This window comes from Leptidea sinapis, chromosome 14, assembly GCF_905404315.1.
Source record: "Leptidea sinapis chromosome 14, ilLepSina1.1, whole genome shotgun sequence".
Classification (NCBI taxonomy): Eukaryota; Metazoa; Arthropoda; class Insecta; order Lepidoptera; family Pieridae; genus Leptidea; species Leptidea sinapis.
Genome location: NC_066278.1, coordinates 9,808,241 through 9,930,136, shown reverse-complemented (window position 1 = coordinate 9,930,136; position 121,896 = coordinate 9,808,241). Strand labels below are relative to the sequence as shown.

General features: G+C 34.8%; 2 protein-coding genes and 1 long non-coding RNA gene across 4 annotated transcripts; 1 reads left to right on the top strand and 2 right to left on the bottom strand.

The window, feature by feature from the left end:
- Window positions 1-287: 287 nt before the first annotated feature.
- Window positions 288-14,407, bottom strand: LOC126968029 (protein FAM151A). Of its 2 annotated transcripts, XM_050812813.1 has the most exons (6): window positions 14,389-14,407; window positions 9,091-9,189; window positions 6,392-6,493; window positions 4,513-4,757; window positions 2,506-2,748; window positions 288-604 (listed from the first exon to the last, which is right to left on the bottom strand). In XM_050812813.1, the coding sequence occupies exons 2-6, from the start codon at window positions 9,125-9,127 to the stop codon at window positions 371-373; spliced, it is 861 nt and encodes a 286-aa protein (XP_050668770.1). In that variant the 5' UTR covers window positions 9,128-9,189; window positions 14,389-14,407; the 3' UTR covers window positions 288-370. The 2 variants fall into 2 exon arrangements, with proteins under 2 accessions (XP_050668770.1, XP_050668771.1); XM_050812814.1 differs by lacking the exons at window positions 9,091-9,189; window positions 14,389-14,407 and adding an exon at window positions 7,153-7,298.
- On the top strand, window positions 6,989-9,007 carry LOC126968048 (uncharacterized). The gene is made up of 2 exons (XR_007730127.1): window positions 6,989-7,128; window positions 8,420-9,007. It is a non-coding gene; the product is annotated as an uncharacterized LOC126968048 (long non-coding RNA).
- A 14,062-nt stretch (window positions 14,408-28,469) lies between the features above and the next one.
- LOC126967852 (protein peste-like) lies at window positions 28,470-65,689 on the bottom strand. Its single transcript, XM_050812536.1, has 9 exons — window positions 65,651-65,689; window positions 45,192-45,330; window positions 40,745-40,902; window positions 39,374-39,589; window positions 37,506-37,637; window positions 35,348-35,519; window positions 33,370-33,557; window positions 31,560-31,633; window positions 28,470-30,774 (listed from the first exon to the last, which is right to left on the bottom strand). The coding sequence occupies exons 1-9, from the start codon at window positions 65,687-65,689 to the stop codon at window positions 30,504-30,506; spliced, it is 1,389 nt and encodes a 462-aa protein (XP_050668493.1). The 3' UTR covers window positions 28,470-30,503.
- Between the last annotated feature and the right edge of the window lie 56,207 nt (window positions 65,690-121,896).

The following is a 121,896-nucleotide window of genomic DNA, read 5'->3' as shown; positions in this document are numbered from 1 at the left end:
ATTTCAATTTTAAGTGCGTTTAAATTACCAACCCCTTCTACAGTAGTAAATAGGTTAAATAAATTTTATTTTTGACTTCTAATCTTGTAGTCTACTAGGTTTATCCAAAGTGTGAACATATTGTTTAGCTTCGATCGCCTCGGTGTTTGAATACGTACCTTACAAACTAAAGGGAATTACTTTCGTTTGGAATGGTAACAAACATAATTAAATACATACCAATTGATAAGGCCCTCCATTACTTGACTTATCGCGAAGTCGGTTGAGGACAAGAAATAAACAATGTATCTAGGTAAATAACGCCATTTATTTGAGATAATTTTAAATTTTTAATTGAGACACTACCTACAAACAATCTATTTCATTTTATTTAGTTCCTTTTCTTGGTGTCTGGAGGAGGCAGATGTAACTTGTCAGCGAGCTCTTGAGGAACGTCCAGATATGTCCTCTCCAAGCCGACGGTGAGCAGCAGGGCTCGCAAACGGTCTACTTCCACCACATCACCTTCGCTTGACCAGACCGTTATCGAAGAGTTCAGCGATCCAGTCTCCCGGAGAAGGTCTAAGATTACTGGTTGACTGTTTGATGCTAGGCCGGCACGTACCTAAGAGGTTCCAAAAAACTATATCAAAAGGTATATTTTATCTTATTATATATATATATATATTTTAATCATAAGTAGCATATAGAGACTAGATTATGATTATTTTATAGCAATAGCAATGACAGTACAATATTGGCATAAAAAAGGAATAAAAAGGCATTTATTTTCTCAAAATTGATTCCTTTAGAATTCTTTTTGATTTCATTTCTAATATACTAGATAAGTAGTATCTTCCGTATAGTAATAAGTACCTCTTCGGAAACAAATGGTGCTCTGAGAGAGAAGAAGCGAAGCAAGAAACAATCCCGGCATTCTTATTTTGCGCTCTTTTAAATAAAAATATACAATATTGTACGGTCATTTCCATCGCTATAAAATAAACATAATCTAGTCCCAGGCTGTCTGATCACTTAGATATTCTGCTGTGGAGTAATAAGATTTACGACAGAGCCATTTCTTTACATTCAAATTTATTTATAGATAATGCCTGAACAGTGGCTGGGACTTTATTATAAAAGTGTATAGATTTACCCTTAAAGCTATTATGTATCTTATGAAGCCTTAAGACTTAATTGTATATTTTAATAAAAAAAAACGCAAAAAAGGAATGCTGGGAGATTTTTTTTGCGTCGCTTCTTCTCTCTCAGAGCGTTATTAATTTCCGAAGCGTAGTAGTATCTAGCATATTAGTAATGACATCAAAAGGAAATCTAAAGGAATCTATTTTGAGAAAATAAATGCTTTTTATGCCTCTTATTTTTATTTACAAAAACAGAATCATAATATTTGTATGGATATATTGTGAAACTTGTAAGCTACGTAATAACGGTTGGACCGGCATTACAAGGTAAGGGAACCGAGAGTATAGTGGTCAAAGGAAAATACAGACTTGTTGTGTTATGAAACAATCATTAAAAGTTAAATTCTGAAAATGATACACAGTTTTTATAGGCATTTTCCAGTTTGTTAAATGATATTATTAATTCGTTTCATTTTATTGGGTAAATAAATATGGGCGATGATTACATATACCAGTGGGAGGCTCCTTTGCACCGGATGCCAGCTAGATTATGGGTACCACAACGGCGCCTATTACCGCCGTGAAACAGTAATGTGTAAGCATTACTGTGTTTCGGTCTGAAGGGCGCCGTAGCTACTGAAATTACTGGGCAAATGAGACTTGACATATTGTTATGTCTCAAGGTGACGAGCGCAGTTGTAATGCCGGTCAGAATTTTTGGGTTTCAATAATCGGCACTGCATTGTAATGGGCAGGGCATATCAATCACCAACAGCTGAACGCCCTGCTCATCTCGACACTTATTTTCATAAAAAATATATATTTTAGGAGTTGGATGATGAATATTCTACATCCCGTAATAGTTATTTGGTTTTGACGCTTACAAGTAGATTGTACGCAATTTGTTTCGTACCATGTTTAATAATTATGGTGTTAAGAAAGATATTGTTGGAACTTTATTTTTTATTTATTTATTTATTTAATTCAGAGACATCTCCATATATGTAAATGTATTAGTAAGTAACAATATTTATTAAGAACTACGTTAGTATTATTAGTAAAATATATTTATAAACCTAGAGCTAACTGTATCCAGTGTTTCTGGAAGGAACAGTCAGCTCTGGCAGCAATCATCTTTAGGATGCTGTTACTGCTTACACGTTAACGCTGCAACATGGAGACTGCTTTTTTGCGCATTATGGCATGGAAACCGTCCACACATGCCTCAGCAAACATTCCAGAAGCGCTACAACGCCACGGCAGCCCTAACAGCCTCCTAAACGCATTATATGTAACACGTAACGCGCGAATATGACACCCACAAGCCGCTCGAGTAAAAAGACTGGCAGAATGCTATATATTATATATATATTGAACTTACAGGGAACGTAACAGTCTGATTGATATGGTGTTCGTTGACAAGTCGCAGCATTGCGCCGATCTGATCACGGCTATACTCTCCCTCCGTTATGTTGCCACCATACTTGGTGGTCCAGCCAATGGACAGGACCGCTCGTGGGTGCTTCGATGCCAGCTTGAGGAACTTCCCTGCGTCTACTGGTTTTGTTGGAGCATCGACAGGTCCTGGGAGGATGTCGGCATTCAGCCAAAGTGGAAATGTTTTCTGTAAGATATTATTTAATAATAAATATAATTAACCATCATTTTTATACACACAAACTGCACTAAAGCTATACAAATTAAATTTATAACCAAAATTTTATAGAAGATGCGGTTTCTCCGGTTCCATCCGAGCGCATGACGCATCGAACGTTAATCTTGAACAAGACATATCAAGACGTTTGATGCGTCAGTCGGACGGTTGGCTCCGTTGGTAAGAGCGCTCGGACAGAATCCCAGAAGTGAGGAGAACTTTAAAATAACAACTTGTTTGCACTAAAGCTGTTCTGTGCATGCATCATGACGTGCGCAGAGCAATGTGACTAGAAACGTATCGCATTCCGCTACGTTTTACGATGAGTTTTATGAATAGATGTTGCCAATTAGCATCTGATGGGCTGTCTGCTTGTCTCGTCACTTCTTCTCATAACAAAGCTATCCTGCAAAAAGTATTATATCGGGGGGGAACCGACTCTGCAGGAGTCGGAGAATCGCGCCCCGAGGTTTTTCAGGGCCCCAGGCATAATATAGGTAAAAAATTAAGCCGCTAAATGATAAGGCAAACTTTTCTGTGAATCCTCTGATATGGCAAAAGATTATTGCTGGTGATCACTTACCATCAGGCTACCAACTCGGTATGCATATTTGTGGAGGACAACAGTTTCTTAAAAAATGAAACAACAAAATACAAGGAAAACGTACACACAATTCAATTGGTCGGGTGCGACCAATTAATTTGTAACCAAGTAATTAACAAAGTGAGTCAACTTGTTAGATGGTGTGAGGTACTGGCGCGACACCAGGGTCAGCGCTGCTTATTAAATAACATTCGCCTAACTTGTAAATGTGGGGTTTTATGGGAACATGACAGAACATTCATTGTGTCTTCAACTTCATCTACCAAGTTCGGAAGGGCTGTTGGAACTGATACCTACCTCCATATTCCATCATTGTACTACACGCCATAAGCTAACTTAGCTTACCTTTAAATAAACCACTTTTAAAGTATTAAAAATTTTTTTACTCAACCCGACGTTTTAAGAGCTTTCCAAATCTCGTTATCAGCGGGACTGGAAAGGTCTTGAAACGTCGGGTTAAGTAAAATAAAAATGTAATGTTTACGCAAAAATTTAATGAAAAAACAGTTACAAATTTTAAGAACGTGCTTTAATCCTTTAAAAGTGTTTTATTTAAATGTGTAACACTCGAGTTAACCAAAGCAAATACTATTAGCTTACCTTTTCAGCCTTACCCTTGGAATGTGTGGTATCCCAGACTTTACGTCAAAATGCTTCACCTGTTTTTCAAGAAATTTCTTGCCTCGCACAGCTACTTTGTGGAATCAATTACTGGCAACTGTTTTCAAGAACCGATATGACGTAGGGACTTCGAAAAGAGCATACTCCTACCTGAAAGGCCAGCAACGCACGTATTGTTGCGGATGTCCATGGGCCGTTGCATCACCACTACCCATCCCGTGAGCCTCTTGACCGTTTGTCTCCTCTTATATCAAAAAAATCCTCTGCAGTGCGGATTTAGGGGTGTTTCTTCCAGGTGTAGTACCTAAAACTGTGGAATGAGCAATTTTACGCGGTTTTCAAGTCGATATGACATCGATACCTTAAAAAAGCGCCTACAACTATCCGATTGTGATTCGTCTGGGGTTGCAAAAGAGTATGGGCGGCGGTAATCACTTAATATCAGGCGACCCAAATAATTGTATGTCCTTTTCTTCCATATAAAAATATCGTATAAAGTGTAAAACAACCTCAGGTTTGTTATAAGGGGCAATGAGCTCTTGAGCCTTCTCAAACGCCTCGATACTCTTGAAATCCAGTTTGACGCCCTTCTGCTTCGAGTTGACATTGTTGTACTGGCTCACTGCGGTCAGGAAGTCGGCCAGAGATAGATCCGATGTGGCGGCTGGTGGATGCGCCATGATAGGAATGGGAGGTCCCGACTTCCCATTGATTTGGCCAAGTACAATGTCAGCTTCTAACATTGATATCTCACCTAAAATACAGTACAATATATAAAATACAATCAGTTATACTTCAAAGCGGCTGGGTCACGGTTATGCTATCATACAGTATTATATCTTCATACAAACCGGCCGGAATGCAAGATATACCTACGCGACTCAACTTCGGTACACACTCGGTACACCAGAATGTGCTGCAGTAACGAATGAAGGCTGTGATGGTTTTGTGAGCGTAGGATTTGTATTTTATATATATATATATATATATTTTAATGAAAGGATTAAATTATTTTATTTCCATACAGATAGCACAGATAGCTGAACTAGTATGAGCTGTATTTCAGCTGTCAGTGAGTCAGCTCCTCGATACTAAACCTAGTCAAATTAAACTCTTAAAATGAAATAAAATAAAAATTAAGATATTATAATATTATGATTTGTATAATATTAATTTGGTAAGAGGTTTTATTGTACTAAATTCTCGGTCTCATGGAAATTCAGCCCGTGTAGCCAATTTTTAGTTGTTATCTTGCATTGTAATAAAATCTGTGGGATTAAATTTAGTCATGTTATGGTTAGTTAGTCATCAAAAAAAACTACTTACTAGATCTCGTTCAAATCATTTTTCGGTGAAGGTTTGGTAATGTACATCATATATTTTTTTATCATTCTCTTATTTTAGAAGTTAAAGGACACACACACTTTTTACCACTTTGGAAGTGTCTTTCACGCAAACCATTCAGTTTAGAAAAAAATTATGTTAGTAACCTGTATATAATTTTTTAAAACCTATGCATACACGCATGGGTTTCATAAAAAAAAATGAGTTTCAGTTCTAAGTATGGGAAGCCCCCAAAATTTGTTGTTTTCTTTTTCTTTTGTAGTGTGAAAATCTTAATGCGGTTTACAGAATACATCTACTTACCAAGTCTCAAAGTTTCAGAAAAAAGTGGCTGTGACTTACGGACGGACAGACAGACATTAAGAATCTATAGTCGTAGCCAGATGGCAAAAAAAGAACCCTAAAAATTAAATGTTGCTAGTTGCGAAATAAACAACAAACTAATTGCATCAATTGTCTGTGAACAATATGCGACGGATGTCCATTGGCGAAGTATCCACAACTGTTTCGTAATACATGCGCTGCTGTTAAACTCGGCACTTGTAACTCTATCTCGCTTAATTGATATTAATCCGCGGAGTTTCCAAGAATCAGCCCGGCCCCCGCTACACACTGCCCGCGACAGCTGGTCTACGCTGTGTGATACTGGCTCTTGATTAACATCAATTTGAACACTTTAAATTCTTACTAGCTTAACTCATGATTAATTAATATTTATATGTGATGGCGTGGCCACGACCGTGGCGGTTTAAAAGGGATCTTAGGCGGAGCGACGAGCGTTTATTTAATAGAAAAACATAAAAACTTTAAATCTTCCTAGTCGAGACAACGGCTAGCTGCCGTTCAGTTCTGATTTTTCTGCATCAAGCGACAGACATGACTCCTTATAAGAAAAATATTATCATGCGCAAGTCAGTAAAATATCTTTAAATTGAGAATGAGTATTTATCACGATACACCACGTTAGAAATCGAACCTGGTTGACTACAATCGTGTTGTGAGTTATATTCAACTATGATATGAGGTAAATGTATAAATACGTACTAGAAAGTGCTGCCTCCAAATAGATCTTGTTATTAACCGCATGCGCCCAGGTTACGGTTGTTAAGTTCCTCATTATCTCTGCTTCACCCTTCACCACACATCCTGCAAGAAACATTTATTCAGAATTGCAACATTATTCAAGTACAACAGATAAAAAATATTCGATAGCAATATATTTCCGAGTTAATTAAAAACACCAAAACAATAAATATTTTTGTATATTATTACAATGCTATTTTAAAATACAAAATGATTCACTTTTACAAATTAATCTATATTATTATGGATAGCAGTTTTAATATATATAGACGTACCGTGATCGTGTATCGCTTGCTATCGACTTAAATTAACAAAAACGATTATCAAAATATGTCAAATTTCTACGAAAGACTAGGCAGTATGGTCAAACGACTATAGCCTACCCATAATGGGTGAATAAAAAGAAAATCAAACGCCATGCTGTCACTGTCAACTTTGAAGTTCGGAAACGTAATTCATAAAATATCATAATTCGTACCTACGTCATCTTAACAATAATTTCATGACTCATGCATTTATGTATTTGCTATTATCAATTTAATTATCAGCACATCTTGCTTTATTTATTCGTCAAATTATTATGTTTGAATATTTTAGTATTCTATTTGTTATTACTATTGACAAACGTTACGTTTCCAATCCATTCAACAAAGACCATCAACAAAATAGAAAAATAAGTTCAACATAAAATAGAATAGGTATGTACACTATTTTATACTCACAATTTATAACTCGTAATAGTACTTATAATTAAAACTTGTTTAATTGATATAAGATATTTTTAGAGTACCTATACAAACTATATTTTTAACTAAATTTAAATAATCACTATCTACTTGTATACAATTAATTTTAGGTAGGCACCTAGGAGGCTAGGTGTAAATCAAAACGATCAAATCACAATTCACAACGTTGTTTTGTTTTGCCGGTATCTAAATTATTTTACTTTCAGCATTACTAAGTTATTTTGAGTAATATCAATAGATGGCGCTAAAATGTAAAATGCTTATTACTTGAAGCTTAAAGAGATTTAATGTGTCCATTATATTTTCATCCCGATGAGAATTATTTAATATTATTGCTAATATTGAGAGCTTATTTTCAACTGATACAAAGGAAGAAATTCAAGAAATGCAGAAATGTCAGGACTTCTCAAACTACTAAATGGTAGCCCTAGCTCGGTTTGAACTTGGATAAAGATGAGACACGTTCAAGCTACGTCTCAAGGGCATTGTAGCAATTTCAATCATCAATGCCTCATTGCTGTGAATGAAATTGGCGCGGTGCATATTTGATTGTAATAATTTGTAGCTCTGGAATATGCAATATAAAATCATCTTGATTCTTAACTGTACTGACTGATACCATAGTACGAATATATGTTACAGTTTAATGCTTATGAACAGTAACAAATTAAAGTAATCTTTTGAATAATTTTCATAACTATTTGTCCAAACCAATGCAGGTAAACTTAATTTGAATGTCGTACGTTTTGAGCTTAGTTTAGTTCATAGACTAGGCTGTTAATCTATTTCCTTTAAATATTCAGTCTTCTAATATTGTTATAAACACTAAGTCATAGTTTTATCATTTTTTTATATTTTATTTTATTAAATAGTCACGGCACAAGTAGAGGAATCACGGGAATGTTGCCGGCCATTTCGGTAGGTGAATGCGAAGTTCTCGGTTTTTTAAGGTGGTACATGGTGGAAACATAATCCTCGTCATAAAGGCGGCACACCACACCCCATGAAGTGACTTCTTTACGTAGCGCCAAATAATCTAGGCTTTATTTTTTTTCACAAAGAACTGACTCCCCCAGGATTCGGGTTTTTTCAAATGGTTTGAATTTATAGTGGCACGCACCAGATAAGAGATGAGAACAATACGCCTAATACCACCAGAATATGGGCCGGAATGAAGAAACACTAGTTCCCTCTCTTGATGACCTCCAGTTTCTTAGAAACTATTTTGGTTTTTGCCTTCCAGATGACCGCGGAATCAATCTGGATTTCGAGACCTAGTATTCTGATACTAGGTGCGGCATTAAGAGGAATGTTATCCAAAAGAAGGCATGCGACAATTAGTTTTTTAGTGGTTAACGCGCAAAAGTAAGCCTTGGGGGTGGGTTCACGGGCATAAGGTCAGAATTGTAGACGACCTGAATGCTTCGATCGAATGGACCTTACTTTCAATAGCTGTCGCTCATCTGTGTTAGGTAAGCCTGAAGATATCAGCTAATCGACCATGGTGTAAAACATTCTGTCGGTTGTAGATCAACTGGTGACCCTCTAAGTATACGTTTTATGAGTTGGCAATTCATTATACTCTCCATGATTTTGGAGAACAGGGAGGTTATGGCTTGTAATTCAACCGGATCTGACCTGTTCTCAAAAATCACCTTTGATAGGGATCAAATGGACAAACAAGGGCTAAAAGAAATCACAGGAGCATCGTAGGCAACATTCATGAAGATCAAGTTACAAGTTGGCGACATGGTTAATTTTTGTTGTGCCAAATATAAAATATTATTTGAAAAAGGCCACATTATTTGTACTAATACACAAATGTAGTGCATTATTACTTTTGCTTCTGCACCTGAAAATCTAAAATTACTAGAATGTTCTGTTTAATTAAATCAATAATAATTATAAACTGACCTGATAGACTAAGAACAGCAAACAACAGCAGCATCATCGCTTATTACTCGATCTATGTTGAATCACTGGAGTCCACTATGTCTCTGAGGATGTTACCTGCTGATTGTTAAATCGTCCAATCATCCTGATTGTCGCGAATAAACCAATTTGATGCGGCAAGGACTTGAGAGTATTGGGTTGAGATGTTATGTCGTTTATAGAGCGCGTCATATTATGAATGTAGGTATCTCGTTGATCATACCAACAAGTATACTACTCACTGAGCACAAATTTAAAAAAATATATTAAAGCTCCTTTTACAAGGAAGGCTTACGACAGTATAATAAATTTCATATAAGATAATAATGCATGATTCTTGACTGCACAGGCCACCAAAAATTGTATTACATTAGGGTTGGATAAGCAATCTATAGGCTTGATTAGTTTGTTATTTTTTTAAAGTGATAACCCTCACTTCTCTGATTAATTACAATAAAATTTGAAAACAATATTTATACGATGCGGGACTCGAACCCGCGACCTCTCGCGTTCCGTGCGAGTCTTCATTCAACTAAGCCAACCGTTCAAGTGACGTATCGTTGATAAATCTTGTATGGCTTGTTTAACTCTCAGGTTGTGCCGACGCATGATGATAATTTATTTGTGTATTATATGATTTAAAAGATGGGATGGGAGGATCTTATCAGTTCTCCCCATGTCAAAGCCCCTTATGGAAAATGAAGCTTCATGATGTTTTACCACGTGTTGTTGCAATATGTTTTTGTCTCTCCCTGGTATCGTAAATATTTTTATTCTATTCTATTCCAATGCAGTTTTCAAGGAACCCGTTTCAGTTTCTACCACGTACAACCAAGCTGTAGAATGAGCTTCCTTCTGCAGTGTTCCAGGGATGATACGACATGGGTTCATGGATTCCTCTGGTGTTGCAAGAGAATGTGGGCGGCGGTGATCACTTCTCTTAACACCAGGTGATGTCATCAACCCGCAAGTTTGTTCTTCTCTTCCATAAAAACTACAGTTTGTTGACAAATCGATACAACAGCGCATTACCATTAAGCGACGAATCGCTATCGAAAAATGGAGGTTGAATTGATTATTCATATTATTATGACGAATAAAAAACTCGCATGACTCAAACTTACGTAACAGATTAAATCTAATTTTTAACTTTCCGCTACGAACATTAAAAGTTTTCAAAAATTCTGGAAGTAATTGGTTTTACCCCGTTTTCCAAAAATCGTGTTTTCATCAGATCTTGACGTTCCAAGGTCCTAGGAAGCTTCCCAGACTATTTCCGCGATGGTGTCCGTATGTCTGTATGTAAACCTCTTATAGCTTTTGAATGGCTTGACCGATTTCATCGCGGTTGGCACCACTCGAAAAGGCTTGGTCAAACTTAGATTTTTAATACAATTCGGACCGGTAGATTTTAAGAAATATCAAAAAATTCATAATTATTTTTCATGTGTTGTTTTACCTTACCTTTACCTTAGTTACCTTTTAAACTGTGTCAAATTAGTATATTATTTAGGAATATACTGTTTACGGTGATATTATAAACATGTTCGCTTCAATAATAATGCATAAAAGAGGCGAGCGCTCTATCTCGCACATACTCTTCAAAATAATGTCGGGCAATTTGATGACGTACATTGGAGATGATCGTCTATAATATATATGTAGCCTACAGTATTTAGATAAACTGGATCAATAATAGCTATTCTTTCAAGTATTTTATCATTTATCTCCACCAGATAAACTTTTATATCCTCATACAAATCGAAAATGAGAAACTCGGCTGCTGTATTTTAATTCACAACTATGTCGATCGAGTGTCAATTAATTGAAGTTTGCAATATTTTATTTTTCTATAGCGTTGACGAGTGGAAAAATAGTTTGTATGCCTTGGTACGTTGATACTGGTACTGATGTATTAGCTCCGACGATTCTTTACCAGTCTTAACTATTTGTCAGACCAGATAATAAATAAAAAGGTCTTTTTGAAAAGGGGGGGTTACTATTTCCCTACTTCTTCGGTGACATGAATAGGAGGACTACTGTCTAATTCATGTTGCCTTTCAGGTAGTTATTTTTTTCGGTACATGTTCAACAATGGTAATTTCCCAAAAACAAACTACTAGTATATTTCTATAAACAGCCAATTTTTCTATTTTCCAACCTTGATTGTCAATGGCTGTTCCTCCGACTTTTAAGTTACCGCTTTTGAGAAATCTATTCTGCAAAACATTCAAGTTTATCTTGGCTTCTACGGCAGCTTTATCATAGCCAGGATATTTTTCTGTGTTAGGTACATATGTGATCACTGGACACAAACATGTGACATGTCACATGTATTAAATGCTTTTCGGAATTATATTACCAATAAGAAAAGTATTATTTTCGATCACATCTCGATTTTTAAAACCATTAATGAGAGCGAATTTTAATGATAATTTTTGTTGATTTATTTCGTATAATTTTACTTAGATTGTGTAGTTTTGAAAGCCGGTTAAGTATTAGCAAGTACTAACCATATGGTTAAATAATTTTTGTAAATAGCGTAAGTTAAGTACTCGATTATGTTTAGAAGTAAGCAGCTAAGTTCAGCATTGTATTTTTGTAACTGGATTGCATTATACTTAAAATATATATGTTTAAACTTTTGTGTAATTACGCTAATGTTGGATTGGAATTGCATTTTTGGTGATTGACGTTGACGAGCAATCTGTTGATTTTAGGTATGTCAAGAAAATATTTTTGACTTTAACTTTGATTATGGTGGCGAGTTTAGGCCACCAGCGCTGTCTCGTCGGTCGAGTTTTGTTTCAAAGCTTGTGATGAGCGAAAATTTTCACATTTTGAACCTACCTACTTTTTTAAGTAGGTAGCTACTTTAACCACGTTTCTACTGCAAAAGCACAAAACACAAAATTGCAAAACGCGGTGCAGTTAATTTTTATGGAAGTTTCCATTACCTTTCGTGATATTTAAAATTAAATTTTAGAGTTTGAGTCCAATTTAGAAAACATTCAGGCGACCAATTCTCAAATTTTAAACGATTTTACAGTTGAACCTCAAAGGGAATAAATATGAGAAGGTTGAATATTTGTTACCAACAAAAAGCGATCCTAAGTTTGACTTTGTGTACCTTTAGCAATTACATATTATTTAAAATAAACTCTGCTAAACTAACCTAAATACAATTACTTGCATATATGAATCAATTTATTACAACAGACTTGGTGCGCAATATCTGCACTGGCGGCCTTCAGTTTATTAACTGCGCTCTCGACCTTCAAGCTTGGTCTTCATTCCAACCCTAGCTGTTCGCACTATATATACACTTCGGTTTATACTAGTAGGCTTCTTTGTACAGGATGCTGGCTAGATTATGGGTACTACAACGTCGCCTTTTTTACCGTGAAGCAGCAATGTAAACATTATTGTTTTTTCTTTAGTGTCGTGCCAGATTCTGGCGAAACAACACGTCCTGAGGATGCCTCGTGTAGAGGCGAAACACGTGTCGAATTGTTTAAAGACAAATATTGGCGGAATTAACACGATTAAAGAAAACTCAAATCATTTGTATAATTATGGATTTCCGCAAAGTAACGCCTACATCAATAAATTTTATTATTGTGATTCGTCTGAAGGGCGCCATAGATAGTGAATTTACTGGGCAAATGAGACCTAAAATCTTATGTCTCAAGATGATGAGCAGAAGTGTAGATAATAATAATAAGCTCATAACGTCCTGCTTGCCTCGTCTCTTATTGTCATAAAAAAGCCTGCATATACTTTTGGCCATCATCATCTCTACCAGCAACACAGTCATAACAAGCCGCTGTATTGTCATATACTATTAATATCTAATCAATTATGAGTAATGGCTTCTTCCACTTATAATTCATTATGATGAGTAACTTGTACTAGTCCACAGACATTTTTCTGTCCAGTATGGTAATCATGATTTTATTAATATTTTATCAATGCCAAGTAAATATAAAAAATCAATAAACTGATATGTTTTTTATAGTACCTATTGCAAAAATTTTTATAGTACCTATTGAAAAAATACTTTGAAACAATGGTTTTTTTACCGTCTGTCCAGTCCTTCAACAAAAATTGATTGATTCAACCCATCATTGGCCATAAGTAATAGTAATGACATAATGTTGTATACTTTTCCAGCATAAGTTGAGGGGAAACTTATTATTCAGCCAAAATACTTGCATTTTCATCATTATAAATAATAAATCGCAAATTGAATTCAATTAACTTTCTGTATAACATTGAACATTATTGGAACCAATTTAATGGCTTTGAATGCACCAATGATATGTTAACAACCTATGAAATATTGTAGTTGTTATGGAAACTTGAAAAGACAGCAGAAGTGTTCTCGTTGTAAGTGTATCTAAGTTCATCTTTTGGTATTTAAATAGTTACCATTAAACAAAAATGTCTGAATTATTTCACAATAAACAGATAGCAGATGTTATGAACCGACAATATTGATAATATATAATATTTATTCTACCATAATGATCTTCTATTCTGTCATTATTTGATGGTGAAGTTTCACATTATATTTTATGGGATTCTATAGGATATTTTAAAAGTGACCATAGGTATCCGAAAATGTATTTGCTGCAGCTTAACTTGTTTTGGATGGAATTTCTGGATTAATGAGTTGCAATCTGTTTTGCTAACAATTTTTTTGTATACTATGTAGTTTAGTGCCACAACTATATATTTTTACTCCTTAATGTCAGTTCTGAAAATCAGTGTTGTGCTCAAGTGTGGACAGAACTGTAACTGAGTAGACTCCATTTTGGTAGACCAGTGCCCCACAGATCATTTAGTACTGCCTTTTTTCTATTGTATTTAATATTAACCTGATATTTGTTTTATTTTACTTATTTTGTTTGATTGTGTGGTAAAGTATCTCATCCAAACTAAAAATTCATTTTCATTATTTAATGTTTGCATTTACTTGCTTGTTTGCATTTATTAACCTTCATTTACCATAAAGTGGTAAGCAGCTGTGTTAGAGCTGTTCACAATCATTCATAAGGCTAAATTGTAGAAGTTCATTGTAGAACTCCAAAAGATGTACATAATTTTTCAATTTAACTTGTTTTTAAGTGTATATAAACATGTTTGAAGTCAGTATTGTTTTTACTCTATCTTGTAAAATATTTTGCAATAAAGGAGGTTACGACCACTTCTTCTCCGCTTCTGTCAAATCTTAAACATAATAGTTGAGTAGCTTCTTCTTTTACAGTATTTACTTACGGTTACAAATATAAACTGCAGTATAAATTGTGACCATGAGTTTTGTCAAAATTGATTCCACTTTAATCCATTAATATTTAGAGTGATATTAAGCAGATTTCATTTCTCAAGCACAGTGTTCTATAATGCTGAAAAGTAACTTTTGGAAAACAACAAGGATAGAATAACAATAACACAAAGGTAAAATAACAATACTAAAAATAAATATAGATGAAAATTCAGATACTTAATTAAATTGTCAAAATAACAATACGATCTACATATTTACAATAAAGGTAGAAATTGGAATTATAATTATATTATTATTTAAATTCATATACATTTACATATTAATCTTCTCTTATGTTTAAATATTTGCATAATATTATTTGCATTACAAGTCAATCATCAATGTCAATAACCAAAATAACATCTTACCAGTTGACATCTGTCAAATTGACACTAATCGACATTAAATGATTAAAGTAGACAGACTATAGAAATCAAAAACTACTGTGGGTTTGAGCTACCAACTGACAGAAATATTTTGATCGATTTTTTTTTTGATTTTTTTCATCCAATATTAGGACAGGCAAAGGGTTCAAGACCATACAGCCATTTCTTCGTCGTTTTTAATGCTTTTTTTCTTTTAGTTTCTTCGCAATATTATGTCAAGTCCGATCATATTTTTTTAAAGGCCGTAGCCATGTCTCTTGTTTTGAAATTCAGAAGTATATCAGTTTCTTCGCAATATTATGTCAAGTCCGATCATATTATTTTAAAGGCCGTAGCCAAGTCTCTTGTTTTGAAATTCAGAAGTATATCAGTTTATCAGGCCGAAGCCAAGTCTCTAGTTATATTTTCCCGTCCAGGGTCTCAAATAATTTAATGTCATTTCAGTGTCAATACATAAGTCAAGCGAGTTTCTCTTCTGTTTCTGACTCACTGTCATGTTTCAAGTCAATGTCGTGTCGAATTTCACAGTGGAAAGAATTAATTCGTAGATTGCCAGGAAGCAATCTCTATTTGATAAATATTATCTGATTATTTATAAATGCTAAGTAGATGATCAATTAGTACAATCCTATCAAGTATAAAACTACGGCATTCGAAGAAAATGTGGTGAAGACTTTGGGGTTCGTTGGAATTACAGAAGTTGCAATTTGGAGATGGGATAAGGTTTATCCGATGAAGATGAACATTAAATAGACAATGGCCCAGACGTAAGCGACACAAAACGTATAAAATTTTCTGTTATGGTGTTGGTTACCTCTGCAAAACCAAGGAATACCAATTGAATCATTAATTTCAGCATACCATTTACCCTTTGTTTCAATAGTTTGATACCAATGTTGAATAAAGTTTTCTGTAATTTCCTTCTTAATACAGATTAGAAGATCAGATTGTGGAGGCGAAATCTGTTTATTAGAAAAAGGTATAGTTGAAGAGTTGCTTGTGATGGATTTGGCAAGGAAATCAGCTTTTTCGTTACCTATAACACCAATATGTGAAGGTGTCCAAAAAAATACTATATTTTTTGAAAAGGATAATTGAAAGTATTTTTCTCGAATTTCGTGAATGATGTAATTTGTTTTAGAATTGAGTCCAGGATTATCTAAAGCTTGTAAAACACTCATGCTATCAGTGACTATAACCCATTTATTAGAGTCTTGCTTTTGGATATAATTCAGAGCTTCTAATATTGCCAAAGACTGCTGAGAAAATACTGAATTTTTCAGGTAACTTGTACCCTAAGCCTCTCTCTGCAGTCACATCATAGAAAGCAGTTCCCACTGCCTCACTCTTTTTTGCACCATTAGTGTACATTTGTTGTAACCCCACAAAGTCTGATAAACCATTGAAGACATCCTCTATATATTTTAATTTGTGGTGTATGACTATCTCTATAAGGCAAAACTTACTTAAATAAGTACCATTATAACAAGGTAAGAGTAGACTATTATAAATATCATAGTTAGCTTTGTAATTAAGAATTTTATCAATATCTTGGACCAGAAAAGAACGATGATTTAAATGAAAGGCATGAATTAATTTTAAGAGCAAAGGGTGTCTGGTATAGGATAACAAGTTTAGAACAAACTTGTGCTTGAGATATTTAAACCTCAGACTAAGTGGTGGTATATTTGCTTCAACCTGCATAGAAATGATGGGTGTTGAAATCATGGCACCCATGATAACCCGTAAACATCTATTTTGGACTTTATTTAGTTTTTCCACTAGTAATGATTTATGAGCATAACACAAATATCCATATTCAAAATGGCTCCGTACTAAACTTTTGTAAAGTGTTAATAGTATTTTTGGATCAGATCCCCAATAAAATCCCTGCTAAAGATTTGAGTATATTATAGGCTTTTAAAGTCCTATTTGTTAGATAATCAATATATTTATCCCAGTTAAAATTAGATTGAAAAATGACTCCTAAAAATTTTGTGGTTTTATCTTTTGGAATTAAATGATTAACATTTGTGACACATGATTAGTTTTTGCTGAGAGGCTAAGCATGTGTAAACCAGCGTTGTGTGAAAGATCACAACTTTTCTTCTTAGATTCTATTGATAAAATTCTGGCCGCTTTCTCAAAACTTCTTCCTTACATCATGCCAGTTGTTGGCATACTGCCAACAAGATCCGAATCGATGATTCTGCTCGTCGGTAAAAACTCATAATGAACAATTTCTTTCCAATTCCACCATAAATACTGGAAGAGGAAGTGTTGGTAGTCACCAGATGGACCGACAATCTGGTAAATATAGCCGGAATACGTTGGATGAGGGCAGCGCAGGATGCCACAGTCTGTGTAGCCTGACCAACCTTAAGCCGAGTTCATTTTCGGACGTTTTGGTCGTACATGATCCAATTTTAAATCACCAGTTATCAATATCTTCAAAAGGCAGCTCGGCTTCATAACGTCTCAATAAAGAATCACAAATGAAAACATTGTTCATTAGGTTTCTTTTAATTAGCTCATGTGGTGTTTATAGTGTATATTTATAAGAACCCGATGTTTGACCCACGTAGCTTACATTCTAAGTTCTTACTTGAATGAGATATTTTGATTTTTTGGGGAACAAGGCCGTAATATATATTAAACTTAAAAATGTATTTAAGTTTACAGCACATTGAGTGGTAATCGCGATAGTTTGTGGGGAACAATAATTAAACAAAATGTTTACTTAAACTACAACATTTAAAATTTTGTGACAAAAAAACATTCAAAAGTTTACTAAAATTAAAACAAACATTTATTTAGGTATAAATAGGTGTCAAACTAATTACGTGGATATTAGCTATTTTTTTCTGTGTAATCCATAAAACTACTGTTTCAGTCATAGATATTTTTGTCAAACGTAAAAATACACAAATAATAAATGTTAATACTACTCCCTTGTTATATGAGATAGAGCAGAGTATCAGCAGTAGACTATGAGCAAATCAGTGCATTCACCATTATTTAATATAAGAAAACAACTTTATAAATTAATTACAACTTTTTATAAGCATGACAACGTAATAACTGCTTTGTAGTCATAGTAACCAAAAGTCACTAATTTCTTCTTCTATGAGTAAGACCTCTATGATACTCCCCCTCACGATGACATTCAGGTCTGAGTGACGCCTATTATCTTTAGAAGCTAATAATAAGTGGTAATATTACCACAACCAAGATTGTTAAAGCTTCTAAAGATGATAGGTGTCACTCAGACCTGAAGGTCATCGTGAGGGGGAGTATCATAGAGGTCTTACTCATAGAAGAAGAAATTAGTGACTTTTGGTTACTATGACTACAAAGCAGTTATTACGTTGCCATGCTTATAAAAAGTTGTAATTAATTTATAAAGTTGTTTTCTTATATTAAATAATGGTGAATGCACTGATTTGCTCATAGTCTACTGCTGATACTCTGCTCTATCTCATATAACAAGGGAGTAGTATTAACATTTATTATTTGTGTATTTTTACGTTTGACAAAAATATCTATGACTGAAACAGTAGTTTTATGGATTACACAGAAAAAAATAGCTAATATCCACGTAATTAGTTTGACACCTATTTATACCTAAATAAATGTTTTTTTTAATTTTAGTAAACTTTTGAATGTTTTTTTGTCACAAAATTTTAAATGTTGTAGTTTAAGTAAACATTTTGTTTAATTATTGTTCCCCACAAACTATCGCGATTACCACTCAATGTGCTGTAAACTTAAATACATTTTTAAGTGTAATATATATTAAGGCCTTGTTCCCCAAAAAATCAAAATATCTCATTCAAGTAAGAACTTAGAATGTAAGCTACGTGGGTCAAACATCGGGTTCTTATAAATATACACTATAAACACCACATGAGCTAATTAAAAGAAACCTAATGAACAATGTTTTCATTTGTGATTCTTTATTGAGACGTTATGAAGCCGAGCTGCTTTTTGAAGATATTGATAACTGGTGATTTAAAATTGGATCATGTACGACCAAAACGTCCGAAAATGAACTCGGCTTAAGGTTGGTCAGGCTACACAGACTGTGGCATCCTGCGCTGCCCTCATCCAACGTATTCCGGCTATATTTACCAGATTGTCGGTCCATCTGGTGACTACCAACACTTCCTCTTCCAGTATTTATGGTGGAATTGGAAAGAAATTGTTCATTATGAGTTTTTACCGACGAGCAGAATCATCGATTCGGCTCTTGTTGGCAGTATGCCAACAACTGGCATGATGTAAGGAAGAAGTTTTGAGAAAGCGGCCAGAATTTTATCAATAGAATCTAAGAAGAAAAGTTGTGATCTTTCACACAACGCTGGTTTACACATGCTTAGCCTCTCAGCAAAAACTAAGACATTGGCTGAGAGGTGAAGCCATCACTTAGCACCTTCGGGTGACCACTTTTTTTAGTCTCTTCAGAACTATCTATGCAGTATCACAGAGTATTGTCAAAACTACTTGTGGCGTATTTGATTGGAAGTCACAAAATTTCTACAGCAATGGGATTTTGTCGCTACCTTTGTAGGTGTGATGGCAAAAAGTCATCATAAACAAAACGGTACATTTATACTGTATTTAGATAATTTATACGTCTAGACAGAGCATCTTGCTGTTTGGCAACGCATCACAACAGGCCAGATTTATTACTTTAGTGTGTATGACAGCAACGTCTTACACTCGCAACACGGCAGTCACTTTCTCTCGGTGCAGTGTTGCTGAAAATGGAGGCTTTATTACGTTACGTTCACCGCTATTATTTTTTATTTCAAAGCTTTTGAGTCTTTTTTTTATGAAAATAAGGGACGAGACGAGCAGGACACTACAACATTACTGCTTCACGGCAGAAATAGGCGCCGTTGTGGTACCCATAGGCTAGCCGGCTTCCTGTGCAAAAGAGCCTCCCACTCGTATTATTTAGACAGTCTATTTAGACGTATCAATTATTTGTAGTTATACCTTAGTTAAATGTGAAAAAACAGAAAATAACAGTCTTAGAGTTTTATATAAAACTAGCTGACCCAGCAAACGTTGTATTGCCATATAAAGTAATAAAAAAAATCAATGATTGAAACGTTTGGTGTGTAAATAAATAAAAACTACGCTAAAAAACCCACTTCAAAAACTGGAAAGTATCAAATAACAAAAATTTGGCTTGGCACCGACTTCAAAGCTATCAATACTTAGCACATACAAATATGTAAATAGTATTTTATTAATATTATAGGTAAAGGTTTGCATAAGAGGTGTATTAAATTAAATTTTTAGTCATTTCATACTTTTCAGTTTTTGAAGTCGGTTTTTTTTTATTTTTTACGTTTTAGTGTAAGTTAATAATAATATATCAACCTGAATGATAACTCCAAAAAAGCCGTACCTACACAGAAAACAATTATGTCATCCAGAGACACAAAATTTTCATAAAATGAAAACTACTTGGCCAAACTTTAAGGTGTAAATTTTTTATGGAAGAATTGAGTAAATCGGATCATAAATCTCAGAGTAATCGGTGTACATACATAAAAAAATTACCGATCGAATTGATAACCTCCTCCTTTTTGAAGTTGGTTAGAAATAGATACAACCGATTCTCAGATCTACCAAATATACAATTATTCGTAATACAATTATTATTGTATTCGTGTAAGTGTATGGCGCTTAGTAACGCTTATAATACTTACAATTGTCTTTTAGGTACTGATTTGGTAGCGAAGTAAATCAAACTTTTGCACCAATTAACGAAAACTTCGATAAATCCATTAACATTCAAAATCTGAGGTGTTGGAAACCTTAAAATATATTGCACTCACGAAACAAAATTCATGTCAATACTAGTTACAACTTAACTTCTATTTTATTATTAACATCTACTCTTACCTACTACTAATAAATCACTGTTACACGATTATGTAAAGTTTTCTGTGTCAACTGTTTTTCTGAAAAAACTTGTTAGAATACAAGCCAAATACAAGCCTATCTTGGATGACACGGACTCCAAAAATTACAGTAATCATAGCTAGAATTAGATTGTAATACGCAATTATTTTTATACTAGAATTTTGAAGTACACTAACCAACAACTTGTCTAAATATGTGCAGATATACAAAAATTTTCAATGCAGCAATGAACGTAAGCGCTTAATTGAAGAGTTCCGTTACTTTGGCATGGATTCCGTAATCAGAACCTAACCAAACTCTCACCAAACTATCTTTGAAGTATATCCTTTCCAATAAAAAAAGAATCATCGAAATCGGTTGGCGCGATATTGAGTTATTCTTAAATTTATCATTCAATTTGCTATACGTATGTATAGCAAATTTAAGACTTTTATGATTTTTCTCATGGATGCCACTGTCAGATCTGGACCAAATTACAATGGGACCACACGGGAAGCACCAAATAAAAAAAGAATTATAAAAATCGGTTCACCCAGTCGAAAGTTTTGAGGTAACAAACATAAAAAAATTACCGACGAATTGAGAACCTCCTCCTTTTTTGAAGTCGGTTAAAACGAACACGTGAAGTATAGAATTTTTGGACAAAGAAAATTAAATCCATTGCTCATCCAAACGCTCCTGCGTTTTTGAAATATTACAACGCTCCTGCAATATTGTATGAAACGGCGTGTTGGGGTTATTAAATGCTCTTTGATCGGATCTCTTTTATTATTCTTGGCATGCAATAGTCTCTTTGCTTAGAACAAACTATGTTTACGTGGTTGTATAGCCATAAATGCGTTTGCCTGTCGGCACAGATGATAATAAAAAAATTGGCGGCAAAGCTGAAAATTCCTCTTGATTTGTTATTTACACACCAACTTAATAAATATAAATTTAATAATAATTAAAATGAGTTCCAATGGTTCAGACAGTGAAATGGAGATTGATTGTACTCCACCATATTTAAGATCAGAACCCAAACTGGCAATGGAAAACCTGCTTCCAGCGAAGTCAAAGGTAAATTAAAAATTTAATGTGTAATATAAAAAGTGTGTTTGATTTCCCTCCATTCTTTTGAGAAAAGTACTATATATGCCTCGGCGGGAATTGGCAATTGCTTGTCTGTGATAACTGTAAAAATGTCGAAAAATTTTGAGGTTGACTGTTAACCTCTATTTTGAGCAATGCACGCACACTAACAAAAAGTTACATACAAATCGCGAGTGTCTTAGAATTCTTATATCTAAAGAAGATCTCAGCTAACTCCTTCTAACTATATTTCTTTATATACTTTACTAATGATTAATTTCAAACTGCTAGACGGAACCCGTCCGCAAACTCACATCACACAGCCTGATGCATGGAGTAAAGTAAAGTAAATATGCATTTATTCATGACAGCACAAAACATATTATATACATAGTATAATTATTAACAGATAAAAAATAGGTATTTTTTTATGGAATAGGAGGACTAACGAGCGTACGGGTCACCTGGTATTAAGTGATCACCGCCGCCCACAATCTCTTGCAACACCAGAGGAATCACGGGAGCGTTGAAGGTACCCATGTCGTATCGTCTCCGAAACACCGCACAAGGAAGCTCATTCCACAGCTTTGTAGTACGTGGAAGAAAGCTCCTTGAGAACCGCATTGTGGTGGACCGCCACACATTCAGATGGTGGGGATGATATCCTAACTTGTGGCGTGTCGTGCGCAGGTGGAATTCGGCGGCAGGAATCAGGTTAAACAGCTCTTCGGAACACCTCGTGATAAATGCGGTAGAAGACACACAATGCGGCACTACATTTGCGCTCGGCACCTGGAGGTCTACTCGCAAAATCGACAACGATACATTCGGAACGATACGATAATACTCCGAATATATCGCAACTATCCTACTCTAACAAATATTTGAATTCCCTATCGTTTATCGTTACCATAAACTAATATTTTGATTTTTTTACGATGTTAGTGTGAATGAAATATGTTCAAACCTAAACATTATCTGTGCTATGTCGCTGTTAAGTGTCAAAAGTCAAAACATAGTTTAGGCGCTAAGGACCATGCCAGACTCTGCACCACCAATTTGGTATTATTTACACATAATGTAAATGTTAAAAAAATATGTAACGAATATAATATGTTCATTTAAAATTGAATAAATAATACAAAACTAGCCGATAATAAAATGTAAAAAAAAGTAACTCAACCCTTCTCGTCGACTTCCTATTTCTCAGGCTGCCATTTGCATTATTTCTACGCAAACGATCAACAAAGTGACTTAAATGACTTAGTAGTAAAAAATTCTGTTGAATAGTAAATCACATATAATTATTTCAATAATATTTATTAAGTATGTACATTGTATGGCAAATATATCTATACAACTTGAAACGATAATAGCATCGACAGCCTAGAAGGTGTCGTTGAGATTATCGTAAAAGTGACGTTTGATTATTTGTGAAATTCGATATTCGTCTCTGACATTTTCAACTTAGAGTAGGGTTAGGACCGATAATATCGAATAATGTTTCGTTCCTTCATCCGTCATTTCGTTCATCATCGTTTCGACATTGATTACGATGTAACTAAGAGTACGATTCGATACGACTAATGCCACGATTTATCGAATATCGATTTTAGGAGTAGGCCCCCTGGAGACTTGCACTAACTACGGCGCCCTTCAGACCGTAACACAGTAATGCTTCACGGCAAAAATAGGCACTGTCGTGGTACCCATAATCTAGCCGGCAAGGATTTGTCTCCGCTGCGCTCCAACTAGATACCGCAGTTGTAGTCGTAAAGTGCGGCAACTAATACAACAACCAAGTGGGCGTACTCGAGCCAGCCTCGAACAATGTGTGACGTTGACGTGCCACATGTTCTGTTAAACTTTGCTAATAGTTGTAATCCAAATGATTTGAGTTTTCTTTAGTGTTACTTCCGCCAATATTTGTCTTTAAACAAATCGACACGTGTTTCGCCTCTACACGAGGCATCTTCAGGACGTGTTGTCTCGCCAAAATCTGGCACGAGACTTGAATCACGGCCGGCAGCCGCTCTTTTATACTCTCGTCCCATGAAATGACGCGCTGTGGTTGGTCGGCTGTTGTTACGTATTACCCCCGGAAGAGATATGTAACAATGGTGAAGGGACTAAATTTGTTTGTTCATTCAACAATGTAAACATGTTATTTTTGTGTTTTATTATTTCTAATCGCTCGAATACATTCAAGCGAAATCCTTTTTCACATGTATGTAAAATATTAAAATTATTATTGTTTCCGAGTGAGTGTCAATCAAATGTTTCGCGAAGTGTGATTTTTCGGGATGATTAGTCCTAAATGCGGCAATATGTTTCTTTAATCTAACGCCTACATCAATATTTTTTTTTTATAGTTGTAACTAAAATTCTGGGGTGCGTAGTTAAACTTTGTAAAAGTAATACTTAGTTACTACAAGAAATAAGAAAGACACTGGGATCACATATCATCAGTAAGTATTTTGTATTATATTATTAATTTCAATTTTAAATAACAAGAAGCGTATGTTACAAAATTTGATAATGCCATCGAGTGTGAAAATGCCACGCACACAAGCATTTTTAATAGTTGCCGTAACAAAAAGTTATTGTTCTTAGGTAGTGCGGTTTCTAGTTGGAGAATAGCGGAGACCAATCCTCTAAGTATATTATTCTAGTGTACATTACATATTTTGTGTTTAAAACCCACAACAAATACCTTTTAATAATAATAATATAAGCCTTTATTCAGATAGTATCCTTTACATATATACTTACAAACTATCCTTAACTAAGTATCTACCACTATCTGTTTGTCTATTGACAAAGGCCTCTTCCAACTTCTTCCACTCTTTTCTATCTTTAGCTATCCTATACCATGTCTTGCCTGCTATCGCCCTAAGTTCGTCTGACCATCTCCTGTATTGTCCCCCCGGTTTCCTTTTTAAGTTTCTGGGATACCAGTCTGTGATACATTTGCTCCATTTGTCTATGCCCCGAAGGGTGTGTCCCGTCCAGCGCCATTTAAATTTTCTTATAGCATTAGTGATTTTTGTTTTCTGTCTTAAGTCTGTGTTTCGAACTTTATGTGTTTTATTATACTCCTCTCCATGGCTCTTTGGCAAATCTCTAGTTTTTTAATCTGTCTTTGCGTAGGCGACCAAGTCTGACAACCGTAGGTCAATACAGGAAGTACACAAGTATTATAGAGTTTTCTTTTTGTGTTTATACAAATACCTTTTATAATGCAATGAACAGAATTCACTTTGTATTGACAGTGCCGATTTAACATTTTCCAAGTACCATGGAGCAAACTTAAGCCAACGGCCTTGAGGAATCGAGCGGAGCTAAGTTACCTCTCTCGTACAAGATCGCCATATTTTTAATTCAGAATTAGAAGTATTTTTGCGCTTTTTTGGCGATTTCTTGGAATAGCGGCCTTAAGACATAATTGGACGTAATTCCAGAAAAACCTTCCAAACCACAATAATGTCGAAATTGAGTTAAGAACACACAACTGGTCACGTGATTCATATTAATGGGCTGACAAAAAATAGCAGCCTTACTGTCACTCTTTAAATGACATCATGATTTAGTAGCCCAACCCACATGTTTGGAATACACCAACATTTATTAAACTACTAGCTGACCCGACAGAAGTTGTACTCTGCATGATAAAAATATACTGTTTTTTTTTTATGAATTTTCAATAATATTTCATAACACCAAGAATTATTTTGTAAAATATGCTCCCTGTTAATGACGTTCTATATTATGTATACAATGTCATTGCACCCTGTTGTTAACTATAATGAAATTGTATCACAGCAGAACTGTCAAACCGTGCGTCAATAAATTCTCTCATGGAAAATATGTCTCAAATCGAAATAAAAACTATCCTATCTCTCAAGTTGGACAAAACTGCACTCGATGAAGTAATCCCCATTAAAATCCGTTCATTAGTTTAGGAGTCCATCGCGGACAAACAACGTGTCACGTAATTTATACATATGTATTAAGATAAACACAAATTCCTTAAAATGTGATGTTCATTTTGTATCATTACAGCACTGATTTTGACTTGAACGTCATTGACTGCAGTAACGCGATAAGACAATATTTACTACTTAAATCATTTATACTTACGTCTAGATGGACTGTGACAGCTGTAAAAACTTTGAATAAATAGTAACATACAAAACGCGAGTATAAGACATAGCTTGTCATGCACACTAAAGTAATAAACCTGACCTGTTTTCATCGGTTGTCTAGCAGAGAGTGGCTCTATCTAGACGTATAAATTATCCAAAGTATTTTACTATTGTAAAATAGTTGAAAAATATTTTTTTAAAACCATCACGGTTTTGGGATCAATAACGTGGTATTTAGTATGCTTTGAGGATCGCCGAGTTTTCCGTAATTTCAATATTATTTCAATCTTCTTATTTATAAAAAAAACTACATTTAAAAAAAACCGACTTCAAAAACTAAAAGTATCTAATTACTTACGTAAAATTTTATTTGATACACCTCTTATACGTTCACAAAAATCGTCACCTCTTAATAGTGATTTTCACTAGAAATAAGGGATTGCTTGTAACTAATTCTAGTAGGCTTCATAAGACACATAATAGCGTTAAGGGTAAATGTATACACTTCTATAATAAAGTCCCAGCCACTGTTCAGGCATTATCTGTAAATAAATTTAAATGTTTTATAAAAAAATGGCTCTGTCGTAAATCCTATTATTCCACTGCTGAATATCTAAATGATCGGACAGCCAGGGACTAGATTGTGATTATTTTATAGCGATAGAAATGACTGTACAATATTGTATATTTTTATTGAAAAGAGCGCAAAAAAAGAATGCTGGGAGAGTTTCTTGCGCCGCTTCTTCTGTCTCAGAGTGCCATTTCTTTCCGAAGCGGTAGTAGTATCTAGTAGTTATTAGAAATGACATCAAAAAGAATTCCAAAGGAATCAATTTTGAGAAAATAAATGCCTTTATGCAACCCTTTAGGTACCTTTAATATTAATGAATGAATACTATTATTAGTTTTTGAAGTCGGTTTTTTTAAACGTAGCTTTTTTATTTTCTACTTAGTGTCAGTTAATAATAATATATAATCAACCTAAATGAAATCTCCTAAAAAAGCCGAACACAAAATACAATTACATCATCCACGTAGACAAAAATGTTCATAAAATTAAAACTACTGGGCCAAACTGTAAAATTTTTATGGGGCCAAAAAGCATCTATTCCGCATCGAACTAAAGAATTACGTTAATCTTACACATAAAAAAAATACCGATCGAATTGAGAAATTCCTCCCTTTTGAAGTCTCTTAAAAATACTTGAAATATTCCCATCCCGTTATTTGCACAAAAACTGATAAAAAAAAAAACAAAGAAACAATAAGAAAATTGTTTTATTTTAGAAATATATTTGGATAATTTAATGAGATAATGGTACAATATTCTTGTGTATGTCATTCGAAATGAAATAGACTGGTCTTCAAGTTCAAAAACTTATTAATTCTTGAAAATGGTCCTAATAATTAAGCGATATGCATGATTTTTTTAAGGAGGTTTTAATAGTTTTGAGTTATGTACATATTTTTTTATCATCTTAATACATAAATAAATTCTTTATTTATAATAATATTGACACAGTTTTACACAAATTATCTTGCCCCAAGTTCGGCATAGCGTGTGTTATGGGTTGCAAGACACCGATATATTTAATACCATATATTTATTTAAACATACATAAATACATAAAAACATCCATGACTCGGAAACAAACATATTCATCATATAAATGCTTGCACCTACCTAGATTCGAACACGGGACCTCTAGCTTAGTAAGTAGATAGGGTCGCTAACCACTCGGCTATATAGGTCAAACAGAATTGACATACAGAAAATTAGAGAAATGAAATGCATAATCAAGCGATGAAACAAAAGGCAAAAGAAGATGGCTTGGCTTCACCTGACATGAGATCATAGATTCATGTTTACATGAAGCACTGTTTTTTAGCCATCCTCTCTTCCCTGAGGTACACTATCTTTTTTTATTTTTTTACGACAGTAAGGGACGAGACGAGCAGGACGTTCAGCTGATGGTAATTGATACTCTCTCCCCATCAGAATGCAGTGTCGCTCAGGATTCTTGAAAAACATAAAAATTCTTAGCAACTTAGCTTCTTAGTGCAACAACTGCACTCATCACCTTGAAACATGATGTTAAGTCTCGTTTGCTCAGTAATTTCACTACTGCGCCCTTCAGACCAAAATACAATAATGCTTACACATAACTGCTCGTCGCCGTGCAAAGGAGCCTCCTACTGGTATCTAATGTTATAGAAAAGTGCTATTACACTTGCAAATGTGTGTATGTAAGTTGGTATGTGATAATTTTTTTGACGTCATTACAAATATAATGTCAACTACATTTTAGCAACTTTAAGTCTTAATAGTATATTAAAAAGTTTTGGAACTTGTTAACTAGCCTATGTTTTGGTTATAATTTTGATTGAAAAATAATATACTTAACCACAAATTCACAAATTTTGTAACGATCTTGGTATTTGGAAACATTGATTCTCTGTATATTTGTTCGAGAAAAAGAAATGCCAGCATTTGATGTATCCATTTTTCTTTATCTTTCGCTAACTACGAACATATATTCAAAAGGATCAGTAACAGAACAAAGAGTAAAGTTTACTAGTTTATAATATATTCATCTCGTAGCCTATCTTATTGTTTTCGTTTCTAATTTTCTTCATGTTTCAATATACCTCTAAATGATATCTCAATGACGGTCCGTAAACAATTAATCAAAAGCACAGCCGTTTTGAATTTATAAACAAATAGGTATTCTATGTTTACTTGGTTTCTCCAATGATAACTATAATAACTTAAATACTACAACATACAAAAAATATTAATAAAATTCAATGCACATTTTGTGATGTGTAATTGTTTTACGAGCGCACAAATTATAAACAGTGGGCGATATACAAGCGAAATTAAATGGACAAACGGGTAGAGCATTTCTCTTTCCGTCTTATATAGAAACCTTTTGTCTTCGAAGGATAGTCACCACAGAACAAATAATGGTAGTTAGAAGTGCGAAGTAAATTCGTAACCCAATAATCTAAATCACATATTAGGATTTAATACAAATTAAATTATCCGTAGGACAGATAAAGTAAGAAACAAAACCTAATTGGTAAACGAGACGCATACTATAAAAAAAATGAAGAAATAGCTTAGAGGCGGAGAAAAGAGGGCAGCGCAAATGATGTTTTTGTACCGCGAAATGTGAAAAAAAAACGTCAAAGGCTTCAAAGATCAAAATAAATAAAAGCGACAGCCGTTAATAAATGTAATGGAAAAGGCAGAGATAAACGAATGGAAAAAGATGTCAAATTAAACAGGTCCAGTCGCCGATGTACCTAATAGAAAGTAACTGTATCTAATAAAGGCCTATATTATAAATAATAAATAGGTCCTGAGTAAAATATTATGTATTTTTTAATTGTTTAAAAAGTTCTATGTACATATAATATGAAACGTATAATAATTTACAAACAAACTATATTAGATTGACGCAATGGACACAATATTTATTTAGGTAATTGCGTCATACATTTTTATTTTTACAGATATAAGTTGAAATCAACTACTCCAAGATATCGTCATGTAATCTGACGTGTTATGCATAAGTTTGGCTCGTGAACCATGTCATAAGTCTAACTACTTTTATTTGGTCTGTGGCAGAACTTTTTGGACAATTCAGCGCAATGACTATAGGTATCCCTCCAACTGCAGCTATCGCTTCATCATAGCTTCGTTTTAAAAATTTACATATACCTACATTTTCAGGAACAACATACTATTCATAATATTTACAATTTATTCTTGTGACTGCAAACATAATGTCAAGTCACTACAAAATTTTGTCACCAAGGCTATCCTAACTTGTCAATATGGTTCATAATTTTAATTTGTCTTTAAAATTATACAATCTTTTTTATAATGGTAATATTTTGCATTTAGTTTCAATTTAACCACTATGTTAACTATGTCGAATTACAATAAATCTAACTTATTATTAAGTAACTAAAGATATTTAACTAACAGTCCTAACCCAATTGCTTTCAAAGACTATACTCACACCAGTTTTAATTTCTGTAAATCAGAAAGTAAATATTATACAAGGGTATTATTATCTAATTATAGTAATTTCATTTTTTTAGGTAACTAAAAACCTCTACCATTTATCAACACCAGAATTATTGAAGTGATAACTTCTCATGAGAGGGTAAACCGCTTTGTAACGTAAGGCGTTACAACGCTAGTCTGTCTAGATTCCCTTTCTCTCACGCATGCGGCAGCGATAAACTGGCTCCTCCTCTCTCACTCTAACCCACAGCGTTAGCCGTATTTCGGACAGACGCTTCCCACTCTCTCTACTCAGTATTAAAGTGTGCGATAGACATATTGTTGACAGTGAGCATATAACCTAAAACTATCACCGTTTTTGTTATTGTTCTTTATACTATATTAAAAGATCTATAAACCCAAACAGTCTCCCTTACACATATTTTACTTCCTTACTTCTATATTTCGCGAACGTTCGATCACATAGTTCAACTCAACACACGTCGTCACAACGGATTGAGCTTCACGTCAGCGTCATCTCTGGGTTTTTCCAGTGTGATAATGTTCACTTTTGTCTTTTTGAAATAAGATTTCTTGCAGCAGCTAGCGAGGGTTATAAACCCAGCGAACATTAGAGCCACGCACGCGCAGATTGTCGCGCCCCAGTCGCTGACCGCGCGGACCTTGCGCAATTCTGCGATGACTGAATCGTCTACTACAACCTTCTGTTCCACCCAAAACACTGGAAATAACATTTTCGGGACGTTTTCGTATAATCTGAAAAAGAAAATGATGAGGATTAAGGATGTGCATGACCGATAACCATTATAAGTTGTGGAAATATATCTACTACCGGAGACGTTATGTAATACTGCCTTTATTCCTACTTCTATGAAATATGTTATCATGATATCTTTAATTTATGTAACTTAAACAAAGCATGCGAGAGAAAATAACATCTCTCACGGAGATATGGCAAGGTAGAAGAAGAAAGCGAATCTATAGTAGATGTAACTGATTTTAATTGTCAAGTCATAAACAGTCAGCCACACTTGGTATTAGATCCTTAGTATTTTGAGTATCAAGCCAATAGCTAACACACAAATCGGAAAATTAAAATCGGTCACGAATTATGGGACTGACAAGTCGTCTTACACGCTTAGTATATTCGCCAGTGGGAGGATCCTTGGCACAGGATGCCGGCTACATTATGGGTACCACAACGGCGCCATTTACTGCCGTGAAGTAGTAATGTGTAAAAATTACCGTGTTTCGATCTAAAGGGCGCCGTAGCTAGTGAAATTACTGGACAAATGAGACATAACATCTTATGTCTCAATGTGGAAGTGCAGTTGTAGCGCCGCTTAGAATTTTTGGATTTTTCAAGATTCCTGAGCTGAACGTCCTGCTAGTCTCAGTAATGACTAACTTAAAAGGTTGTAATTGTTTCTCTAGTGCTGTAAGAGAGCATGGGCTGCAGGGATCACTTGCATCTTGGTGACCCATACATTTTCTAACCCTTACGTGCTGACATACGCTATTGAAGGAAACTAAATACTCACGCAATGTTAGGACTGGGCTCCATAAACACGTTGAATTGGAACCTCGCCGATACATCCACTGGAACGCCGAGTTTCTGTCAAATACAAACGTGAACATTATCCACATGTAGGAGATAGTAGTCAGCAGACATTACAAACTACATTTGACTTACAAACTAGAACTAGACTGGGCGGTATGACGCAAAGGAGGATGGCGAGAATGGACCCACATAATTGAAAAATTAAGGAAGCATCGTACAAGTACAAGGTTATATTAATAATAAACTTAAGTTTTTACGATGTTTATACAAAAAATATTTAGACGCTAAGATATGGGAATCAAAAGAAATAAATCATTACAATTTATGAAAAATTTGGCATCTTGCAATGACTGACGTTTTGCGCAATTGTCATCTACATTTTTTTGACATGACAGTCATTTTTTAAGATGTTCCGACACCATCAAACTATCTATACCTACGCAAATCAGTAATATACTACTACGCAATTCAAAATAAGATTCAATAAGTTAATTATCATTTTTTTGATACTAAAATCAGTAGGTAAGTATCTTTAAAATATTCGATACCTACCTGCTTGAAAAATGAATGAATTGTGAATCCTCAATTATTAGCTGCTGGACAACCTTCAGACAGTAATTAGGCATAGACATAAGATACAAATTATTGATTGAACAATAGGTATTGATTAATAATTTTAGCTTATATTTTACTATTAGGTAGATCTTTTTTCTCCCATTATTTTAGACTTACTTACGATTTGCTTTTTTCTTAGTTTTGTTACGTTCTACAATTATTAATAAAATTCCATGATGTACGAGTACATCACTTTTTTCAGTGGGTCCCAAAATACATGCATTCTCGCCATCCTCCTTAATGATAATCATCTCGCACAGGTCAGCGTTCACCCGGTCCTTTTAACCTGTACTTAGGGCGATCTACTCTACTTGTCCCGAGTATGCCTTTCTCACTCCACAATCCTCTCCCATGCGTTATACGTGGCCGAGCCAGCGGAGACGATGGGTTTTCACTTCTTCAATAATGTTGAGCTCAACCACGAAGTCTTCTATCTTTTGTATATAGAAGCACTTTTGAATTGTCATTATAAATATTGTTTTTAAATTATTGAATCTACCATATGTTTGGAAAAAGAACAGCTCTTGAGAAGAACATATAAAACCTCAAGGGGCACTCTTTTAATTAATTAGATTAATATATTACTAAGCCGACGACTTTTTTTGATATGAGGGCATATAGACGTATGTTGGCTATTAGTTGGGCTCACAAGATCACGAATGTGGAAGTGCTGCACCGCGTCAATCAAAAACGCGAACTCATGCAAACCATCAAGATGAGGAAAGTCGCATATTTGGGGCACGTGCTTAGGCACAACGCATCATGACGGGAAAAGTTGCCGGAAGAATAGGCTAGAAAAAAGTCTTGGCTGCGCAACATCCGAGAGTGGACTGGAATGGCGAGTGCGGCAGAACTATTTCGCCTCGCGAAGAACGCAAAGTTTAAATTACAAAGCTGACTACCAACCTTCGCTAGTCGGAGAGGCACGCGAAGAAGAAGAAGAATAATATACATAACAAATCAGTTTGTAAGGTTACCTGTATGTGTCCTATATACTTATGACTCGTGTTCTAAATTCAAAGGCAGTTAACGAAGGGATTCGTCCGTTTTCTTTAGGATCCTTCTAGTCGGAGCTGTGCCATGTACTTTTCTCGTGTAAGATTTAATTTGGTAGTTGTGTGTCATAGTCCATAATTCTTGTACATGGGCCTAGTATTACATTACAAATTACTTACTGGCTCGATAGCAAAATAGAAGGAATGCTTCTTTGGATCAGGATTTAATCCATTAACCATAGTGAGTAGTTCAGGGTCCCCATGCAGGAAGTGAGGTAGCGACAGGAAGGCCGGGGCACCGTAACGACAAGCGGAGACATTCATCACTCCACTCCAGGCACAGTCTCCGTTGCAGAAGCAGGTGTTGGCTGATGAGAAATCGAAAAATAATGATTTAGTTTCTTTCTAATTTAAGAACGAAAGATAACAAAGATTCTAACTCAGCATTTGTTGTAAGAAAGAAAACACTGAAAGGGACACAGTAAAAGTCAAATAGTCTTCGAATCGCTTTTGAATCGTCATGATAAATTCCTGAACATTTTTATACCCTTCGATGGGGTCACAAATAAGGGAAAGAGGGAAGTAGTGACATTTAAGGCAAACTTAAGGAAAATTTTGAATTTTAATAAACTGTTTCGTATTTTAAAGTAATTTCTTCAATAACCAATCATACCTATATCACAGCAGACATATGTGTCTACTGTGCCTATATTGCCAGTATAACCTCGGTCGGAATAATGCTGAATATTGTTTTCAACACTCACCCTCTGCGATTATCATTACATAATGTTGTTAATATTACAACTTAATGTTCTTATTTCAAATTACTATTCTCTTTGCGGTTTAAAAAAGTTAATAGTTTAAATTGGAACGTAAAGTGAAATGGCGCCAGTAATTTCAGATTATTCCAAGTTTCGTTGATTGCTAGTCACTGTCAGCGTAGGTAGGTACTGTGTTGGTACCCACGTAAACTCATCGCTACACAAACAACATCAAACTTCTAATTCTGTGAATGTTATATCATTATTTCGTATCGTATCTCGTTGTATTTCCTTGTAACACATTTCTTATTTATAGGTGCTTGTAAATAATCATATTAATCCCCCTTCTGTCTGCTAACTTAAAGCGTTGCTAATTCTCAATCTGTCTTGTTCTATTGACCTAAGTCAGAATGAGAAAAAACACTCCTTAGCAGCTGTTTAAAGTTAGCGGACAATTATGAATAAGGGGGATTGTGTTATACCAATTTTATCATTGAGTGTTCAATTAATTTACAAAGGTTAAAGTTAAAGTCAATGTCAAATAAATTTTATTCAATTAGGCTTAAACTAAGCGCTTTTGAAACGTTATTTTAAATATTTCTTTTAAATTACTAAATCTACCATATTATGTTCGGAAAAAGTAGAGCTCGTGAGAAGAACATACAAGAAACTCAACGGCCACTCTTTTCAATCAACTAGAGTATTTTACAATGGATGTAAATATTATCCAAATGATTTGAGTTGTCATTAGTGTTAATTCCGCCAATATTTGTCTTTAATCAATTCGACACGTGTTTCGCCTCTATCCGAGGCATCCTCAGGACGTTTTGACTCGCCAAAATCTGGCACGAGACTGAATTTTGGGGAGTCAACACGTGTCGAATTGTTTAAAGACAAATATTGGCGGAATTAAAACTCAAATCATTTGGATAATAATTATGGATTTCCGCATAGTAACGCCTACTTCAATAAATTTTCTTAATGGATGTAATATACATAACAAATTAGTTTGTAAGGTGCTCCATCCAATATATGAATCGTATTCAAAGTCAAAAGCGTTTTAAATTTAAAATATTTTATAAAAAATAATAAATAATAAACTGTATAAATTTAAATTATCGGATATTGAATGCATCAACCTTTAGAGCTTGAATTCATTGTTTGTGTAAGGATGCTTCGTGAACATGATGGTAGTGATTACTGTCATAAATAGTAATCGCATCCAACAAATATTAAAATACTTACCCCCTTATTCATAATAGTCTGCTAACTTAAAGCATTGCTAATTCTCACTCTGTCATCTTCTATTGACCTAAGTCAGAATGAGAAAAAACACCCCTATGAATAAGGGGGTTAGGTGTTAAGATCTCAGTCATCTCGAACAAAAGAATACTCACAAGTATCAAAGGTATTTTCATTCATGGAGTATTTCAAGTATGTCAGGCCATTGAGGTTCCCAGTTTCTGTATAATTGAAGTAAACCGTGCGACACAGGTCTCCCATGAAGATCTCCAGCTGGGTATCCTCAGTCAGGTTGTGGGGCATGAACTCACCGGCACTGCCAGCTATCTGGAAAGATTACCAGTAATGATAAGAGGCATAAAATTGATTCCTTTAATATTCATTTTGATGTTATATCTAATACTACCACTGCTTGGCACAGAAATTGCGCTCTGAGAAACAGAAAGAAGAATAATAAAATAAACTTGTACTGTCATTGTCTTTTTTTTATAAAGTAATCATAATCTAGTCCCAGGCTGTCCGATCACTTAGATATTCAGCTATGGAGTAGTAGGATTAACGACAGAGCCATTTTTTTTATAAAACATTTAAATTTATTTATAGATAATGCTCGAACAGTGGCTGGGACTTTGTTTATAAAACGTAATGAACTCGAGTGGTTTTGACTCATCACGTGATCAAAGTACTGTGAGTACCTTACATCACGTCAAAACGCCAGTGCTCACAGTAGAATATGGGGCCGATTCATGAAGTCATATATTTCCCTAGGGTACTGCGGCAGTATACTGGCAGTGCATAACGGAACAAATTTTTCTACAGTGATAGCACTGTGCATACCGGAACATACCCTAAATCATATTATCAGTAAACTCACTAGACGCAGTAATGCTTGCACCATAGATAATTTCTAAGTCTAGATAGAGCCCCTTGCTGTTTGGCAACGCAACACAACAGGCCAAGCTTATTACTTTAGAGTGCATAACAGCTACGTTTTAGTGTGCGTGCGCTGCTTATAATAGGGGCTAGCTGTACGCCGCTATTTTTTTTTGACGCTCTTAGGTGTCACATTGTATCTAGCCATATAAATTATCTTAGGCTTGCACATTACTGCATGGGGGTATAAATGGGTGCCGCTGTGGTGTCCTAACTATATTCTGTGCAAAGAAGCGTCCCTGTTTAATCCCTCTAATAAGATATCGCATTCATTTTCATCAAAGGAAACCTTTTTGCTGTCTGTCGGCAAGTGCCCCCGCACCGCGGTATGCCTCAGATCGGCGTGATATTGGCGCACGCGCAGCGTTTACTTTACGTATATTAATAAATTGCTTATAATTAGGATGATTTGAGTGAAAGTATTGGAAAGCTATTGAATCAAGCTATAAGGCCATTCAAAATAAATCATCTTATAAACAAAGTAAGGCTCAGAACTTGGTGAGGGAGTAGTGTGCCGTACGGCACTACCGACTTCGGAAGGTTGCTGAGATTTACGTAGTCTATCTATATAATATATACGGCTGTCTTGATTGCTGCTTCTTCGAAAACTAACGAACCGACGAAATATTTGTTTTTAATATTTTTATAATATTTATATTTATTTACAAAACACATTTCTGATTTCCACGCATAATTTTTTATTCACGTAAAACTTGTTAATCATAAGTTCAGCGCGTAAATTTATAAAATTGATTATGCTCACAAATCCTTCTGAATACGATTATAATAAAGATATTTGGTAACGATTAAGATTTGTTTAATTATAAAACTTGTACGTAAATAAAGCCAATAATTGTGAAAATACACAAATAAAATTTGAAAAACAAAATTTTATGCGCGATGCGGGATTCGAACCCACGACCTCCGGCGTTCCGTGCCGGTGCTCTAACCAACTGATGTAACAACAAAAGGCATCGTTCATAAAATTTTGTTTTTCAAATTTTATTTGTGTATTAATCCTAGAAGTGAGGGTTATCACTTTAAAAATATAACATATTGTTATATTTGGGGCCCAGAGGCGCGGAGAATGTTCAAAATACATATGTACTATCTTCGCGCCTCAATAAGGATACTGGAAACCCAAGCGCTGGCAGCTATTTCGGTCAACGGATCAGCCTTGCTATCCAACGCGGTAATGCTGCCAGTATTCTTGGTACGCTTCCACGTAATGATAGTTTTAATTTTATGTAGTCGTAGTATTGTAAATATAGTTATAAGATTTGTTTTATTTAATATAACAAGAAGAATTATTTTATATGTACATATTGTTTAATTGTGAAAATGTTATCTTTTCACGTTTGTCCATATGAACCAACGTACCTTGGCACATTCCCCTTGATAGTACGGCAGGCTATCCATATGATTCCACCTGAGGATCTGACCAGGAAGCACACCTTCTTGTTCTCCTGTTGTTACTTCCATGTATCCGTCAGTCTCTATCGAGTTGTTTCTCTGTTAAAGAAGTTTATATCATGACGTCAATAAACCCAACACCATAGATAATTTATACATCTACTACTACTAGCTATATGACAGCTACGTCTCACACTCGCGATTCGTAGTTGGCGGGTGTTGCTCAAATAGAGGATAGCTGTTCGCCGCTATTTTATTCGACGTGTTCACAGCTGTCACAACATTCATCGTTCATCGATCACGCATACTATTGTATGTAAAATTAAAATAAGTTCTGATTTATAAAAATAAAATAAAATAAAAAGCCTTTTTATTTGCTCCTATGAACTAAGTAACATTTTGTTTAGTGGATTAGTAATTATAATGAAATAAAGTAATTTTTGTCAGTATTTATCAGTTAAGGTTATATTGAACGTAATATTAATGGTGAAGGCCTCCTCCAGGTTGTGCCATTTATCCCTATCTTGTGTCAATCCGAGTCAGTGTTTGCCTGCGGTCTCGCGTATGTCATCTGACCAGCGTTTGAGCGGACGATCTAGTTTGCGCTTTCCACCTCCTGGTCCTTTCCATCCTCAAGTCTCGCAACATGACCGGCCCACTTCCATTTTAGTCTTCTGATATCTCTCAAGCATCTCTAACTTTGGTACGTTTCCGAATTTCTTCATTTCTAATCCTGTCTTTAAGTTTAGTATTAAGTAGTCCCTAGGAGACTTCTCTCCATCGCTCTTTGGCATACCGACAGTCTATTTGCGTTAGCTTCTGTTAAAGACCAGGTCTGGCTACCATAGGTATATATGTAGGTAGAATGATAGAGTCCATGAGTCTACGTTTGTGAACAAGTTCTGATTTAAAATAAACTAAGTATTCGACTTTTAAATAATTATTTTTTTGAATAGCCAACAATTTTGAAATAGAAAAACCCTTTAAATACATATTGAAATCCTTTAACAGTACATTACTCGCGCACGTGGGTCATCCTGAACTTGCTTCGCTCGTGCGAGAACGACCTACTTTGCGCACTTGTACAGTTATAGCTCATCGACGTGATTTTCAGTTTTCCACAAATCCCGCGGGAACCATGGATTTTTCCGGGATGAAACGTAGCCTAAGCCTTTTCCTAAGCTCTAGGCCAGGGGTGCTCAAACGGTCGATCGGGATCGACTGGTCGATCGCGAGTGCTTTTTGAGTCGATCTCGAGAAAAAAATCCGGTATGATAAACTAAAATCGATGATTACGTACCATCTTATGAAAAGTATGCTCAGGATATGCAGTGACGTAGAACTTAGAACTTTAGAACGCGTTTGTTTTGTAAGAACCAATAAACTCGCAATTTTGAATAATAATTATGAGTTTTTTCATAGACATTTAGTTTTAAGAGCAGACCTACACTTACCTTGACTAAAAAAATGCATACTTTGCGCAAAACTAATATCTATGTCATCGTGACCCTCTACCTAGACGACAATCCATCATCATACATACTTGAAGCCTCCAAAACCGATCGATCGTAGTCTAACAATTTTGAGGTAGATCGCCAGCAGTTCAAGCTTAAGCACCCCAGCTCTAGGCTATCCTTGTACCAAATTTCATCAAAATCGGTTCTGTAGCTCCATCGTAAAAGCGTAACAAAGAAACTTACATTCACATTTATAATAGTAGTAAGGATGTACATTTCATATATTAGCTTAAGATAATATTAAGATTAATAAGTCGAGGGACGAGTGAAATTATATTCAGATCAGATTATGAATATCTAAATAGCAACAGAACTCACTCCATAGAATAGTCCAAATTTATCAACAGGTGGCGCACCTCCTGTAGTGCTTATTGGTAGACTCTTCGCTAGGTCTAAGAACTTATCATCAGAACCCTCGAAGAGTAGCTCACCAGCCAACCTTGATATGGCCATATGTTCTCCAAACATGGATAGACCCATAGAAAGACCTTTTTGCTTCAAGTAGCCCCATTCTCTTGACTTGTAAATGGCTGACTGAAATACAAATATTTTTAATAGCTAATGATAATATAATATTATACATTGACTGTCTTATTAATAAACGCAATGTAAAGTTACTCTAAGTTTAAAATTACTTCTCCCTGTCATGTAATTCTGTAGTCACAAACGTAAGTAAGTACAAAAAGTCTTAAATATGAAGTAACTTTACTTCGCGTTTATTAATAACACAGTGTGAGCTAGGACTGTTGATATTTTTCAAAATATCGGATTTTCGATGTATCGATATTTTTTAAATTATCACAATCGGAGTTTGATATATCGAAATTTCGATATATCGGCTTTATTAAAAAAATCGTATGTCAGCTCAAAAATTGTCACATAATCTAGTATATTTGTGAATCAAATGTTAGGGTAAGATAAAGTACTTAGTAATTATTGTTTAATTTAAATTAGACATCATGTGTATCGATATTTTTCTATAAAACTTTTAAAAATACTCTTTATTATAAATATCTAGTTGTTTGACTACTACGTTTATAGTTGAAGCAATTCTTTTAAATGATAAGGATTTAGCAGAAAAAAATAATATTCAACAGCTATTTCCGATAATTTCCGAAATTATTTATAAATAAACACGTTTATTTGTTTTTTTGATAATAAGAAACTAAGAATAAAGGAGAAACATAATATAGTGTTAATGAAGTACAGTATGTTAAGTTAACGATGATTATGCAGATTAAATAATTTATAGAATAAAAATAATTCAACAAATATCGGCCATCGATATCTTCATTTCGATATATCGCAACTATCGATGTATCGTCCAAAAAAATATTAGTAATCAATATCGATATTTTATCAACAGTCCTAGTGTGAGCTCAGGTACCTATACTTATGCTGCTGAAGCTCATATTAGACTCAGTTCTGCCGCATATTAATAATTGTTTCCGTCAACAATTCACGTATCTCAACATTTTCATTGCAGACACCATAAGGCATAATAATACTAGTGATTGGAGGCTATGCTCTTCCCATAACAATTTTTGAAATTCCCTTGAGGAAGCCATACATATTTGTATTTTCATCAGCCGGAAGATTTCCACTGCTGGACAAAGGCCTCCCCCACAGATCGCCATATTTTTATAAATAAAAGATATTTTCATACTTAAACGAAAAAAAGAAACTTACTGCAGCAATGATATTGAGTATTGTTATGTTGTCCTGTAATGTCACGTTACTGGTCTCGTCAAAATACCAGGTTCTTTGTGTCTTGTACGCGATGGAGCCGTTGCTCGGATGCCAGCTCACGTTCACGTGACGGCGATGCTCACGAAATCTGTATGGACCTGAAATGAATATATTATGTATCATGTTATTATGCCTTGCATTCGCTTTACCCAATATGTGTATAACATTATTAAGGATCTTTATAATATCACTATCTTCTATGAATGGGTCATATATTCTGGTTACATTGGGAATGGTTGCCAATTAATAAATTAGATAAAGTAGGCCACCTAGAAACAACCCGTAGAAGGCTTATTTTGAATATTTTTATGTTAAGAGCTGCATTTTTATGTTTACTTATTTATTTATTTATTTACTAACTAGCTGACCCGGCAAACGTTGTATTACCATATAAATTGTATTGATCTTGTGCTTGCTAGTTGATAAGAGATGGCGCTAGTTGTATTCATTAGTAACAATCACACTTCTTTTATATTTTGTATAATTCACACTATAGTTATATAAATTATAGCCTATTTGTTATTCTGGTGTGTAAGCTATATTATTGTAAAGTTTCATCAAAATCTATTCAGTAGATTTTGCGTTAAAGAAGTTCAAACATACATCCAGACATACGAACTTTCACATTTATAATATTAGTAGGATAAACAGGTTTATATAACATAACAATATGCTAACATAATAACTTTACAATTAATATGGATTAAAAATAATAATTACAAAAGATTAATAGGGATACCCCGATACATCTGTCTTTTTATACTAGTAGTAGTTATTTAAGTGAATCAGGGTTACTGCAACAATTAAATAATTGGATTTATTGAGTCCTAATGATTTGTATGACGCGAATTATTATTTTTTTCTTTTGGAGTTGTGAAATTTAAGAGATAGATTCCCTTGCTCAGCCGAAGTTTCATTAAGACTTCACTACACAGGTGTGAAAATCTCAGTATATGTATGTGCCCCCTTCAGTAATAAAATATTAAACAATAGAATAATTTCCATTCATCTTGCGAATACGAACTAGCTAAAAGTCATAAAGGCATTTATTTTCTCAAAATTGACTCCTTTAGAAGTATGTTTGATGATTGTTTTGTATTTTGTTTTGAAGTTATTCTTACATATTCCTGAAATCTTAAAAAAAGCGCGCCTGTTTAGTGTGTTTTAAGATTTCTCATAGTTTTATTTCGTAAATAAGACATCATTTATATATCACGTGCACCAGGTCATCGGTTATTGTGAGTTTATCAATAGATAATAGAAACAATTCTATTATTGTATGTGTTATGTATTTAGCAACATTATGTGAATGTGGTGTAATAATGCGGAATTATCTAACTTTGTAAACATTGTGTAGGCAGTGTCAGTATATATAAACATAAGACTCAAGTTTAGAGTTATCAAATTCCATATAGAGTTGTGATTTTAGATGACTCATTGAGTTTTAATTTAAGATCCGGCACAACAAGGGAACTCATATCTTATTTTTATTTCTCACTAGCTGCCCGCAACGTCACCCGCGACTCTTCTCTTACCCCCTTATTCATAATAGTCTGCTAACTTAAAGCATTGCTAATTCGCACTCTGTCTTCTTCTAATGACCTAAGTCAGAATGAGAAAAAACACTCCTTAGCGGCTGTTTAAAGTTAGCAGACCATTATGAATAAGGGGGTTAATTTTTGCGATATGGCCGGACCTAGATACACACAAACGGACAAACGGCCAAGTCGAGCAAAATCAAACGGCACGGTAGTACCATTCTTTTATCGAAGCATTTCAAACAATTTTCGACCCCCTATAACTTCGTAGTGGATAAAATTAGAAGCCTGAATTCAGTAAGCAAGCAGTTTTTGCATAAACACGGTATATTTCAAATTTCATTTAATTTGAACCAGTTGTTTAAGTATTAGTCAAATTTTCATAATTTTGTCACTCGCTGACTGACTGACCGATCATCAAAAGTTAAATATTATTTTATGGCCGTTTTCAATAACGTAGATATCTCTAGTTACGGATACATTCCTGTCACCGTTTTATGACAAGATCTTTTCTATCCATAGCTATGTCCAATATAGTTATAGTTCAATGCTTTATGTCGATAGGTTATTGAAATGTAAGTAAGCGTAAAAGGATGGATTAGTCTTACCTCTAGTTAAACTAAGGATAGATAGGTTATTGAAAATGGCCGTTAGCCGACATAGAAGCTTTAGAACATAAGTAGATTGACTTGGCCATCGCACTAAACAATCTAATTATATATAATTTGTATTACTTCTGAGATACATTGTGTTATTAAATAAAAAAAGACATTATGTTTTCATGCGATGGCCAATTTAATCTATTTATATTCTAAATTTGAAGCATCTATGTCTGCTAGAAGTATTTTATACTTTTGATGATCAGTCAGTCAATCACTCAATGAATGACAAAATTATGAAACTTTGATTAGTAATAATACTTAAACAACTGGTTCAAATTGAATGTAATTTGAAAAATACCGTGTTTATGCAATGTCTACTTGCTTGCTAAATTCAGGCTTCTAATTTTATCCACAGCGAAAATATAGTGGGTCGAAAATGGTCTGAACTGCTTCGAGAAAAGGACGGTACGGCCGTGCCGCTTGCTTTTGCTCGAGTCTTTTAAGTGGCTTTTAACTGTATTGAAGTTATGTTTTTGATGGCATTCAGACTTATCGTGACTCATTGCGACTGGGTCTAGCTAGTGAAACAACGGATGATCTTTGATAAGACTAAAACGGCCAAAAGATTAAAAGATATCGCTTATCTATCCAAATAGTGGCAAGGATAAGGGAATAGGTGTGCCTTTTCAATAATTCCAAGACTTATGAGGTATTTTTTCTATGACAATAAAGGACGAGACGAGGACGTTCAGCTGATGGTATTGATACGCCTTGCCCATAACAATGCAGTGCCGCTCTGGATTTTTAAAAAACCAAAAAATTCACTACAATTGCGCTCGTCCCGTTGAGACATAAGATGTTAAATCTCATTTGCCCAGTAATTTCACTAGCTACGGCGCCCTTCAGACCGAAATACAACAATGCTTACACATTACTGCTTCACGGCAGAAAAAGGCGCCGTTGTGGCACCCATAATCTAGCCGGCATCCTGTGCTTAGAAGCCTCCCACTCCCAGTCTTGCAGGAAAACTCCGAGCATAGCCCTCTCCAAAGTCCTCTGAGCGACCATAATCTTTCTGATTAGGTACATAGTTAGCTACCACGTCTGCGTACCGTTATATATGACTTACAGAAACAAAAATATTACAAAGAGAAAATCGCACTGAAAGGCACAGATGTTGATCTTATAATTTACGGGGTCTTCAATTCGTAAATGCATTTTCCTCCTCTCGAAAAAAAAGGTCTTATAAAGAATAATCCATTTGGAGGAAAACAGACAAAAACGTTTGTATGGAACAATTGCTACTAATACTTCCTCTTAAAGATAGAGAAATTAATAAAGATGTAAGTACTAACAAAAAAAGTCGCATAATTATAAATTATTATACTCGTAATGCTCGGTGATACTTGCCTTTAAAGAATATTAATTTTTTAGTCACAGTCAAGGTATGGTGTGATTTGGGAGATCCTGTTCTAAATTTAACTATTAAATTGTGCCCACTTTGTGCTGGGCGAACTTCAATCAGCCCAGCAGTGATTAAGTATATGCATAGTGGGGAACTTTAATCTTAAAGAATTTCATTCATGCTCCACAAAACTACAACATGATTACCGGCACTCAGGAAACTAAGTACCTACACAGATAGATTGATTCTAAACCATTTTCTACATTATATTCCTAATCGTCATCACCATCATCAGCCGGAAGTCATCCACTGCTGGACAAAGGCCTCCCCCAAAGATTTCGACTACGATCGGTCCTGCGCTGCCCTCATCACCAGATCGTTGGTTCATCTTGTTGATCGGCCTATCAACACTGCGTCTTCCGGTACGTGGTCGCCATTCGAGGACTTTACTGCCCCAACGGCCATCTGTCCGTCGAACTATGTGCCCTGCCCACTGCCACTTCAGTTCGCAATCATTTGGGCTATGTTAGTAACTTTGGTTCTCCTACGGATCTCCTCATTTCTGATTCGATCTCGCAGGGAAACATATTTTTGTAGAGATATTTGATTAAAGATATAGGATTGACTCTCTGATAAATTTCATACCGTATTTTACAACATTTAACAACAAAAATATATATTTTAACAAATAAACTAAAAATGAAACTTAAACATTAATGTGGTGTCTACACAACATTTTTGGGTTCGTGTTATTACCAGCCAATACTACCTTGAGACATACAGAATATAAAACGAATACGTTCAAAACAATCCAAGTTAAATACTACACAATACCTGCTTACCTACTTCCACAAGGTTGGGCTTCTCTTCTGGAAAATTCTCTGAATTAGTCCAGTTGAAGAGATACACATCGAAGAACAGAGGAATGGTGGGTGCGACCCAGCTTTGGAATGATCTCGAGTCTGGCCTTAGTGCTATTTGCTGAAACAAAAGATGTATTATTAAGTACAATTGTCTACTTTTAATTAAATTTATTCAATAAAAAAAACATATAACTAAAATGTGTAAATGTACCAAGAATACTGGCAGCATTTCCGCGTTGGATAGCTAGGCTGATCCGTTGACCGAAATAGCTGCAAGCGCTTGAGTTTCCAGTAGCCCGATTGAGACACGTAGATAGTACTTTGTACATTCTCCGCGCCCGTGGGGCCCAGAGGTTGATAACCTGCTCAACTCCAATGTTTGCCTATTAGGAAATTGACTGGAGATGTCGCTCTTGCAAATCTAAACAATTTGTTATGTTTTAAAGTGATAACCCTCACTTCTAGGATTAATTACACATTTAACAACGGAACGCGAGAGTTCGCGGGTTCGAATCCTGCATCGTTCATTAATGATGTTTTCAAATTTCATTTCTGTATGTCAAGTGATGCAACAAAAATACTCGATAATACGTTTTCATTTCATAATTATCATACTAAATTTCACGTACGCCGTTCCCGTTAATACTAAATCACTACTTACTAGCTGTAGTATATAGACCTGTAAGATACATGTTATGTTAAGCGTGGCTATGTCACATTTACTAGATTTCTATAGATTCATCTAGAAATAGCATGCCTCGACGAAGAGAAGAAGTCAAGGCGCAACATTGCAGGGATCATAGATAACAGCAGTTGGGGCGAAGGCCACATTTCTAATAATAGCTCAGTAAACAGAGCACTTTGTCAATGATTAGCTCGACGTACAAGATAGGAAAGAGCAACGGGGGAAGGCTGTTGATGTCTGCTCTGCCTTTTAAAGTACTACCCGGTTACATAAACTTTCAACCTGACGTCGATGACGTCATATCGTCGCTTTGGTATGGTGTGCAAAACAAGCATCACTTGGATATTACTTATTAATAATAAATAAAATAATTAGTTTTATTATATTTAGATTTATTTTATCAACAAAATTCAAAATGTAACAATGAAAACTTCAAAAACAAAACAGTGATAGCACGAAAATATCACGACATGTACCTAACGGTAATGAAACTGCAAACCATACTGGTGTATCAGGACGAGTGCGAGGGGGTGAAAGGAGAACGGGAGGGGGCTTCACATTCCAACGAGGTCCTGAGATACTGTGGCCGTGTAGTAAGTCCAAAGATTATCATTGAAAGATGATTTACAATATATTATATAGTGCAATATCAACGATTTACTTTATGAATATTGATAGATGTTCTTTGGTATTAGATGTGGTCAAATTGAAGTTTATTGAATCAGGCGTTATATTGCGGATATCCATAATTATCCTAAAGTTATGAGCTTTTTCTTGAGTCTCGTTTCAGAATTCGGTGAGTTAACTTCTCGAACGACAACAAAACAAATTTTAAGGAAATTACCACTTAAGACAGTTTATTATTCGGACTTTTCTTTTGACATTAAGGAACGAGACGAGCAGGACGTTCAGCTGATGGTAATTGATACGCCCTTAAATTGCAGTGCCACTCAGGATTCTTGAAAACCTATAAATTCTGAGCGGCACCACAATTGCGCTCGTCACCTTGAGACATAAGATGTTAAGTCCAATTTGCCCAGTAATTTCACTAGCTACGGCACCCTGCAGACAACAATAATGCTTACAAATTACTGCTTCACGCAGAAGACGCCGTTGTGGTACCCATAATTTAGCCGGCATTCTGTGCCAAGAAGCCTGAAGAGGCGACTGAGGGCATTCACCAGTGGGCTGGTAAATGCCCTTAGTAAGCACAGGGCAAAAAGCTAGTTTGATTATCGGAAAAGTCTTAATATAATTCATGTTACCCATAATCTAGCCGGCATCCTGTGCCAACTGGTAACTATATGCCCTCAGTCGCTTACTACGACCAAATTGAACCTGTAAACTCGTTTACAGGCGTAAACTTAGTTTATAGTGTTATAATCGACTTCAATGGCAAAATTAGGCCCTAGAAAGGAAAACTAATCTGGCTTTGAAGAAACCAAATGACTGATGTTCTTCTTTATTTTTTTCTTTGTCAAATTTGCAGGTATCTTGATTTTATAATTTTTGTTTTATTTTAAATTATTGTGTTGTTGCTGTCACGGAAGTAAACACTGTGCAGGTTGAGACACCTTAATTTGTTTTACATTCAACTCATAGTTTGTTAATATTACGACACATTTTAATTTACGACACCCGTGGGCCTGCAACTTCCCTATTATTTTCTTGCCCTGGGGAAGCACAGGGCAAAATGCTAGTTTGATTATCAGAACAGCATAAAATTCATGCGAAAATGCAGTCGACTTAAATTTTATTAATGTTCGTCGCGGCCACATCAACTGTTACTTCGCAGTCACCTCGTTGAATGATTATTAATTAATTTGCGTCAATGTGTCCATCGTTTTATTGACAGAATCTATTTCAATTGACTTCGGGTTAAACTAGATAGGAATACATTTGGATGAGATGATCTAAGATGGTTTTGCTGCTACTATCAAGGTTATTTGGATTATGGTATGGAATTATGTGACCCTTTACTAATAAATATACGTTTGTTTAGAAGCATATTGATGTAATCAAATGTTAATTGATATTTATTCATATTGCCTTGCCCTTATTGTATTTTAACCAGTGAGAGGTTTCTTTACACAAGATGCCGGCTAGATTATGTGTACCACAACGGCGCCTATTTCTGCCGTGAAGCAGTAATGGGTTAACATTACTGTTTCGGTCTGAAGGGCGCCGTAGCTGATTTAGGCACCTTATGTCTCAAGGTGACTGAATCAGCTGAACGTCCTGCTCGTCTAGTCCCTTATTATCATAAAAAAATCCTCTAGATCTTGTATTCACCTAAAAAGGTTAATACATTGCCTGTGTATTCACCTAAAAAGGTAATACATTTAGTAATGAAAAGGCATTAGAAGGCATTTATTTTTTCTCAAAATTGATTCCTTTAGAATTCTTTTAGGTATCATTTTTAACACTCCCACGGCTTCGGAAACAAATAGCGCTCTAAGAGAGAAAAAGCGGCGCAAGAAGCTCTCCCAGCATTATTTTTTCCGCTCTTCTTAATAAAATATGCAATATTGTACTATCATTGTTATTGCTAGAAAATAATTTTAATCTAGTCCCAGGCCGGCCGATCACTTAGATAATAAGCTGTGAAGTAGTAGGATTTACGAAAGAGCCATTTTTTAATAAAACATTTAAATGTATTTATAGATAATGCCTGAACTGGGTCCTGCCCAGCCACTTCATTATAAAAGTGTATACATTTACCCTTAAAGCTATTATGTATCTTATGACCTGAAAGCTTTTAAAATAAGACCTTTGTAACTTAGTATAATTATAAATGAAATATTGTAATTATCACTGGTGAATCTTAATAAATAAATAAAAAATAAACATATAAAATCAAAATCAAAACGTTTATTGAACCCATAACATTGATTTACAATGGCTTAAGTTCAGTCATACACTAAATTTCATAATAATAAATAAATAATATCAAACAGATAAAATTAAAATCAAACAAATCAAATAAGTAATATAAATAACATCAAACAATTAAAATCACATAAAACAAATCACACTTAAGTAGATCAATTCAATTCCAGGCTGCTTTATCATTTAAATAATCTTGGATATTGTAATAGCCTTTGCTGCTTAATTTACTTTTTGTGTAGGCTTTGAATTTATTTAGAGACATATTTGCTATATGTTCGGGGAGTTTATTATAGAAGCGAACACACTGACACCTAAAGGAATTACTGACTTTATGGAGTCTTGTGGCAGGCCTGACAAGTCTACCCCTATTTCTAGTATTAATACTATGTAAGTCACTTAGTTTTGTGAACTTATTTTTATTCTTTTGTACAAACATCAAATTCTCGTAAATGTATTGTGTCATAATACCTATTTCTTTAAACTTATTCTTTAACGAAATTCTAGATCCCATGTTATAAATGGCTCTAACGGCTCTCTTCTGCAGCACAAATATCGTATCGATCTCAGCAGCATTACCCCATAAAAGGATACCATAGCTCATAATGCTGTGGAAGTAACTAAAATATACTATTTTGGCCGTATCTATGTCAGTCAGTTCTCTTATCTTCTTAACCGCATATGCTGCAGAGCTTAATCTGCTATATTATGGTGTGCTGAGTTGCAAACACGGTTTTTAATTGTACGTTTCTTGACACTTCTTGATAATTCTTGTAGAGGCGAGTCAGTGTAAGCCTTTGATAGTGTGTCAGAATTTTTTCTGTTGTTACATCATGCGGGGCTCATTTGGGAAATCGTTGACAACTGAAAGAAGAAATGATAGATTTCTATCGATGTCTCAAGAAGGCAGTGGAATAGGGTTTGCTTAACGTAAACCTTGATTAAAAGGCATAAAAGGCATTTATTTTCTCAAAATTGATTCCTTTAGAATTCTTTTTGATGTCATTTCTAATTACTACTAATACTACTACCGCTTGGGAAACAAATGGCGCTCTGAGAGAGAAGAAGCGGCACAAGAAACTCTCCCAGCATTCTTTTTTTACGCTCTTTTCAATAAAAATATACAATATTGTACAGTCATTTCTATCGCTATAAAATAATCACAATCTAGTCCCAGGGTGTCCGATCATTTAAATATTCATCAGTGGATTAATAGGATTTACGACAGAGCCATTTTTTTTATAAAACATTTAAATTTATTTATAGATAATGCCTGAACAGCGGCTGGTATTATTATAGAAGTGTATACATTTACTCTTAAAGCTATTATGTATCTTATGAAGCCTACTAGAATTAGTTACAAGCAATCCCTTATTTTTAGTGTTATAATAATGAAAATCACTATTAAGAGCAAAACGGTAACGATTTTTGTGAACGTATATTAAATTTTCATAAATGTACTGACAATGAACAGTCATAATATTTATTTCTTTAAATTTTTCTTTGAGAGACTGTCTATAACAATAGTTGAATACCCTTAAGTAAAGGTTACGCGTTACCAACAAATTACTCCAATCGTTGTTTCACCGATTGACAATCATAATGTTAACACGAGGAACAAACATAAACTTGTTATGCCTACTACTCGGTTAAGTCGAGTTAGTTAGTCTTTTATTGGGCGATGTATATGCTTCTACAATATAATCCCAGAAAATGTACAAACTGTAAAATTGAAATGTAGAATTGTTAAAAAACGTTTGTGTGGGAAAGGATACAATAGCACAAACGTATTATATATGATACCACAGACTGGGAATGAAGCAAACACCTTCAGGCTCTATAATTATAAATGTTTATTGTACGATATAACATTGTAATCCATATTTTATAAAAAAAGCCCGCTGTATTTCTTGCACCCGTTCTTCTCAGGTCTGAGGCAGTCTATTTTGAATGGGTGATAGTTTTTGACGTTCAATAAGTGATTTTGAATAAAAATTTCGATTCGCGCTATTCGCGATTTCACCAATACATTTTGATCGTGTTCCCGTAAACTGTGTTTACATGTCATAAACAATAGAATGTTACAAATGTATGCCCGCAAGAAGTTATATTACTTTGACTTTATTGTATTCCTCGTGCTATTCTACGTTATTAGAATGAACAATTTTGTAAAAATCTTGCAAATGGCTTTGACAATTAATTATTAAACGATGCATAAGCCTGTATGCCCTTTGCCTGTCCCAATAATGGACGAATAAAGTATCTTAAAATTTCACTCTCGTCATTTCTTCATAACGCCTAAAGAAGTATAACTTCAAAAACTATCAGTGATAAGAATGAAGAAAATCAAAATTCTTATATTTAAACCTTCCTGTTACGATAAGATGAGTGACAGCTCTTGAACGTAGTCGAATGTGTTAAACGTCCAAAATTCGGCGGTCACCGTTTAAACGCGTTTAGCTTTAGACTATAACTGCATTTAGTTTGGGTTGGTGAAATGCGAATTGAACCTGTAAACTCGTATACAGGCGTAAACTTAGTTTAAAGTGTTATAATCGACTTCAAAATCAGCCCCTAGAAAGGAAAACTAATCTGGCTTTGAAGAAACCAAATGACAGATGTTCTTCTTCATTTTTTTCTTTGTCAAATTTGCAGGTATCTTGATTTTATAATTTTTGTTTTATTTTAAATTATTGTGTTGTTGCTGTCACGGAAGTAAATACTGTGCATGTTGTAACACCTTAATTTGTTGTACATTCAACTCATATTTTGTTAATATTCGATATATTTTAAGCGTGTCAGAATGTAACAACTACTGATAGCCCTATAAACTGGATGCTATCACCAGAGTAGACAAAACATAACGCCATCTCATAAATTAACGCTATAAAGTATAGATCTGATCCAAATTCCTCCTATCTTTGTTCCACGACAGTACCAGTATCAATCATTTTACCTAATGCAAGCTAGAGTCGCTGGAACATTAAAGCCTGCACTTGTGGCTTCCATCGTAATGTTCCAAGAGCTTTTCTACAATTTATTGAAGTTATATTTCTAAAGGCGCGTTATAAAAAAATGATGAGCGTGAAATTTTAAGATGCGCGCGTATCAATGCAACACATAAGTAAGAGGGTGAAGTTTGTTCCTAAAATTTTCTGACGTTTGCAACATTCGTTTTTTTTTTTTGGTTTCTTCGTCCATTAGTAGGATAGGCAAAGGGTTCAAGCCCATACAGCCGTTTTCGTTATTTAGTAATTAATTGTCAAAGCCATCGTTGCAATATTTTTACAATATTGTTCTTTCTACAAAAGTAGAAGCACGAGGAATAAAGAACTTTAAGGATTTTTGCTTTGTTAGGCCAAAGAAGTATAACTTCTTGCGTGCATACATAAGTACATAAACACTTTTTTTATTTCAAGATTGAATCTCCAATTATCATTTCCTGTGGCACATTTACATACAAACCGATGATGTTCCTTTGAAAAACTGACTTTGGTTAGACTTAAATCGGTTAACCTAGAAAACGATCATGCCACGCCAATTATATTTAATTAATATCAATTTGATATCGATTGATTAAAGGAATAAGGTAGTTATTACTTATTATGCACACAATAAAATTACACTAATAAATTAAGCTATCTACTTAAATTGTGGTATTATAATTATAAAAGATTACTCGAAGCAGGAACTTAGTATGGCTATAAAATTTCTTAATTAATCTGTCAAATGATTTCAATGCAAGTTATGACTACTTCATTACTTTGTTCTTTGTTATTTATTTATTTCACAATAGTTATTTATGCAAATGTTGTGTAATAAGGGGTATTAAGACACGAATGTGGATTAATACTAATAAATAATACTCGGCTTCGCCTCGTGTGATAATAGTATCACATGAGTGTTTTAATACCTAATTATCAACAGTTGCATACAAGACTATATCTACACCCAGAATATGAATCCTCTAAAAGATTCTGGAACAGTTAGCTTACTACTAACATTAAAACACCAGTCCTAGTAATAGCCTAATATCATTCATTACTGATTATATACAAATAAACTAAGTATTAATGTATCAATTATTTATTTAGTAGTAATTTACATTTTGTAAAGTGCAATAATTAAAATTCACTCGAATATTCAAATTGCGTTTAAAATGAATCGCTCATTTTTTGTAAACAAAACAATAAAAATATCGAAGAAAAATGGCGGGGATTCGAATAACCTACCTTTTTTACGGCGTGCAACGTTCTGGTAGTGTGGAACGCGCATAAACGAAAATGTTCTTTTTTTGAAATTCATACAGATACCACGCAACAAGCAATAAGAATGTGGCTGTCTGTTGAAACTCTTTGCGCATGAAGGGATCGAAAAAAAAACATAGGAGTGTTGTTATGAAATTCAGTACAACATTACAACACTCGTTTGGATGATGTTTATTAGAACATTGGGTGTTTTAATGTTGGCAGTAAGCTAACTGTTTCAGAATCTTTAATAGAGGATTTAAGGCATTGGTGTAGATAAACATAATTACAGTGTTACAAAGTATCCTGAAAAGTTCGTCGGCAGTGATTCTCGTGTTTCGCATTTTTTTTCCTAATTTTACCGTCTGTTATTTCATATAAATACATAAGTAAAGATAAGTTTAATAACATATTTTGACCCTCATTTCATTTTTCATATTTATATAGTACACTTTGTTTAAAAAAACCCACTAAGATTGTTTAAAACGCACACTCACACGGACACATCACACATCCACACTCACACATACTCTGCCAGAACACTGCTAAAATCATAAATAAATATTATGTACGTAAACACATAGATAATGGTTACTTATAATATATTATATTAAATTAAGGAAGTAAAGAAAAAGTACTCCTTACTTTACTTCCATTAAACATTTTCAGAACTCATTAAAAATTTTATTTGAAGCCCACTCATGAAACTTAATTGTATTTGTATGTTCACTTGTTTACCGTTGTACACCGCGATACAGGCATGCCTAGTGCGAAAAGCGAAAAGCGCTGCTAATTTTGTATTTTTATGTATTCATTTTGTCAATAAATATATTTTCATTTCACGTTACTCTTTTTTTTTGTTTTTGGAATAGGAGGACAAACACATTCTCTTGCAACACCAGATGAATCACAAGAGCGTTGCCGGCCTTTAAGGAAGGTGTACGCGCTTTTTTTGAAGGTACCCATGTCGTATCGTCCCGGAAACACCGCACAAGGAAGCTCATACCACAGTTTTGTAGTACGTGGAAGAAAGCTCCTTGAAAACCGCACTGTGGAGGACCGCTACACATCCAGATGACGGGGATGATATCCTAACTTGTGTGTGTGGCGTGTCGTGCGAAGGTGGAATTTGGCGACAGGAATCAGGTTAAACAGCACTTCTGAACACTCCCCGTGATAAATGCGGTAGAAGACACACAATGAAGCGACGTCTCTACGCAACGCCAAGTGATCCAGCCATTCACAGAGCACTGGGTCCCCGACAATTCGCGCTGCTCTGCGTTGCACGCGGTCAAATGGATTGATATGATATCGAGATGATATCTTTTAGTATTATATTAATACATAGTTATAATATAGTAAATTATTTTTTACTTGAAAAATCTAATTTGCATAATACCATCCATTACACTATAAGCCAAATAAATACACCGTAAATTGCACCTAAACCCTCACTCTATGAATGACTTACCATCACGCTGTCGCATCTAAAAAATTTTAACCCATATAATATAATATGTACTGATTAGACCAGGGCCCTTTGAAAACCGTAAAAAGTGAAAAAATAATAATGTAGGATGATATTGGAGAATGAAGAGAATAAAACAAAAATGAAATAAATAATAATTTACGGGCGATTTGAGGTATTGGGAAGTCCCCCCCCACTCTTGAGGGTAAAATGAGTATTATCTTGATTTCCGGTAAACTACAAGTCGTATGAACTATTCCTAAACTAACGTTAAGAAAAAGATAAATAGTTGTAAATAACGAAAAGATCCACAACTTTTGTATTTACACAACTTGTTTCACATAACAAGTGTAAATACAAAAGTTTCAGACGTTTTTAATGATGAAGTACTATTGTGTATCGTACCAAAGGGCTTCAATGGCACAAGAATAAACAGATTTTTAATTATTTTTACGATGTATAGTTGTCGACTTATGTTGAAGAATGAAAAGAAACCTTTTCCCTTTTTTATATGTATAGATAGACCTATTTCTAATATATAAAATTCTCATGTCGCGGTGTATGTAGTTAAACTCCTTCGAAACGGCTTGACCGATTCTCATGAAATTTTGAGTGCGTATTGGGTAGGTCTGAGAATCGGACAACATCTATTTTTCAACCCCTACATGTTAAGGGTGGTCCACGTAATATTTTTTTTTTAATTTTTTTGACATTTTTTTTTAATTTGTTTGATTATGAGTCAGCATTAAAAAATACATAAAACTTCAAATTTTCACCCATCTACGATCAACAGTTACTTTTGTATCGCGATTTTAATATCGGCAGTACAACGTTTGCTGGGTCAGCTAGTATGCTTATAAAAAATAAAATATGTACTGGACCCTCGGTCTGCGAGTGAAACTTGCACTTTACTGGATTTTTTAGAACAATGGGTCGTCATATTAACATGTCGACTATCCAATCAACTTTCCGATACAGTGACCTAGGATACTGGATTTAAATTTATACCAGTTTTTCTTTGTGATAACCCTGACCAAGTTAAAATAACATATCAATCATTAACATAAGGATTACTTTGAATGAATTAACAACTTGTTAATTATTATTATTTACATATTATTTTATCAAGCAACGTAACTTATACTGGAATGTAAGGACAGATAATATGAAGGTATTTATAATTGATAATATTATCATTAATATTGATGTTCAGGGTTAAGGGTCGTTATGGATGCTATGATGTTATCCATGCTTTAAATCCTCTATTAAAGATTCTGAAACAGTTAGCTTATTGCCAACATCATCCAAACGAATGATGTAATGTTGTACTGAATTTCATTATAACACTCCTTGTTTTTTTTCGATCTCTTTATGGGCTAAGAGTTTCAACAGACAGCCACATTCTTATTGCTCGATGCGTGGAATTTGTATGAATTAAAAAAAAAGAACATTTTCGTTTACGCGTTTTCCACACTACCAGAACGTCGCGCTCCGTAAAAAAAGGGTAGGTTATTCGAATCTCCGCACTTTTTCTTCTATATTTTTATTGTTTTGTTTACAAAAAATTAGCGATTTAAGTTTTGACAGCACACTGCCAGATATTTTAAACGCTGCAATAATACTTATTTTATTTGTTTATAATCAGTAATGGATGATATTAGGTTACTACTAGGACTGGCTGTTTTAATGTTAGTAGTAAGCTGTTTCAGAATCTTTTAGAGGATTCATATTATGGGTGTAGATAGTCTTCAATACAACTGTTGATAATTAGGTATTAAAACACTCTTGCGATACTATTATAGATGTACCCACATTCGTGTTTTCAAACCCCTTATTACACAACAATTACATAAATAACTACTATAATCAATTCGAATCATTATTCTCTCATCAAAATGCTACTTTTACTTACTCCTTACTTATTATTACTTATCTTAAAATGTAGGTTTCTCAAAATATAGAAAGTTACGTAGTTGCTAAAGAAGATTTTATACGAATTCATTAAATAATTTAAAATTATTTATTCATATAATTTATTATTATTTTTGAACTTATTCATTAACGACATATATTATTGCTTCGAAAATTCTAGATTTTATTTATTCGCTGACGATCTTAAATATTTCAGACAAGGTAATTGGGCCGATGAAGCTCTTCTTCTTCAACATGATACAGATATACGTGGATAAACAAGTAATTTGGTGTCAGGAATTGTCAGGGATCCAGTGCTCTGTGAACGGCTGGATCACTTGGCGTCGCGTAGAGACGTCGCTTCATTGTGTGTCTTCTACCGCATTTATCACGGGGAGTGTTCCGAAGAGCTGTTAAACCTGATTCCTGCCGCCGAATTCCACCTTCGCACGACAAGCCACAAGTTAGGATATCATCCCCACCATCTGGATGTGTGGTGGTCCTCCACGGTACGGTTTTCAACGAGCTTTTTTCCACGTACTACAAAGCTGTGGAATTAGCTTCCTTGTGCGGTGTTTGCGGGACGATACGACATGGGTACCTTCAAAAAAAAAAAGCGCGTACACCTTCCTTAAAGGCCGGCAACGCTCTTGTGATTCCTCTGGTGTTGCAAGAGAATGTGGGCGGCGGTGATCACTTAACACCAGGTGACGCGACCCGTACGCTCGTTTGTCCTCCTATTCCATAAAAAAAAAAGAAAAAGGAAATCTGAATGATAAATATCACGTGATTAGTCGCTGATACAAAAATTTAACCTAGAGCTTGTACGACATATTATAATCCTTTTCTCTAACTATGCAGGACCTAATTTCAGGCTATTTCTCTCCCTTGAACAGATTTACCAGGGAATATAACAGGCATCCCGATGAAGTCAACATATATAATCACAATTTACACAATTTTAAAAAATATATATAAAACACGGTTCTTTCTAGGGTTACGACAGAATTTTCTAGTTAGTTTAGTTCTTATTTTATGTTGTGGCTTAACTTAATTGAATAGTATATAATTTTCGCCTATAATTGAGGCATCACTTATCATATGAATGTTATTGTTGTTTTATTATACTGTGTTTATATAATATAGTTTATATAATTAGTGTATACCTTGTGTGCCGAATTTATTAAATAAATAAGTAAATAATTAATGATATTAATAACTAATAACATTCACTAATACATTTATTCTACACTAGCTTTTGCCCGTGACTGCCTCCGCGTGGTAGTCGAAATCAGACATCGAAGAGGTTAAAATGAATAAATCAAGACCATATTTTTAAAAGTTCACAGTTGAAGAAAGTTTAAAAGTTCACACTGACAGATTAGCTGTTTGATTTACTTACTGCTGATAGATTAACGTTTTTACGCTTAAGGAGGGAATAACTTAATGGCTTAGTAACAATATTTTTTCATAAACAGCATTCTATATACATGTTACTCGAAGAAGCTTAATGAACCATTAAAATAAAAATCGTGGGCAATAGTTGCTTGCGGGTTTCAGAATTGAGATGAAACGTACAACGCCATCTAGCGAAATTACTTATATTATAATTTTCTTAAAACTTCAAAAAATTCAATCGTTGGGCTTAGAAATTTCTTCCAAGAAAACACATTGTTTCTTACATACTTTTAGGGGTTGAATTTTCAAAAATCCTTTCTTAGTGCATTCTTCTTACTTCCTTTATGATACCACAGATTGGGAACGTAGCGACCGCCATCAGGCTATTAAATAATTATAAAGTTTTATGTTATGATATACATGGTAACCATATTTTTAAGAAACTAAAAAAGCCCGCTGAGTTTGTCGCGCCCGTTCTTTTCAGGTCTGAGGCATAACTTTTCGAATGGGTGGTAATTTTTGACTTTCAATAAGCCTTGAAATGTTTAAGAAGTTGCAATAAATAAAACACGTTGTATGTTTTCAAACTTGAGAATGAAAATAAAGCATAATTTTAAATGAAATTCTTAAAATTACTTGGTAAGTAGTTTGATCCGAAATACTTTCAATAAAAACGAAGAATTTAATTCAAGTGGAATCTACAGTCTTCGCTTGCGAAAAGCTCTCATTGTAGTTTCAGTTAAATTCACAATCATTTTATGATTAAATCAAGTTTAGAATGCTCGAAAAACATTACAATTTTATAATAATCTACATTTTTTTATGAAAATTAAGAACGAGACAAGCAGGACGTTCAGCTGATGGTAATTGATATTGTATCAATGCAGCGCCGCTTAGGTTTATTGAAAAACCCAAAAATTCAACCACCTACAACTGTGCTCGTCACCTTGAGACATAAGATGTCAAGTCTCATTTTCCCCAGTAATTTCACTAGCTACGGCGCCCTTCAGACCGAAACACAGTAATGCTTACACATTACTGCTTCACGGCAAAAATAGGCGGCGTTGTGGTGCCCATAATCTAGCCGGCATCCGGTGCAAAGATGCCTCCCACTAGTGTAATCTAGTAATCTCTCATAACTATTCCTACTTCACTAGTTCTCTTTGTTACGTCAATAATACTCTGGAATTGCCAGCTATCAGTAGCAGATCCTTACACCGATTTTAATTATATTAAAAAGGAAATGTACAATTTTCTGGCCGACGATCTTATTGCAGTGGCATCCGTCAAGCGATAGAGGGGGATAGTATTATGTTTTGTCTAAGTTTTGCACACGTATAACAATGCAACTTATTCCTTGTGTGTTACGACTCAATTTACGCTGCTGTGAAATAAGCATTTTGATGAAGTTCATTCAGATGAAGGACATATTAAGTATGTAATTTAGTTTTGATTGAAATTGTTTACTTTAATGTTAATGTGACGAAAGTCCTTACCTTTAATGATTCATTAAAATTAAAGTAATCTCCACATAATATTATATCTTAATATATAAAAATTACGTGACACGTAGTTTTACTCAAGAATTTTATAGAGAGGCAGTACTCGAACGGTTAGCTCAGTTGGTTAGAGCACCGGCACGGAACGCCGGAGGTCGTGGGTTCGAATCCCGCGTCGTTCATAAAATTTTGTTTTTCAAATTTTATTTGTGTATTAATCCTAGAAGTGAGGGTTATCACTTTAAAACATTACATATTGTTTAGATTTACAAGAGCGACATCTCAAGTCAATTTCCTAATATGCAAATATTGGAGTTGAGCAGGTTATCAACTGTAAAGTAGATCCTGTAGATGAAGCCACAGCCTGAGAGTTGAACAAAGCAAACAGAATTTTATAGCGAGGCGGTACTCGAACGGTTAGCTCAGTTGGTTAGAGCACCGGCACGGAACGCCGGAGGTCGTGGGTTCGAATCCCGCATCGTTCATAAAATTTCGTTTTTCAATTTTATTTGTGTATTAATCCTAGTGAGGGTTATCACTTTAAAAACATAACATATTGTTTAGTATATGAAAATAATATGACATTGATTTAATTATTTCTTTAATATATAATTTACTGTAATAAACAATTTTTTTATTATTATGCTATTTATAAGCTAGGTCCTAAAGAATCATTGAGAGCAAAATTCAAAGAAAATAACATCTTGACTGTTGCTTCTCAATATATTCTTGATAATGTAATGTATGTTCATAGGCACATAAGTGATTTTGCTAGAAACTGTCATAACCATAATGTTAACACTAGTCGAGTCGAGTTAGTAAGACTTGTCTGGGAGATATGTATATTGTTATACAACAAGATCCCAGAAAATATTCAAAACAAAACTATTACGTCATTCAGAACAAATATTAAAAAACGTTTGTGTGGTAAAGGTTACTATAACATAAATGACTTTCTTAATGATACCTCAATTGAGAATGGTGCGACAGCCCTCAGGTTATTAAATAATAAGTTTTATTGTACAATAATATAACTTAGTAAACATATTTTTTTGATGAAATAAAAGCCCGCTGAGTTTGTTGTGCCCATTCTTCTCAGATCTGAGGCATTCGTTTTGGAATGGGTGGTAGTTTTTGACTTTCAATAAGTGATGTCACATTTTATTTTGAATAAAAATATTTGAATTTGAAACATTTTAACTAATTGGCTTCTTTGCACAGGATGACGGCTGTGTTATTACACTTTGAGGCTAAGCGTATGTTGAGACGCAAACTATGCAGGGCAAAGCAGATTTTGTATCATAATATTATACATACGTACTAAGAGCAACGTAAGCTGCAGCATGTTCGGCCTCCAAGGTCCCGCCCGGCTTCGCTATAAAAGCCTTTAGGGCTATCAGCACAGAGGAGGTTTTTACTCGGTAGGGGGAGTTTACACCCGAGCCCGACATATGGGCGCCGTTTCGGGGTCTTCAATACGTAAATGTATTTTCCTCCTCTCGAAAAAAAAACGCTGCGGCGCAGTACCAATCAAGTAACGCACAGACATGCGTCTATACTGCTCTGCGTCTCGTTATGGCGCGTGCATGGTTTTTACCGCTAATTCAACTTTATACACATGTTAACCAGTTGGAGGCTCCTTTGCACAGGATGCCGGCTAGATTATGGGTACCACAACGACGCCTATTTCTGCCGTGAAGCAGTAATGTGTAAACATTACTGTGTTTCGGTCTGACGGCGCCGTAGCTAGTGAAATTACTAGGCAAATGAGACTTAACATCTTATGTCTCAAGGTGACGAGCGCAGTTGTAGTGCCACTCAGAATTTTTGGGGTTATCAAGAATCCTGAGCGACAGTGCATTGTAATGGGCAGGACGTATCAATTACCATCAGCTGAACGTCTTGCTCGTCTGGTCCCTTATTTTGATAAAATGTTTTTACAGCCAATTCTTGGATCAGATAAATTTTAAATAAATTATTGCGTAACCTTGTTTGTACTATATTAATCACCCTGACTATTAAAAAAAAGACATTAAAAGAGTTAATACAAGATATCTCGAAAGTGTCTTGCTGTCGCAGCATGCGCTCCTGGCCTATGTCTGCCTCACCGGCCCTGCCCTGCTGTCATGTTCGTCTCATCATACGTTTAACCTGACGCCGTAGTTAATGACATCACTGGTCTACTTATGTCTCAAATCGACGAGCGCATGTGTCATGCCGAACAGAAGATTTAGTTCAATAAAAAATCCTCAGCAGCACTGCATTTTAATGGGACTGAAGTAACACTTTAAATCAGGCGAATGCCTTGCTCCAATCGCCACTTTTTCTCTAAACAAAAACAATTCCAATAACGCTTTGTCGTTAGGTTACCAAGTTAGGTATTTACTGCAACTAAATTGGCTAATAATAATAAATAAATATTAAATAAATTTCGTTTATTTCAAAGATTACATATACATTTTTTAGTGGTTGAGACTGTAAGTTGTCTTAAGACACTTGTATTTGGAATATCTCGCAACTTCCTTAGCAGATACATTTTATTTAGTTAACAATATAGAAATTAACAGATATGATTGAAAACCAAATTTTACAATTTACAATTAATTATGTGTGTGTGTGTGTGTGAGTGAGTGAGTGTGTGGATGTGGGTTTGAATTGGTCCTTTGATTGGGTCCATCTATACAATGCGTGTGTTTATCATGTCAGTCTGATCTGAAGATTTTCCACGTCATCATAAGCAAGACAACTTAGCCAATTATTCAAAGCTTTTCTGCATAGATGTAATGTCATAGGATATTTATTTAGGACACGATTTATTTTATTATATAAGAACACTGATTGACAGCTAAACTGTCAAAGGCTAATGATACCTTAAGCAAATTAAATTGCCATTAAAGCTTATGGTATCTCTTCACGATCGGCGATTAAAGGCGATTACACGCGAGCACGACCGTGTGGAGGGCTTATTCGCTTCTAGTCGCCGACCATCGTCTATAATGGTCATAGTGATCGTGGCGATCGGTGACTTGTCGGTTTTTCGGGCCCGCGTCAAAGGGAATTCGCGTTTAGTTGCGTGTGCGTGCCCACACGATTGCCGCTCATTCGTTCACTGGAGGACACAGGGACAATGAGCGAAGACGTACGTACTTCGCGTCGTTGTTTAGTTTTTAACCGACTTCCAAAAGGAGGAGGTTATCAATTCGATAGGTATTTTTTTTTATGCATGTACACCGATTACTCTGAGATTTATGATCCGATTTACGTAATTCTTCTTTTGATTGATGCGAAATAGATGCCATTTGGTCCCATAAAAATCGTTAGGCCTAGTAGTTTTTTTTTTATGAACATTTATATGAAAATTTTCGTCTATCTGGATGACATAATTGTTTTCTGTGTACGGCATTTTTTTGGAGTTTTCATTCAAGTTGATTATATATTATTATTAACTGACACTAAAAAGTAAAAAATAAAAAGATAACTACGTTTAAAAAAACTGACTTCAAAAACTGAAAAGTATCAAGCAACTAAAAATTTAATTTTGTTACACCTCTTATGCAAACCTTTACCTTTAATATTAAAAGATGATATTCTTTGTATGTGCTACATATTGATAGCTTTGAAGTCGGTGCCAAGCCAAATGTAATAAAGGTACCTACACTCGCCACGCGTGACTTTGAGAGGGCTTGTTTAGGGCTTGGCACTAACTTAAAACCTATCAATATGCAGCACATACAAATAATAGTACTTTATTAATATTAAAGGTAAAGGTTTGCATAAGAGGTGTACTAAATTAAATTTTTAGTTATTTGATACTTTTCAGTTTTTGAAGTCAGTTTTTTAAGGGTAGTTTATTTTTTTCTTTTATTAACATAACGCGAGTAAGATACAATGACTACTGGGGTACAGATGAAACACTCACACTTCATAATACTTTATCAGAACTACCCAGGAATATGAATATTGTATACTTCAAGAACTACTAATAAACTTAAAATCAGTTTAGAGACAACGTTAAACAAACGTTGCTATCGTTTGGCTGTCTGTAAGACTCCATAAGTGACCAATAAAAAATATAACAGTTTGAACTCACCTCTGTACGAAGAATATTTCTTATTATTATCGGCGCAAAAAAAAATGATTGACGTTACATAATTACAAATTTGATTTTCGAGCGTCTTGGCTTTGTAACGGCTAAATGAGATTTTCGCCACTCACAGCAGTCTATAAGAACTGTAAAAGTTTGGTCTTTTTTTTTCTATCCTGAATTTTTAGCCGGTAATGCTATATATATTTTGCAGTGTATGCAATTGCAATGGCTAATTTGTAAGTAATGTTAATGCTCAGTATGGTACCACAAGGGTCTATTCTTGGACCGTTTCTCTTCCTTATCTATATAAATGATCTTCCTAATATTATAGAGAAAAAACATAAGGTAGTATTGTTTGCGGACGACACTTCACTGATTTTCAAAGTGAAAAGAAACCAAACTTTGTATGACGAAGTGAACGATATTCTATCTGACATCGTCTACTGGTTTAGCGGTAATAACCTACTAAAAAATAGCAAGAAAACGAAATATATAAAATTTACCGTACCAAATATTACACCATTCTTTCAGTATATGCTTTTACAATAAGATCCCAGAAAATGTACAAAACAAAATAACGTTATTCAAAAGAATTGTTAAAAAACGTTTGTGTGGTAAAGGAGTGGTAAAGATTGGAAATGGAGCGACCGCCTTGAGGCTATTATATAATAAGTTTAATTGTAAAACTTTACTTTGCAAACATATTTTTAGATGAAAAAAAGCCCGCTGAGTTTGTTGCGCCCATTCTTCTCAGGCGTGAGGCATTCATTTTGGAATGGGTGGAAGTTTTTTTTGCTTTCAATAAGTGATGTAAAATAGAAAATAGGCATTTTGAATAAAAATATTAGAATTTCAATTTGAACAAGGTATACTAAGATTTACGATCGATGCGTCACTCGGAAGGTTGGCTCCGTTGTATGAGCGCACAGACGGAACCCAAACGGTGTATAGCATAACTTTATACAATCATAAATAAATATTATTTTTAGGTGCAGGATAATAAATTAGCGAAGTTATTCTCAGACGGACGTGTAGCAGATAAGGAAGCAAACACGTATGACGAGTGCTCTTTCACAAAATTATGTTTTTGATATTTGCCACAGATTAAGTATGACAGACACCATTCACAGGTTTTAGATAATATCTTTATTGAAGTCTTAAAATGACCTAGAATTTGAAATAAATGATGATATTTCTGATCATTGAAATATTATTTATTTTAATGTTGCATAAGAATATAATACCGTAATTTATATGAGTTTATTGTGAGAACATACCAGATGAGATGAGAAGCTTAAATCGATAAATAGTAGCAAATATGCGAGACTACAAACAATACTTAAAAAATGGAAATATTTATATAAATTTTGGGTGGAATTTCGTAAAATCCGTTCTAAGCTGACGTCTACTCAGTGAAAAGAAAATTCCTACCAAATTTCAAGTCTTTAGCTCTAATGGTTCCAGAGATATCGTGATGGGTGACTATATACGTGGAATATATTATATATTATAGATAAGATAAGACTAGCCGTTCCCGCCCGCTTCGCTGGGCGCATTTTAAAAGAAAGGAACGTTGAAATTCGAAAAATAAGTAGCCATAAACTATTAAGGTTAAATTTCGCATCAAATCGTGGTAGGTTCATAACGATACGATCAGTGGTTTAGGCGTGATTGAGCCTCAAACAAAGACCATTTTCATTATTCATAGCATAATTGAGGGTATTAAGTACAACATATACGAGGGGTGGCTGATATAAAATCTACTTTGTTAAAGAAAGTTTTGAAAATCGAACTGGCCACTGCAAAATAATATTCTATATTTATTCCTTTTTCAAAATTATGACGCTTATTTTTTTTCGCTCGCTTTTTTTTTTTGGCGCGGCTTTGATTTCACCATGTCGAAAGAAAATACACGCGCAGGCCGGGAACACAACGTACTTATTACATGATCATAAGGCTTTGTGAAATGTACCTACCATTACAATTGTAACGTTTGTTGCTAATAATATATAGTGTGTTAGTAAAGCTGTGTTTTACTTGCTGTCATGTTCAATTCTCACAACAGTGAACAATCACGAGGATCCTGACCATGTGACTGACCTTGCCTCGTCATATATTTCACAAAATGACTTCTCTCGTCCGAGAACACAGTCTCAAAGATGGAGTTCCAGGCCAGGGCTGCTGCGAGGGCACACGACACTCGCCGGCAGTGCGGCGCGCGGCCCTTCATAATATATTAAACAGAATGAGCACTCACATCAGAGAACACAGACTCAAAGATGGAGTTCCAGGCCATGGCTGCTGCGAGGGCGCCGGCGGCAGCGAGAGCGGCGAGGGCGCACGACACCCGCCGGCAGTGCGGCGCGCACCCCTTCATAATATATTTAACAGAATGAGCACTCACATCAGAGAACACAGACTCAAAGATGGAGTTCCAGGCCAGGACTGCTGCGAGGCCACCGGCGGGAGCGAGAGCGGCGAGGGCGCACGACACCCGCCGGCAGTGCGGCGCGCACCCCTTCATAATATATTTAACAGAATGAGCACTCACATCAGAGAACACAGACTCAAAGATGGAGTTCCAGGCCAGGACTGCTGCGAGGGCACCGGCGGCAGCGAGAGCGGCGAGGGCGCACGACACCCGCCGGCAGTGCGGCGCGCACCCCTTCATAATATATTTAACAGAATGAGCACTCACATCAGAGAACACAGACTCAAAGATGGAGTTCCAGGCCAGGACTGCTGCGAGGCCACCGGCGGCAGCGAGAGCGGCGAGGGCGCACGACACCCGCCGGCAGTGCGGCGCGCACCCCTTCATAATATATTTAACAGAATGAGCACTCACATCAGAGAACACAGACTCAAAGATGGAGTTCCAGGCCAGGGCTGCTGCGAGGGCGCCGGCGGCAGCGAGAGCGGCGAGGGCGCACGACACCCGCCGGCAGTGCGGCGCGCACCCCTTCATAATATATTTAACAGAATGAGCACTCACATCAGAGAACACAGACTCAAAGATGGAGTTCCAGGCCATGGCTGCTGCGAGGGCGCCGGCGGCAGCGAGAGCGGCGAGGGCGCACGACACCCGCCGGCAGTGCGGCGCGCACCCCTTCATAATATATTTAACAGAATGAGCACTCACATCAGAGAACACAGACTCAAAGATGGAGTTCCAGGCCAGGACTGCTGCGAGGGCACCGGCGGCAGCGAGAGCGGCGAGGGCGCACGACACCCGTCGGCAGTGCGGCGCGCACCCCTTCATAATATATTTAACAGAATGAGCACTCACATCAGAGAACACAGACTCAAAGATGGAGTTCCAGGCCAGGGCTGCTGCGAGGGCGCCGGCGGCAGCGAGAGCGGCGAGGGCGCACGACACCCGCCGGCAGTGCGGCGCGCACCCCTTCATAATATATTTAACAAAATGAGTACTCACATCAGAGAACACAGACTCAAAGATGGAGTTCCAGGCCAGGGCTGCTGCGAGGGCGCCGGCGGCAGCGAGAGCGGCGAGGGCGCACGACACCCGCCGGCAGTGCGGCGCGCGCCCCTTCATCCTGCACCACCACACCGTCAAACCGCTGCAACAATCAAGATGACCATTAATTTATTTATCTTTACCAATCAAACACTGTCATAATTTACATCATTCGATCGAGACATTCATAAGATCCTTAAGATCGTTGTCTTTTCTTCGCCGGGGCATAAAAAAATAGGGAAGTGCCAGGCCCGAGACAGACAGGCCAAGAGAGGCATTTCATTTTATGTATTATATATTATAAGCATCTTAAATCTGTGGATTTAAATAAATCACGACGCCCAGTCAACGTGCCTCCTATTTTTAATTACAAGTATGCTGAAAGTCTCAAGTTACCTTTAAGTATGCTGTATTAGTGCTCATTGAAAGAGGGGGTAGTGCCTACTCAATGGGAAACAGCGCTCAATATCCATAAAAAGGGCCCTAAAGGCAAAATAGAAAACTACAGACCTATTTCTAAGCTGTGCATGCTTGTAAAGATTCTAGAAAAAAATGTATGTGACCAATTATATTACTCGCTTAATCATACTTTCTGCGATGAACAGCACGGTTTTCTAAAGGGTAGGTCCAAGACGTCTAACCTACTAGTGAGTAGTGTGTAATGAGTTTTTAACAAAACACATATCAGAGCCAACGCAGGTTGACGTTATTTAGACTGACTATAGCAAATGTTTTGATAAAATTGACCACCACCTCTTACTTCAAAAACTAAATCAAGCTGATATTCGCGGGAACTTATTCAGGTGGGTTTCGTCGTATGTACATAACAGACGTCAAACGGTTGTTCTTAATGGTTTTGCCCTCAGCTCCAATGTCAACCCCATCAGGTGTTCCTCAGGGACCTCTCTTAGGGCCTCTTCTTTTCGTTATCTTTATTAATGACATATCTCAGTGTTTCAAATTCTCAAAAATCCTACTATAAAGTAGCTGATGATATGAAAATTTTATGTCCCATCAGAATCATGATGACATTCACGACTAGAAATATCCCCAAGACGACTTAGCTCGCTCTGAAAATTATTGCAACATCAATAAATTGGATTTAAATATATCTAAATGCTTTTCTGCTCTTTTACACTTAAAAATTCCCCTATCATCTACAACTACCTATTAAAAAACTCATACCTAAGCTAAGGGTAAGAAGATAAGAGCACCAGAGATTTAGGTATTATCTTTGACTCAAAATCATTATTTTATGAGTACATGGATTCTTTTATAAAGAAAGCATCGAAGGCGTTAGGTTTCATATTCAGAATATCATCGGAGTTCAGTTCTCTTAAAACCATTAAAATTCTGTACTGTACGGAGCCACCTCGACTACGGTTCACAAGTATGGAATCCCCTATATAACTTCAACGTTAACCGTAAGTATAGAAAGTATACAAAAAAAAGTTTGTGAAATTCCTTCAATACGGAACCGTAGCGTTTCCACATACCTTTCCTTTGACAGGTGTAAAAAATTTCATCTGCTACCGATTCAGCAGAGGCGTCATACCGCAGATTTGGTGTATTTGTGCAGTATAGCGAACAGTAAGATCTACTGTCCAGAGTTACTTAGCATGCTTGGACTAGGGGTGCTTTCCATTACGTAATCCTAGCCTTATGCATACTCCCATGGCATGGTGTAATTATGCAAATAGCTTCATTACTAGGTCATGCAGAAGATAATATAAAGACTTGTTAAATGACGTAGATCTAGATATATTTTCTACATCTTTCACTAAATTAAAAATAACCTAATTTAATAAGTGCAGTGTAAATAATTGTAGTTAAGATTGTTTTAAAGCGTAATATTAAACCATATCGACAGTTATACATAAATGTGGAAACTTTTAAGTAGCCTTTATTTCCTAAGTTATGATTGTAAGATAGCTGTAAGTTACCCAAATAATTATAAATAAATAAATAAATGATCATTTGTTGTCTTTATTATATTCTCTACTTATACAAAAGTATATTTCTCTTAACATTATAAACGCCCAGACATATTCGAATATGCTTATGCAATACAGTAATTTAAACGTTGAGGCCAGTTATCAATAGAAGCATGCACTCTTTAAGCATGGCTCATAGCATAGTAAATCCTTCATAGTAGAGTTGAGACGTACTAGGCAAAATGCAATTCTAGGTATGACGGTGACTGTGACTCAAAAGTAACAGCGACAAATACCTGTTACAAAATACTAGCTGTTATTTTAATACTATCTGTGATAATATACTAGCTACTGTAGTTTGGCGTATATTTTTCGTTGTTTGGTGTTACTTGTTAGCGCCATCTAAACGTATTACATAGTACTTTCTCTTGTGGTAACATAGAATTTCAAAAGTTCTGTTTAGGCAAAGCTATACAGACCTATTAATTATTTTTATAGTTTTGATGTAATAAAAATAATCATTATACTTTCGTATTCATTATGTTTCAATACTACCTATGCTTAAACAGTGATCCTTACCTAGTACACAATTAAAATGTGCCCTTATCATACGATAATTCAACAATAAAGTAGAAATAAACATCATAAAAATATATTATTCAGTAGGTACTATCAAATTACCAATATAGGTTTTTTCTTTCGAAGAGGTGAGCCGTATTTTCCTGCTCGTAGGCACAATATAACTGTGAATAAATACGATTACGAAAAATGATATCAGAGACAGGGTCTTCCATTTTAAATTTACTTCAATATTTTAATTAGGTACCTACCTATCTTATCTTAACAATAGTATGTTTAATAAATGTATGAAAGTGATGTATCTATTATTTACAAATGTGTCTAAAAGAAAAATATTCAGTAAACAGGTTTTTTCTTATCCCTCATATTTTAAAAGAATAGTTGAACCATAACTATTTTATTACCTATTGAATTAAAAATAATATAACAGACCTACAAATCACACAATTATAGCTGTATCAAAATACTGTTAAAAAAATACCTACTAAATACTCCTAATTATTTGTTCAATAACAGGTATTACTCAAATATCAGTTGCTACTAAAATACTAGTTGTTACAAAATACTCCTAATATTTGTCAATGTTATTTTTGATATCTTGTCACAGTGACAGCCGGTGATATTTTAATACCTGTTACAAATACCTGTGACGATAAATACGTCTCACCCCTACTTCATAGCTAATACCCCGCCAACCATCATTGAAGTCAGTGGTCACGTTGCGCTCTGTCGTCCGTTTAAGCATACTGTGTTTCGGTCTGAAGGGCGCCGTAGCTAATGAAATTACTGGGCAAAGGAGACTTAACATCTTATGTCTCAAGGTGACGAGCCCAATTGTAGCGCCGCTCAGAACTTTTGGGTTTTTCAAGGATCCTGAGCGGCACTGCATTGTAATGGGCAGGGCGTATCAATTACCATCAGATGAACGTCCTGCTGAACATTGGATATAATATCATTATCATGATGATTTTAGTAAAAAACAAACTCATTAAAAATTAATGAATTAAGATTGTTTTGATAGTTTCGTTTTAATCAGATATTCTTGGGTACTACTCCATACCCAAGAAACAAATGACGTCGTAAGTAAATACGAACACAAGCCACAAAAACTTGTAAGTACAAATGTTAGACAAAACAGAATAACTAGTTATTGCAACCAATTACAAGATGAGCGCAGTTAAAGATGTACGCAGGTAGGTTACAAATTGTGTCTTACAATAAACATATTGTAAATTATTCTTCACTTAGATAGTCTTGCGAGCGCACACTTACTTCCAGTGAGAGAATGATGAAATATTCCAAGCCATGCCTTGTATAAGACCTAACACTACGAATTCAAGACGTAGAATTTGTACTCCAAGCTGTACTGTTAGCAAGAAATAAAAAACCGCTACCATATTTTTGCTCTCCTGGTGTCTAAGTAATAATACGTCGAGCGCATGACCTCAGTTACTCTTAACAAGAAATAAAAAAAAAAAAAAAATATTTATATTAATATGATAATGCAATGAGAGATTATTTATGAATAAAATATTTTATTGATTAGAAAACATAATATTTTAATCTTAAATTACAATTCTTAAATATGTACATTAGAAAAGCCAGACAGACTGGCGCCGTAACGCGTTAAGTTACGAAGCGGTTCTAAGAAGTTAACATTTCATAATAAAAAAAATTAATAAACGATCTACTTATTGTTACCGAACCCAAAGATACTATTTTTTTATTAGTGCAAATTATATTTAATTACAATAACAATTTGCTTTAAATTTTAATAAATTAACAGAACTCTAATCAGATCTGCCTTACTTCGATCAGCGCTCACCGATTGCTTCGTAGTTTTATATAAACATGTGATAAATTTAGTCTAGTAATCTGACCGTCCGGTATAGGTATATTTTATTAAATGCACCGTGGGGTTAACAATTATAGCAACAATCATATTAACATATATTTTATGTCACATTATTTTAATGAATTCTGTAATATTGTAATATGATTTTTATCTGACGATACGACATGGGTGACTTCAAAATAAGCGCGTACTTAACAGCCTCTGGTGTTGCGGGAGATTGTGGGCGGCGGTGATCACCTAACTCCAGATGACCCGTAAGCTCGTTTGACTTGCTTTTCCATAATTATAATTATATTCATTTACATGGATAACTATTTACTTATATGCGATAAGAAAATTTAAATTTTTTAAATATTATTTGGAATGTCTCTCTTTCTCTGTGGTTTTGACGAAATAAGATATAATAATAATAATAATAATATTGACACACTTTACACAAATTATCTTGCCCCAAGTTAAGCATATATAGCCTGTGTTATGGGTTACAAGACAACGATATATTTAATACAATATACCTACTTAAACATACATAAATAAATATAAACATCCATGACTCGGAAACAAACATCCATATTCATCACATAAATGCTTGCACCTACCGGGATTCGAACCCGGGACCAGAATAATAAGAAATGAATAATTAAATCTTATAATGATAAAATTATATCTAAAAAAAACCTTAACTGATTCAAACTGGCTTAAAATGAAGCTGTATTACCAAAAAAAGTCAACGTGTAAAAAAATGTATATAACATAAAACAAAATCAGAATAAATTAATATATAGGAAGTATAATAAATTCTAAATCTATAATAATAGAGCGAAAAAGATTCTTAATGATAAATACATACGAAATAGTAACAATAAAACAAAGGTCACTTGGGATATTAAACAAAATGATACTAGTTCTAGTATTGGAATGAATAACATTGATGACGACAAATTCGACACGCGCTGTGAGATACTCAATGTTCCTGTCTGACAAAAATGATGAAGATGAAGTACACATGTCAGAAGTGAAACCTGCATTGTGGAAGAACCTCTCAGCTGCATTATATATCCTGGTACATGTTACTAGGATGACACAGGATTTTAACCGCTACGAAAGACATTACTAACACCGCTACCATTTTTTTGTTCTCCTGGTGTCTATTTCTACGTATACGTCCTCAGAATATAATTTAAGGTATACTGGAGTCAAACATAAGACAATACCTTCTTCAAATATGATCGCCTGGTAACAAAACACTGTCCTGCTTTATATAAATCTTATGCCTGCCCCACTTACCCCTCTATTGATAAAACTTTTTCCATAAAATATCTTGGCATATATGTAGACCAACATCTATCTTGGCACCTTCATTTAGAATCAATTAGTAATAGAATTAGGAATCTAACCTGGATATTTAAAAAACTAAGGCATGTTGCTTCTAAGCCTTTGCTTAGTTTAATATATACTTCTCTGGCACAGTCAATTTTAATTTACTGCATTCCTGTCTGGGGTGGTGCCACAAAAACTAAATTCTTAACTGTGGAAAGATCTCAGAGAGCCCTTTTAAAAGTGACATTTCTTAAGCCAAGACTCTATTGTACTGAACAATTATATAAAGACTGCGACGTACTATCCGTTAGAAAACTTTATGTCCTTCATGTTACTCTTAAAAGACACAAAAATTTAATCCCTGATCCTTCTTACCTTTTGAAAAGAACAAAACATGTTATTATTAAGCCAACTAGTGTAAAGACCACTTTTGCAATGCGACAGTTTATGAAACAATCAGAACATGTTTATAACCTTATTAATGAAAAACTCAAGATCTATACGCGTAACAAAATGGAATGTAGACGAAGTTTAACTACTTGGTTGAAATCCATGAATTATGAGGAAATGGAAGAGCTATTACTACACGGAGTAAATTTTAGTTATACCTTCTTGATAGTACAATAAGTCGTGTTTTACGAAAAGTAACATTGAAATACACCACGCACATGCACACATGCTCATACACACACATACTCACATACATACACATACACACACACACAAACACACACACTCAGACATCCTGTTTGTATAATATTTTTTTTATATTTTTAGACCTAATTTGTGATCCCTAGTTTTTAGTACTGTTAATTTTAATTGATATGGAAGAGCGTGGCTTTCTGGTACAGGTGTTTCTCACTTAATAGAGGGTCACATCCACTATTATGTTTGTACCATTTTTGTTACAGAAATAAAGATTTTTTCATTTTTCATTTCATTTTCATACAAATCTTATGAATTTATGTGTCTGTCTCTTTTCACTGTCTCGCTTTTTCGTTTCATCGACTTTCAATCGATTCTTAAGAAGTTTTCACTTCAAAAATTGTAAATTCGATTAATAAGAAATCAGAAGGCTACTACGGCAATGTTAACTTAACGAGATTCTAGTATTTTTAATTTTTATCGATTGGTGTCTTTCGTGAAAAATGAATATCATCCATAGTCAAACTACTTATTTTAAAAGTGATAGAAGTTGCATTAATAATTACAGGCCAGTTACCCATAAATAAAACCATACATAATAAATTTACTGAAGCAAAATTAATGAACTATTTTAACTCATTTACCAGTGGGAGGCTCCTTTGCACAGGAAGCCGTCTAGATTATGGGTACCACAACGGCGCCTATTTCTGCCGTGAAGCAGTAATGTGTAAGTATTACTGTGGTTCGGTCTGAAGGGCGCCGTAGCTAGTGAAATTACTGGGCAAATGAGGCTTAACATCTTATGTCTCAAGGTGACGAGCGCAATTGTAGTGCCGCTCAGAATTTTTGGGTTTTTTGAGAATTCTGAGCGGCACCGCGTAGTAATGGGCATGGCGTATCAATTACCATCAGCTAAACGTCCTGCTCTTCTCGTCGCTTATTATCATAAAAAAAAAAAAACTCATTTTAATGTTTAAAAAGAAACAGTATGGGCTTCTAAGAAAAAAATCAACGTGTTTCCATTAAATAAAAAAAAAAATATGTGTGGCCGTAATGAAAATAAATACAATTATGACATATGATATATATTAAAACAAAAGCTAACTAAATTTAATGAGCATGAGGTAAGTCTAAAATTTCAATTATAATTATAAATTTACGTGGCGGCGTCGTGGGACGGGTCGTTCCATATATGGTCGAGGGAGGCGATGGCTGGCCCATGCGTAATGCTCGTGAACGGGTGCTACTACTGACAGGATAATCCTGTTACCAGAAGCTCTGCTTCATGTTTTTGAAATTAAAATTATTATATATTTTTAAATTGCCAATAAAATGCTCACATAATGCCTTTATTTATTTACGGTGTGTGTGGATTGATGCATCTACTGTACTCAATAACTCTTAATTTACATAAAAAAAATTAAGACTTACTCGTGTTAAGCATTGAGTAATACTCATTGACGTTTGAGGTTTTGACTTTTGAGTATTTTTATTTACATATATTGTAATTGATATGATTTGTAAAACGATGAAGCCGTAAATTTTGATTCAAAAGAGTGGCGATGAGTGTCTTGCTACTTCTTCTCTAAAAATTTCAACCTTTTCTGAAGTGGTGGTAAATTTAAAAGGAAAAGAAACTTTTGGCATTCGTGAGTGTAATTTCCAATAAATTCAAGGTGCCTCGAAGAAGTGTGCAAGGTGTCTCTTATTTTTTGTAGGTATATATATATATTCTATGCATATAAATGACTTAACGTTATATTCTTAATACTATTGTCACTTCCTGGCCTATACATTTACGAGAAAGAAAAGTTTGTGAAGCAAGATCATAGCGCGCTACCTACGGCTGAAGGATACGATCCGCAGTATTAGAATAGGTACTTCAGAAAGCTGATAGATTAGTCTGTAGAATCGTTCCGCAATACAGATACACCGTATGGGTAATAAGATCCCCGATTCAAATACCTAACAGGTTATCCTTTTCAATATTTAAAACTTCCTTACACAGTTGGCTACTTGAGAAGTTATTTTATTCAGTTCAACAATATTTTGATAATAAAAAGTATATGATTTTACATTCTTAGATTAAGAAAATTTATTGAAGTAGGCGTTACTTTGCGGAAATCCATAATTATACAAATGATTTAAGTTTTCTTTAGTGTTAGATCCTACAATATTTGTTTTTAAACAATTATTCAACTGTCTCGCGAAAGTCTCGTGCCAGATTTTCGTAGAGGCGGAATTAACACTAAAGAAAACTTAAATCATTTGTATTCTTAGATTATCTTGTCTCGTCTTTAATTACTTATTTGTAATAATATTAGTACCTTGTGAATATTGTATAAATAAAGCATTTTATACTGTATTCAAAAAATCGTTTGAAAAAGACCAAATTTGCATGCCATTGATATTTATATATATAATTGGTAAACACTTTAAGCTAAAATTGTAAAACCAAGTACCATCCTATTAAATAAATAAAATAAAAAAGCCTTTATTACTGTACAAATTTTACATGCTAGGTACTAAAATATTTAAAAAAAAGTGCCTCTAAATACTATCGGCAAACAGTATTTACTGTGGTACAGCTTGTCTTCCGACATAGGCCTCCTCCAAAGATTTCCATTCTGTCCTATCTTTTGCTATACGAGTCCATAGTTGCCCCGCTATTTTCTTGATGTCGTCTTCCCATCTCATAGGCTGTCTACCTCTATTTCTTTTGCCATCTAGTGGTTGCCATTCACTTATTAGTCTTGCCCATTTCTCTCTTTTCTTTTATCATATGACCTGTCCATTTCCATTTTAATTGTTTGAATGTTTTGTATGCATTCTTAAAATCCAAACCATCCTATTCAAAGGCAAATAAATAAATACGTAAATATTTCAAAACATACGCAGAACTTCGCCTTAACTATGTTATAAATAAATAAAGCCATTAATAATTAATGGATTATTACATAACATATTTTTTTGCTACATGCTAATTTATTCACGAAAAGTTGTATGAGCGTGGAGTGGACTTGACGACGGATCAACAAATTACAAAAAATGATATTACACGTGCGGTTTCGATCGAATTGATTTATTATTGACAACTATTAGGACAGTCAACATGTACAACAACGTGTTGATTCTTAATAAAGGCACTAAACGTAAATTAAAATTATTGTTAGCAATTTATTTGAAGAAGTAAAGTGTAAACATATATATATTTTCGGTGTTGAAATAAAATTAAACATTTCCTTTTTATTAATCCTTTCTATTTTTTTTTAAATATTAAAATTTTTACAGATTAGCCTAAACGAAGTGCCATCTTTTATTTATCTTAATTTGCTATTTTTTTATGACAATAAGGGACGAGTAGGACCTTCAGCTGATGGTCATTGAATGCCCTGCCCATTACTTCAGTGCCCCTCAGGATTCTTGAAAAAACCCAAAAATTCAGAGCGGCACTACAATTGCGCTCGTCACCTTGAGACATAAGATGTTAAGTCTCATTTGCCCAGTAATTTCACTAGCTACGGCGCCCTTCAGATCTAAACCCAGTAATGTTTACACATCACAGCAGAAATAGGTGCCATTGTGGCTTCCTAAAGCATTCCACTGGTGAGAAGCGCGGGGTCGAGTCCCGTATCTGCGAGATCATTCAAAATTAACAAATTTGTTTAATTTAGATTTTAAATATTATGTATAACAAATTAAATATCATACCTGAATCGATTTAAAAAGGTAAATGATTACAAATGCAACACAAAACACCTCAAGGTCGCCGTATTAATTTAAATAATTACAGTTAACTGTTACAAGCAATTATATCCGAAACGTATGAATATCATTTGATTTAGTTATTTTCTTACTTTACAATCGAATTTAAAGAGTATTGAAACACAAAAATCTGTAACAAGCCAAAAACCAGGAAAATGTAACATATTAAACACTTTTCTTTTATACAAATTACGGTAATACATTTAATTTAACCCGCACTTATTGAGAGTACCAGGGGTGGGACAGACGCCTTAAAGTGACGTTTTCAGAAGACTGTAGTGCCATCTGTTAGTTGGCCCGAAAATGAAGCTTTGTCAGCTGTCACTCGCTTTGAATCCTTTCAACTTTATTTGCGTCACTGCCCTAGCGTTTGCGCATGTATGTAGCTCTCGTGTTCCATTTTGCATAGGTATTTGCACTACTAAATCTATCCTTTATGTTCTATGTTGTGACAAAATTAAATAACTAACTCTACGCGCAATTTCAACATGGTAAAAATTGCAATACCTACATTAAAAAGTAGAGTTAGTTATTTAATTGCGTCACAAAATTAAAAATGAATTTTATAATTTGGGGCATATAATAGTTATTTTCGGGGCCAATCTCCAGATGGCGCTAGTTGTCAAATAGACAGCTCATAATGCGTAGAGGGCTCTCTTTTCCCTGTATATTATTACAATCTTTGGAGAGTACGGACTATTTTATTTAAATAGTCATTAAATAAGAAATAAAAAACCTTTTAATTCCAAATACACTAAATAAATACAAGTTAAAAAGCCGCTTAATAAACTATAACATAAAACTATAATAAACACTAAATATAAGTGAAAAACTCTACAGTTTTTTCATCCTTTCTCTTCTTAAGTGTAACTTACTTTTGTATTTTACAAAATTACGTATCAAATCCAAAATTTTTTATACAAAATAAGATATGAAATCACTTATTGTAAGTCAAAACTCATTCGGAAATGAATGCCTCAGACCTGAGATAAAAAGGATGCAAGAAACATTTTTTTAAAACATTTCGATTAAAAATAATAAATTAATATAATTAAATAAATTTATAATGTCTGACGGCGGTCGCTCTATTCCCAATCTGTGGTATTATTAAGAAAGTCACTTATGATATAATAACCTTTACACATACATTACTCGTACATTAACAATTCTTTTGATTATCGTAATACATTTGTTTTGAACATTTTCTGGGATCTTGTTGTCAAAGCATATACATAGTCTCATAAAAGACTTCTTAACTCGGCTTAGCCGAGTAGTAGGCATAATAGGTTTATGTTTGTTCCTGGTGTTAACATAGCGGTTACCAGTTTCTAGAAAAGACAGTATTTTATAGTTAATAGTATATTGAAATGAAAGTTGTATTTGATTTTAAACGATTATTTCACTAAGCTTACAAAAATAATAATAATTTCCGTGTAGTAGAACACATAACAGATCATACGTTCAACAACAGTTGATTAGACCGTGTTAAAGTTCACGCATAACATACTGTAGTAATTAGATTACGTAATAATGTTATTACGTAATATAATCTAATCGATATATATTATATCGAGTGTCGGTCAATATCAGTAGGACAGTATTACGATGGTCAGACCTGTGGTGTTCTGGGACGTTAGATAATATTACTGAGGTTTACAGTAGGAATAATAACTACGTACTTATATTACATACCGCAAACAAACATTTGGCTTAGAGAGCAAAGCAAGGTCGCCGATGTAATGAATTGATTGGCAGGCCAGAAATGGTTGAATGAAGTCGTCATGGCTCATTGGCAAAATGGTCTTAGAATGGAGACTCTGGGCCAAAAAGAGACCTAGAAGCACACAGCAGCTTCCATGGAAGGATAACGTTAAGAAGGCTGCCAGGATGTACTGGATGGAAGTAGCGGAAGGCCTGCAACAAAGGCTGATAGAGGGATATTATATTTTGCCCGGCTCCAACATAATAACGATCAAATGACAATAAAATTGACTATGACAACAATATTTTAAATCTTTATATATAAAACAAAGTCGTGTTAGTTACACCATTTATAACTTTTTCTGTTGTTTGATTTTTTGGGTTTCTCTTAGTTCGGAATAGGATAGTAAGTAATAAAATATCGAAAAAATCACAAAAAATATTAATATAAAAACATTATTTTCTCATACATTTTGTATGGATTGACATTTTCATGACATCTCGAGAACAGAAAGAATTCAATGAAGTTTAAAAGGCATTTATTTTCTCAAAATTTTTCGTTAGTTTCACGCTACATGAGTAATAAAATACAACTGACAGTGCACGTTATGTTATTCAAGTTGACTTCTTCTTCTTAACGTGCCGTCTCCTTGCGAAGGTTGGCAATCATTAGGGCAATTTCAACTTTCGATACAGCTGCTCTAAATAAAGATCTTGTGCTCTTCCCAAACCATTGGCGCAAGTTTTTAAGCCACGATATCCTTCTGCGGCCAGGCCTCCTCCTGCCTGCCACTTTCCTTTGCATGATTAGTTGAAGGAGTTCATATTTCTTGGCATTACGCATCACATGTCCAAAATATTCTAACTTTCGTTCCTTAATAGACGTAAGTATCTCTGTAGCCTTTCCCATTCTCTCTAACACGATGCTATTCCATACGCGCTCTGTCCAAGAAATTCTCAGCATACGTCTGTACACGCACATCTCGAACGCTTCCAGTTTTTTTTCAAGTTGACTGGTGGGTGCAATGACGTTCTTATGTATAGAATGTCATTGGGTGGGTGTGTTTGTTTCGAGTTTCTATTAGCTTATTGTGCCATCTTTCCCGACATAGACGTAATGCAACTAGGATTCGAAATATTGCGAATTGGACTGACGAAGAACAAGAAATTGCAGGTAAAAAGCACCGCGTTAGTATGGGCTCAACGTTGTTTTTCTGAATCGCAAGAGCAAAGCGAGGCAGCCAGTAAACCTCAGAGATCAACAACTAGATAATTTTCGACGCACAAGAAGAAATTTCTGAAGTACTAAAATATAAATAATATGAAGTAATAAAATAATTCTAAAAATAAGTGTTTACAAATCAGTAATACGGACTTTGCTTTTGATTTTGTAGATACAAGGACAGATTCACCATCGAATTGGATCATTGCAATCTCTCGAAGATGCACACCATAAATTTTAACAATTATATTTCGTGGGCACCATGGAGGAACAACGACATGGAGAGACTAGCAATTCTTCATGATCTGCAGCAACTACTTCATGAACATTTTGCATGTCGAGTTAGCCCGCGAATCTTTAATTTCCGATCCGTCTTACATTCGCCATGACCATTAACAAATCTCAAGGCCAATTCTTGAAAGTTTGTGGTCTGAATCTAGAAAATCCATTTCCCATGGTCAATTAATTATATGTGGCATGTTCGCGGGTTGGAAGGTCCGTTGTAAATGTCGTGTATGACAAGGTGCTTCACTGAAGAATGCAACCCATGCACCAAAATACATAGCCAATAAAGAATTATTAACGAACTTGATTTTTTATGTCCTTATATTTATTATCCTAATAAAAAAATGAAATTAATTAAATCCAAAATCTGCTCATTTATTGTCTCTAAGGCGGAACAAAGTTCGTCGGGTCAGCTAGTACATTATAAACCTTTCAAGTTAAATAGAGAAAACCTCTCGCCTGATAATCACCATATTCTCTCTGTAACTGCATGCATAGGTGAGATATGCTTGAGAGGCACGCGCGACGCGAGGAGGCGAGAGGCGAGAACGGGACCGCGACGGGACGACAACGATCGAACGAACCAAAAATAACAATAACCTTAACTAGAATTAATTAATGTTAACTAATAATTAATAACTATTGTTTTGGAATAGTGTTGTTGAAGTCAATTGATAAACTGTACCATATAAATGTTTTTATCTTGTCACATTGTCATTATATAAGATTTGTGATAACTATAGTTTCGTTTAGTTTTAATTTTTTTTGAGAAATTTTGTGCGTTAAGTTATTGCGGATGCATGGCGTGTGGACAATGGTCAGAGTATGTAAGAGAGCATTTTACCGTTTCCTATTGGTGTTCATGTTTTTACCTTTTTGACTATGGTTGGCAAGTGGCAACCCTATACTTGTCAAGTCGGAAGTAAGATATACAGTGTGAGCACTGCTGTAGTAGCGAGTGATATTTAAATACAATTTTATAAAGGAAAAGAAAGAAAAAACGCCTCATACGCAAGGCATAATAGCTATTTTATGACAAATTACTCGGGCGAAATTTGTAGGACACAGCTAGAATACCTTCAAAAAAGTAAATTGTTTTTCAATATTTTGTAGTAAAAGTTGTTTTCATTATATTTTTTTTCTGTATATTAATAGCATCGAGGTTAACTGAGGTAGTCATGTTGTGTTGGAGTTATTTCTGGCACGATACGTTAATAAAAGTATTTTTTTATTTATATTACACTCCTACATAGTAAACAAATAGTATTCGCGGAACGGGATTATTGTATCATTGAAACTGCGTTGCGTTTGCACGATAATCTCAGAAACGGCTAAATTAATTTGATTGCTGTTTTCACTGGTGTATAGCGGCAATCTTCTCCTTACATTAGGTAAGGGTTCGTTTCATTCTAATCAGTTTTCAAACAAAAAAGTTGAATTAATTGAAATAATAGTCGATATTCTGTATCCAAAGAATTCAGTTGGGCAGTTCTAATTTCGGGAGAGAGGGCACTCGTCGTATCCAACTCGGATGGGCAGCGTTCGGGAAATCATCTCGTCCAAAATACATGTCTGAAGACGAAGGTTTTTAAACAGTGTGTGTTGCCATTGATGTAACAGAACGCAGACGTGATCGCTAAGTATGGTATATTATTAGGACGCTCATTGTCGCTCAGAGGGCAAAGGAGAGGGCTTGCTCGGAGTTTCCCTGCGAGATCGAATCAGAAATGAGAACCAATGTCAACTACATAGCCCAGATGGTTGCGAAACTGAAGTTGCAGCGGGCAGGGCACATACCTCGCATACCTCAGATGGCCGTTTGGGCATTAAAGTTCTCGAACGGCGACAACGTAACCTGAAGACGTAGTGTTGGTAAGCCCCCCAAAAGATGGACCGATGATCTGGTCAATACCGCTGGAATATGTCGGATGAGGGCAGCACAGGACTGATCGTCATGACGATTTTTTGGGGAGGCTTTTGTCCACCAGTGGACATCTTCCGGCTGAAGTGATAGTGATGATGATTCTATATTAGTCGCTTTAGTCGAATTAGTTAAAATCTCTTATAACTTTATTTTGCTTACTTTGCAAAAGGGAAGAAATTAACGGCTCAGGGCTAGAGAGGAGATGAGAAGAACTTTGCTTTCGTGTCTCCTGTCCGTGTATTTATGCCTTCTAACACTCAAATTTATTGAAGTAGGCGTTACTTTGCGGAAATCCATAATTACACAAATGATTTAAGTTTTCTTTAGTGTTAATTCCGCCAATATTTGTTTTTACACAATTCGACACGTGTTTCGGCTCTACACGAGGCATCTTCAGGACGTGTTGTCTCGCCAAAATCTATCGAGACTGAGTCTCGTGCCAGATTTTGATTTTGTGTCGAATTGTTTAAAAACAAATATTGGCGGAATTAACACTAAAGAAAACTTAAATCATTTGTATTCTTACACTCAGCTAAGTTTCAAATAAGTGAAGTCTGAGCAATGTCTAAGTGCAGAGCGTACTACATGTGCCATACCAGACAAAAAGTAATAAAAGTGGCAGGCTTACTTGACCACGATACCGTATGGCGTGATTTTCTGCCTTGAACCAGTAATGTGCAAACAGTTTTGGTTATAGGTTTGAAGGGCATGTACCTAAGCCGTGGCTACTACCAAGGAAATGTATGGTCGCGACCAACGACATCCAAATAGACTTGTTTACAAAAAAACACCCAGGACTACTTTGTTTACTAAAAATTGTCATGCCATGTGTATTCAAATATTAAACTTCCCGATGCTATTAAAATGTTGAATATCGGTCCTTTTAAGTCTCAACTATATGAATGCCTTACAAATTCTAACAATTACAATTTCTATGCTGTATTTGACTTTTTAAATTTGTGATTTCTTTTTATAATCTTATATTTAACATTGACTACATATTTATATGACATGTATATTTTGTGTAGATGTTATCATGGTGTAACAATGAAATATTATGTGCTGTAATGTTAGAATGTTATTATTACATAATGACGTGGAGATAATGCAATTTGCATGCCCTTTTTTGCTAATGTGTTGATTCGTATAGGATTTTTTGCTAACTTTTATACAAACATTTTGCAAATAAAGAATTATTATTATTATTACTGAAATTAATGGGTTAATGAGACTTCACATCTCATGTACGAAAGTGGCGGCGTCGCTTACAATATTGGGTTCAATCAAGAATCTTAACAGCCACAAAGTGAACGACTTGTCTCGAAAACCTAGAGAATATTTACATAGAAACAAATTGTAACTTAAAAGCCAATTTATTATATTTGTTAAGACTTAAAAACTAAAAAAAACACGTTTTTATAAAAAAAAGGCAAACTGAAAAATAGAAAAATTATTTTGAAATTTAACATTAACATCAATTCCTGCCTTATAGACGAGATAATATTATAAATTAACAATGATCTTATTTTGCAAATTGAAAAGTGGAATAATTTTATCAAATTAATATATTGTCATCGGTCCTGGATAAATCTACGAATTTTGAACGAAATATGGCCGTTTAAAGTGGGTCAAAATCGCGCCCAAATAAGTCGGTTACAAACAAACATACATACAGGTGAAGTTATTAAAAAGCGTGTAATAAAATACTTATGACAATAATCACAAAACAAAACTCTACTCTAATATTAATTTGCCAAAATTTAGTCTACTGAATAGACATAAAAAAAATAAAAAAAAACCGGCCTAGTCGCGACCTTGGTTGAACAACTTGCTCTAAATATATACTTTATTATTACAAAATTTGACATGTACGGCGCGTGGACTACTATTTATAGAACAACCGGATAGAACCGGATTATTTTATATTTTTATAACTCAAGAACTTATCATAATAATATCGTAAACGTGTCGTATCTGTACATTAAATATTTTTTCCGAAAACAGTCTATACCTACACGTTCCACTTGTGTTACCGAGGACAAAAACTAGTTTTTACAGTTTTTGTCCATTTGTCGGTTTGTCTGTCCGTTGCGGGTTGCGGGTTTATTTATTTATTATATAGGTTTATGTGATTTATTTTAAAGTTTTATTCATTCAAATTGGTTCATTATCTATTAGGTTTAATATAATTTGTAGGTAATTTCCATTTTCGTCTAAGAACTCCGTAGTCCGGTCAATCTAGACAAAAAAATGAGAGTATGTACATAACTCATCACACTTTTATTTCATAACATGTAAAGCGTAGTTTAATAAATAACGATAAATAAACTTGGTATGAAGTTGTTACTAAGCATAAACAAAGAATATGCAAAATGTTTACAATATCGTTGACAACACTGTCAATACAATGACAATTCTGAAGTTTTCCGAATGACAAACGTTATACGACCGAATTAACCATTCGTAAGCAAAATGTCTATTTGTAAACATTTTGAATTTTCTAGGTTTATGATTAGTTATAACTTTATGCCAATTTTATTAAAAGGCTCTTGTGTAACAACTTATGACGGAATTCAATACGTAAGTGGTCATTGTCCTTTCAACTTACTATTAATATCTATTGAAAGAATATTGAAAAAAAGATCCTTAAAGAGGAGGAGATGCTAATATCAATATGTAGGAAAAAAATTGAATTAATTAATGCGAATAATTAACATAATTTATTGATCCCAACGTTTCATTTATCATTAATATTTTTTAATTAAAACATATTTTACTGTCATATGCTTAGATTAAGGATTGGTCTCCGGTGAGCTCCATTTTGATACCGCACTACCTAAGAACAATACCTTTTTTATTACGGCAACTATTAGATGCTTACTTAGTATCTTGACACTCAATTGCATCTTTTAAATTTTGTAACATACGCTTCGTGTTATTTTACATCGAAATTCATAAAATACTAACTGATGATATGTGATCTCAGTGTCTTTCTTGTAGTATTATTTTTACAATGTTTTACTATGCAACCCGACATTTTACTTCCAATTATTAGTCAAGTTTAACCGTACACGTGGCACGTCAACGTAACATATTGTTCGTGACTGGCTCGAGTACACCCACTTGGGCGTACTTATTATAACACTAGAATAAGGGATTCCTTGTAACTAATACTAGTAGGCTTCATAAGATACATAATAGCTTTAAGGGTAAATGTATACACTTTTATAATAAAGTCCCAGCCACTGTTCAGGCAATATAAATGTTTTATTAAAAAATGGATCTGTCGTTAATCCTACTACTCCACAGCTGAATATCTAAGTGATCCGATAGCCTGGGACACTAGATTATGATTATTTTATACCAATAACAATGACAGTATAAGATTGTATATTTTATTAAAAAGAGCGCAAAAAAAGAGGGCTGGGAGAGTTTCTTGCGCCGCTTCTTCTCTCTCAGAGCGCCATTTGTTTCCGAAGCGGTGGTAGCGTTAGAAATGACATCAAAAAGAATTCTAAAGGAATCAATTTTTAGAAAATAAATGCCTTTTTTATTGCTTTACAAAGCATAGGTCCGGCTCAACATAAGGCTGACAACGATCCTGTAATTCCTCTGGTGTTGCAAGTGTGTAAACATTGGCCATTAGTTAACATCAGTAGCTCTTTTGTCTTCTTCTTCCATGAAAAAAACACTATATAGGAAAAGATAAGCTTTAATGTGAAATGGAATGAAATTTACCGTCACAATTTTAAATCTATTCATACAGTCTCATTTAACAAAATATTTAAGCAAGCTATTTTAAATGATGAAACTAAAATACTCAAACATTTTGTGTTACAAGTTAGAAAAAGTATATAAATTAAACGAACCACAAAATATTCACGAGTAAAGTGCATCACTAGCAAACACTTTAAATAAATAGTAGGTATATATAACTTTGAACTTATTATTTACAAAAACAGGGCTTTCGAGGACAGCATCGACAAGGCGCAAAGAGCATTGTCGATGCTGTCAGTCCATTAAGGCGACACTAAACGTCAGTGTCCTTGAGTGATATGAGTTAGCGGCTGCCGGCCGCCAGCTATGTAACAAAGCCAATAGTTTAAAAATTCTTCCGTGGAAAACGTAACATTTTAACAATTGCAAACAGTTTATACGCTTACAATCCTCGTTATTCATTTATTATCTGAATAAATGTACCTACACAAAAAAGTACAAGCTATAACTTTTCTGAGAGTAGTCCTAAACAAATGCGTCATGCCATGGCAAAATATGTGTTAAATATAACCAACAGCAAGCATATAAACATAGAAACCTACAAATAAGACTTAAAGGGTATTTGTAACATGATTAAGTAGTGTTCATAGCTCCAAATCCTATATTTTCACCACCAAACTTGTCTCAAAACACCTTGTTTGCGTGTTTTCTCTTTAACCTTCGCCTTAAATTCACGAGTTTAATGGACCCACCATCGCTTCCTCGCGATTATTGTTGTCTTCCTTTTTAGCGACTCCAGAATGACCATACAGTTATTTAAACTGACCTTAATATGAAGACCCTGCATTCCTATTTCATCTCAATAAGATTGCGTGGTTGTTAATAAAATTATTAAGAACTATGATTACACATATTTTTATTTTAACCGCCATCTAGCGGTAAAGACCCATACTGCAATCACTTTTTTTTTGATGACAATAAGGGACGAGACGAACAGGACTTTCAGCTTATGGTAAATGATACGCCCTGTCCATTACATTGTAGTGCCGCTCAGGATTCCTGAAAAACCTAAAATTTCTGAGCGGCACTACAACTGCGCTCATCACCTTGAGACATAAGATGTTAAGTCTCATTTGCCCAGTAATTAGTCAATTACTTAGTGTCAAACCTCAAATTTCATGCATGTAAGATATTGAAGAATACCTTTATTATTATTATTGAAAACTCTAAATAAAGTTTTATTTATTTGAAACGTTTGTAGCTTCGAAAAAACAACTTTTAAACTCAAATTTTATACTTTTAAAACTGATGACTTTAAAAATAGCAAAGCGTCGTCGTTTTTTTTTTTTTATGGAATTTGAGGACAAACGAGCGCACCTGGTGCTAAGTGATCACCGCCGGCCACATTCTCTTGCAACACCAGAGGAAACACAGGAGCGTTGCCGGCCTTTAAGGAAGGTGTACGCGCTTTTTTTGAAGGTACCCATGTCGTATCGTCCCGGAAACACCGCACAAGGAAGTTCATTCCACAGCTTTGTAGTACGTGGAAGAAAGCTCCTTGTAAACCGCACTGTGGAGGACCGCCACACATCCAGATGGTGAGGATGATATCCTAAGTTGTGGCGTGTCGTGCGAAGGTGGAATTCGGCGGCAGGAATTAGATAAAACAGCTCTTCGGAACACTCCCCGTGATAAATGCGGTAGAAGACACACAATGAAGCGACGTCTCTACGCAACGCCAAGTGATCCAGCCGTTAACAGAGTACTGGGTCCCCGACAATTCGCGCTGCTCTGCGTTGCACGCGGTCAAATGGATCGAGCTGATACTGGGGTGCGCCAGACCAGAGATGACAGCAATACTCCATGTGTGGCCGGACCTGCGCTTTGTAGAGCGCTAGAATGTGGGCCGGCTTGAAGTATTGCCGTGCTCTATTAATGACGCCCAGTTTCTTTGAAGCCAATTTGGCTTTGCCCTCCAGATGGCCACGGAATTGGCAATCGCTCGAGATTTTGAGACCGGGTATTCCGATTCTAGGCGAGGCTTTTAGGGAAGTGTTGTCGAAGAGCGGTGATGCGACAAATGGGGTTTTTTTAGTGGTAAACGCGCAAACTTGAGTCTTCTGGGGGTTAAATTGGACAAGGTTCAATTTACCCCATTCCGCGACCTTCTCAAGAGAGGACTCGATAGAAGACACAGGTTTCTCCCGGCACTGGTCGACGATTTCCCGAGAGAGACGTGCATGGCCCGTGTATACGGCATCACCAGTGCTGTCATCTGCATAGCAATGAATGTTGGAGGTGTCCAACATATCATTGATATGCAGAAGAAACAGCGTAGGAGACAGCACACAGACTTGGGGCACTCCAGCATTCACGGGCTTCGGGTTCGAGCAATGTCCGTCGACAACGACCTGTATGCTGCGCCCAGTGAGGAAGATGGAGGTCCACTTGCACAAGCTCTCGGGAAGCCCAAATGATGGAAGTTTAGAGAGGAGTGCCTTATGCCATACACGATCAAAGGCCTTCGCTATATCCAGGCTAACTGCCAGGCCTTCCCCCTTGCTTTCAATAGCCGCAGCCCATCTATGTGTTAGGTATACCAGAAGATCACCTGCCGACCGACCATGGAGAAACCCGTATTGTCGGTCGTTGATCAACTGGTGACCCTCTAGGTATACCAAGAGCTGACGGCTAATTATGCTCTCCATGATTTTGGAGAGCAGGGAGGTAATAGCAATAGGCCTGTAGTTTGCCGGATCCGAACTGTCTCCTTTTTTTTGGATCGGATGGACAAGGGCTGACTTCAATGAGTCAGCCCTTGTCCAAGGAATAAGAGTGCCGGAATAAACGCGTTAGCACCGGCGTCAACTCAGGGGCACACGTTCTAAGCACGATTGGAGAAATGCCATCCGGCCCGCTCGACTTCCTGACGTCCAACGAAAAAAGAGCTCGCCTAACAGTTTTCTGTCTGAACTGTACTTCAGGCATAGAGCTCTGACACCGCGGGATGGTCGGCGGTGTTTTTCCGTTGTCGTCAAGAGTCGAGTTGGAGACGAAAAGAGCGCACATGAGATCGGCTTTCTCTTTTGCCGTATGGGCCAGGGTGTCATTCCTCATGTGCAACGGCGGCATGGACGGCTGGCTGAAGTTACCAAGAGCAGCTTTCGACAACGACCAGAACTTGCGTGTTCCGGTCGGGTAACTGGAAATCTGCTCGCCGATTTTGACGACGTGTTTTGACTTTGCACGGGCGATTTGCCGCTTAAAAAATCTGGAAGCACGGTTGTATTTCCTCTTTAGAACTATGCAGTTCGGATCCTTTGTGCCCAGCGCCGCAACCCAAGTTCGATACGCCTGTTTTTTGCAGTCAGATGCTGCTTTAACTGACGCATCGAACCAGGGCTGTGATCTGCCACCGATCGGTACTACAGAGCTTGGTATAAAAATATCCATGCCCTGTAGTATCACATCGGCTACTGCAACGGCGCAGGCACTAGGATCATCCGAAGGGAAACAAACCCTGCTCCAAGGGTAGGATGGAAAAAAGGAACGCATCCTATCCCAATCTGCTGACTTGTAGTGCCAAACGCGGCGGGTCGCTGGTGGTCTGCGACGTGGGCGTCGTATAGGCACTACACTCCTGACCAGGCAATGGTCGGACGTTCCGAGAGGGGCGTCGACAATGACCTGGTAACCATCGGGATGTGTAGTCAGCAGAAGATCTAATAAGGACGGCATGTGGCTATCCACATCCGGGAGCCGCGTTGGTGACTCAACCAATTGGGACAGATCGTACGCCAATGCAAAATTATGCACAGATCGCCCTGCGTAGTCTGTGGTACGTGATCCAAGTCATTCGGCATTGTGCCCGTTGAAATCACCCAAGACTACGATTTCAGCGGAGGGGATCTGTGCAAGCACGTCGTCAATTACCGCTTGAACGCAGCCCATGAGATGATCGGGGGACATGGGACCTGTAGACACACGCATAGATGCGGACGCGGTCCTCTAAATCTACGCGGAGCCAGAGAGTGGACAGGTCCCTACCCTCAAAATTGCCGAGACGGCGACAGCAGATATCCTCCCTAACGTACACACATACCCCGGCATGAGGCAAAAAATTGTGCTCAATTTTGTACCCGGGGTACGTTAAATATGACGTATCGCTAGGTCGAGATATCTGCGTCTCCGTAAGGAAACACAAGGCCGGCTTCGCCGTCTCAAGGTGGTGGTGGACGACGTTTAAGTTGGAGTGAATTCCCCTGATATTGCAAAAGTCCACGTTGAGTGTGGAGCGGGGTGCCGTGGTGTTACTGCCTCGTTTGTCGTTGGTCATGCGCGGTACTGTGCCCTCCCCAGAATACGAAGGGCAGCCCGAGCTAGAGTGCTCGGGGAGGGATTCTCCGACTCTAGTAGAGCCGGTACCCTCCTGGGGTACTAATACTATACTAATCTTTGTTGGGGATTTAATGGCCTCCGGTCCTCGACACTAACCTATGCGAAACATAGCGGCACTAGGCCGCTACTTCACGCCGGTATTCTGTGCGAGTGTGGTAATTAACCCGGACGAGTCTGGCCCGATTGTGCTGACGTCAAAAGACGGCTGCGTGACTCTCCCACTTCTAAACCTACCTATTTAACTTTGCTATTATCTATACTTATATTAAAAAGAGGAAAGATTTGATTGTTTGCATTGAATAGGCTTCGCAACTACTGAACCGATTTGAATAATGCTTTCACTGTTAGGAAGCTATATTATCCCCGGGTGTTATAGGCTATATTCAAATTTCCAACAAATTAGGGATCCCTACTAAAAGTCCAGTAATGCAACCCAAGGTGTAAAAATACGTCCGCGAACGACGTCGCTGGGTATTGGCTAGTATATTTCAAATGTCGTTACCAAAAATAGCTTAAGAAATATATTATATAAAATGGAATCAAAATTATTTCCTGAATTATAATCCGGAAACATGCATAAACGTAAGTAATATCTACTTAAATAAGCACTCGAGAAACGGAACTTATTTAATTATCAAGTATTCAAATTAAAGTTATCTTAAAACATAATATTATTATAATCACCATTTAATATTTAAAACTAACGAGGAAATAAAAGATTAATGAATTTAGACATGTATTAAGATACAGTATTTAATTCCTAATTATATGCAATATATAATTTTATAGTAGTTCCATTGTGTCTGGGCTTATTTTATTACCAAAGGAATTAAAAAGAATTGCTGTCGCTGTTTTACGGTCTTTAAAAGGCTGCGATGTTTTTCAAGGTTTTATAAAGGTCGTTCGAGATAGGTGAAACCTAAGATATATTCAAAATAGAATAACTCTACAATTTCAAACCGTTATAATAATACATTCTGTTACTAGCTGACCCGACAGACGTTGTTCTCTACATCTAATATACAAAATTCTAGTATCGAAGTGTTTGCTACCAAACTCCTCCGAAACGGCTTAACTAGTACGAAATTTTGTGTGCAAATCGGGTAGGTCTGAGAATCGGCTTTTTCATACCCCTAAATGACCTAGGTTACCCACCCCAAAATATATTTTTATTTTCTTGACAATTTTCTTCACTTTTCTTTTATTTTGACTTCAAATTTTCATCTGTCTACAATCAACACCTATTTTTGTATTGCGATTTTTCCGTTCCATCCACAGATTCGCAATAGGGTTGCAATTTGGAAATCGAATATAATAATTATTGTAGTACGATTAGGTAATTTTATGTACGATATATTTGGTAGGTCTGAGAATCGGTCGTCATCTATTTTTTAAATTAACCACAAAAATTTTAATTATTGAATTTTTTTTATTATTTTATATGGCAATACAACGTTTGCTTGGTCAGCTAGTAATAAATAAAATACTGTTTTGTTATAAATTTGTCAATAATATTTCATAACATTAAGAATTATTTGTTAAATTGTTTCACATCAGTACTGTCAAACCGTGCGTCAATGAATTCTCTCTTTGAAAATATGCACATACAAAACAAACATTGAAAAGAAAACTATCATATCTCTCAATGTTGTCTCATCTGCACTCCATGAAGTAATCCGCATTAACATCCGTTCTATAGTTTATGAGTTCATTGGGAACAAACATCAGGACACTGGATTTATATATACATTCTGTTATAACAATTTAGAGATAAAACAACAACATTAGGCTAGTGAAGTAAATGACCTCTTATCACTAAATAATGCATTTCTAAATAACATTTGTCGTCAAAACTATATAAAATAATAAAGTATAAAAACGTGTACGTCTCAGGACGCCAGAGTGGTGATAGCAAATAGCCAGGTTTTCCCAGTTTCCTGGATTTTCCCCCACAAACCTTATGTATTAGTTTTTTAAGCATAATAAAGTTTTATCCCTCAACACGTAGATAGGGTTGTAGAAATAAGTTTTCTGATACTTACATATATAAGGCTTTATTGTAAATTGCTTAATTAAGTAGATTATAAGTAATTTTGTATATATATTTTACTATCAAATATAGAAATTTGGAATTTGAATTTGAATTTTATTTTTTGACGCCCGACAAAAGTGATAGCTTAAACTAATCTAAGTTGAACTATTTAATATTGAATTTAATTCTCTTTCCTATTCTTGAAAAAAACTTAAATAACTCTTAAATACTTCTTATAGAGATGAAATTTATACGTTTTACACTTAGATAAGATTATATATTAGATACCGCACTACCAAAGAACAATAGCTTTTTTATTACGGCAGCTAGATGTTTATGTGCGTCGCATCTTGACACTCAATGACATCTTTCAAATTTTGTAATATACGCTTCTGCTCTTCGTTTTTCTTGTAGTACATATTATTATTTTTACAAAGTCTTACTACGCAACCCGGCATTTTAGTTTCAGTTATTAGCAAAGTATAACAGATCATGCCACGTCAACGTCGCACATTGTTTGAGACTGGCTCGAGTACGCCCACTTGGGCGATGTATTATTAGTTGCCACACTTTGCGACTACGCCTGCGGTATCTAGTTAAAGCAGCGGAGAACAATACATCAGGTTTTACAATAAAAACAAAGCAAATTGTGTGTAAAATGTAAATTGTGATTCTTTTTTTTTTATGGAATAGGAGGACAAGCGAGCGTACGGGTCACCTGTTGTTAAGTGATCACCGCCGCCCACAATCTCTTGCAACACCAGAGGAATCACAGGAGCGTTTTTTTTGAAGCTGATAAATTCTGATTATTCTGATACTAAACACCGCATTTTGAGATTAAAAAGCATAATATGTCAACAAACGCTTGCATGATTGGATGTAAAGGTTAAAACGGTTTTTAAATCGATTTTATAGTCAACCGATTACATTGATATCGCAATAAAATAAAATATATAATGATAATAAGGTCAGACGAGTGAAGATACTCATTAAGACGAGATAAATTTATGAAATACATTCGTAATAGTTCAGTTGTATTAACTTACGATATCATATTTAAAGTTATACAAATCATCATCAGTCGGAAGACGTCCACTGCTGGACAAAGGCCTCCACCAAAGATTTCCACGACGATCGGTCCTGCGCTGCCCTCATCCAACGTATCACGGCCATCTTGTCTTCCGGTACGTGGTCGCCATTCGAGGACTTTACTGCCCCAACGGCCATCTGTCCGTCGAACTATGTGCCCTGCCCACTGTAACTTCAGTTTCAGTTTAGCAATCATTTGGGCTATGTCGTTAACTTTAGTTCTCCTACGGATCTCCTCATTTCGGATACGATCTCGAGCATAGCTCTCTCCATTGCCTCTAAGCGACCATGAGCAAGTTATACAAATAACCGATCCTTACTGAGGTGGGTTTGCGTCTAAAAAGCTAACTTTTTAACTACTTATAGCGAGATTAAAATATTTATATAGAATATACACAGTAAAACGTATTTATTTGTGAAAACTTATAAATTGCTTTTTTGTTGACACTAAGGGACGAGTCGAGCAGGACCTTCAGCTGATGATAATTTATACGCCCTGCCCAATGCAGTGCCGCTCAGGTTTCTTTAAGAAAGCTCAAAAATTCTTAGTAGCTACGGCGCCCTGCAGACCGAAACACAATAATGCTTACAAATTCTGCTTCACGGTAGAAATAGGCGCCGTTGTGGTACTCATAATCTAGCCGGCTCCCTGTGCAATAAAGTGAGTTAAATAAAATATATTTAAATGAAATTAAATGAAATGATTTATTTTTTTTGAAATGAAATGAAATATTTATTTGTATGAATCGTGGTAACATAGTTGTTAACAATTAATTGGTGAACAACACAATTCGCCAATATGTCGGCATACAAATATTTGATTGTCAATATTGGAATTTTTATATTTATGCGTCACTAATAAACATTACACAGTTTTAATTCAATAATATAGTAGGTATCTCTCAAAAAATTACATTTATGTACTATTATTTTTGGCTAAAGAATTCTTTTAAACTATAAAAGCTTAAATTGCTTGCTTTTAAAAAATTTTATGCATTAATGTTTTAGGCATCTCTCTAATATTCTTTGGAAGGTGGTTAAAGACCCTAATACACATAACATTTGCGTTATTTTGATGAAGCGCTGTTCTACATCAGAAGGCGAGTTGGATCTCTTAATCCTAATATGGAATAGTCCTTTGCTGGCTTAAAAAGTTCACCATGTTTTTCAATGAACATACAAATTTCTAATATATATAGACCGGTAAGCGTTAACAGATGGTGCTTTTTGAATAATGGTCTCCACGATTCTAGAGGACTGACATTGCATAAAGCTCTTATACATTTTTTTTGTGCCAGAAAAATATTAGTGGAGTTTCCCCATAGTATTAACCCGTACCGTAAAACTGACGCAATATAACCGTGATATGCAGTAAGTGCAGCATTAAAGGATACAGTTTGTCTGAGCCTTCTTAAAGCGAAGACGAACTTATTTATTTTGCCTGCCACTGTATCACTTTGAGCTTTCCAGTTGCAAATGCAATCTAATATAAGGCCTAAAAATTTTATTGTGTTTGTTTCTTTAATCGTTTGGGCTCTGTGTGAAAACAAAAATTATTTCGATTAACGCAGTAAATAATAACATTAATAATAACCTTTTGGGATGTCCGTGTGTGGATAGGTGTGTGATGTGACAGGGAAATTGGTTGAAAAAATTATCGCACCGGAATAATTTTGTTTATTATATAAAATTACCCACTGTGGACTTTCTCAATTAATATGAGCGTTCAATTCACTGTCAGTTAATTATAATACACATTTTTTTTATAACTGACATCGATAGTGTGCCTGGTATAATAATATGTGCGAGGGAAACGATGGCTGGTACATGCGTCAACTCGTGAACGGGAGCTGCTAGTGGTGCCAGGTCGACCTGTTATAGTTAATAAATCATTGTATTTCTTAGATGCAATTACTAATTGTGACAGTAATCACGACCATCATGTTCACGATGCATCCTTACACAAACTATGAAATCAAGCCCTAAAGGTTAAGGCATCCAATATAGGATAATTTATAGTATCTAAACAGTTAATTCTTTATTACTTTTTATGAAATAGTTTAACATATTTAAACACGACTCATATATTGAATGCAGCACCTTACTAATTTATTATGTATATTACAGCCTATTGTAAAATACTCTATTTGAGACTCTACCGTGAAATGAAATAAATCTAACGAAGTAACTATTTGTACCGGTACTGGACGATTAAATTATATTTATTCATACATGTATTTAATTTTTTTTTAATTACGACATATATGTCGCAGGCATATTGTCAATACCGTGAAATTATAACTAACCGGAAGATTGTCAATCGACTTCATTTCTTAAAATTGAACGGCCTAGTTTTAGCGTAATCAAATAATTATTATCTAATTGAATCGGCCTATGTTCACTAGTAGGTCCCAAAAACAAATTTACACTATTAATCAGAACGGACGAGCCGAGCGTAGCGTGCCGCGGCAGCAGCCGGCGAGTGACAGAACCGAATCGGCCCTTGTTCACTTGTAGGTCCTAAAACAAATTTATATAATAATATATTTTTCGTACGATAACCGTATTAATAGACTCAGCCTAAAGCTAAAGTTATCAATAAATCGTTTAACTTGGCAGACATCATTTGACTTTGACTAAGTTTAAATTTTTGATGAAAATTGCGGAGTCACCTCTATGTGATTCATGTGGAATAATTGTGTTGAACACTTATTAAATGAATGTGTCCGATTTCAGTCTAGTTGAGACGAAATTGTAGTACTTATGGGTTTGAACAGATTTGATACGGGAATGTTTGTAAATATACTTGCCCGTCCTGCATCTAAGAATGCCATAAGCAACTTACTAGAGGTAGACAAATCTATACTAGTACGCTTACTTACATTTCAATAACCTATCGACATAAAGCATTGGACTATAACTATATTTGACATAACTGTGGATAGATAAGATCTTGTCATTAAGCGGTGACAGCAATGTATCTATTACTAGAGATACGTTATTGAAAACGGCCGTTAGAGAATAAATCACTTTTGGGAGTGTTTGAGACAAAAGATGTGTCGGCTGTATTTGTTTGATTCCATATCAATTAATTAATTATTAAATTATGACGGTAATCACGACCATCATGTTCACGAAGTATCATGTTGACAAACATAGTTAATTTAAGCACTAAAAGTAGATGCATCCAATCTACCATAATTTATAATTTATTACTTTTTATGAAATATTTGATAATATTTTAAAAAGCTATTAACTTTGAACACCATTCATAATATATTGGATGCAGCACCTTGCAAACTAATTTGTTTTTGTTCAATGCAGACATTTGTAAAGTACTCTAATTGTTGCCGTTGAGTTTCTTGTATGTTCTTCTCACGAGCTCTACTTTTTCCGAACATATGGTAGATACGGTAATTTGAAAGAAAAATTTATAGAATGCCTGAATTAAGTATTTTGATTTTTGACTGTAAAATGTGAAAGTTGTAAAAAAAAACACATTTTACAGAATAAACTACTGACCTTAATTTTAACTAAAACGAGGAAATAAAAAGTAAACGCGATTTAATTGGTGCTAAGAAATACATAAATATAACCTAATATTTGAGATTTTGTTTATATATTTATAAATCCTAAAAAATTCATTTATTCCTTTTTCTTTGTAAATAGTTTAATTTATCTTTATCAATTTGTTATCTATTTATATCGCACGTAAGATACAAAGTTATTCACAGACTAATATGATAAAATCCATGTTCAAGAATAAATTATCGAAAAAAATTACCTAATTTACCTTACTTTTGGTCTCCGCTGAGCTCCAACTAGATACCGCACTACCTGAGAACAATAGCTTTTTTATTACGGCAACTATTAGATGCTTGTGTACGTGGCATCTTGACACTCAATGACATCTTTAAAATTTTGTAAAATACGCTTCGTGTTATTTTACATTGAAATTAAAAAATACGAAATACTTACTCAAAATATTTGATCTCAGTGTCTTTCTTATTTCTTGTAGTATTATTTATACAAAGTTTTACGCTACGCAACCCGTCATTTTAGTTTCAATTATTAGCAAAATTTAACAGACTAACTTAACATGTGGCACTAAACGAACATGCTAAATGCCAAAAATTTTTTTGTTCTTTACTTATTTAGGGGCTTTTATATGTATGTACATGTCAGCCCCATTATAATCTAAGTATATTAACACTAAAACAAAATTTTTAACTTAAAAAACTAAAAAGAAAGTTAATAAAAGGCAAAGCAAGTTATACAGTGTTGAATAAATAAGACTTAACGATCATTTGGCATTTAGCATTGAATTGCAAATATCAAAAACTTCTGTAAAAACTGTTTAAACATAGTTATTATGTATCACTCTGCATAATATATTATGATTTGTTTCTTTGTGTTAACTTCGCGCACACGTAATAGGAATAACTGTTTTACTAACATACCTAACTAAATTATTTAGGATTAATTCATAGACGCATTACCTAATGTTAACACGAGGAACAGACAAACTTATAGTGCCTAATACTCGGCTAAGTCAAGTTAGTAAGTCTTTTGTGGGGCGATGAATATGCTTTTACAACAAGATCCCAGAAAATGTTCAAAACAAAAGTATTACGTTATTCAAAAGAAATGTTTAAAAACGTTTGTGTGGTAAAGGTTACTATAACATAAATGACTTTCTTAATGATACCACAGATTGGGAATGGAGTGACCGCCCTCAGGCTATTGAATAATAAGTTTAATTGTACAATATTACATTGTAAACATATTTCCGCTGAGTTCGTTGCGCCCGTTCTTCTCAGGTCTGAGGCATTCATTTTGGAATGGGTGATAGTTTTTGACTTTCAATAAGTGATGTCACATCCTATTTTGAATAAAAATATTTGAATTCGAATTTAATAATTAACTTACTTTACATTGACGGGTCAATTAATTATTTCATTAATATTACACTACATATGACATTAAAAAACGTTTAAAGAAGCTATAACATTATGTAAATGTATGTATTATGTAAGCAGTCGACATACAAATCAACGTAAATGGACTCATTCGGTTTTATTTTTATTTTAACAGTTTCACGGTTAAGACAGTAATTAGCTTAGATTAAGTATTGGTCTCCGCTGCGCTCCAACTAGATACCGCAGGCGTAGTCGCAAAGTGCGTAAACTAATAATACTACGCCCCAGTGGGCGTATTCGAGCCAGTCTCGAATAATCTCGTCACACATGACGTTGCCGTGCCACATGTTCTGTTAAATTTTGATAATAATTATTGAAACTAAAATGCCGGGTTGCGTAGCGTAAAACTTTGTAAAAATAATTCTACAAGAAATAAGGAAGACACAGGGATCAAATATTTTGAGTAAGTATTTTGTATTTTTTAATTTCAATGTAAAATAACACGAAGCGTATGTTACAAAATTTGGACGATGCCATTGAGTGTCAACTGTCAAGATGCCATGCCCACAAGCATCTAATAGTTGCCGCAATAAAAAAGCTATTGTTCTTAGGTAGTGCGGTATCTAGTTGGAGCTCAGCGGAGACCAAAATTTAGGTAAGTTAGGTAATTTTTTTCGATAATTTATTCTTAAACATGAATTTTATAATATTAGTTTATGAATAACGTTGTATCTTACGTGCGATATAAATAGATAACAATTTGATAAAGATAAATTAAACTATTTATAAAGAAAAAGGAATAAATGAATTGTTAGCACTTATAAATATATAAACAAAATCTCAAATATTAGGTTATATTTATGTATTTCTTAGCACCAATTAAATCGCGTTTACTTTTTATTTCCTCATTTAAGTTAAAATTAAGGTCAGTAGTTTATTCTGTAAAATGTGTTTTTTTTTACAACTTTCACATTTTACAGTCAAAAATCAAAATACTTAATTCAGGCATTCTATAAATTTTTCTTTCAAATTACCGTATCTACCATATGTTCGGAAAAAGTAGAGCTCGTGAGAAGAACATACAAGAAACTCAACGGCAACAATTAGAGTACTTTACAAATGTCTGCATTGAACAAAAACAAATTAGTTTGTAAGGTGCTGCATCCAAAATATGAATGGTGTTCAAAGTTAAAAGCATTTTAAATATTATCAAATACTTCATAAAAAGTAATAAATTATAACATAAATTATGGTAAATTGGATACATCGAATTTTAGTGCTTGAATTAATTATGTTTGTCAACATGATACTTCGTGAACATGATGGTCGTGATAACCGTCATAATTATTAATGGTATCAAACAAATACAGCCCATCTTTTATACCCATACGACACATCTTTTGTCTCAAACACTCTCAAACATGATTAATTCAATAACGTATCTCTAGCTACGGATACATTGCTGTCTTTGTCTGACCGTTTAATAACAAGATCTTATCTATCCACAGTTATGTCCAATATAATTATAGTCCAACGCTTTATGTAGATAGGTTATTGTAATGTAGGTAAGTAAGCGTAAAACGATAGATTTGTCTACCTCTAGTTAATTAAGGCGACACTAAATGCCGGCGACCTTGAGCGATATGAGTTCATGGCTCCTATGTAACGAAGCCAATATTTTATAAATTCGTGCGTCGAAAATGTAACATTTTAACAGACGCAAACAGTGTACTTGCTTACAATTCTCATTATTGATTACTAATCTGAATAAATGTACCTACACAAAAAAGTAAAAGCTATAAAAACAACTTTTATGATAGTAGTATACTAAACAAATGCATCATGCCGAGAAAAAACTTGTTTAACTGCAAAGAAAACTGATAGTTTATAATAGCTCTGGAGTGTTAACTTTAACCAACAGCAAGCATTAGCAACCTACAAGTAAGACTTAAGGGTAACAGTATCAAGTAGTGTTCATAGCTCCAAATGCTATATTTTCACCACAGATCTTGTCTAAAAACACTTGATTGCGTGTTTTCTGTTTACCCTTCGCCTTAAACTAAGTATAGTTAGGTTATTGAAAGCTGTAAGAATATATGAATATTGATCCAATTCTAATAACTTAATACAAGGTATTAAAGGATAACTACTACGAATACTTTATCATCAGATCATTTCGATAGTTTTCATTTAGATCTCTTTCACTTTGATTGCTTACAGTTGCTCAATAACCCGTGGAATATTTAATCAAATCAAATCAAAATCACTTTATTCATGTAGGTCAAGGAAATGACACTTATGAATGTCAAACAAAAATTTTTTTCTTATTGAATCTACCGCTACTTCGTAAAGGGTTGAGCTAATGAGAAAAAGTAGCAAGAAACTCATTGCCACTCTTTTAAATCATTTCAATTACAATATAATATGTAAAATGATGCAACAAACATACTCAAAAGTCAAATAGTAAATGCCTTACACGAATGTGAAAAAAGTAAATGTAAATTAATTCAAAACAAAAGTTATTGAGTACAGTAGCTAAATTATATATCGGATAATTTATTTGTTCGTCCAGATTCTCTTGCTGTTAGACAACCGATGAAAACAGGCCAGGTTTATTTCTTTAGTGTGCGTGACAAGCTACGTCTTACGCTCGCGATTTACATTGCAAAAAGAGGATAACTGTCAGCCTCAATTTTTATTCGACATTTTCAAAACTGTCACATTTACATACGATATTAATATAATAATATATAATATTGACACACTCTTACACAAGTTATCTAGCTCCAAACGAGGCATAGCCTGTACTGTGGGTACAAGACAACGATATCTTATATATATATTTCTTGTGTGCGTGTGTATGTCACTGAACTCCTCCTAGACGGCTGGACCGATTCTAATGAAACTTTCTGTGTGTATTCAGGTGGATTCGAGAATGGTTTAGATTCACAATTAAACTACCTCCTAAACGGCTGGACCGATTTTGATGATTTTTTTTGTGTGTTGCAGTGAATTTGAGATTGGTGTGTGTCTTCAGGTGGATTTGAGAATTATTTTGATTCACAATTGCACTACCTCCTAAACGGCTGGACCGATTTTGATGATTTGTTTGTGTGTTCCAGTGAATTTGAGATTGGTTTAGATTCTCAATTCCGTCCATATAGTGTATTTTAGAGGACTCCTTCTAACAGCTGGACCGATTTTTCAAATTAAAGACGTGTGTCCGAAATTTCCGACAGAACAACGTCTGTTGGGTCCACTAGTCTATATATATAAAAATGAATAGCTGTTCGTTAGTCTCGCTCAAACTCGAGAACGTCTGGACCGATTTGGCTAATTTTGGTCTTGAATTATTTGTGGAAGTCCAGAGAAGGTTTAAAAGGTGAATAAATTGGAAAATGCTGCTAAATTAAAAAAAAAACAACAATTTTGTTTTTCCTTTGATGTGTCCATACATAATTTCTATGAGAGAATTTATTACGACAGCAGGGTGCATATTTTACGAAGTAATTTTTGATGTTATGATATATTATTGACAAAATCATATTAAAACATAATTTTATTTATTATATACAGAACAACGTCTGTCAGACGTGTGGGTCAGTTATGAGTTCAATAAATTATATTTTTGGAAGAAACCCTTTTTATAATGTGTTGGGCAGCTGAACGTCCTGCTCGTCTTGTCCCTCATTATCATAAAAAAATACTTATTTTTGAAAATTAGTTTACATTCCCATATAAGGTTATATAGAAAAAAATTCAAGATTTACAATTGGCAAATGGTTCGTGGGTCAGCTGATAGTATGTAATTACCACCGCCCATACCACAGGGCACACGCGTTGCGTGATGATACATGCGTTGATAACACTTGGCTCGACGCCAAGGCACGTGGATACAGATCCCACGTGAGACTTCAACAAACAAATGTATTTTAAATATGGTGTAATTGAAATAAAAACATTTATAAATTAAATAAATAAATAGTAGTTAAAAACAACTAAAAAACACGCTTTTATAGAAAACCGAACTATAAAATAGATCAAATGGAAGAAGAAATAAAAATGGAATCATTTTGTCAAATTAATGTATTGTCATCGGTCCTCGATAAATCTAAGAAGTTGGAACGAAATCTGGCCGTTTCAAGTAAAATAAGCGCCTAAACGAGTCTGTTACAAACAAACATACATACATACAGGTGAAGCTAATAAAAAGCGTGTAAAAATAATATTGTTTAAATAATGTTGTATTACGAAATTTCAAAAAAATCACTGCGAAAATTATTCAAAAGATTATCTTCAATTTAGAATTTCAAGTAGAAATTTTGAAGTAATGCTTCTTTTGAAACGGTATGAAATGGATTTTATAAAACAAAAACCATTTGATTAAATAGATAACTATTATTAATAAGATAAATATCTTTCTAATTAGTTATTGTTTATGTATAAATATATATATTAGTGTTAAAATATTTAATTAAAGCAACTGAGACATAAAAAATAAGAAAAATAGCTGTTATTATAAATAATATATTTTAACAATTAATACAATTATTTATTTACGAGTAAATAGCTTGAGAATAATTCCTTTTTTTTAACACTCTTCCGTCGTACACGGGCCTGTATACCATTTAAAGTAGTATATTCTACATCTTTAGGCATGCTGACCGCTTTATTGTTATTGAATGAGACTGAGCCGTCATACTCGACTAAGTAACGCTCGGTATTTGTATTATTAACTTCACTTGAATATTAATAAAATACATACCTTTTATCCGATTTGTTCACTGTAGCCTCTTAATTGACACTTTAATAATAATAAAAAAAAACAATCCACAAAAAAACAATCACAGAACACAACACAAACAATTAAATTAACGTTTAAAATAAAACAATGTCTTTCATGTAAATATTAAATTGTTTTCTTGTACTAAATGATAAATTCCACTTTAATAGTATTTTCGATAGACTTTAAAACAACGCCAGTAAACTTTGACAGTTCGAGTTATTTTGACGCGTGCGTATCGCTTCACGGTCTCCTAAGAACTTACTGACTGTTCATTGTAAGACATATTAAATACTAACTTGTGACGTGTGTAGTATTATCGTTATCAATAACTATGCGTTGAGGTCCACTATAGCTATGCTGCAGTTATATAAAAGAAGTTTAATGCAATTGCTGCATGTACCATGTGAGATTATGGGTACCACAACGGCTATTTCTGCCGTGAAGCAGTAATACGTAAGCATTATTTTGTTTCGGTCTGAAGGGCGCCGTAGCTAGTCAAATTACTGGGCAAATGAGACTTCACATCTTATGTCTCAAGGTGACGAGCGCAGCTGTTGTAGTACCGCAATTTTTGGGGTTTCTCAAAAATCCTGAGCGGCACTGCATTGTAATAGGCAGGGCGTATCAATTACCATCAGGTGAACGTACTGCTCGTCTCGTCCTTTATTTTCATAAAAAAACAGCATGCTTTTTATTTAGGATTAATTTTAAACGGTTTAATGCAATTGCTGCATATACCTGGCCATAAATACTGAAAAACAGAAAAAAATAATTTTCTATAGCTAATAACTTGTAGCTGTTCCAATTTTACCATCCTATTCTTTTTTAAATTTTTAGTTAAAATTGACCAGTACGCTGCAAGTCCTAGGCATCTTTTAAAATACGACATGGTTTTAGGTGCTTATTCATCTCCCGAGATAAAATATTTTGCTTTCGGACACGATTTCTTCGAATTCTTTTCCGTACTGCTTTAACCACTTTATTCGTACGGTCACGACGTGGAAATTGTACCTATTAATAGCCCGGTAAACAAACATTTTACTAAAACCAAACGTATGGAGAGTTTTATAAATTGCATTAAACTCATACCTACTTTGTATAACGCAATCACAGTGATTCGGCTCTCTTTATCACCCCACTCCATTTTAATATCGCAAAATATTGTACAATGCATTGGCGCCTAAATGAGAAAACTCAATGAACAATCATATTATAAAACTGACAGATTCCAAATTCAAATGTAATATTTTGTTTATTTTTAAATATTACACTATTTATGGCCAGACTAAGTATATTTGTACAGGGCATTAAACTGCCTTAAATTGGCCCTATACGGCGCACTTGTTATGTCTGGTATTAAAATCTATATCTTTATATATATATTTCTTGTGTGCGTGTGTATGTCACTGAACTCCTCCGTTCAAGGGGATTCGAGGATGGTTTAGATTCACAATTGAACTACCTCCTAAACGGCTGGGCTGATTTTGATGATATTTTTGTGTGTTCCAGTGATTTTCAGATTGGTGTGTGCCTTCAGGTGGATTCGAGAATGGTTTAGATTCACAATTAAACTACATCCTAAACGGCTAGACCGATTTTGATGATTTTTTTGTTTGTTTCAGTGAATTTGAGATTGGTTTAGATTCTCAATTCCGTCCATATTATATAATTCTCCTGCTCATGCGTATGTTAGTGAACTCCTCCTAACGGCTGGACCGATTTTTCAAATTTAAGACGTGTGTACAGGACAACGTCTGTCGGGTCCACTAGTATTATATAAAAATGAATTGCTGTTCGTTAGTCTCGCTAAAACTCGAGAACGGCTGGACCGATTTGGCTAATTTTGGTCTTGAATTATTTGTGGAAGTACAGAGAAGGTTTAAAAGGTGAATAAATAGGAAAATGCTGCTAAATTAAATAAAAACAACAAATTTGGTTTTCCTTTGATGTGTCCATACATAATTTCTATGAGAGAATTTATTGACGCACGGTTTGACAGTTCTGCTGTGAAACAATTTCAATACGACATGTATTTTACGAAGTAATTTTTAATGTTATGATATATTATTGACAAATTCATATAAAAACATTATTTTATTTATTATATACAGAACAACGTCTGTCGGGTCAGCTAGTTATTAATAAAAATAGCAAATTGCTTAGAGCGACATGTCAAGTAAATTTCTCATATAAAAATTTTAGGGTTGAGCAGATTATCAACTTTAAAGTAGATCCTGTAGATGAAGCCACAACCTGAGAGTTGAACAAGACATTTTAGACAAGATTTATCAACGATACGTGACTCGAATGGTTGGCTCATTGGAAGAGCACTCGCACAGAACGCGAGAGGTCGCGGATTCGAGTCCAGCATCATTCATAAATGTAGTTTATAAAAAATTATATTGGAAATATCATTTATTACTTTTACAGTGTGTTAGTTTAATTTAAAATATAAAAAGCTTATTCAAAGTGGTCTCAATTGGCTTCAATACAGTCCTTTAAACGTTATCATTAGTAGCACGCACTTTTTCCATGAGAAAACTCTTCACTGCTAATCGTACGGATCGTAAAAAATAAACGTAGTAACTAAAGGTCTAATATATTAGGTTTTATTACAAATTCAAATATTTTTATTCAAAATAGGATGTGACATCACTTATTGAAAGTCAAAAACTACCACCCATTCCAAAACGAATGCCTCAGACCTGAGAAGAATGGGCGCAACAAACTCAGCGGGCTTTTTTTGCATCGAAAAATTAATATGTGTACAAAGTAATATTGTACAATTAAACTTATTATTTAGTAGCCTGAGGGCGGTCGCTCCATTTCCAGTCTGTGGTATCATTAAGAAACTCATTTATTAACTAAAAATAACCTATAGATTACTATAAAGTAACCTTTACAACACAAACGTTTCTTAACAATTCTTTTGAATCACGTAATACTTTTGTTTTGAACATTCTCTGGGATCTTGTTGTAAAAGCATATACATAATATTATATTCAATATAATGTTATATTTTGTTCAAAGAACATATTATCAAGTTGATAAGCACATATTTATACTTATATTTCTAATAGATCATTAATTTATTAGGACGATAGCATACATTGGTTATCCTTGACGACAGTGTACTAGTTCAAACCTGTTTGCTATACATATTCCACAACGCATTAAAACTACAGCCTAAAATACTAATATACACAGCTGGGTTCCACTATTAATAACGTAAACAGATACAAAATATATAATTCAAAACGATTAATTATAAAAATTATAATTAGGTGATAATATACCCGTTTCGGAAAGGTTATTTTTATAGACAAGGAGGAAAATCGAGCGTACGGGTCTTCTGCTGTTAGGAGATCATCAGAGGAATCACAGGGGCGGTGTCGGCTCTTAAGAAAGGTGTACGTGCTTTTCTTGAAGGTACCCATGTCGTATCGTTCCGGAAACACCACACAAGGAACCTCATTCCACAGTAGTTGTTGTACGTGGAAGTAAGTTCCCTTGAAAACCGCACTGTGGAGAAACGCCACACATCCAGAGATTGGCATCCAGATGACATCCAGAATTACTTCACACTGCACAATAAGTGAAGTAATTTTTATCAAAAAAATAATTTAATAAGCAAAGGTTTTATATCAAAAACAATGTGGCGAGAATCTGTTTTCGCTTATGTTTGTTTGTGATCGCCCGTTTTTTATTCAGTATATAAAATATTTTTCGATGTTATTGCATCCAATACTAAAGCCGATTTGAAATATTAGTAACTCCGTAAGTCAAATTTGTGTTAAAGAAATTTCGTACTTTTTTACGTCGTTTCGAGTAAAGGCGTTTTTAAAATAAGGCATGGTCATAAAAATTAATGACCTGCATCAAATAAAGCCAAAGCCATTAACGGCCGTTTTTAATAACCTATCTATCTTTTGTTTAAGTTACTAGAGGTAGACAATCCTTTTACGCTTACTTACATTCCAACTATATTGGACATAACTATGGATAGATAAGATGTTGTCTTTAAACGATGCTAGTAATGTATCCGTAACTAGAGATACGTTATTGAAAACGGCCGTAAGTCTACCTTGGACAAACAATCCAGTTAGGCAGGTCGAATTTCGCGAAAGAGGTCACTCGTCGAATCCAACTCGGATGGGCAGCGTTCGGGAAGCTCCGTAAAATATTTTCATTCAAATATCACAGTGTCTGTAGACGAAGGTTTCATGTAACAACTTACAATTTTGCAAAGTTTTTTATAGATCAATTTATCACACTTTTTGTAATAAACGATGATAAAAGAACTTTTCAAAAGCAATCTTGCCATGTTGAGTTATATAATTGTGACGACAAAGTCCACAATTATTATTAGATTTCTTGACATCTTCATCATCGATACCCTTATCCATCAACACGAGCAGCGGAAGTGTTGTAACTGACTATTCTTAACAATTCTATTACGTGTTCTATTTTTATATTTTTTCATATATTTAATATATTTCAACAGGAATCCCAAAGTTTACAAAGCTGGCAGCCACTACAATGGTTTAACGAATGTAGTTATTTATATCATTAGAATATTAGAAACCCATTCGAAAATCCATAACTCGGACCTGAGGAAAATGGGCACAATAAACTAAGCCGGCTTCTAGTTTTTCATAAAATTATCTTCACAACGTAATATCGTCATACATTAATTATTAAATAGCCTGGAAGCGGTCATCCCATTCCCAATCAGTGGTATCATTAAGAAAGTAATTTATGTTATAGTAAGGGCCACGCAAATGCTTCTTAACAATTCTTTTGAATTTCGTAACACATTTGTTCTATACATTTTCTGGGGTCATGTTGTAAAAGCATATAGCCCTGCAAGAGACTTACTTACTTACTCGACTTAACCGAGTAATAGGCAGAACAAGTTTATGTTTGTTCTTTGTGTTAACCTTATGATTATCACAGTTTCTAGTAAATTCGCTAATGCTAAATGTTCATACACAACATTATCAAGAATAGAATATTGAGATACTACAGTTAAAATGTCTATTTCTTTAAATTTTTCTCGTAATGATTCTTTAGGTTATAAATAGCGCGAATAGCCTTCTTCTGCGTCGGCTGCACTGCCCTAAATCAATATATCATAGGGCATAGGACATAATGCTATGAAAGTAACTAAAAATCTAGCCACGCCGTATGCTGCAGAACTAGGTCTATTAATCAATCCTTCAATATGGGGGCCCCATTGTAATTTAAAATCAAGAGTAATGCCAAGAAATATAATAGATTCCACCGGATTTACCTCCTCTCCGTTTAACACAACATTCGTATCGGAAATTTTTATATACCTATTTATTTTTATATTAACGATATGTTATTAGCGCTAAACCCAGTACACGATGTCAGATAGAGCATTGCTTACTTCGTCATATAAAGCTTGACATCTTTCTTCCATTCCGTCCATATTATATAATTCTCCTGCTCATGCGTATGTTAGTGAACTGCTCCTAACGGCTGGACCGATTTTTCAAATTTAAGACGTGTGTACAGGACAACGTCTGTCGGGTCCACTAGTATTATATAAAAATGAATTGCTGTTCGTTAGTCTCGCTAAAACTCGAGAACGGCTGGACCGATTTGGCTAATTTTAGTCTTGAATTATTTGTGGAAGTACAGAGAAGGTTTAAAAGGTGAATAAATAGGAAAATGCTGCTAAATTAAATAAAAACAACAAATTTGGTTTTCCTTTGATGTGTCCATACATAATTTCTATGAGAGAATTTATTGACGCACGGTTTGACAGTTCTGCTGTGAAACAATTTCAATACGACATGTATTTTACGAAGTAATTTTTAATATTATGATATATTATTGACAAATTCATATAAAAACATTATTTTATTTATTATATACAGAACAACGTCTGTCGGGTCAGCTAGTTATTAATAAAAATAGCAAATTGCTTAGAGCGACATGTCAAGTAAATTTCTCATATAAAAATTTTGGGGTTGAGCAGATTATCAACTTTAAAGTAGATCCTGTAGATGAAGCCACAACCTGAGAGGTGAACAAGACATTTTAGACAAGATTTATCAACGATACGTGACTCGAATGGTTGGCTCATTGGAAGAGCACTCGCACAGAACGCGAGAGGTCGCGGATTCGAGTCCAGCATCATTCATAAATGTAGTTTATAAAAAAATTATATTGCAAATATCATTTATTACTTTTACAGTGTGTTAGTTTAATTTAAAATATAAAAAGCTTATTCAAAGTGGTCTCAATTGGCTTCAATACAGTCCTTTAAACGTTGAGGCCAGTTATCATTAGTAGCACGCACTTTTTCCATGAGATAACTCTTCACTGCCAATCGTACGGATCGTAAAAAATAAACGTAGTAACTAAAGGTCTAATATATTAGGGTTTATTACAAATTCAAATATTTTTATTCAAAATAGGATGTGACATCACTTATTGAAAGTCAAAAACTACCACCCATTCCAAAACGAATGCCTCAGACCTGAGAAGAATGGGCGCAACAAACTCAGCGGGCTTTTTTTGCATCGAAAAATTAATATGTGTACAAAGTATTATTGTACAATTAAACTTATTATTTAGTAGCCTGAGGGCGGTCGCTCCATTTCCAGTCTGTGGTATCATTAAGAAAGTCATTTATTAACTAAAAATAACCTATAGGTTACTATAAAGTAACCTTTACAACACAAACGTTTCTTAACAATTCTTTTGAATCACGTAATACTTTTGTTTTGAACATTCTCTGGGATCTTGTTGTAAAAGCATATACATAATATTATATTCAATATAATGTTATATTTTGTTCAAAGAACATATTATCAAGTTGATAAGCACATATTTATATTTATATTTCTAATAGATCATTAATTTATTAGGACGATCGCATTAATTCGTTATCCTTGACGACAGTGTACTAGTTCAAACCTGTTTGCTATACATATTCCACAACGCATTAAAACTACAGCCTAAAATACTAATATACACAGCTGGGTTCCACTATTAATAACGTAAACAGATACAAAATATATAATTCAAAACGATTAATTATAAAAATTATAATTAGGTGATAATATACCCGTTTCGGAAAGGTTATTTTTATAGACAAGGAGGAAAATCGAGCGTACGGGTCTTCTGCTGTTAGGAGATCATAAGAGGAATCACAGGGGCGGTGTCGGCTCTTAAGAAAGGTGTACGTGCTTTTCTTGAAGGTACCCATGTCGTATCGTTCCGGAAACACCACACAAGGAACCTCATTCCACAGTAGTTGTTGTACGTGGAAGTAAGTTCCCTTGAAAACCGCACTGTGGAGAAACGCCACACATCCAGAGATTGGCATCCAGATGACATCCAGAATTACTTCACACTGCACAATAAGTGAAGTAATTTTTATCAAAAAAATAATTTAATAAGCAAAGGTTTTAGCTCAAAAACAATGTGGCGAGAATCTGTTTTCGCTTATGTTTGTTTGTGATCGCCCGTTTTTTATTCAGTATATAAAATATTTTTCGATGTTATTGCATCCAATACTAAAGCCGATTTGAAATATTAGTAACTCCGTAAGTCAAATTTGTGTTAAAGAAATTTCGTACTTTTTTACGTCGTTTCGAGTAAAGGCGTTTTTAAAATAAGGCTGGTCATAAAAATTAATGACCTGCATCAAATAAAGCCAAAGCCATTTACGGCCGTTTTCAATAACCTGTCTATCTTTTGTTTAAGTTACTAGAGGTAGACAATCCTTTTACGCTTACTTACATTCCAACTATATTGGACATAACTATGGATAGATAAGATGTTGTCTTTAAACGATGCTAGCAATGTATCCGTAACTAGAGATACGTTATTGAAAACGGCCGTAAGTCTACCTTGGACAAACAATCCAGTTAGGCAGGTCGAATTTCTCGAAAGAGGTCACTCGTCGAATCCAACTCGGATGGGCAGCGTTCGGGAAGCTCCGTAAAATATTTTCGTTCAAATATCAGTGTCTGTAGACGAAGGTTTCATGTAACAACTTACAATTTTGCAAAGTTCTTTGTAGATCAATTTATCACACTTTTTATAATAAACGATGATAAAAGAACTTTTCAAAAGCAATCTCGCCATGTTGAGTTAGATAATTGTGACGACAAAGTCCACAATTATTATTAGATTTCTTGACATCTTCATCATCGATACCCTTATTCATCAACACGAGCAGCGGAAGTGTTGTAACTGACTATTCTTAACAATTCTATTACGTGTTCTATTTTTATATTTTTTCATATATTTAATATATTTCAACAGGAATCCCAAAGTTTACAAAGCTGGCAGCCAATACAATGGTTCAACGAATGTAGTTATTTATATCATTAGAATATTAGAAACCCATTCGAAAATCCATAACTCGGACCTGAGGAAAATGGGCACAATAAACTAAGCCGGCTTCTAGTTTTTCATAAAATTATCGTCACAATGTAATATCGTCATACATTAATTATTAAATAGCCTGGAAGCGGTCATTCCATTCCCAATCTGTGGTATCATTAAGAATGTAATTTATGTTGTTTAGGGCCACGCAAATGCTTCTTAACAATTCTTTTGAATTTCGTAACACATTTGTTCTATACATTTTCTGGGGTCATGTTGTAAAAGCATATAGCCTTGCAAGAGACTTACTTACTTACTCGACTTAACCGAGTAATAGGCAGAACAAGTTTATGTTTGTTCTTTGTGTTAACCTTATGATTATCACAGTTTCTAGTAAATTCGCTAATGCTAAATGTTCATACACAACATTATCAAGAATAGAATATTGAGATACTACAGTTAAAATGTTTTTTTCTTTAAATTTTTCTTAATCTTATGTCTCAAGGTGACGAGCGCGGTTGTAGTGCCACTCAGAATTTTTGGGGTTTTTCAAGATGGCTCAGGATGAGCAGCACTGCATCGTAATGGGCAGGGCGTATCAATAACCATCAGTTGAACGTCCTGCTCGTCTCATCCCTTATTTTCATAAAAGAAAAGGTCAGGAAACACAAAACAATGTAGGCAAGATTATTTACTTCGATTTATTAACAGACTATAAAATGTTGCAGTATAATAATTAATCTTTATATAAACAACAGTACTTACAATTAAAAATGGCATTTATTTTCTTTATAGCGTTATGTTGTAATAATTAATTAAGCATCTATGACGTCAATCAATTTACTTACGTAGATACATGTGACCCGTGATGTTCAATCTACCCGGGATTTGTGTCGCGTGGAAAATTATTGGAAAGTTCAACAAGGAATATGACGTTTGCATTATATTTCATCCGATATAACTCTTCTGATTTCTGTTATCTTTGTAATTACATATTAAAATAATGTTATTTTGATTTTTTTTATGACAGTAAGGGACTAGATGAGCAGGACGTTCAGCTGATGGTAATTGATACGCCTTGTCCATAACAATGCAATGCCGCTCAGGATTCTTGAAAAACTCAAAAATTCTGAACGGCACTACAATTGCGCTCGTCGCCTTGAGATATAAGTTGTTAAGTCTCATTTGCCCAGTAATTTCACTAGCTACAGTGCCCTTCAGACCGAAACACAGTAATGCTTCACGGCAGAAATAGGCGCCGTTGACCACAACGGGTACCAACCCATAATCTAGCGGGCGTCCTGTGCAATGGAGCCTTCCACTGGTAAAAACTGGTAGTAGTATAATCTAGCCATTGTGAAAGACGACAAATAAGTTAACAATTCACCTGACACCTGCAACACCAGAGTAATCACAGGAGCGTTGCCTGCCTATAAGGTGTACGCGCAATTTATGAAGGTATCGATGTCCTATTATCCTGGTCGAGGGGTTACCACGTTTGCCTTAAAATTTACTACGCATGTAACACTACATAACCGGTCCAGCCGTACCTAATCCGACCATGTGTTTTGGCTATTACACTGCATCGTAAGGGGCCGTGAGTTCCTCCACTTACTATTAGGTGAACGAATGGCACTCATTGATCTCGTCACTTTTTCGCATAAAAAAGTCCAATAAATTAATATATTAATTAAAAGCTGACTGAATCGAATCATTTCTTTTGTAATCTAAATTTTGTTAATATTAATATCGTCATGGTGTTCTAACAGTAGTCTCTTAAGTCCTCACCCTGTACAGACCAAAAACTATGATTATTGGTAGTAAACGTCAAATATCGCTCTTCATATATTGTGTTACACTTAAAAATGGCCCCATATAACATGTGTGACTCTAGGACTGACTCTAAAAATTAAAAGTTAAGGTTTATTATTATTTATCAAGATATGCCATAGACCAGAGAAGAACAGCTGGCAAAATACTCAGTCATTTATGTTATTGTAGCCAGTTAAACTTTTTCTTACAATTGCTACAAATTTTTCAAAATAATGGCTTAGTATTTTTGAAATCATGTTAAAAGCATAATATTATGTACATCACCCAACAAAAGACTTACTAATTCGACTTAGCCGAGTAGTAATCATAACACGTCTATGTTTGTTCGTAGTGTTAATACAGTTTCTAGAATTTCGCTAATGTGAGTCAATGTTCAGTGTACGTACATCAAGAATATATTGAGAGAAAAATTATTAACTGTATTTTTATAGAATGAGCTGGTTTGGTAGCTGAGATGGTTTGGACATGTCGAGAGAATTAATGAAGAACAATTGACGAAGAAAGTGTATAAGGCCAGTGTGAATTGTTGTGTTGGAAGGGGTAGACCTAGGCGGACGTTTCAAGATCAAATCAGGGACGTCTTGAAAGAAGGCCAGGTCAAGAGTACCCTAAACCGGAGAGCATGTATGAAAGGAATAATGAAAGTGGACGAAGCGAAACAAGTATGTAAGGATCGTAGCAAGTGGAAAAAAGTGGTCTCTGCCTACCCCTACGGGAAAGAGGCGTGATTTTATGCATGTATGTATGTATTTTTATAGAAGAGGAGGACAAACGAGCGTACGGGTCACCTGGTGTTAAGTCAAGCTGCCCACATTCTCTTGCAACACCAGAGGAATCGCAGAAGCGTTGCTGGCCTCAAGGAAGATGGTGTTCGTGCTTTTTTTGAAGGTAACCATATCGTATCGTCCCGGAAACACCGCAAACTGAAGCTCATTCCACAGCTTTGTTGTGGGTGGGAGAAAATTCCTTGAAAACCGTGGAGGAACGCCACACATCCAGATGCTGGAGATGATATTCTAATTTGTAGCGTATCGTGCGAAGGTGGAATTCGGCGGCAGGAATCAGGTGACACAGCTGTTCGGAACACTCCCCGTGATAAATGCGGTAGAAGACGCACAACAAAATGAGGTCTCTACGCAACGTCAAGTGCTCGGTGATCGGTCAAATGGATCGAGCTGATACCAGTATCAGTCTGTATCTGGTCTGGCACACCCCAGGCTGCGCCAGACCAGAGATGACAGAAATACTCTATTTGTGTCCGGATCTGCGCGTTGTAGAGAGCTAGAATGTGGGCCGGCTTGAAGTATTGCCGTGCTCTATTTATGACGCCCAGCTTCTTCGAAGCCAATTTGCCTTTGCCCTTCAGATGACCATGGAATAGGCAATCACTCGAGATTTCGAGACCCAGTATTCCGATACTAGGCCATTATTTTGCTGTTTCTCCGTTACAAATGTTTTTTCTCTCTTCGCTATTTTTATTTAAACTCAGCTCGAATATTGTAAATCTATAATTATACGCAATAGGACATAATACTATTAAAATAACCAAAGTTAGATTACTAGATAATTTTATTGCCCAACGTTCCCTATAGTATGTAGGCCTGTAACAGCATGTATGCCCTAACATAGTAACTAACTCCAATTAATGTTTATGTCAAGGTAAGTATAATTTAAGAACAGCTAAGGCTTAATCGGTGGAGCTTAATGTTAGGTTTTTTTTCCACTAGGGAACAAAATAAAATGATTAATATAACCTTGTCCCATTAGTTTTACAATCTAGCCTTATAATTAATTCTACTGTAAAGTAACTACTTAAAAAATGACTATTTAATATATTGTTACAAAACAAATAAAAATACAATAAAACTTTTATTTTTAGATGTCTTGGTGCGCGCGCAATGTAAATAGTCAAAGAAGTTTATCTTCAATAACATCAAAAAGGTACAAACGTCATTATGTTTTGCTTTTATGTCAATGTAATTTTGTATGTATTAATAAACCTATTTAAATATGATTTAAATATTCTTATATGGTTTCGTTTGGTATTGTTATCAATCATATAAATAAATAAAACAAACAATCAATGTAATTTGTCAGAAATGTGTCAAATGTCAATTATTGTTAATTGTCAATGTTAACAAGACATATTTTTATAGCCAACTTCAACCAGTGATGCGCGCGCATCTTAAAAGTTCACTCTCATAATTTTTTCATTACGCGCCTAAAGAAGTATAACTTCATTGAAGATTGAATTAAATGCACCTCTTTTGCAAGCCTAACTCCTTTAATATTAATAAAATAGTAAATTATATTGATAGGCTTGAAGTCTCTGCCAAGCCAAATGTAATAAGCAGGCACCTACTCTCGCCACGCGTGACCTTAACCGGGATAGCTTCGTCTAGAACAAAACAACCCAAGTGAGCAGACAGACGTAGTTGATAATTATTAACGTATATCATAAGCTGTTATAATATTAAGGTTTTATTTTGTTAAGGGCTTGGCACCGACTTAAACCCTATCAATAGGTTATGTGCTACCTAGCAAATAATAGTATTTTATTAATATTAAAGGTATTTAGTTTGCATAAGAGGTATATTAAGTATTTGTACCTTTTAGTTTCTGAAGTCGGTTTTTTAAAGTTTATCTATTTCAACAATTGAAATATTTACTAAGTCTTGACTAAATCCATTCAATTTCTCTAATAATATATACATAGCACTAATGTTATAAAATACGTCAGCTGTATAGCTACAGATATACTGCTATAAGCACCACCCATCCAGAAAGTGTCTAACTATATCTACATATTTATATTTTTAATTATTTATTTATCCCGTGCGCCAGTCATGAGCATGTCGCGAACCCATAAGATTTTCCCCTACCAGTGGGAGGCTCATTTGCACAGGATGCCGGCTAGATTATGGGTACCACAACGGTGCCTATTTCTGCCGTGAAGCGGTAATGTGTAGGCATTACTGTGTTTCGTTCTTAAGGGTGCCGTAGCTAGTAAAATTACTGGGCAAATGAGACTTAACATCTTATGTCTCAAGGTGACTTGAGCGGCACTGCATTGTAATGGGCACGGCGTATCAATTACCATCATCTGAACGTCCTATCCCTTATTTTCATAAAAAAAATGTGGAACTTCAAAACTGTTTCACGATATATTTCTTCCTCAATATAGGACAAACAAACAAACATAGATTTATATTTATAAGGTAGTCTACAAGTAGCATACTCGCTAATTACGCAGAAGATTAATTAGAATGCACTTTAGTTGAGTTTAAAATCGATTGCTAAAATTAAAATGCGTAGTGGCAGTCATAGTGACATCACCTTGACATTGCACGCGTGTGTAGTATCAATGATTCATTCATATTAGCTGATGTGGCGCAGTTTGTATAAGACCACGTTTAAGGCTGCTTACAAACTATTTCTTTTATACTATGACCATTTGAAAAAACAGACTTCGAAAACTGAAAAGTGTAAAATAAACTTAATAAAGATTTAACTTAATACATCTCTTATGCAAATCTTATACCTTTAATAATAATAAAATACTATTATTTGTATGTGCTACCTATTGATAGGGTTTAACCATTATTCATAATGGTCCGCTAACTTTAAACAGCCGCTAAGGAGTGTTTTTTCTCATTCTGACTTAGGTCAATAGAAGAAGACAGAGTCAGAATTAGCAATGTTTTAAGTTAGTAGACTATTGTGAATAATGGGATCGAATGGCAAACATTCCGCAACAAACTAAAGAACAATCACGAAAATCGGATCATAAATCTCAGAGTAATCGCTGTATATGTCGCAGGGAAATGTTAATAACAGAGATTTGGTCAATTCCCTAAGTGATTTGATCAAATTACGGAGTATGTTTAAAGAACAACACGATTTTATCATTTCTGTAAACAAATCTAGTGATTTGATCAAATGCCAGGGTTGGTTTCGTGAAATGACAATGACCGACTAGAAGAACTTAGGATGTAAAAGCGAGCGAGAAATCATCAGACTTGAGTCATACCCCGACCCGGACAGGTTAGGTGCAATGTGTTATTTTTTTAATAATATGGGCTTCTACCTGGCCTTTACAGAAACATTTATCTGTTTTGAGGTTAGCTTACATTAATTTGGTTTTCAAGAGACTGGTGTGTTAGCTTATCATGGGAGTGGGGGAGTGAGCCAGGGGACAGAGGATATCTCCCTCCTTCCCCTTCCCCACTCACCTCCCTCCACCTGCAACATTATACTATATATGTTAAGCTTAGGTATTGTTTGTAAATACACAACAATTTGTATTCTTTTAAAACTTTAAAGTACAGGTTTTACTTTGTTACGACTTTATCTATACTAATATTATAAAGCTGCAGTGTTTGTTTGTTTGTTTGTTTGTTTGAACGCGCTAATCTCTGGTACTACTGATCCGATTTGAATGATTCTTTCAGTGTTGGGTAGTCCATTTATCGAGGAAGGCTATAGGCTATGTTTTTTTTTTTCAAAATTAGGGATCCGTAATAAAATTGCTATTTTGTAACACAAGGTGTAAAATCGAAAACCTATTTTTGCGTGCGCTGCAAAAACTATTGACAATAGAACAAAATGATGTACAGGCTATAATATAGGCAATATTTTATTACTTATAAAACTATCGCGTGAATTATACTTTATATGGCAAAACAACGTTTGCCGGGTCAGCTAGTCATAATATATAAGTAACTTCATTAAATAAGTTACAAAGATGAAATCTTTTAATAATTATATGGTAAGTAAGGACAGACATAACAAACCTAAATGGTGAGTAATGTTATCGAAAAACAAATAACAGCTAGTTAGCTTAGGCTGGCAACAATTGGAAATTAATTCATTAACCTGCCTACTGAGTAAATAAAGGTCCCGGGTTCGAATCCCTGTAGGTGCGAACATTTTTATTTGTTCTTGTGCATGTTCATCATATTTATTTATTTTTGGGAAACAAACAGTATTTAAAACGTTTACAAATATACATATAATACACGCCAATAAAGTTGCCACTAATAAATACATCACGTGAGCAGCCTAAAAAGATGATAAACAAAATAAAAAACTAACAAAACCTTACAAAACTATAGAAGAAAAAAAAACAAAAGGATTTTTGGTAACTTAAATGAAATTATATATATTATTATTATTCGATTTATTTATTTACTTTTGACACACTTTTACACGAATTATCTTGCCCCAAATTAGGCATAGCCTGTACTATGTGTACAAGACAACAAACTTAAACATACATAAATACAAATAAATATCTATGCCTCGGAAACAAAAATCCATATTAATCATATAAATGATTGCACGTACCGGGATTCGAACCCGGGACCTCTAGCTTAGTAGTCAGGGTCACTAACCATTCGGCTACTTGGGTCGTCACATACGAGTATATACAAGTATTCTCAAATAAATTTCTTAAACTGTGGGATCGAGCAACTATGTTAATCAACTTTATAACTTTTTTTATACTTATTACAAGTCTGATATATAAAAGTATTTCGAACATATTTAGTACTTGTTGGTGGAACATAAATCAATGAATATTTTCTAGCGCCAACCTAAGGACATCTGAAGTAAATATTACTTAACAAAAATGGAGTCTATAAAACTGTTAAGAATTTTGTACATAAATGTAATATTAAATATATCGTTATCATGCACATATAGCACAGGCTATGCCTATTTTGGGGCAAGAAAATTTGTGTAAAATCTTATCAATATTATTATTATTATTATTAATATCTTTATGGTCTTATATGTGATGGTACTATCAATTTGAAAAGCTTCTGGTTTTACTTAGTCATATTTCCACTCATTTATTAGAATAACAATATAAATCTCATAGATCATTAAATTTTTCCCGAATAATTGAATTCTTCAGGCAATTTTTTAACCAAAATTAAACCCACTTAAAAATGTTATAACTACAAGAGAACATTAACTAATTTAGTTGATTCGACATCAATGGAATGAAACGCATAGCAGTTGGATAAAAACTGCATGATTTTTTTGGAATCAGCGCTCCAATTTAGTTTTAAACAATGAATACTCCACGCGCATGATACAATATTTATGAGATTCTCGTTCGTTTGGGCATGTCACTATGTTGTAAGAGACTTTTCGGCAAGTTAATTGCATTATTAGTGTCTCCAAAATGTATATTCCATTGTTACATTTTTTCCTTCTGAACGATTCCAATTTAAATTGAACCGACCGGGTAAATATGCGTAAAACCTGATTCGAACAAAACGACGAAATAAAAATTATTCGTTTGAACCATATTTTGACGACCTGTATAGCCGAGTGGTTAGCGATCCTACCTACTAAGCTAGAGGTCCCTGGTTCGAATCCCGGTAGGTGCAAGCATTTATATGATGAATATGGATGTTTGTTTCCGAGTCATGGATGTTTAAATGTATTTATGTATGTTTATATGACTATATGTATGTTTAAGTAAGTATATTGTATTAAATATATCATTGTCTTGTAACCCATAACACAGGCTATAAATGCTTAACTTGGGGCAAGATAATTTGTGTAAAGAAGTGTGTCAATATTATTATATTATTATTATATACTAGCGTAAAAAAGACCTGACAACTCGATAATGCGGGGCCAATTATAGTGCGTTAGCTAGTGGCTTATATTATTCATAATACTAATTACAAGGGAGCTTGACCCAAATGTGGCTGACTGTTTACGACTTATCAATCAAAATTGGTTACAGTATCAATAGTATTGCTTTCCTTTTCTATCTCTGTTAGAGATATTCTTCCCCTTCGCATGCTTCGTTTGTCTATACGTTGGTATATTGTATGTCTAAGGTTTCAACGTTATAAGTCATTATCAGCAGTTATTATTATAATGACTTTCTTAATGATACCACAAATTGGGAATGGAGAGACCGCCCTCAGTCTATCAAAAAAATAATAAGTTTCATTGTACAATGTTACTTTGTAAACATAGTTTTGGATGAAAAAAAAAGCCCGCTGAGTTTGTTACGCCCGTTCTTCTCAGGCCTGAGGCATTCATTGGAATGGGTGGTAGTTTTTTTTTTGACTTTCGTGTCACATCCTATTTTGAATAAAAATATTTGAATTTTGAATTTTTGAATAATTTCAACACTAAATTAATTGAAATACTAATGGACATGCAAACTAATGAGATTATCTTCATAATATGATAATTAATTCTTAAAATTAATCTATTTGTCTGTCTGTCCATCATCATCAAAAGTAGCGGTGAACAGTTAACCTCTATTTTCAGCAACGCACGCACACTAAAACAAAGTGACATACATATGCAAGTGTATGACGTAGCTTGTCATGCCCACTAAAGTAGGTAATATAACCTTTCCTGTTGTCATGCCTGTCCCAATAGCAAGAGACTCTATCTAGACGTATCATCTAAGGTTTGTTTCAACCCGCTGTTCGCAAAAGAGACAGAAAGAACAATTTGCTTTCTTTGAACAAATTATCTTTTATCGTTATTTGAGTTTCTTCAGACCTCTTCTCAGTTCTCAGGCACATTATTTCGAACGGGTGGTAGTTTTTGACGTCCAATAAGTGATTTTAAATCCTATTTTGAATATAATTATTTGAATTTGAAAAAATTTTTTAATTAAAATAGTGAGATCCTTTTGTTGAATCAACTTCGAAAAGGTGGTTCTCAATGGTATGTATATTTTTATGTATATGTCGCAGGGTTATTAAAAAAACACAGTGATTTGGTCAAATCTCCGCGGATGTTAAAATAATAACACGGTTTAATCATTTCTCGAAACAAATCAAGTGATTTGACCAAATGTCAGAGATGGTTCCGTGCAGGCAGTTCCGTAAGGCAGTATTGTTTGCGGATGACGCTTCAAAGATATTTAAAGTGAAAAGAAATCAGTTTATAATATATAATAAGCCAAAAAAGTAGCTTACAAAATTATTTTCTAATATTACTGATTGGCAAATATATTAATATACATAATAGCTTTAAGGGTAAATGAATACAATTTTATAAAAAAGTCCCAGCCACTGTTCAGGTCTTATATATAAATAAATTTAAATGTTTTATTAAAAAACGGCTTTGTCGTAAATCCTACTACTCCACAGTTGAGTATCTAAGTGATCGGACAGCCTATGATTGTTTTATAGCGATAGAAATGACTGTACAATATTGTATATTTTTATTGAAAAGAGCGCAAAAAAAAGCATGCTGGTAGAGTTTCTTACGGCGCTTCTTCTCTCTCAGAGCGTCATTTGTTTCCGAAGCGGTAGTAGTATCTAGTACATCAGAAATGACATCAAAAAGAATTCTAAAGGAATCAGTTTTGAGAAATTTAATGCCTTTTATCACAGACCTATCTCAAGATAGGCACACGAGATAACAAAGTAAATAAAAATAGACAGGCACAAGCAGATAAAGACATAGATAAATTAAGTTCTTTAGAGGAGGCCTTCGCCTAATTTTGATCAAAATAAGTTATTTATTTTGTAGTAATTTTTTAAAATAATCTTGTATCTTCAATATTGTATCTTCAACGTTATCATTGTAATCACAGATTTGCAGGAAATGAAAGACTTTTATTTATATTTTTATATACCAACCATATTTTTTATGAAAAAAAG

What these genes read in the sequence shown, in the direction of transcription:
- LOC126968029 (XM_050812813.1), bottom strand. Translation starts at nt 9,127, where the DNA reads ATGATGCTGCTGTTGTTTGCTGTTCTTAGTCTATCAG. An exon ending in TTTGGAGGCAGCACTTTCTA is followed by an intron (nt 4,758 to 6,391) that starts GTACGTATTTAT and finishes ACTGTATTTTAG; the next exon opens with GTGAGATATCAATGTTAGAA. An exon ending in ATCAGACTGTTACGTTCCCT is followed by an intron (nt 605 to 2,505) that starts GTAAGTTCAATA and finishes GGAACCTCTTAG; the next exon opens with GTACGTGCCGGCCTAGCATC.
- LOC126967852 (XM_050812536.1), bottom strand. Translation starts at nt 65,689, where the DNA reads ATGGCCTGGAACTCCATCTTTGAGTCTGTGTTCTCTGAT. An exon ending in AATTTGGACTATTCTATGGA is followed by an intron (nt 37,638 to 39,373) that starts GTGAGTTCTGTT and finishes CTTCTTTAACAG; the next exon opens with AGAAACAACTCGATAGAGAC. An exon ending in TCTATTTTGCTATCGAGCCA is followed by an intron (nt 31,634 to 33,369) that starts GTAAGTAATTTG and finishes TGTATTTGACAG; the next exon opens with AAACTCGGCGTTCCAGTGGA.